This window comes from Megalops cyprinoides, chromosome 4 (genome assembly GCF_013368585.1).
Source record: "Megalops cyprinoides isolate fMegCyp1 chromosome 4, fMegCyp1.pri, whole genome shotgun sequence".
In the NCBI taxonomy this organism is placed as follows: Eukaryota; Metazoa; Chordata; class Actinopteri; order Elopiformes; family Megalopidae; genus Megalops; species Megalops cyprinoides.
Genome location: NC_050586.1, coordinates 24714246 through 24822795, shown reverse-complemented (window position 1 = coordinate 24822795; position 108550 = coordinate 24714246). Strand labels below are relative to the sequence as shown.

Sequence of the window (108550 nt, the reverse complement as noted above, 5' to 3'; positions counted from 1 at the left end):
ATGTGTGCACACTATATTCTCAGTCTGGATCAGGACCACCTTTAAAAATATTAATAGAGGTTGATTCTTAACCTTTAAACAATCTCCTAATGACTACATCACATTTTTCAGCACATGTTAACACCAACAGTCTGAGGAGTACTATACAGTACTGTGCCAGCTGTAATTATGAAACTGCAAGGCATCATGCTTTTGTTTCTGTTGCATGATTCCAGAATTTCCTCCTTATTTTTCTCCATGGAACAATTAACCATTTAGAAACAAATTTTGGTGAATTAAAATTCAACACCTTAACCTAAAAAAAACTTTAAAAGCCTCTTTTTCTTTGTTGTAAAAAATATATTTCAATTCATGGTACAAAGAATAAAAGGATCAGAGGGAAAGCCTTCAGAGGTAAAGTCAGTGTGCAAAAAAATCATTACATTAATGATTACTCCATAATTACTATACATTTTCATTAATTCCCATGGAAAATTTCCCATTTTAAAAGTTCCAGGAAGTTGGCAGACCTAATGAGGAGAGAACAACTTGAATTCCTGTTGACCTACTTGCTCAGATGTCTGATCAATGGGTTGCGAATCTGTCCTATGTAGTAATTACTACAGCACAATTTACAGGACAAAATGTATTGGCCAACATGCGAGAACTCATAATATACCATAGGTACCATAGCAGAAGTCATTTTGTACACATAAACTTTAACAACAGGCCTAATGGCTGACAGCACTAAGAAATGTATGTCAAAAACTTTGACAGCTTCACAACCCACAGAGCATCTCCATCCGAGGAAGCATGTAGATATGTTGGATAACAAATTTCCGATAAGAGATTTGAAAATAAATACATTCATATTACCAGGACAAATGAGTTAATGAGTTACACTAAACAGCTGTGGTTAAAATCTGGGTGCACATGCTTAGCTCTGTTGTCTAGGGCAGAATGTACCTAGAGACTGTTTGTGATCACAATGGCTCTCAGTTGGCATTAGCCTCATTGGAAGCACATAGCTTTCCTGACAAGACAACAACATTTTTTGAAAAAAAAAAAAAAGAAAAAACATTAAATGATTCAAACCATTTAAAAGTAGGGAGAAAAGCAAACCTAAAAGTTGAGCAAAAGTAGTGTCTGTGCATGTCTGAGCTTGATGCCCAGTAAGTGCTGTCTGATGCTAGCTAGCCTAAGAATTTAAAGGTCATATTTTGTTTATTACTTATCAGAATGAAAATTCTAATATATCAACACTAAGATTTTTGGAATGTTTGACTGACATCGCCATTGCAATCAGCCATTTTATTCATATTTGGCTAGGGTTCTTTGTTAAATCTACACTTTCATCCAGGTCTCTGAGATTACATAAAGCACATGCGCATAGCTATCTGGAATTCATCTTGTGTGGAAGCAGCTGTGAAATGGGATCAGTGGGTTTCCTCGAAATAAGTGTGGACCTCAGTGACAGTAGTGCGCCACAATTCAGGAGAGGCGCATTTTATATGAAAACTAAATCAATTGCACTGGGAACAACTTGCACTATTTAATTAGGTAACGCACTTGATAATCATAAAACTGTCCTTTCAAAGATGTCCACATTGGGCAGTGCAAGGACAGAACTGCATATTTGCACGGTTAAAATATAGACTGATGTAACTTAATGACTAACGTTACAAATACATGTTCATCCAGTCGGAGCTACAGTATGTGCACATCGCACACAAAGATATGTCCAACAGCATCACATCGTGCAAGGTCTGGGCACGGTAGCTTGATACAATTGAGCTATATTGCTTACTTGCCACCTAGCTGTGTTTCGACGAAGATATAAAATGTCAGAAAATGTCGCTACGTTACGATTCTGGTCAGACCCGAGTAATGGAAGAAGCACGAAGGTGGTGCACCTTGGCTGAGACGTTAACCAATTCATCCCGCTAGCTTGCTGCATACGTCGGCTAGTTACCAAATTGTCCAGCCTTGCTCTCTAATAAAGCAGAGCCAATGGCTTTTAACTAACAATCTACCAATAAATAGCGGTTGCCAGTAACGTTATGAGACATGTAACATTTGGTTTCGTTTGGATTTAGCGAGCAAACTTGTTATTGTTACTTAGCAAACATTTGCGAGAAGTAACTAGCTAACCAGACACATTTTATTGCGTGTTTGCCTAATGTTAGCCAAGGGAGAAAGCAATAGCTAGGTAACGTTGTAGTTAGTTAGCAATTCAGCAACACCCCGCGCACTTTCTACCTAGCCTGAAGATGTAACTGATTAAAATGTTAAAATGAACTGCAAGCGCGGTGGCTAAAATAACAATGTTGCTAGTTACTATCGGCTACTTTGTGAAAGTCATTTGTCAAAACGTCTATTAAATTAACTTAAATTAAAACTCACCAAATTCAAAAGAAGTGATGAAAACGTCTTCTCCTGTCCCGCTAATAAAATCGGCGCGAGCGGGAATACTCGGGGGAAAAAAACCGAAAGTCGCTGGCTTTCCACAGGTTTATTGGCTTGTCAGCCAGTTGACTGATCTGATCCAGTTGACTGTTTAACAAATTTTAAATATTTGTACCTATTTCTTCGTCAGCTAGTTTACCTACGCGCGTTACACACTTTGCAAGCTGCAACCCAGTTGCCCACGTTGTGATTCTAGCGACTGATTCCTTGTGGGTTTATTTGCGCCTGAAAGTGGGAGGAGTATAACGACTTGCCCCTTCTGCGTCGCAAAATAGTCATGGGGTACATTGTTATGCATGCGTTGCAAGAACATTTGTCGCTCATAAATACCTTTGGGTAATAATCTACAGCACAGGAACTCGAGGTGCATAGATTCACTGCCACCTTGCTATCTAACTCCTGTTACAATTACCCAAACGGAAATATCCTATAAGCGGTAATTCATTATATTATACAAGAGCATCCATTTGGACCAGACGCCCACCCACGTATTTGTGGCAAGTTGTCAATAATGTTTAACTGTGGGATGAAATATTAAAGTTAATAGGCTTTAGCTGACTTTGGAAATTATGTGAAATAGCCTAGCTATGCTTAGGCCTAAATGATTTTGAAAATAAGTAGTCCTTCTTGCAAGAATGATCAACCACTGGAGGGTTGTGTAGCCTACACTGTTACAGATTAAAAATTCTAATTTGGAGTAGGCTATGGTAATTTGGCAACGTTATCATTTTAACCTGGGTATCAATCAATAAAATTTTATTTGTTATTGTGCGTTTTTACAAACGATGCTGTACACATAGCATGGTGGATTTTCCAAATGAAGTAAAAAAAAAAAAAAAAAAAAAACAACAACATAAAACCTATGGCCAGTTAGGAAAAAACTAGAAAATTATTGCCTTGAAAATAAATAAAATGGCCACTCCTTGAAAATACTGAAAAATTTCACATTCAGATATCACATAAAAAGGCATCAGTTCATCAAAACAGTTCCATTCTATAGCATGTACGGTGGACAGATGGACATGGGAGGGCATGGTGATCTCAGGCAGGCTATGAGGACCCTCCATCTGACAGTAGACAGTGCAGTGATGGGCCAGGCATCTCGTTCCTTGCAGCCAGTAGATCAGCAGGTGGTGGTGCCAAAAAAGCACTTGTTGCTCAGATGGGTGGGGAGAGAAGAGAAGAGGAGAAAGAGAGGGTTAAAATCCATAAGTTTTGATATACTGTTGTAATGTAACAAACCAGTTTGACAGTAATATCCATATGTATGTGTATGTACAGTGTGTATGTTCTTAATTGCCCAAGAATATGGACATATGTTAAAGTAATTTACAGAATGACATGTATTCTATATTGAATGAATGAATTCTTAATTGTACTGTACTTAAAGTTGCAGAAAAAGAATCTGGATGGAGTTGTGAATACAGAATAGCTGACAGTTTTGAAGTTGACTTGTAGAGTTATCATTATACAATGCTAAACAGAGCTGGCAAAGCATAAACACACACTACGGTTATGCTGATGTCACCTTGATGGTGGTAAGCTCTAGTAACTGCTCTCTTTAAAGGAGGGGACACACATACCAGACAGTTGGCCAAAAACTGCTGGTGGCCAACCGTCACGTATAGTCATCATGGTGTGTCCCACAGATATTCTGTAGTTGCTGGCCATCGATGGATATTGCTCCTTATTTAACATGTATAATCAATGTCAGCCATTGGAGAGAGTATTTCAACCCTGAGAGCATCAGAGGGAGGGTGGCATTCCCATGAGAGAATGGGAAGTAGAAACAAAGAACGAGAATGAAGGCTCTCTCAACAATGGCAAGAAGACTAGCACCATGAAAGCATTCAAAATGAAATTTCCGACAACCTCTGTAGGCTGTGCTAGCATTTCTCATGTTATAGGCACCAACCAAGAGTATTTCCTGAGAGTCAATAATTCGTCTATTAGTTGTTGTCAGTAGTTGGAAGAGATTCCAGCCTTTTCTCCCCTTTGCCTTTTCACCCCTTCTTACAGCTACCCATTGATAACCATAACAAGGTACTTTGGTTCTTATGTAGTCTGCTGGCACAAGATTTGCATATCCACTAATTTTTAGCTGTGCATATTAAATATTTGCTAAAACATTTGCAACTGAAATAACTGCTTTTTATAAACTTGTTTGCATATGAAGCAAATGTTATGAAAATGATTATTAACCCTGCATTTTCCACTCAATATACACTAACATTCTCTGGAACACACTTGGTAATTCAAAGCTGTTAATACTCATCCAGTGCATAATTACCTCAATTAGTGATTCTACAAACAGAGTTTACAGAGTTTAGTTCCATTATGATGAAATACAACTGAGGTCTTCCCTAGTAAGGCAATTAGAATTCTGGCACTTCTACTGGCTGACTAAAGACACATTTAAGTACATATAATGATTACAGTTTTCTGACTAAAGTTACACACATTTCCTATTCAGCACTGACCACACACACATGAATGCTCCAGTTAATAACTTATGGTACTGCTCTTAATGTAGAGTCAAATTTCATCAGATTGCTGCAAATACAATGGCATGAAACAAAAAACACAGTGATATTGAAGCTTTGAACACTTTTTCGTGTGGTTTACATTCTCCCAATCCTAAAACAGAGATCCTCATCTGCATAAAATCAAACAAAGTTAATTGTATCTGAAGAGATTACAACAGTCAGTCTGTTGTATCAATGCATTTGCAATGGTAAAAGCCTATGCTCCTCTTTGTGGCACAAACCTGGTCAGTTAGTTTTTTATGAGGCCTTCAAGCTCATCTGAGTCTGTGACGTTCAGATGAAATTTCCCTTGATATTGATGGTATGCTTGCATCTTTTTCTTCACCATAATATGTAAGTCATAATTTAGACGGATACTCTCTTTTTGAGTTTTGTGAGACTATTTAAATAATTACTTGGTTATGGATCAGATTACAAAATATATTGTATGAATTTATGATATAAAATTTTTACATGTGCTTAAAGGTTTGTTCTGGCATTAACTTGTCTACCATAGGAACTTTTATACAGGCTCAGATTTGCACACAAAAAATGAAAGAGACTGCTCAAGTGACTGCAGTCTGACAACCACTTACATCAGCTTTGGGCTGAGTGATTCTAGTAATGTGGAAATATATCCAGAGATTGCAATGGTCTTGCCCCGCATTCCTGGACAAGTGCAAAGATTGCGGGTTTAACCAAAACTGGTGATTACAAATATGTGGGTGAAAAAGGGAAAAACATACAAGCACACAATTAAAAAAAAAAAAAAAAAAAAACTTTTAAAATTGCTTTCTGAAATCTTTTTGACACTTCCTTAAAATAAATGTATATCCTCATGGATACATTAGTGCTACCCAAATAGTATATCAAATTAAAATAAAAAAGAAAACACATAATGCCTTTTTGTGACTTGCTTGGAAAATGATTGGCCTGCTTGTGGAAAGTAAAACTAGTGTGCTTCTAGTAGTTCAGATAGATAGCCCTTTGGTCAGCCCACACCCCTGACTAAACAGGAACAAAAATCATGCTATGAACGGATAAAAGTATACATTCTATTTAAAAAAAAAATTCCAGAAAATAGGGTTACATTTATTCACACCCAGTAATTAGTATCTTCCTCTGGCATACATTACACTTAAAAGGTGTTTCCTACAGAGCTGGTAACACAATGTGAGTAAATCCAGTGTGATTGGAGGGGAAATCATGTTAGCAACTGAAGGTCCAGGAGAATTGTGTGGGTAACTTCTCAAGAAGCCATTCTCACACACACCCAATTCAGTGTACACAAAAACAACAGCTAAAAAAGAATGACATATTTTAGAGTACTTTGAATGGGGTGTACCTGGGCTGAAGTATATGAACAAGAGGATGGCAGCTAAGAAAATAAAGATAAGAGAGCCCTGTAATTACTAAAGCACCAAGGAAATAGAGTTTAAGATAATACAACCAACAAAATTATTATTTTATTTAAGTGCACATAGCCAAGGACATTTCTAGAAGGACAAAGTGCAAAACTCAGACCTTTCATATATGTTTCCGTCACTCCTACTTAGCAACTTTGTGTGAATTTCATCCTCTGTGTGGGGAGAAGGGGTGGGTGCAGACTGGGAGGAGTTTTCTCAAAAGTGGGAATGCCCCAAAGATTCCCACACAAATCAGTGTACGTGTAGAGCTTTTACAGAGTCATAGGAAACTAAATATAATGGGAGAGGTTTGACATTTTAATAGGACTGCACAGTAATGTTTATTCACTGAAAATCCATTTAATATTGTTCCTGCCTTAGAAAACAAAAAGGAGTTCACATTCTATGTTTATTCAATCATAAACTACGGTCTTGACTCATCTGGTTCATAACTTACTATGACAAACATCCTTAATTAATATTATTATCACCTAGTTCTAAAAAACAAAAAACAAAACTATTAATATCCTTTTGTCCTAATAAGATGAGGTAGGTCACATAGAGCATTATCATTCAACTCCTACATTTTTCATAAAAGATTGCTGATTTCCAATATTAGCCTAAGTTGCTTTTTGGTTCCATATTACTATGAGAGCAGTCATGAAACGTAAGCAATGATCACCAGGTCAAGTAATTGTATACATAATTTTGTATACATTGATGAGGACAGTAGAGTCAAAATAGTTATGTTTGCAGATGATGGAGAGGTGAGGCTAAGAGCATGGAAGCTATAAATAGAACAAAGAATTGGGCAGACACCTGACAAATGGAGTAAAACATTGCTAAATGTCCTACATGAGGGCTATAACAATGTAAGGCAAGATTGTTTTATGGGTGGTACAAAATTAGAGTGTGTGCACCATGTAATAATTGACTCGGGTCTATCTGGGTCTAGACATTTTGCCAAAGCTGTAAAAAAGGCAAAGAGGATGTTGGGATATATGCTAAAGTACTGATTATGTAGGAGGTTACACTAATGTTAAGCAATGTCTTTGTCAGACTACATTCAGAGAACTGTGTCCAGTTCTAGATACTACATTCTAAGAAGCTGTTGAAAAAGTACAGAGATGTGCAGCAAGACTGGTTCCATGTATCAAACATTTAGGTTATGAGGAGAGACTGAAGACATTTAACATCTTAAGCCTCAAGAAAAGGAGCATCAAAGCAGTATTACTGAGGTTTTTTAAAATTTTAAAAGGGATCAATAAACTGAACTATATAATTTTAGAATGTGTTTTGTCGATAGAAGAGGACATAGTGTGGCATTTGTACAGTATGTAAAATAAAAATAACCAGGAGAACAACATTGAACATTGTTTTACTTGCCCTTCTTTCTTATTCACATTACAGTGCAATCAACATATTTATCTACAGCTTCACAGTGTCCTACAGGGTATAACAGGACACAACACAGACGGGAGTGAGTTTCAGACAGACATTATCAAAATTTTATCAAATTTTATTTGTGATAATGAATTTTTACAATCAAACCTGTCATAAAGCAGAGCATAGTGCATTTTCCAAAGGAAATGAAAAAAAAAAAAAAACCTGGGCCAATTGGGAAACAATGAAAAACGAAAACATTAGTTGCAATCGACTGGCAGTGTGGCAGACATGGGATGGTAGTAGTGGTAATAGTAGCCCCAGGCAGGCTATGAGTAAGGACCCTCCTTCCAACAGTACAATGCAGCAATGGTCCAAGCATGTCATTAATTGCAGCTGGTAAATCAGCAGGGGGCAGTGCTGCAGAAGCAATTGGTGCTTAGATGGGAAAAGAGATAGAGAGGGGTAGAAACTGAGAGAGGGGGACAGAGGGTAGTGGTCAGAAGAGGATATTAGATCATTTGGATACAGTATGTTATGGGGCAATGTGACATTAGGAAGCTTTAGCAAAGATAAACTATTGCATTTTATAGAAGAAGGTGCACAGAAAGGTTAAAGTGGCTTTCCAGCATCCTGATAGGAGTGAATTACAGTAGTTGAGATGTAATAAATGTGTTTAAAGAAGACAAGAAAATCGAACAACAAAGGTAGCAGACAGTAGTTAGCACAGCCAATTTTCCTAAGCCAATAGGCAGCATTGTAGCATAGTGATAACACAAAGGGCTTGCTATGCAAAGGTTACTTAGCTAAATTCCAAGGTGGGCCACTGCTGTTGCAGTAAGGTACCTAATCTAAATCTCAATAAATATCTGTCTGTATAATATGTAAGAATGTTGTCCAATTTTACAAAAAACAGATAATTTGATCCTTGTTAAAACTAATTTTACACTAATTTTACATAGACTAACTTAGTGTTTTAAAGGGATAGAAATGTGCAATGGTACATAAATATAAAAGTGACACTTTCTTCACATTTTTGGTATGGTCCTGAAAACATGGCATCATGATGAAATGTAACAGTTAGCTAAAATGTAACATTTGAAACTATTTGCTTTTTGTTTTTCTCAATAGGGTGGTGAGTTTATCAACAATTTAACAATATGATCTTAGCTGCAATTGCCAGATTTACTGAATTAGCAGTCAGTACATTGTGGTCTGACTGCAGTTTATGAGAAGTGTGTGATTACAAAAGACAATGTGTGGCAAATAAATTGGTCTATAGTTTTATCTGCTCTTATGCTCTTGTACATTTCTGAAATGTGAGTGAGAAATAGCTGTTTTACCCAAAGTAATTTATCTGAATTGCTTTTCTAAAGACAAAACTCCAAGTAACTAAATTATCCCCGGAATAATCTAAGGATTGTTGCCTTGGTAAGGGCTCAAAAAATAAACAGCACCACTGTTACACAATTGCTGCACTGTTTGAAAAAAATGTTATGCCTTTTAACAGAAGCTTTCTGTTACAAAATGCTGTCAATCCCTGTATACTTAGAGTGGGTTACTGATCATCACTCACAAACTGAGAACATTGCTTTGCAAGATGAATGACTCACCAAGGATCAAGCATGTTCACTCTCCAGTTCCATATTACTCTTAGATATATTTATATTTACATAAAACAACTGAGCTGATTGGCAGTACTTGCACTTTTAAATGCTGGGCTACAAGAGTAAAGATTAGGCTTTTGCTTATCATTTATTTATAATGTATATGATCCTTAAAATTAGGCATCGTGCAGCTCAACATGATGAGGTTGTTGAAGTTGAAGCTGTTAAAGTTTATTGCTCTTGATGATGGAAAGAAATGGAATGTGCAAGCCCTTCTTCTCACGACAAAACAAACACAAAGCTGATGTTATTGCTCCATTTATCACAAGATTATCTGTTCTCAATCCTTTGCCCAGACAAGAAAGGGAGGGGCAATCTAATGTGATGTTCAATTGGCGTGGAAGACATGTAAGGGGTACATTCAATCCAACAAATATAGTCCCTAAAGATTATTCACATCAGGAAATGTTCATTGTTGGTTCACCACAAAACATATTTCTTTGGCACAACACATCACGACCGAAAATAGAAAGAGCCCAATTCCCTAACATAATTATGTAGGCTGTAACATCACCAAAAATTGAAATTCAGCTTCAAAAATAAATTGCTCTACTTAAGCCACTGAAATTCAGATTCAACAATTTAGAAATTAAAACCAATTAAATTCAATTTCAATTTTCTGATGACATGGCTCTAACTCCATACATGGGTTTCTTGTAGGAAGATTACTTATGCTTTTTCTTTTTTCACTTTTAGACATGACCTTACTTATTTTTACTGGTGGTTCAAGCCCTTTATATTTAGGGGCATCTATCTCAGACTATTATGTTGTATTACACTTACACTGAACACCCAGACAACAGCGCTGTGCAAGTCTGAACAGATAGCAAATTAACATTAAACAAAATAAGAGCTGACCTCCAAAAAAGGGTGTTTACTCGCCACCCAAAGTCTCACATAAATCAAGGGCAAAGCTTCCTGCTTAAAGAGGGCCCCTTACCAGTGGTAGGAAACAGTCCACTCAATCAAGCAGTGTCCAGCGTTTACCAAACTCTCTCCCAATACATAATCTTTGGTTATAATTCAAAGAAGTCGGTGAAACATCCAAAAATGCGTTAAAACTGACTTGTGCTAACTGTTTAGTGGTTAGAATAAGAGTTTAGATACTGTTAGCAAGTTATTTAGTGGGGTCTTGGGGCCTAGGGTGCCGTTTCATCTCAAATGCTCCCTCCCGCAGCTCCTGTGCTGCCTTGTGTGTGCTGCCATAGGTCTGTGGTCAGGAGCCAAAGGTCAAAAGTCAAAAATTTGAATTTTAGTGAGGAGCATCTGGAAATATGGAGGATCCTTTCTCCTTTAACTTTTTAATGCCAGTGTGTACCTTGTGCTTCTGGATCACTTCAGGTGCATAATTGCCTGGGCTCTGTGCGCTCATGGAATTTGTAAATCCATGTCCTGCAGCGGTGAGAGTTGAGTTTTGAGCAGGTTGTTAAAAAAGAGGAACTGAATTATCTCCTGCCTCCTCAGGTACACCATAAATGTAAATGCTGTTTTGCTTCAACCTTTGTTTGAGATCTGTTTGTCTTGCTTAGTTTTTCTTTTGTTTCAACAATTGAGGAAGTGCATTTTTCACTGCCATATTCCATGTCTTGATCTCATCAATTTATTCCCCTGCCTTACTGATTCTAATGTCATAGGCCTGTATTTCAGTGGCACCAGTCTGGACTTGAATTTGGTCTTCATGTCTTGTTTGAGTTCTTCTTTGAATGAGTTTGTCTCTTCCCGTTATTTTCTAAGCCCTCGCAGTCTCAGCTGCTTCCATTACTGCAGTCCATAATATGTTGTCACTCGTCAACATCTGCCTCATCTGAAAAAATTAAATTGACTCTTCCATCTCAGTCTGTTCAGACTACAATTCTTTCAATTTTGCGATTTACTTTCTCCACTCATTATGGTTGTATTTAACTTCCACAATGTTTCTGAATTTGGGGAACTTGTTTTCACGCACTCTAAGGAGCTCATATTTAAGATGCATCCTGGAAGAAAACTGCATATGTTTTATCTATCTAGTTATGGTAATTGACTATGTGCTATCAAGGTAAATTTGTGCTCTTTCAGAGGGAAGAAATTGGGAGGGATAGACAAACATAAAGTCAAAATGTATGCTTATGTCTGTCTATCTAGAACTGTAAACAGCTAGTGAATGCTGTGCAAAATCCATGACATTATGTCAGACTGGTCTACAATGAAGCCAATTTGTGCCACCGCTGTGGGCTCCGAGTCATTTTCAGTAAATGGCACAGCTGGGATCAAGCCTTAACTGTAGACCTCCACCCCCTACCTAATTTCATACCTCAGGAAATTTTACAAGGCCTCTGCATAGTTCCATAAGCTTCCATTAAACTTGCAAAAAGCAGAATATTGTTGTAGATTTGGTTTTGTTAAACTTAATTTAAAGCATTACTTAAAGGTGTGAATAAACATGACCCTCATATTTTCTGGAATAAACTTCACTATTTGTTAACAGTTTGAATTACTATATATTTTTGTATTTTTTCTTTTGTCCAATGTGTAATTTTTTCCTATTTATCATCTTTTTGTTCCTATTTAACAAGAGGCATGAGAAAATATGGAAAGCACTGTGTATAGTTTACTGTGCAAATGTGTATACACAGCGCACCAAAAAGGATTAATTTAAATAAACAAACATTAGATGTGTATTGTAGGAATACGCTTTTAACTTCATGTCCCATTGACACTACAGTAAGCATTCAGCATCAGTTCTGTACACACTCATTAATACTTGCAAAAGGCCAGATTAAATATAAAGCCTTAATTCACTAATGACTTCAGATATGGACTTTACTCTTTGTTATTCATGGTTCGTGGAAGTCAGTAAAGCATTACTCTCCAAAGAGCTGACGGCTTCCTTTTTGTAATGTTTTTAATGGTAATGTGGTAAATGTTTCGTTGGCATGTGACAGTGGACATGGACTTTTTGTCAGCAAGAATGTGACATAAGTTGCTCTTTGGCTGAACTCTGACTCTTCAGCAAGTGACTGGAGGTGGGGAGAGAAAACGTGGTGGGAGCGGACTTCCGGTCCTTTTAGGAGTTGCTAACCCTTGTCCCTAACACCCAAATGTTGCGCACATTTAAAAAAACCGTGAATCACACATTGAAGCAAATATCTCAGTTGTTATTAACACACAATTAATCCAAATGCAGGTTATTATCTGGACACTAGTGTTTTTGCTTGGTAGGTTCAGTCTTTATAACACAGCTTTAAGCTGAAAGCTGCACGTTTAAGGGAGCAGTTTATGTCATGTATGTATGTTTAACCCAGTAGCAGTCCACGTGCAGCAGAAAGGCTGGTGTGGGACAGACAGTTATATGCGGTTCACTACTTCTCTGGTTTCACTGGCAGAGTAGTAATTTTTTAAATAGTAGGTGGTGACTACAGTTTGCACTAAGTTTAGCCTGACTGCTCATTCCCCTCAGTCAGCCGTGGTTACACACTGTGACAGAGTGAGATGCTGGTTGGTGAGCTCCTATTCATTGTATGTATATTGCTGTATATTCATTGAGATTGATATTATTTATATTTTCTTTTCTTGTTTTTCTGCAGTCATTCTTGTCTGCCAAATTAACTATTTCAATACCATGCAATTTAATTTAATAAAAATGGGATGTATTATGACAATGAATTGGTCACAATAACAAATCAATACTTTTCTTGAGGATATGGAAGCAAAACTTCACTGTGAGACAGCTGCAGAGCCTTTTGCAGAATGAAACATACAGAAATGATTCCTGGATAATAAGCATATTTAAAAAAAACAAATTCCCATTTGGAATCAAAATACATAACAATCAACAAAATCAAAATAATCCAAGCAATTGAAAATACTATTAATATGCCCAGTCAGCAAGCCAGACACAGTGGCAAAACTTTAAGCTTTTATAAATTTTAATTCCTTCTCTGGGCTACAACTGGTCCAGTGTTCAGATACTCTGTCCCTCTGATGACTGGTCCAGACTGGATCATTCTCAGGAGAGACAGTCAACATTAACCATTCCCATACATTCCCAGACAAATGCCTCTTAATGCCAAATGTGTGACAGGAGTTTGAAGCACTATTAAACTTGTTCTGGAAGTTGAAATCTAAGGAAGATCCTGCTTTTCACGTAACCCTCCTAATCTCAGCAACAGTCCTCCTGAAGAAATGTGGATAGCTATATTTCTACAAGCTAGCTTTTAATTCTCTTTCCTTCAAATGTATTTTAAAACGTACTGGGCATTGTATAAGTTTGCTATTAATTTCCTTATTATTTGCCCAGTGTATACTTAAAGACCTTCAAGGAAATCATTCTGTCAAAATATTGTAAATGGATGATTTTCTTAAGTGCAGGAATCTTGTTCAGAATCAGAGAAATAAACACAGTGTAATAAACACAGAGTATTCATTAGTCTCAATGGCGATGATATAGATTAAAGGCATTTAAAACAGAAATGCTAATTGAGGAGTTGAATATTGTTTGCTGCTCAGTTAGGAGAACTGCCACCCAATCATCTGAGGAAAACTATCCATTCAGAGTGAGTTCAATTAATGGTGCATCTTTCTTATGGTCAGAGCCATATTTTAGTCAAGCATTCACATTTTTGGCTGTTGGCAGTTTAAAAGAAAAGCAATGACTGTTCTTTTTCTAATTCAAATATTTCAACAACACAAATGTGTTTCCTTACTGTGACCATATTACAGCACCTCTGTTGCTCACATACCCAACCCACATCATAAACATCTCATTTTGACAAAATAAGGAGGAAAAACAGGAAAAGGACTGGCTGTCAAAATAGCGTGATTGGTAGTGTCTCACCCACACATATCCACAATAATTCCTCTGAGGGCCAGACTTGGAAAAAAACAGTATTTCACTGGCTAAACGTATGATGTCAAGTCTCAAAAATAAGGGTGAGAAGGGTATTTCCATGGTCTACCCACACTAGCACATGTGACCAGAATGAACATCCTGATTTGGAGACACACTTTAGTCAGTGCTAGATACTTTATACCTGTATAATAATAAAACTAATAACACTACTACTACTACTACTACTACTACTAATAACAATAATAATAATAGATTACATTTACATAGCAAGAACCTTTCAGCTTGACAAGGTTCTCAATGCACTTTACAGTGAAGAGGAGGATTTACCTCAACCACCACTAATGTGTAGCCCCACCTGGGTGATGCAGAGCAGCTATGTTGCGTCAGAATGCTCAATACACATCAGCTGAGGTTTTATCAGCAGAGTGAAGGAGCCTGATTGGGTGCTTGGCCAAGGCACTGGGGAAGCGCTTGCTCTTTTCAAGAAGGGCCAAGGGATATTTAATGGCCACAGAGAGTCAGGACTTCAGTTTAATGTTTCATCCAAAAAATGGCATCTCCTAATCTCAGTGTCCCCATCACTACACCGATGCAGTAACATCAATCATCAGAAAGATACAAAAAACTATCAGGAGATTATACCTCTAATTATATTACAGTGGTGATGTGTGTTTGTTTTTATTTATCCAGTTTATTTATCCAGTACTATTTATTTACAGTACAATACAGTTATTCCAGGGATTGTTTGCAGAATTTATGTATTGGTGTCATTGCCATGATGCTGACTTCTGGCTGATGACTGTTATGATGGAGAAATATATACAGTTTTTGATACATTAAGTGTTAGACAGGAGTGCTATATATATTGCAGCCTAATAGATTTTTGATGGATTCTATCAGAAACTATTGATAGAATCCAATAATACTATATTCTGTATCAACTATATTCTGTATCATTCTGTAGCAAAATGTCCTTTAAATCCTATAGTTGAATCCTATAGTCTATTAACACATACATAAACATGAATGAATGTACAAATACGTATACATGAACATGAATGGGTGCTTAATGTCAGCTTAAGACTCTGTCATGGCACATTGGTGTGTACTAGAAATTAATTACACATAAAGGTGTGAGTGGTTGCTGTCACGTGCTATCCAAACTTGAACCTCCTTCATACCTTGCCCCTCACAGGATGACTTCACCCTCAACCCACCAACCCACCAACTCACCAAACCACAAGGACAGGTAAGCTGCAATAAAACAAGCTTTATTTATATTTTTCAGGAAACTTCAAAAATTCATACATTATGACACAGAGGGTACAAATGTATTCCCCCTTTCAAGCTCCCTTCCCTTGGACCCAGATGCTGTCCTAGATGTGAGCACACTCCTGCAGGTTTTATAGTCATGAAAATTAATATAATTTTCCCCATGTATTTGAGGCAGGCATTTATTTCGCTGAAAGGGTCTCGCATACCGGCGATTTTAAGAGGCCTGCGTTTATTGGAGACTCGACTATTATTGGAAGTTTTACGGTAAGTAGCTATCAATAACAGCCTGCACCAGCAGCCCCACTCCCACCTTCCAGAACTTGCACACCAGATCTAGGGGCTTGGACTATAACTAAATAGGCAGATTTACCCCCCCCCCCCCCCCCCCCCCACCCACAAACAAATAACATACACAAAACACACAAAACAATGCATTGGGGCAGCCTTGCTGCAGTCCCCAAAGCCAGAAATTAAAATAAAGTGTCCACTATTGGGTGTGGTTTCCAGACCCACAAGTCTCTTCTCCCTCAGGATTGTCCAGTCACTCCATCCCTCTGTCCCCACTACACACTGTGTCTCATGCCAATTGGCAAGGGGATTCAGCAACACCGCTGCTCTATCCCACGCCTCACCCACACCATAAGTGAGTCTGCGGTAACGCGGTCCGTATCTCACAGGGGACGTCTCCCGGAAGTCACACCAGCCTCCTCAGCTGTTCTGGCTTGTCTGCTTCTCTCCCAGTAAACAGAGAACGCTACTGAGCAGTTCCGCCAGGTTCCGCAGATGCCACCACATTCCACGACACCACCAAAAACACTCTGACCAAACTTAGCCAAAACAGAAAAAAAGTAAAAAAACAGAGGAATGCTCCCCAAACTGCAGACAATTGAAGTGAGCCTGCTCTTGTTGTTCTGTGTTACTTCAGTCAAGACAACTACATCAAAGTCTATTCAAATCAATGTCCACCACCTGTAAAAAAGCTTGGTAGAACAATTCAGTATCACTTTAAAGTGATGCTTGCTAAGTTCATTCACACAGATATGCAATTAAGTTAAAATGTTAATTGTTTTCTAAGAGGTCCACAAAACCTCCACATGTACTGTATGTTTACACCACCAATATGTCTGGGACCTTCAGGCAAAATTACATTCACTTGGCCAACTAGCAAAAGAACACTCCAGGCCCAAGAATGACAGAGACAGAAATACAACAGGGGGCACGTCTGCACATTTTTAATCAAGCAGATTAAGTCCTCACTCTCCTTGCCAATCCAACTGTCTTCCAGCTCCCCTAGGTATTCCCCACTCTTGGGGACAGAAAACAGCGGTGGAACGCAGTATTGAAATTTGACTCTTACCTAATGCTGTAGATAGATGAGCTGGAAAGGGAAAATACACATAATTGGTAAATTTATCTAGAAACTAATGTCTAAAAGTACAGTATATGTTGTTTGAGATGAATTTTGAGTCTTTAGTAGTTATGCCCAGTGGTGAGTACATGTTGAATTTCCTTTCTTTTGTGGTTTTTACTAGTATTAAACTTCAACGTAGTTCAATGTAGTTTTTGTTAATGAATACCTATCTGGCTTTGAATGAAATCACAGTTCACCCAGCACCCCATGTGTCGTCATTTATTAATTAAGTATATACTTAATTTGAAAATTATAATTGGTTTATCCCAATATTAGAGTTGCAGCAAAGCAGCAGCAAGCAGCAAAATCAAAGGTCTGTAAGATTCATTTTATGTGTTTCAGGTGATTGACAGTATCAGATGGTGGTAGACCAAATTATCATAAATGACTACATCCACTGCCCTCTGGTAGCCTTGAGCTATTTGTTCAATCTATACCATGTGCTCAACCTGATAGTTACAGCGTCATTTCTTCAGTTTATTCAAAGTTTGTTTGACTTTATTTGGTTCTATATGTGAAGAAGATTTTAATTTTATTTTAATCTATTTCGTGAAGCTCTGCCCTGGGTAATACATGACTATTGTGTAAGATATCAGCAGTATTCCCCAACCTTTTGGTACCACCATGAGTAAATATTTTCATGTGAGGACTGTTTAGATTATAAAATACAGTGCTTATTATACCAGAATGAGTTATATTAGAAACTAGCTGGGGGGACTCAAGTGACAGGCACAGGTACACAGACTTACAAACACTGGTCAAGTGGAGAAGTTTGAAATCTTTGTCGTTGTCTGTTTCTGTGATGCAGAAGTTTCCTGTGGATCCTGGATGTAGGGTCAAAGCTGAGCAGAAAGGCAGCAAAAGAGTCCCAAATGCTCAAATGCTTCTCTCTGAGATGAATGACTTTCTTGCCACATGCACCTGGTACAGACACAAGCTAATTTGAAATTTAGTTCTTCAGCCATGCTATACCAGGTTGTTTGGTCCACTGCAGCATACCATGTATGACAGGCCAAGACAATATCTTAATTTGTGTTCAGAGAAAGAGGGATGTCAGGTTTACTATCAAACAGAGACGTGTGTTTACTCATTTACATTTGCACATATACATTTCAGTTGACTGACTAGATTAACACACTGCAAAATGGAGTTGGTGCATTCAAGTGTGATGCAATTAAACATAAGTAGCAATTTCATTTAACTGATTACATTGTCTAGATTTTATGTTCATATTACCTTTAGCCTGTCAGAATTTGTGGACCATTTTTAAGGACCATTATCTGGCAGAAATGGATGATATTTGTTATGCGCACTCCACACAACTGTCGAGAAAACATGGAGAATGCCTGGTCAAAATTCAAATATTGTGATAGCACCTTGAATTTGATTGCTGCATTGCCTTTGTTCCCTCTAAATAGGGCATTTATCTTCACTGGAATTTATTTGGAAATAGTACTCTGCAGACAATCTGATTGTAAAGAGTAATGAAAATATGTTCATCTCCAATAGATGGCAATGCCAAACAAGATTGAGTCTCATTGGCTGTAAATTTACAGTTTGTGTAAAACTTTCTAAGAAGAAACATAACTAGATAGGGTTAACCTATTTTCACGTGGAAAACATTGCTAGTAATTTTATGTACTTCTCTAAAACTAAAATTCAGAAGCCCATACAAATATAGCTTGTATATAAAGTAGTATTTGAAACCATTTATCAAGCATTTCTCACACAATTGTAACTCTCATGTCGGTATATGTTTGGTTCATTCAAGCAAATAGTTATTGAGAAAATGAAATAAATTCTATGTTGAGAGAGTTTTGTGGCTAACAACACTCAGTCCCCTTTTTCTTTCTTATAAAGGCTGTCTAGATTATGCTTGGTTTATTCTGAGGCCTTGTCTTTCATTCCTCTCCTGCTTTCCCAGATAATAGCACTGTTAGGTGTGTACACACACACATGCCACTTTGTGAAATTACACATAATAACAGATAAACACTGGTGGGAAAGTCTGGTGAAAAGAAAACAAATGAAAAAATGCAAAACACTGTTGTGACAGTCCCTGACAAAACCAACACCATAATCATTTAGTTACCATGCTATTATAAGAATTAAAGTAATGAAATAATTGTGTGGTAAGAGTTTTAGAAAATGAGAATTGCCTACAATCCCAACTAAAGAAACAATGGTGGCCCCTGTTTTAACAACAATGGGGACAACCTTTACTGATATAATAACTGTTTAAGGAGTTTCAAGAGCTCACTGAAGGTTTATGAACGGCTTTCAAACATCACATTATCTATAGGATGCCTCAGCAGGCTAACTTAAATGAATGCCCATGCATGGCTGTACATTTCCTTCTATTCTTGTTTTTGTGTGGTCCACATACACATTCATTCTTCACTTCTTAAACGTGACTTCAGTGCTTCAAGGTGCTGAGCGTACATGTGGAATGGTCTCAAGTCATTACACAAAAAGTGACATAGTACAATGGTGTAAAATCTGGTTTGGTGTTTGACCTAATTTACAACGCTACTATATATTTTCTTTGAGACTTCCTTTTTCTGCAGTCAAGGAAAAACCTGAAAAGTTGGTTAACAGAGAAGACCATGTTGATTCTTTCTTGAAGGATTCTTGTAGCTACAAAGTACATTAGCTCCCCTTATATAATCTGTTTTAGTTGGCCTCCGTTAATTTCCCATTTTTCATTCCTTTTGCTTTCAGGATAGCACTGTTAGGTATGCAATCACAGGTGGTAGGAAAGAAACAGTAATGGCCAATTAAATTGGTTCTGTGGCTGGCATATGTTATAATGAAAAATGCAAGTTGTATTTCCAAATAATACTCATGTAATTACAGTACCATACTGTATGTGGTGTACTTTAGCCAGGTAGAAAAAAACTGACACTATTGTCTGCAATGCTAGAAATCTTTACAGCCCGTGGTGTGATTAAATCTAATAACCACAACCAAATTGCACAAGGGTTTTTCACAGGAGAACAGAGTTCTGGTTAGACCACAGCTTTTGACACTAAGGACTCAGTTGCTGAAATAATGGGAAAAAAGGGCAAAACTGAAGTTTCATGGACAGGATAAAAAAAGAAAACACTGTATTGTCACAGAGAAATTACTTGCAACATAAATACGTTTAAGACATTTTATGTGCCTTAAAAGCCTCCAAAGGTACATTTCTCCTAACTGGACTTTAACAGCTGTTCTTACCAAACATGTTCAGCATGCTGAAATGTCTCACACTGTCCACACATCACCCAAAGGTAATTCTAAAACTTAGAAGACGACACTAACCGCATACATGATTTTAAAGGTTTGGCAGTCATGCAATACATAAAATTCAATGGCACATCTTTTATGCCAAATTCTTGAGTTTTGGCACAAATTTGGTAGTAGATAAACTGACCTTTTCAAAATGATGAAAACAACATAAAATTTTGATTTAGATTTGTTGATGCATACTGTAATAACTTTATATAAATATAAAGTTGATGTTACCAAATGTTACTTTCCCTTTTCCTGGACCTTCTGTGTATACGCAACACATGGCTCAGCCAAAGGCGGCCCCTGAAGCTGTTCCCACACATACCACTGTATTTGAATGTTTGAGAACAACAGTCAGTGTCACAGACTGCCTCTTATTTTACACCCTCAAAACTATGCTGCTACCTGCTGCACACTTTATAAAATGCAATAGAACTACAGCACTTAACTTTTTTTACTGACTTTGTTTGATGTGTTAATGCTGTGAGAGGAGATAAGAATGTTAAAACAGGGCTGTATAAAATGCTGATACACAAAATATCCTCAGAGAGGATAAACGCTTTCCAATAAATGCTGCTGTGCTACCACCCACTGCTGATTTAGCAGCCTTAAGGGTCAAGATGGTTTAAACATTGCTGCACTGTAAAACCCATGACACCCATGCCCTGTCAACTGTCAGATTGAAGGTCCCCATTATGGCCTGTCCAAGCCCACCAAGCCATCCCCTGTCCACCACGCTGGCCATAGACTCAAACTGATACACTGAACTAGTCTCCCAGCTGCCTTTTCTCAGGATCATAGGATAATTTTTTATCGGTTAACAGATTTTCCCCCACTTTGCCCAAATTTTCCTGGTTTTTGATTCCGTCTGGAAAATAAACTGTGTTCAATGTTCAGAGCATATAACACTAATGTGTCCCCAACCCTGTATGTCCCCAGGAGGCAGGACTCTGGGCTCCTGTCACATTGTGCATAATGCAGTCTCATTGAGTCATTCAATCGTTGTACTACTAAACACTTCTAATTAAAAAAAATCTCAGACATCAAAACGTTAATTTTGTATGCGATTGCCAAGATGTTACACTTACAATGACGTGTTCTCATCAACCTCAATAAAAAGACCAGTGGCTAAATGAACATTATGAAATAAACTGGGCTGATAGAAATGAGCTGGTCATTTCTGTGCACATTGATCTGAAGGGTGGATAAATGTTTTCAGAGACTGTGGTGAGTGTGATCTGATTATTGCCTTGGGTGAGTAGAGTATCTAATATTGTACAATTTTATCCATTTTTTTCTGACCAAGTTCTTGTCGTTCAGTGTCACATAGGATTGCCTGCTTAAAAGTGTTATGCATTGTTGCAAACCTGCTGTTTGCATTTCATATGAATTTCAAGCCTTTACTAATAAATGTAAAGAGCATAGAATACACTAAATTAAAAAAGCACATGAATTCAAACTTCTATTTAAAGCACTGCTTTTTATTTTGACAGCAATAAAAAGAGAAAAAAATGTTCCATATTGTAATTATGTCTACAAAGATGATGACTGAGCAGATCCAAAGAAAAACATTCAAATCAGTATTAAACCTTTCACTACACATTAAAACTAACTTGACAATTGCTTATTTCTCCAAAATAGTTTGCTTTTTATGCTTTGCTTTTTGCTTTTTACATGTTTTTGTTCAGAACAAACAAAAGCCATATTATCACATTTAACTACCCAAACTATGAACACAATACACTGAGATTTGGGTATTCATGTTTAGATCACGGGTTGATATTTACCAGTGAACACATGGTCACAAAAATAGAGTGGAAATAGAAGCCCCATGGATGGAGACATTCTAGACTTAAATGGCTGAGTCCAGAATTCCCACCCAATGTTAGCTCAGTCAGAGTCGCTGTCACCCTCACTGTCAGCTTCCTTCACATCCACGCTGAACTTGTACTCCTGATCACAGCCCATGTATGCATCACTCATGAAGTACAGCGTGTAGTTGTGTACACCCTGAGCTGGTGCCACAAAGTCCAACTTCACCTGGTGTGGGAGAGGATGAAACAGCAAGTTAGTCAAAATGTGAAAATCTGTTCCTAGAAACTATAGTTTCAATCAAATGCACAAGGCAATTTACAAATGGCAAACTGAAAAAAAATGGAAATATTACATGCAAGTAGGGTTAAGCATGTGAAGGTCTCAACAACTATGTCTTCACCTTTCTGGATAGCAACCTTTTAATATTTTCAGTTGTTACTTGATGAGCTGAGTGAGGGCTGACATACAAGTTCAATTTTTGGTAAGTGTTTGAAAAACTATGGAAATCAACTTGAACCTCCAGGACAAAAAGACCTTCGTTGGAGCAGGTAACTCTAGTCTGATGTATTCTGTATTTCAAAATGAAGCACTTCTTCCCTCAAGAGATAAATTTACATCAGTATTAATTATACTACTAGTGAACTGGACATAATTTTTTGCTGGTGACTGGCTAGTGTTAATGTAATTTTCCTCCGGCAATTATGTTTGGAAGTTAGTTTATTAAAGGTAACCATTAAGTGAATACAGCATTTTTATATTACAAAAACACATGAAACTGCCCCTTAGCATGGAAAGAGGCAAAAAAGAATATATATCAAATGTAAAGTAGTAGAATAAAAAAAGCTGTCATAAAAACATCATCATATAGTACACAACATATTTTAGAAACACACCAGTGTTACAGTGGCAATTGTGATGACTTTGTAACAGTTCTTCACACTGTAATAACCTTTTTGTGTAGCACCCTTTCAGCAGTACTCCACAAAATGCTTCACAAAATTAAGCACACAAAACAAGAGATAGGACATTGTACAAGACTAACCTTTGCTTTCTGCTGCAGTGTGAGCCTCTTGATGGATATCAGGCTGTTGGACTTGGGGTCACCAATCACCACCCACCAGCCCTCCTCACGTTTCTGTCCGAACACATTCACATCAATCACAGCACAACTCCCAGCAGCTACTTCTGTTTTTCATTTCCACTGAATATGAACTTTTTGGTAATGAAATATATCGTTTAAACTTTGGAACTGTGTCATCTATCTACCTGGATCTCAGTGTAATGCAAGCAGTAAAATGAAAGGGTTTAGACAGATCAAACCAAAATATTTAAAACTAATATATTTAAGTAATTCAGTATGGCCACTATAATTCAGTATGGCCAATCTGCATCTGCAGTACCTGTGGGAACAGGGGGGCGATGACAGGCCCGGTCACCTCCTCTTCTCTCTCCAGCTGCACCAGAACCAGAACTGGACCTCCACTGTGAATAGATTTGTGGGTAATTAGAAAAAAAAAAAAAAACTTACATATACACAGCACAGCTATGCTAGGTCCACTAGCTAAAAGGGCCAAATTCAGCAAGTTCTATCTTTGGGTCTGGACAAAGCATTACAGATAAACTAGAAATATTCCTTTTATGTTTTTCCACCCACCTCTTAATGTTTTCCTTCTCTGCCACCTCATAGGACAGCTCAATATTTGGGTAGCGGTTGCAGAAGCGTGCCACATCAGCCATCTGTGCGTCAGAGAGCTGCAGCAGTGCAGTACGCTCCTCATCCTCCATTTCCATGATGTCAAAGATACTCTCCACTCCCTGAGAGAGTTAGAAAGGGACAAAGGGATAAAGAAATGAGAGACAATACCTGATGGAAATGGCAGTGTTTGATTTTCACTGTTTGATTTTCACTTGCTTCATAGGTGCACTTAAACATGAACCTACTTGTGAACAAAGGGTAAACATTTCACTACTTTGCACACAAAATTGTGATGTCAAATTTCCATTTTAGAGCATGCTGGTGGCAATAGCTATTGCATTGTATCAGGGACAGCCACTACTGTGGAAATGGATTGCTGCAATAGCAAAGGCAACTCTATTTTCAAACTGGTCCATGACAGTGTCAAATAAATAATGGAAAAAATTCTGCATCTACTTAATTTATGCAATAAAACATTTTTCCTCATTAGCTGTTGAATGCTGTAATAGCAAACTGTATACCTGTGGTACATATTTTGTAATATTTGCCTAAAGCAATAGTTTCCAATAATGAAACTTCTCAAACAAACGCTCCAGCAATATAGCAATATAGTTGGTTATGTATATTTATGGCTGACCTACCCAGCCCTATCCCTTTGCCCTCAAGACAAGAACCTTGCTGATTGAGCCACTTGGGAACCTCCATGTTAAGGTAGCTTTTAAAGCAAATATTGTTGCCCAATTAAGCAGGATAAAGTTATTGAAACTGTCATTACCGAAGCTGTCACACCAGTCATTCTCTTCGTTTATCGCCCTGTATGTAAACCCAAATCGTATCCTTAACTCCAGATTTCATGAGATCAGTAAATGATTTAAGCTTTGGTATGTAGTCAGAAATAAAAATATCTTGCGCAATCAGCTCTAGGTAATGCTCTTCAAAAAATTAATTCCTAAATGACAAAGCATGTCTGCTCAGGAGTGTTTTCACTCTAACTGGTGTTCACAAACCTCTCAGCTTCTACACATGCAAAACATTTCAAAACTGAGAAAGAGCAGCAATTGTGAGGTTGCCATAGGCCATCCCTTCTTACCTTGTCAGTGCAGCGTTTGATGTGCTCGGAGGTGAAATAGGGCAGCTGCTTGAGGTAGGAGTCCTTGGACCACATAGCTTGGGTGACCATCTGGGCCAGCTCCATAGCTGCAAGGGCTGGGCTCAGCCAGCCATTGCTGGACAGCACATCTACACAGGCTTGGATCAGACGAACTGCCTGCAGTGGAGAAGAGGTGCATATAGAACATTTACATCAGTCAGAACACTGCCTGATTTTTTTTGCAAAACAATTATAACAGCTCCTTCCCCAAAAGGGTGGCCTCAACATATTGGGATTCACCCTAAACTACCAAATTCAGAAAGTCATCCAGTTCAAAATCTCTTGATTGCTGTTTCATGTGCAAAATTAAAGGGTAAGAAAAATTTCTTAACCTAAACAAAATCAATAAGGCTATCTAAACAAAGTCAATTACCACAATTTTGAGATATCACTCCACTAACGCTAAGCACTGAGTAAATTATTCCACACAAACAGACCACACACAGCAAGCAAACATGAAACTAAACATCTAACAGGTAAGTCCCAAAACACACTATGTATCCTGCTCTGATGATGATGAAGAGAAACTTCCCAGAACATAAACTTCCCATTTTAGACTTCACTGTACACACTCAAACACCTTTAACTATTTATACATGAAACAAAAGGATTTACTTTCACAAACCAATACATTATGGTTTTATTTACGCTGTATAGTTACACAGTTGTCTAAATGTACTTTCTCTAATTGTCTAAATGTTCTTGTTTAACCAACCCTACCGCCTTCTTCAGTACCACCACCCCACATGTTACAGCTTAGGCAGTTATTTACAAAAAAAGTATATCCTCCGCTGTTGTCAATCCCACCTTGCTGAGTATCTCCTCGGTGTCAGACTGCAGCTCAGCGCTCAGCTGCATTCTGGACAAGTGGGCCTGTAGCAGCAGGTTTGTCTTCACGTGCGGGTCATTGAATTTGGGGTTGTTGAGTTTGTGGGGCACTTTCTGGGCCAGCTGTGAATGAAGAAAACACAAACCATCATTATTTATTACATGGGAGAGCATTCACATGGTACAATCAGAATATTCAAACCTCTCATGAACCTTCGGGGGTGGTGGGGTGTACAGGGCTAAAGATTAAAAGATTGGGGGGGAGGGACAATGAATATTTTGCTGAAAACCATGACTGTTGACAGTCCAAATATCAGATTGCTAATAAACACACCACAGTGCTTCAACTAAGAGCTAAAGTAAATGAAGCACCTAATTAAATCTGATGGTAAAGCTATTTACCTCACCCTTCAGTTATAACAGAACAAAACATCTATCTTTAAATTTATCTATAAATTAGTTCCTTTCAAACAATGCCCTTTTTCCACACCTTCATACCATTTGGTAACACTTTTACATATTTAGTACAATCTGTTTAAACCCATCTGTATTAAACCCTACGACAAAAATTTATTTACGCATGGTCGAGACTGCTTATTCAACTTATTTCTCCTTAATTTTGAAATAAATTCATACAGAATATTTTATTCTTATTCAGTTAACTGTCTCTCATTACATTTAATCTGACTGAATTTAAAAATACTACAATTGACGGATGTGGCTTCTAAATACCATGCTGTGGTCACTGAACACCCATGGCTGAGCTGCATCAAAATTACATTCTATCAGGATAATTGTTAAAAAAAAAGAAAACAAGAAAAAACTTGGTCTAGACATGAATTGTGGGAGTTTGCAGTTGAAAGTGGACTGTTTGCCTTGGTGATGAAATTCATTCCCTACAATGCAATCAGTAGAAGTTTAAACATCACGAAGCCCCCAGGTAAATATACATCTGTGCACATTACCTGCCGGAGCAGCGTGTCCTCATGGTGTCTGATAGGAATGTTCTTGTATTCAGCAGCATTGGAGATAATCTCAATCAACCCACGGATCTTAGTCTTGGCATTCAAGGACATACTGAACAACTCTGTGAGAGAAAAATACAGATCAGTCCGCATCTAAAGAATAATATATTTACTATATTAATTGGTGCCTCATGTGCCAATTCTTCTGTTTAGAATGCTACATCAAATATAATGTGATCGATGTGTTTCTTAAGGTGTGTCTGTATGTTAGCATAAATGAAACCATTATTGGTGAATAAAACCTTTTAAAATTATTATCATGTTACAAGCAGTAAACGGCTAGATTTAAAAGGTCCTATGACAACCGTGTGATGGAGGTATGCACTCTACTGTGCAGCATTCTAGGTTACGTGGCACACTTTTGCAGCTTCCCATTTCAGAACTTTTGTCATTATTCAGCGAGCCCTAACACAGGCTACTCACCGATGGTAGTGTAGTTGATGTAATAGTATGCAGCGATCATGCCCAGGTTAAGCGGTGCCACGTCCATCTCGTCTTCAATGCTGATGCATTTGGACTGCTCCAGGTCATGCAGCGTGTTCTCCACCAGTTCTGACAGGTGGTCAGACAGGTGCCGGTGAGACATACCTGTGTAAGGAGAATAAGACAGGGTTCCCACACTTATTTAAACATCAAATTCAATGACTTTTCAAGGACTTTTCAGGCCAAATTACCTCAAATTCAAGCACTCAACATGGCACAGTCTGTGACACAGTTTGTTAATGACAATTACCACACTAAAGAATTTAAAAATAAAAACCAGCAGGCTTTACAGAAGCTCACAGACAACAGTTCGATGTGCTTCAATTATTTAGTATGCTAATGTTTGCTAATACTTCCAAAGCCTTTGAACGACTGTCATGCTACTTCTGTTTAGTGAAAACTAGAGCTTTTTCTTTTTCTTCTTTTATTAAAACGCTTGATATATTTTACATAATAGTTTAACTCCTCTCATTTTAGGCATTTACAATACATATTACTTATCTCCACCCATTATCATTAGGGCTTTAACCTCAGTTACCAATATAAATGACATTATCTATAAATTATGGGGAATATCTTGCGAGCATTTCCCCAACTCTCACCTTGTAGGTTGTAGTAGTTGGGGTTCTGGGTCATGCGACGGTACAAGAATGTCCAGGTCAGGTAGTCTACTGCATCTTGTTTATTCTCCACTGTCTTGGTCACAATCTCTGCATTGAAGTGGTCATGCAAGCAGTGGTCCAGGTGGGATTCCACCGGCAGGGGCTCGTATAGGAACTTCTTAAAGAAATCCTGAAAAAGTGAGTGTCGGAATGAAGATGAGGAGGATCTCAACACTGTTGGACACCCAACACGCCAACCTCAGCAAAACTTGATATCCGGCATTTTATCAAAATGCTCTATATCCAGTTTTGAGCTGACTTTAAGCCAATTCCTGCATCAGGCACAAATGGAACTTGTCTGACAAAACCTAGCTGTACAGTTAAATCATTTCACTGGTTTCTCTTTATTTCTGACCAAATCTAAAGGAAAAGTGATAAAATAATTTTATGGCTTCTGCTTATTATTACTATGCTTATATTCTCATTATTTCCATTATTCTTTAAGGCTTTCTATATTCTTAATTTATACAAGAGAAAAATATACAAAACTTATTTTCATATTTTTCAAAATTTCCACAAGTTACGGAACAGTCTGTTCAATACAAAGGTGGCTATGTAAATAGATCTTTTTTTAGCATCATTAGATGGGATGGCATATTCACAGTCTACTTTAACAGTTGTATTTTTACATAGTCTGGGCAAAATTTTGACGATCAAACATATTTTGTTAGTCATAGTTAAGAACAGTGAGGAAACAAAACAAGAAAAAAGACTCACCTTCTTGGAGCCCTGACACATGATGACACAGCGTCCTTCATCATCCTGGAGGGGGCGACTGGCCTTCCCCACCATCTGCAGTACATCGTAAATGGGGTAGTCCACATACCTAGGGGTGAAAGCATGTTTTCACACAATTGTATGCAGCCACAAAAAGACACCGCTGAGGTAAGTATGCAATCACCTGAAATGAATACAATGCATTGTTAGAGAAAAACCTTTAAACAAGATGAGAAAAATTAAAGCAGGTACATAACTGCCAATAATACCTTTGTTTCTACTCATAACAGAAATATTCTGTGGCTATTTCCTGAATGGAACCACCAACATAAAACAATGGCTCTGGTGGGTCTCGAAGCAGTTAAGACACTAAGCGCAGGCTGAGCCTTATAGCCTGGGGTTTGAAGCCCTCTGCCGACAATAGATACATTTGCTACAACGGGATAACACCAGGGAAGAAACTGATGAGGAAAAGGGAGGAGTCTGTGAAATCCGATAATATTTTGTTACTCTATGTTTTAATAAATGGCTTCAACAATCTATCATTTTAACATTATATCGTAAAACCTGTAGAATCTGTTTAAATCAAGTATTTTTACTAACAGCACTATTGAGTTACAATATGTCAGTATAACCTACCTCCTAAGGTAGGAGTCTCAGAAGTCACTGAATCATGCTATTCATGTTTTGCCAAAGCAGCAGAATTAAGATGACAATACTACCACTATGCACTACTGGCCAAATCTGTTTTGAAGGCAGGAACTCCTACCTCTTGAAGAATTCATGATATATACCTGTCCAATAAGATGAGCAGCAACTGACAGTTTCACATCTCTACTTGTGTCCCTATGTTAATAAGGTACTTACGCATGGATCTTTCCATTGTAGTACTGTGTATCCATGACAACAACCAGATGTGCAGAAATATTGGTGCCCCAGCAGAGTGAACGTGATGCCACCACCACTTGCACTGCACCTATAGAGAACCAGGGAACATATGCAAACAGACATGGCATCTGGTTCAACTTGCAATATCTTCATTACGTTTACACAAATAGTATACATTTGTTTATTCAACTATTAATCAATTTAATGAATTAATTTACTTTATTGTTTACATTGTAATTTACTGCTGACAGTGATCATCATTTTTTAATGCTACAAGTATGTGACTTATGTGGCTGAGAATATGTGCGTCTGAGAAATTTGTAGTTCTTTAACTGCAAATTCATTAATTTTACCGACTTGTCTCCAAGTCAGACTGAAACCTATGAAGACTTCCAAGCAAAACCTGACACACTGTTCTAGATCACCGTTTAGAAGTTCATGGCCCATCCCTCAGTCCTAGAAATAAAAGGGTGCACAAAGGCTGATGGCGGACAGACGGAACAATGTTCCTCTGTCATAAAGATTCCCATGCCTACTCCTGCATCACCAGGCATTCATATATAGGCTGGACTTATCCCCTACCAGAGTTGAAGAGCTGCTCCACGATTCTTCGCTCAGTGGCAGACAAACCCTCGTGCAGGTATCCAACACCATTAGTCAGAGTCTCCTTCAGAGTGGTGTCAGTCACTTTCTCCAGGAAGGGAGCCAGGTCCTTCTCAGTGCAGTGCAGGAACCTGACATATTACAACAGTGTTGATGAATGCCCAGACCTCCACAGCACAGGGAAAAAAGTGTCCGGCCTTTGTAAAAATACTAGGTTGGATTTTCTGTTACGCACTCTGGTTTGTCCCCTCAGTAAAAGATTGCAATAAAATACAAGACAGTAAATTTCCAAATCCCTCTCACCTCTGAGGGACAACATCAGCAGCACAGAAAGTGAGGATATCGATGGCAGTGAGCCGCGTCTGTCTGCGAGATGGTACAAACACCACGGCTGGTTTGGAGGGCGAATGCTTCATGATGGCATGATACACGGGCTTGGCCATCGACAACAATCGAGTCTGAGTGTGGCTCACATTGAATCCCTGACAAAGAGAACCATTCAAAGGACAAAGGAGGAAAGATAAGCTTAGCGGAGAGGAGGAAGGCAAAATTCTGAACAGGAGAAGATTAATAATATTACATAGGAATGAATGATCAATGAAATAAATCTGATCAATTCATAAGAAACACGTAACTGCATTACACATAACTGGAAATTTGGGTCCTTCATAGTGAAATTTATTCAGAGCGATCATATGCAGTTTTGAATCATGGCTCGCTGAAAGTTTAAAATACAAACTCACATTTTCTCGACATATACTACCCATGGAAGTATTACACCTTGGCTACTTTCCACTCTTCTAACTAGACATGATAAACAGATGATATATGTCATTCGAGGCTGAAAAACGACTCCAGGAAAAAATATTCACACATCCCATCCCAGAACACACTTCTCCCATTTTCCATCCCATCTTCTTACATACCTGGATGTGCATCTCCAGGGGCACAGGGCGCACATTGGGGTGGAAGTTAAAGGTGGCAGTGGTGCTGCAGCCCAGCCAATGAGCGACATCTTTGGCGTTCGAAAGGGAGGAGCTGAGTGCTACTATGCGGATGGGCCGCTCGATCTGTGAGGAGATGTACCTCATCCTCGAGCATATCACTTCCAGCACAGGCTAATGGGGGGAAAAGATTAAAAAAGGGACAGGGAGAAGAGACAGCTTACATACAGCTTAATTACGAAGTTTACATACAGTGTAACCCCCTTATTATCTCTGCAATACGGAGCATATGTGAATTTAAGCAGGTCATGGTTTTAACAGGGTTTCACTTTTATAAATAGCCTCGGCCTCAATACTGGGGAGAACAAACAACAGTATTTTGGAGAAAAAAATTAAATCAACTGGTGTATGAAATAACTGGAATATTGCCCTTCACACAAACTGGTGTATGGAATAACTGATACACAATGCATAACACAGCACTGTATTCGACACAGCATGTCAATGAAATGCATAGGATAAAAGTATACCTTAGTAAACAGGTATACCTTTGTTTTAAAAGTATACGCCTAAAGGACAGTTTTTATTATAACTGGGAAGATGACAATCAACAAATGTTATAACGAGAGTAAATTTAACATCGAAACCAATAGTAAGTATCTGGAAGTTTTGGCAAAAGAGCTTAATTTATCTGCATAATCAAAAATAATTGACCTGAGTTTTCCTTCAGACAACACACCCACCATGCCAAACTTACCCCATTCTCTCCCCCAATGAGATGCGTCTCATCCACAATGAAGAGGCTGACGTTCTGAACATTCTTTCTCTGTTTCCAGCGCCGGGACAGGATGTCCCATTTGTCAGGGGTGCTAACTATGATGTCACCCTTGCCCAGCAGTTTCAGGTCAGTGCTGGTCTCTCCCGTCAGCAAGACAACCTTCTTATTCAGAGCATTCTGGAACTTCTGGTGCCAGTCCACAAACACCTGGATGGGAGAAGACGGAGGACAGCCAGGGGAGGTTGGAAAGGAACAGAGGGAGAGGAAACAGAGGAAGGCCACAGCAGAATGGGGCCCACACAGAGAGAGTGGAATGAGGTAGGAGAGAGAGGAAAGAGAAGGAGGAAGGAATGAGTGAACAGTGGGTGTTAAAGGGTGATGAAAAGGAAAAACAAGCACAGAATGCTGCTATGGCATTCAAAAACAAAGTGTACCTGCTCAGCCAGTGCATCCATTGGGGTGATGTAGACACAGCGACCCTCAGCATTGTGTAGAAGCATCCTAAGGATGGCAAACTCAGCACAAATGGTCTTCCCACTGCCCGTGGGCGCCCCAACAAAAACGTTGTCATCACTGTTGTACACTGCGTTGAACACTGTTAGGAAGACAAAGTGCGAGGGTTTATTTTTCTGCTGGGTAGTTTTGGGGAATAATGGAATTACTATTCTGCATGACATCAGTTTTCAGCCACCACCCTACCTGACAGAAGACTTAGGGCCTTACACATTAATGCCCAGTACAGTTCCTGGAGCTAATCAAGTATTTCATCACTTCCATCATAGAAAGTTTTCCATGGATGGAGCCGTTCTTGATTTGTTTTCTTGCATGTACTTCAGTCCTCTGATAGCAAGTGATTGATATCGCTTTTTTTCAAGCCACTTGTAGAAAAATTATCTGATTAAACAATTGCCCATTTTTATTGACACTGTCATGTGTTGAATTCAGTTTGACTATTTCGAACCATGGACAATTGCATGGAGGCAATTGGAAGAGAACTGGGAAAATTATGTTTAAATATGCCTGCAGTTATCTTTAACCAGCACTATAAACCAGAGTGTATTCATTTGGCTTGCTCACCCTGTGTTTGGATGGGGTTGAAGAAGGGGAACTTGTCCTGGTACAGACTTTCAAAGGCAGAGTTTCGCAGGGCTGAGACAGGCAGGGGCTGCAGGTCCAGAAGCTCAGTGGGTGGCGGATACTTCTCTGGCAGGATCAGGTGACGGAATGACACAGGCAGCTGGGTCTCACAGGCTGAGGAAAATCAAGAGATAAACCTTTTTCAGTCATGGCATAATCCATTTCATAGCCTGCGTGGGAAAACTCAGCACAGGGACATTTAACATTCTGGTACTCACGGGCGTGAGACAAGCAATGAATGAAACTCTGAAACAGGTTTTCATGAACACATAAAATTATAGCCGTTTGAAACGGACTAATTGAAGATATCTAGATGTAGGGGTGGGAATAAATGTTACCATTGTGTTTTCTGGAATAAAATTCATTATTTGTGAAAAATATGACTTTGTCGAGTACTACACTGTTAAGATTAAAGTATAACATTTTTAAAATACAAGCATTCCATGTTGATGGGGTAAGAGTAACTATGGAGGACACTGTGCTTGCACATAACAAACAGCGTTAGAAGTTCTGGAAGCTACACAATGACATTGCTAGGAACACTATGGTCACTCACAGAGCCAGCGATCAGATGCAACACGGATGAAGTACTGTGGGGGCAGTGGCTCAAACACGGGCACAAAGAAGGTGACCAGGTGCTCATCTTGGGCGTATTTTGACTTGAGCAGAAAGTATTCATGGTGGAGAATGACTTCACTGTCCACATCTTCAACTAAGATCCAGAAGGCCTCAGAGGATCCATGCACCTGCAAGGGACAGAGAGATCATGTCGTGAACATTGTAGCATTAACTTTCCAAGAACAGGCTGATTTAACCAATGGTAACAGAACAATAGACTGTGCCACATTTTAATTCCCTTTCAGTAATTCGGATGAGTTAAAATATTGCATTGACACAACTGTCAGGAATACCAATTTAAACCAAATCTATTGGTATTTTCATATGAACCTTTTTTTATCACCTATACAAGTGAAACAAGCATTCTGCTTTCAGATATCATCATCTCATTTACAAACTGATTCAATGAATTCACTGTGGGAGCAGCTTGTAAGGGGCCCCATTTATAGCCTGTACAAGCCACGGAGGCAGCCAATGATTACCACCAACCAAATAATTAACACATATTAATGTGAAAAAGAGGCATAGTTTTTGGTATCCCCAAACACTGCAGCTTACAAGAACAATTATTCATTTTTCAAATTATAACATTTTGCTGATAAAGGTGAAATGTATTTGCATTGGGTTTTCCAGCTGTCAAAGTGTATTTAATGGCAAATAGGTTAGACACTGTTGAAGTCAGTACAAATTGCCTATTTATTCACTCTAATGCTTGGTAGGTATACTGTATATAGTGCCACTGCTAACCAAGTGACCCAGTAGTATATATGGATTGATATACTCAGGCTGAGAGGACCCAGGTGAAAACTACGACAGCTAGTGACCTATATTTGGGAACGCCGAGGCTTGTGGACTCAGGAACGTATATTACAAAGATATATCAATTCTTATTCACAGATAGTTTGCACAATCAGTGTAATACATTCAATGTCTTTACACCCCATCTCTAATTTAGTGGACAAACTCCTCAGACAAACTAACCTTGTCATCCCACTGGAAGTCTGGTGTAATGGTGAGCTCCACTTTCAGTGTGGAGCGAGTGATGGGCTGCAGATGAACTGCTAGATCCAGTTTAGGAAACTGGTGAACGTACTTGTGGATTGTCTTCCCCATCTTTGGCATGCGGATCAATTCACCTGGAAGAGAAAATAATATAACCCTAATCCACCTTGTATACGGACAATGAGAATCTATTGCATAAACCTTACATTACAGGAATAAATGGAACAGGTGTCCTCTTACCAATTTCATTATGATTCAGGTCATAGAGACGCTCAAAGGGGAAATTCTTCTTCTCAATTTTCTTGATGACTTCCTCTGGAAGTTTCCGGAACTGACGGAGGGGAGACATGGACTGCCACCTATGATAGAGGAACACAGAGACCACAAGGATGTGATCAAAGGAAGAAACGCAGTCACAAGCTCATTTACACAAAGAAGAAATCAGTACACATGAGGCAGGGGAGAAAATGTTACTGACATGTAAAACTGCACCACTTATTGTATTAGAACACATAAAACCTCACTGAAGAGATATGGTGGGCCATCCTTGCAATTTAATTTACTTTGAGCAGTTTCCATCTTAAAAGACCAGTACAACCAACACAAATACATACTACAAAGAGGCATTCATGTCTGCTGAAGGGTAATTAGGTGTTCAATGTGATACAGGTCAACATGGAAAAAGGTACAAATAAGACAGGTAGGTGACATACATCCTCTTGTCAATCATCTTGCAGAGGTTCATAGTCTTGTCAGTCAGCTGGGCCCAGCCTCTGCTCAGCACAATCTCGAATATGGCCCTCATGAGACGCCCGGCACTCTAGAGAGAGATTTCGTTAGTCTTCATTGTGTGTACACCTGCTTCATGGCCATGCTTCACAGAGTTCTTTACCAAATTCAGTTTGTGTTCACAATCATAAAGTGGAAAAAGTAGGCAGTGTAGATGGTGGTTTTCTATGCTGACTCCAATGTGAGGGTAAGCTTTAATTTTTTGAGGACACCTCTAATCTAACTCTTTCAATAAGAGAAAGCCATTGATATTTGTTTCAGTGTAAATGAGAATGAAAAAGTGAGAATGTAAGTGGGTATGTGAAAAAGAGTGATATCTACCTGTGTGACATAGACCATGTCAGCCATCAGTGCAAAGCCCTCCAGCTTCAGCTGAGAGATGTAGGCCTGGAGCAGCACATTGATCTGCAAGACAAAATTACAGGAGCTTCACACACACTGCTTTTGAACTGATAACTAACTTCCAGCACTTTTATCCCTCTTAATAAGATAGCCATGAATCAAATCCTATTAACTAGCTAGCTAACTTACATACAACTCATTCGTTGACATGTAAGCTGGTTTTTGAGTTTGTACAAAATGTTGTTTATTGTGTTGTACATGAAACCTTCACCATTCAGATTCAGATTTAAAAGTGTCCACACCTGGCAGCACTTCCTACTTCTAGGCCAGAGAGCACCACTCCAGTTGGTACGCTCTTACTTTTCACGTATCACCCGTGTTTACAGGCATAACTACACCACAGGCATGAATAATATACCATGTATAGGGGTGCGTTCCAGGAATTCACAAAATGCAAAGAAATATCAAACGCTTCTTAAACATAAAATACTTGATTACAAATTAAATATCTGACCAAGGCCTGGACTAGGGTTCCACCACTGTATGTGCGTATTCTTGCCGAAACTCAGCTTCTCTTGACTGTGACCTTCAGTAATGTTTCCATTTACAGTAATAATTTCCATACACAAGATGTTCATCCACCCACTCTACCTTGGCACTGGGCTCCTCAATGCTTTCCTTCACAGGAATTGGAACCCTTTCCAACAGTTTCTGCAGCTCCAGCTTCTCCTCCTGGAAAATTAATAAAAGGACAAGTAATCATTAAACAGTCTTAATGCTTGGACCGGAGGGCAATTACAGCAACAGTACATTTGAAGGTAAAGTGGGTGAGTGCTTGGGAAGCATTGGGTATACATTTAACACACAATACGTACCTCACGGACAGTGATGTTCCTAAACTCAGAGGACAGAGAGAAGACACGGAAGAGCTCGATTTCACTCAGTGTGGGCTTCAGCAGCTGGTTGTAGGTCTGTATTGAGTCGTGTGTGATGTAGAAGTGACTTGCGATCCTTCCAAGATCGGTCACCTTTAGAGAGAATGTTGAATATTGAGAAAAAAAATGCACTAGTGTTATACAGTGATGAAAACTTTAGCCTCACTATTACTGAAGCCGTTCCCTTGTAAAGTTCTTCATTCCGTTTTCATACACTGAAGATACTGCACAGTTAACAACCTTGGTGTTCACAGATGAAATTAAAGGCATTTCTTGAGTCTCTGGCAGTGTCCTCTTATCACCAACGCACCTGGAAGCTGCCTGTCCTTTTGTCATACTTGATGAGGCTGTTCTTGTCAAGCACACTGGCAGCTGTGTGGACCAGGTCCAGCCTACGCCTCTCCAGCAAGGGGTCAGAAGCACGTTCATCATGAGGAACACCATACAGGGTGGGATTGCGCAGCATGCGGACATACAGGTAAGTGTAGCCCAGCCAGTTCACTGCATCCTGTAAAGTGACACATATATGACTTAACCCTACATCGTCATACTAATGTTAACGTAATCACAATCCAAAAAAGGGATCAACTGCTTCTCTGGAAGCCAAGATAACCACACAAGAGACTGATACCCACCTTAGCATTCTGCACATTGCCCAACACAATCTCAGCATTAAGCATGTCAGGCAGTTTGCCCACCATCTGGCTTTCAATGGGCAGCTGCTGGTTAAGCAAGGACAGGTAGTACTGCAGTTCTCCGTGAGATGTAATCAGGATTCCCTCGCCCTTGGTGTCATACTGAGGGCGCCCTGCTCTACCCAGCATCTGTGAGGAAAAGACATACGATAATGTGCCAACAATCATACATGTTCACGTGGACACATAACTCAGACGGCATACAAATGTTTGAAAGCAATGTGGCTGTACCTATAAAAGGAGGAAAGCTGGTTTGTATCAGAGCCTATAGTAAACATAGGAATGCCTGCAGCTCATATCCACCTGTAATATGTCCAGAGCACCAAGCTCTGTCCAGCGTCCCTTCTCTGGACTGTACACTTGTGTGCCTTTGATGATGACCGTGTGTGCTGGAAGGTTCACACCCCAGGCAAGAGTGGCTGTTGACACCAACACCTCAAATACAAAAGGGAGAGGAAGTGACATAAATGGGGAGCTTCAGAGAAACATTTAAGATATACTTATTTTCAATCAAACAGCATTATCTTTGTTCTAATTTGTAGCAAGTGTCAGATTTTTACAATACTTTAAATTAAGCTTTGATAGAATATTTTTAAACCCATACATCATTTTGACAAACAAAATCCAAAATTTCCAAATAATGTTTCTTTTTAATGTCACATTAGTATTTACTGACTAATAGTATAGTACAGACGTGAATGAATCTGCTAAGTTAAAGCACTAAAATAAATAAAGCGTTATTTAATTGCTGTTTTATGTATTTCAAAGCATCAGTGCATTCTACCACTTATGGAACCTAATCATTGTGAAATTCAGCCAATATTATGGGAATAGACTAACTGAAATATTCCACGAGGAACATGTCAGTTTAGAGCCATTAAAATATGGCACATAAAATGTCTGTATTATGCTGCCTTTCTGATAACGGACAAAATTTCATAATGACGGAACATTTTCAACCCTATCCATAATAATAAAAAATAATCCTAGCAGAAACCTCGCATTTGACTTCTTAACTTACACATACCTGTAAAGAGGATTAGTGTGGGATTAAGTGTGTTCTTTAAATAATTTGACAAATATCTTTAATTTACTATGCTAATATTGCCAGACTGAGCTGAAAAGAGGGTGTAGAAGGGGGGAGATGGGGCCAGTGCTTAACAAGATTAAAAATTTACCTGTATGTGGCGGTCAGCAAAGAGGTCCTCTACCAGGGTTCGGTCAACTCGTGTCATTCCAGCATGATGAATGGCAAAACCATAGGGCAGCAGGTCTTTCAGCTCAAGGTTCTAAAGGACAAGAATGGTAAATGCAGAACAAAGTGCGTCCTAATGTTGTCAAGAGTTTTTTATGGCATGAATATCTGCAAACACAGAGAAAATGAGGGGTAGATTCCTGGCAGTTTCCACTCCACGATCACTCTTCCTCACCTTGCACTGTTCTGCCTCAGTCCTCAGGACTTCTGTTGAGGCCGACCCTTCCCTGAGGAACAGACCCAGAGTGTCCTTCTCAAGACACATGTCACGAATTGCTCGAGCAGTCTTTCCCGTCTCCTTCCTGGAGTGAACAAATACCAGAACCTGGGGGATGGATTGGTAGAGGACACTTCATTAGTCATCATCTATAGATTCCTAATATTTCTATACATGGCCTGAAAAATTCCCAGATGTCCTACATAATATTATGGTGCACCATATATGGCTTGATGTTTGAAGGCTAATTTACTTTAAGCAAACCCTTTAGCCAGACAGAATGCCCACAATCGGACAATGACTCTGGGATAGCATTACCTGGTTCTTGCCAGCATGCTCCATGATCTTCTCATAAACGATTTCATTCATGATCTGGAAGCGTTTGATGGCCTTCTTTTCAGTGATGCCCACGTACGTCTGCTCCAGGGGCACCGGGCGAAAACTGTGAAAGACATAAAGTGGTGATGTTTTGTGGTTTATAACGACTATCCTGTTACATGACCATCCGTCCCTGTGTGTGCGCTTCGACTTGCAACCACCACTTGACTTTTCTTGTTTGATACATTATGTTTGATACATCACGTAAACCGCACCTTCCGTGACTGAAACACCTGCAATTTGACCACCAAATATTTGACAAATTCACGTTAGAGTTCCCTTGTCAGCAGTTTACCGTAGCAGGGTTTGTTTTATTTGGGTGGGGGGGTGAACATACGTTAAAACATGGCAACCATATTTCAAAATAAGGGTGGAGCACTGCATATGTAACGAGCATGTCTCTTACTAACCTGTTGTCAAAGTAGAAGAGGCCGCGGGCAGGGTCCACTCGCAGGCAAGCTGCTACATCCTCATAATTGGGCAGTGTGGCGCTCAGGCCCAGCAAGCGCACGTCCTCCTGAGTGAGCTCCACATTACGGATGGTCCGGGCCACCAAAGATTCGAGAACCGGTCCTCGGTCATCATGCAGAAGGTGAATCTCATCCTGGAGACAGATGGAGAAGACCATAACTATGTGTACTGAATGATTACACAATGTAATCTGCAGTTACAAAACTACAAGGATGTTTTCCCTGTTTCAATGGATAAAAATACCTTTTAAGCATGTTTTTGGTATTTATTCTAAATTACACTGCACAATCCAGACAACAGGCCCTGCTGAATAATAATTTGCAACGGCACAATAAGAAAGAATGGCATAAGCCTGTGTGAAGACTGAATTAACTATGTACTTTCAATCCTACCACCTTTTCCACCAACGACCTAACTTGGAAACTTCCAAAATAAATGTGCCAGTAAAAGTATGAAGTTATACATTGTACAGAAAATATACCGAGATGAAAATTTCCAGCTAGATGTTAATCAGTGAATAAAATGCCAGCCTCTACAATGAACTACCTTCAAAACAAAACATGTGAAAATGTATCTGCTGCTTGCTCTTCTAACAGTTTCACTACACCGAGTTCTAAGGTTAATTTCAAAATTAGGCTGATTAAGCTAGGAAAATAGCAGAAAGGTTGACAGGCACAGCAGGGTAAAATGAACAGCAATACAGGCAACTCAGATGTACTCACGATGATGATGAGGCGGACTAGCTGGGTGTAAGTGCGCTCCCCACCCTTGCGTGTGATGATATCCCATTTCTCAGGAGTGCAGACAATGACCTGGGTGGCATTGATCTCTTCCTTACACAGCTGGTGATCTCCTGTCAGCTCTGCCACAGTGATGCCATAACTAGCCAAACGCTGGTGTTGGAGAGAGAAAGAAGCTTAGATATAAAGAAAGAGCTATTCTTTTTTCCCCCCACTCATGACATACAGTAATAACTGAATGGAACACAAAAACATGTGATACAAGACAGTGAAACAGAAAAATTTCTAACAAATGTTAGAATGCTTTGTAACACAAATACATCACATAACAGTGGGAGTTCCAGGCTAGAAAGTTTACTTATTTAGGCATTTTAAGCAAAGTATGATTTTTAATTTTACAACTCAACTGTAATTTTTAACTTAAAGTTGAACTTATGTTCATTTTGTATTCATCAGTTTGTTTCAACAGCCATCTTGTTTGGTGTATGGTACAACGAAGAGACCCACTAACACCGGAACAAACTGGCACACAGAATTTACTCTGGACCCGAAAATGTACAGGAGGGGAAACGGTGGTTGTGGAGGACCCAAGACTCACCTACCATGCTTACTTAGGGCATTAATCACATTGACAGAAAGGGGGAATTCTGTCAGTCAGTGACTTTGTTTATGCCATATCAGCTCATTAGCTACACTATCTAGCAACATGTATTTGTTTAAGTTAAACCAGCCATATCAGCTGAATGTGCCTTTTAACCTCAATGACTGTTAAAATGGACTCCTATTCCTTACACTCACCTTGCTGAAACTTCCCACCATCTCTTGTACAAGTGAACGCATGGGAGCCACATAGATGATCTTGAAGTCATCCACGTTTATGGTACCATCCAGATTAATGTGCTTTCCAATCTCCCGCAGCATGGCCATCAGTGCAACGTTGGTCTTTCCTGCCCCCTGCAGGTATAGAGGGAACGAGCAAGATTGAAGGAAGAATGGAAAAAAAGAGAAGTAACAGCAAAGCAGTGAAATGCCATGCCACTGCAAGCCATGGAATAGATGACATCCTTCCATCAAAGAGTAATGATGGTAATGAAAAATTATAAATAATACTTCATATTTGAAATTGGTGATTAATTTTTCAATCACAATATCAAAGAAATATTTAAAAAAATCGTTGGGTCCTTCAAATTGACCCAAAAATTGCAATCTAAAATCCCATAAACACTGCCCCATTTCCAAGATTTTCTTCATATGCTGATATCACTTCAATATCAGTGTTGGAAGCTAAAAACAATGTCAACAATGTCACCCTTACTCCCATATTTACATTAAGTGTGGACATGTCAGGTTATTACAGTTAGCTAGCTTGCAAGGTACTAACTTACAACCTATATGACAGCAATAACTTAGACCTTATATGACAGCATGTCTAATCTGTCACACAATCAACAGAACACTTGCCTGCATGTAACATGCATATTTCACATTTTAAATAACTCAGAAATGAAAATTCTCAAAGGCAGCAATGATTCTGGTCTAGTTTAAGCTACAACTTACCGTAGGAGCACACACTAAAAGGTTCTCATCTGTTTCCATGGCGGTTTTGAACAGTTTGCTCTGAATGCGATTCAGTGTTTTGAATCCCTCAAATGCAGCTTGTGCATATTTTGGCATCTTCTCAATGGCCACCAGCACCTATTGAGGAAAAATGCCATCAGACACCCTTTAAAAATTCAAATAATACTTTCACTTTATTGAAATAAATGGGAAACTCTGCTTTACAATGTTTTTAATATTTTGTACACACAATATTTATTATTAAATACTGAATACACACAGGAATACTAAATCCAAGATAAACACTTACCTCATCCTCTGCAAATGGCTTGGGCTTCAGAGCAGGCACATGTACCTCCTCATAGCCTTTGCGCTGCTTGCGAAAGGAGCCATCGGGGAGCTGACAGCGCTTATTAGCCATGAAGTGGCTGCCCTGAGTAAAAGCAAGGTCTTCCAAATCCAGCAGCTGCCGAGGAGCCAGGGACTTACAAGGAAAGAGGAGAGTACAGATTAGCTGACGGCACTGAAGTGATAACATGAATGCTTTGCTACCATCTCATTTAGGGATGAAATGGTACACTGGCATGCAATACTGAATTATGTAATAATTAGGGCTGTAACAAAATACTGTGAAAAAATATAACACAATAAAAAAATGTGGTGGTACACATTGTGGAGCTGAAAAATGTTACATGACATCAGCTGCAATCTGTTTCTTCTAATTATATTAATCAATACAGAAGACAAACAGCCAAAATAGAAAACAAATAAACGTGTTAGGCTAAATCTTGTTGTGGTCATGTTTTTCAAAGCTGAGTTTTTGTCATTTATTTTACATCAGCTTGTGAAATGCAGTGAGTAGTACGAGTTGTCACTACTACACAAATGCACTTGACTACACCCCGCAAACAGAGGATGCCACTGCTGGGAATCAAGGGCTCTTGAGTAGCTTGGCGTTTAACAGGGTTGGGACCCCTGTTTGACCCCAGCTGTGTACAAGACAATTCAGCAGTATGTAGCCAGTCAATGCGAGTTTGAGTGATTACTTTGAGGACAAAAAAATGCTATAAAAGATGATAGTGACATATCAAGAAATGTTTGGAATGATTACTGTGACCCCCTATTCACCCCTAATCTCAGTGCACATCTTGTACAAACAAAAGGCCATATGTGTGAATTCATGTTACAGTCCTCACCTCTCCGTGGTCTAGGTCCATAGTCTCCAGATCATTGTCCACACGTGACTTCCTGACCCTCTCCCTGCGAGATCGCTCCTCCTGTACACACGTAAAAAAACCATTTCCAAGTTGGCTTTCAAGCAATTGGAGGATAGACCTCTATACTTGGAATGCTATACTTTCAAAACACTGACAAAATGATAGTTTAAACTTATGCACTGTTCATGTTTCATCACCCTTTTGCCATAGCACTGCTCATTCAGTAGACAAAACTGCACCTAACATAACTACATATTATACATAATCAAAAAACACTGTCAGAAAACTGTGACATAACCACTGGGTTTTCAGAACACACCCACTCCATCTCTATCCTTACCCGAATGATGTCTTCCTTCTCAGTCTCCTGCAGCTGATAGAGAACTTTGGACAAGTCCTGATCGGCTTCCATCTTTCCTATGATTCTCTCCTTCTCAGATTCACTCTGGGCACTTGCCAACATTGTACAGTATAGGACTGTATGGGGAGAGACAGCAAGGGTGTGTATTATTGGTTAATTTGACAAGAAAATATTTAGATTTTCATATGTAGTTACTGAAAAGCAACACATTTGTCCTGTGTCAAAACAGTACATTGTTTCTGATAAACTGACAGGTACTCACTCATGCGTCGGTGCTGGCGAAGGATCTTTATGAAGTCAAAGGTGTTGAACCCCAGCAGGAGGACCAGCTGATTCTCACACTCCCTGTCATCACTGGCAGTCTAAGCAAATATGGAAATATTCATGTTTTCACAACAAAAAGCTCACAAATGGTGTTTGACTGAGGTGGCCAGTCCCCCTTAAAAGAAAATTGTTAAATAATCATTTATCAAAATTTCTCATTGATATTGATAACTGTTTGATATCTTGAAGTTGGGCAGCACCATGAGGAAGACATGATTACAAGTCACACTGGTATTTCCCCTCTACCTTCACTCAGTCCCAAACCAAGTGAACAACTTCACTATAAGGGTCCATACTTTAATTGGCTTCATGCGCAAGTACATATTTGCAGAAGGGGAAAGGTGACATCTGAGAGCACATCTAGGACACACTGTTATCAGTCTAGTGCCTTACTAGAAACTGCTAAAAAAACAAAGTCAGCAACAGCAGCCTCTGAAATTCCCATCAAATCTTAGTACTCAGGATATCAACACAGTTAAACACAAAATTGAAAGTAAGTTTTAACAATGACATCGGTGTCCTCTCCTCATATACTTAACACAGTCCTAGATACACTCTCGACCATAGAGACACTGATAAGCCTGGCTGGACTGAGTGGCTTATTCTCACCATTAAATTGATGTTTGTATGTAAATGACACTTCGATCGATAAAGTGGACACAGGTCAATGAACGCAGCCCTAACCTTGAGGATCTCCAACACCTCATCAGCTTTCTTCTGGGAAACAATGGCATCATCATAAAAACGGCTGAGCTGCCGCTGCAACCAGAAAGCGTCAATGTCACGGGGGTGCAGGTCCTTCTTCTTGGTTGTCATCACATCACCTGTAGCACCAAGCTGGAGGATAGAGAAGAGTGAGTTACAAAGCTAAGGACTCAGGAGTCAGACTAGACAATGTCAAATGGGGGTCAAGAGGAAGGGAAAGCATGCCATAGGGTGAGCTATGTGAATGCATGAGATGGAAGTGACACAGAGATGTGGATTCATTCACATGCAGTGTGGTTTATGGCACAATGGTCTGGTTGGTCTGATCTCCTTTAGGCAATATCAAGCAATACACCTTTCAAAAGTGTGGGTCTGACTATGGACAAGAGTGGCTGGGAGAGCAAGCCTATTTTAGGGTAATAGCCATAAATGAAATGTTATATGCAAGAAACTGGTGGAACAATGCAGCAAGAACTGAACATATTCCTACGTAACATCGCTGCTTCCACCTCTTATGAGGTGGTTCCAAGTTGAGGTAGTGATTGGTTGATATATTGATATACCCAATCTAACACAATGCAATGAGAACACTGCAGTAAAATTATATTTTGGTTGTTGCTAGTGCAATTTTGTGACAATGTCAAGACATTGTTCAGGGATATGCATTTGGACAATGGAATGGAATTCTGACAGAAGAGTGTACACAACTGATGCATACAGTATACAGTGTACAGTGATGCATACAGTGTAATAAAAGACAAGCGTACCTACTACAGAGAGCATGAGTATACAGTATGCCAGTGTGCGGTTTGGACCACAGCCACTAATTCTCAAGGTATGCCAGTACCTCGTAAGAACCGCAGATCAATAGTGGCCTAGCACTAATGCTTAAGCTGATACACGTAAGGATAAAGATTTGATCCTTACATTGGCAGTGAGAGTGCAGCCCACATCTGCCTCCACACCCTCGCTGTCTTCATCGGAACCTTCATCACGAACCTCCCCAAACTGGTCCTCGTCGCCCTCCTAGATGGTGAAGAGACAGAAGACAGACAAACCAAACAGAAGCATGCAGTTACCACAGGGAGAATATGCAGTGCATTAAAATCAGTTCTCAGATCAACTCTCATTGACCTACCTCCTCATCAGATTCAAATTGCACGTTCACACCATACGTTTCGTCAATGTTGTCATCTGCAAAAAAATTGCAAAAGCATAAATAACAGATAAGGACTCAACAATTACATGGAGTGGACCCAAGACATTCTTTAAGACATTGCTCTGAAACTTCAACTCAGCTTACAGTGCAGTAGGGAAAACTTCAACTATGCTTACAGTTGGAAGTTTGAAAGGAGTTTGTTTTCACCCAACCCTTCCAACGTTTTTGTTTTAGTCCTTGTCATACCCATGTTCTGAAGCTCTTTGTCACCGCCGTAGTCTGTTATCTTCTTCCCTAGATTGACTAGCACATGGTAACGTGTGTCATCTGCTGGGCCCAGAAGTTGTTCCACTTCACGCCGACGCTCCTTGTCTCTCATCTTCTCATTCTTCAGCACTGCCAAAACCTCATCTGCTGCTCCACACAGAATGTCCCGTGGCTAGGGAGTTGGGTGTTAGGAAATGTCCAAGAAAATTAGAACAGAGAAATTAACAAAGATTAAAAAATCAAATACACTCCAGAAGAAAACATTATTAATCTACCATCTGCATTTTAATTCCACTGGCACATATTAAGAGATGATGGGTTTTTGCTTTATTAAAACTGACCTGGTCACCAAGAGCTGCCTGGATGAAGCTGAGAAGAACCTCATATGTCTCCCTTGTCTCCTTGGTCTTGGGCTTGTACACAATGCCCACCATTTCATCAATGCCCTCCGACAGCAGTGTGAAGCCCTTCATCTTGTTAATGTCATGCCTGTCCTCATCCCTTTTCCGTCTCCTACAAAGTGGACAAGGATGGAAATCAACCATACCATAAAATCAGTTTCCCTGGCATCATTTAACTGCTTTAAAATAGCCCTAGTCCCCATGGGTCTGAAAGATATTATTACCATAACCAAATATTACCATGTCTTAAGCAAGACAGCAAAACATGCATATTAAATGATGAAATACAACCATAAATTTGAATTGAATTAATAATGTTAACTGAACTGAATTAATACTTAATATTTTATTACAAGTGTATAGATGAACTGCCACCACAAGGGGAAAATGCTCTGAATTAGTTTCCATATTTACCCCACTACATCCGAACACATTGTGGTGGCTGACAGCCGCTTAAATGTAATCACTGTGATAATTTGGATGCTGAAGCTCAAAAAGAGTCATAACAATTTGCCATTTTGCACATGTGCACACCATGGAGTGTGTCAACAGCAAAGAAATGCCAACTTACTTTGCCCTTCTCTCTTCCAACATCTGAGGCTTGGTCCTCTGAGACTTGTCTCCCATTTTGGTACCTTCGAGTTTCCCCACCAGAGAGAGCACTTCTCCTGTGGGTTCATCACGCCGCGTTCGATCGATGAGAGATCTGTCTGCTTGCAAGACCAAGTTGGAATTCTAGACATAATTGATAAATAATAATTAGCATTTATTAATTTGGCAAATACCTTAACCCAGAAATACATTTCTCTGACATACTATTTTTTGATCAAATATTCCAGACTTATGTATCAAGCCTTATGTATCTTTTATGATGACACTAAAACAAATACCACTGGACAGTATGCTTTTAAATGCTGAAAACAGGAAAATTCACCCACATGTTGAAAACACATGAATAAAATCTTACAACCTAAGCCTCTATCTATTTTAAGGCTATTCTATGTATTATATGGCAAAAAGAAACATGGATGCCAAAAACAATCTCCAAATAACAGCTGATTAGCACCCACTAAGCACTGTGGGTCCAAATGCACCCTACTTTTCTACTGTACTAAAATAATCTCATAAAGCACAGCTCAGAATAACAGGAAAAATAAGTGTCAAATTGTTAAGACAGTTGTTAGACAATAGAAGCCACAATACATTTGGCAAGGTGGCAAAATGTGCACTAATGTTCATTTTCACAAGGCATGACGTTCAAACAGCTAAAAGAATTAACTGTCAAACATTTGTGTGAACTCCCCATGAACTGTGAAGCCAAATCAGGGAAAATTCTGTACGCTTAAATCATGTTAGATGCTTTAGAGCATAAGACAAACTGTAAGTGTCACAACTACAAACATGCTCTATGGGATTCAGTAAGAAATGTAAACATGTTCTAGGGAAATGAAACAAACATACATTTGGGACACCCTGAATGTGGTCTACCAAAAAGATTGGAAAATATGGTATGTTTGGTATGACAGTCTGATATATGAGCTAGTTGAACATATGGAAACGTACATGTTTGCACCAGCTAAGCATAAGTTAATTCCTAAATTATTGTATTTAGTCACAAATAACACATGGACTAAACTTCCCTCCATACCAAAATAACACAAGCTCACTGTCAGAACTTGAGATTACCATGTTTGTTTAAAGATGTATATGTGGCAGATGTATCATAACATATAAAACTTCTGTGTTGTGAAACTGTAAGTTACTAATTATGTGTCATGTTTTTAGAGAAGTAAAGTCATCTGTTAATGCATCATATTATCAGCATGTAGCTTCTCCAATCAGTAATTCAGATTTTCTGTTTTGGGGGTTAAAGATACAAGGGCACTAGCCACTCTGCCCGATTCTGGTCGGTGTGCCTCGGCCTCAGTCAGATATTCTGAAGGACTCGGGCCAGCCCTCTTTTCCTTAGTTTTTACATCACATTTAGTAGGAAAAATAATTTACCACCATTACCAGCAGCGAAAGTACGAACTCAGTTTAAAACCTAACCAGACAGCACTTGCTAAGTAATTAGGTAGTGACATACTACAGATCCTTGGTGTACCTGACTTATTTTGTCCTAATATATATACACTACATATTAAGCAACAATTTGCGTGACAAATCCGTTTAAGTTGCACAACGTTATTTTGTTAACTCCAGTGCAGTAAATGTTCAACTAAATGCATTACTAGATTAATTTACACAACTTTCAATGTGGATCTAAACATACTCGCAGTGTCGTTTTTACTGCATTATACACTAAGGCGGCCATTTTCATATGGATAGATTTTCTCAGTAAAAAAAAAAAAAACTTCCAATTATTACCAAGCCAAATCGGTAATTACTACACACTTTCTCCCCTGCACAACCATATTCTGCACAATCAAGCACAACGTTTCAAATTGGTTTCTGATGTATACAAACTTACCGCTTTGTATTCATATTGCAGGCTACGCGCAGTTACATCCGCCATCCTTGCAACGCGCGGTCTGCTTCAACTCAACGGGCTTCAAAAAACGATTTACTGTTAGTCGGGCTGTTAGTTCTGTAATTTCAACTGAAATGCCGTCTTGTTCTGATTATAGTTCATAAAGTAGCTACATGGATGGTGAAACAACAATTCCAGCGTTGCACACTTTCCATGCGTTGGATTGCGTTGGTTGTTCGTTGAATGGCGCATGTATGCAACAAGAAGTTTGTTGCACTTCCACCTCCGGGTCAATAGATACGTTTCCGGTGTAACCAAAGGATGACACGCCTTGTTGCATGCAGACGCGGCGTCAGGCTTGTGGGGTTGCGAGCAGTGTTTTCCTGTGTGAGTTCTTTTGGTTACATGCTGCTTACTCGCTGTAATTTAATGTTAGCTTGTGCGAGCTAACAAAATCAAAATCATCAGTTTGTTTACAACTTTAGAGCGGGAAGATTTCTTGAATGAACCAGGTAAGACCTATGAGCTGACGTTATGACAGGATTGAGTGCTAGAGTTTTTAGGGGGGTACCTGTAAATGTAATTTTGTTCATTGCAGAAGTCCTCTAACAGTGTATGCCAGTTAATGGCATTGATATCTCCACTTTCAGGCTCGTCCATCCTGTAAAACAGTTATATATGTGTATTACTCATCACTCTATCACATTTCTATTTATTTTATAAGACGTTATCCCCCCCCCCCCTTTGAATTTCAAAGGCATGTCATTTGTCCTGCATTTTAATATTATGTCACTACTCATCTGAAAAATTTGACTTGATAATTTTGATAAAATTTGACTGAATTTGACTTCAAATTAGAAAAAATGACAGAAGACTCAGCTTAAAACTAACCTTTTCAGCAAATCATTTAGTTGAATAGGTTTTGGAGGACTAACAGAAGACAGAGTCTCTGGTTGACTGAGCTATCAGTGCTATTGCTATATGATGGCATGGTAACTCCACATTTATCAGTTCCAGCTGTGAACTTATGGTGACAACCTCAGGTGTGCCTTCATGACTGTGTCAGCCCTCTCTCCCATCCCTTAGTTATGCTGCCATAGTCTTATTCTGTCAGGGTTTCCTTATTGCATGCAGGCTCTGATGTACTCCTTTCTACTCTCTGTCATCTAATTGATTCTCCATGTACCTCTCCCTAATAATGGATTCTCTTCCCTTCCTGCTCCAGATAACATGCTAGAGCTTCAGATACAAGGAGTGATTGAGCAGCCCACCTTGGCTCCCCTGATCCAGCCAGCCACTAGTCCCACCGACCAGACTGCCCCCTCCTCCTCAGACTTCTCCCTCCCCACCATTCTCATAAATGAAATGCCTGGTACCAGTCAGAGGCAGATGGATTACCCCTTTGAGTCAGATTCTGTAAGATTCCTTCTTGTTGTCATAGGCTTGCTCTCCAGGGTTCAGGATTTTGTAATTATTTTTGTTTTATTCCTGATAGTTTTACTGTATGACCTGTTTAACTTCCATTATTCTGTTATTTCCATTGTGGATTGTACTTGCTTTAATTTATCTGAATTTTGTGTTTTTTAATATCATCTTTCTGGAAAGATGACATATCTGGAAAGTGCTCTGAATGTCTATATTAGAAAAAAGTTTATTATTTATTACTGTTAAAATAGTTTTCTTTGAGCTGTGACCAATTTAAGAAGTTAATGATCGTAATTTTGTACTTGAGATGCACAAAAATAATAGAATGAATATTTTTGACTTCGACAAACTGGCTACTAAATTCCCCCTTTTTGGTATGGAATGACCCAGATATTTCAAAAAACAAATAATCACAACTGCACAGTAATCATACAAGATGCAGATGATTTATATTGTGTTAGGACAGTTTTATTAATTCAGATGCAACATTAAACCTAAGTAAATTAAACTAATTTATTATTTATAAAAAAATTCTTGGGAAAATGTAAAAGTAAATGTTAATGGAAAGTATTTCACACAAAAACTGGGGGGGGTGCAGATACTTTTTGTTTGGTGATCACATCTTCCTCAAACTCCAGACAGACTCTTCAGGCCTCAGTCTGATAGCTCCAGATTGCAATTTCTCCATCATCACTGCAGGAGGCCAACAGTCCTGCCTCCTTTGGATGCCAAGCAACACAGTTGATGTCCTGGTTATGGGCCTTGGGTGCATGGACAGCCAGGGAGAAAGTGGTCTGGTCAGGATCAGAGTTTGGATCTTCTCTGAACACACGCACCCCATCATCACCACAAGCTGTTGCCAGGGCACCTGTCAGTTGACACCTGGTCAAAGAGGTTTAAAAACACAGAACCTTTTTAATACACCATGAATTTTCTCAATTCATTGTGGAAATCTTGTTTGAAAGATGGATCTTATATATCCTAGCCTAGAATGAGTCATTTTAGAAAAAAAGCGTTAAGACAACTTGGAAAAAGTAAAAGTGACAAGCTTAGGGATATTTAATTTGGAGAAGAGAACTCACCATGCAACATCATATACTGTGCGGCCATGGAATCCTGACAAGGTGCAGACACACTTCCAGTCTGTGCTGTTATCCCCTTCCCCTACACAGAAAGAGAGTGTAAAATCAGTCTCTCTTTTCAACAATAAGACCGATATTTTGCCACACAGGAGCTCACTCTGTCCATTTTAGTTGTCACAAAAAGTTTTCTATGTTCACTGTTTACTGAAACAATGGAACCTAAAAAGCAAAATGTGACAGCCAATATTTTATTATTTATAATATTTTTGATACCCCTGATTAAACAGGAACAAAAACATGTTGTCAGGTGGGTGGCCCACTCACTAATGCACTGATGCCTAAAATACAAACAAAATACAATTTCTCAACTGAGCACCTCAATCTCCAGATCACAGTCCAATCAAACATTTGTAGTTTGAACTCAAGAAAATCCAAAACAAAAAGCAAAATTGCCAATTAATTTATTTGTTCCCATTTACTCAGGGGCATGAATCAATATTCAGGTCACTGTGTATCTCAACAACCACTTGTAATGCAGACCCTAAACTTCAGATTTGTTCACACAAATAGAAGACAAATATTTCATAAAAATTTTAAGTAAGTCTGAGAGCATGGCACATTGATTGATTTATGACGGAACAACTCCCCTGAAGACCTTTTGGCATATTCTCCTCCTCTGAGTAGTTGGAATATGGCAAAGTCCTATCCAGGGTTTGCACCCATGTAACCATCACCATGCCACAGAGCTAACCCACACCGAATCACACACATGACTGCTCACCAGGATGGCACTCTTTCCAGATCTTCACTGTTCGGTCATCACTGCAGGAAGCCAACCGCTGACCACTGGGGTCAAAGGCTAGGCTCCAGACAGTAGAAGTGTGTCCCTCCAGTGTGGCTTTACACACCCAGTCATCGTCCTCCTCCCTGTACAGTCGCACACTGTTGTCATAGCTGGCTGAAGCCAGGAGCTGCAGAGAAAATTGTATGTTAAAGCTGACACTAAAAAGCTCAGTGTAAAATGCAGGAATGATCTTAATTAATACTGATACAGAAAACCTTAGTTTACTGCAATGCTGCTTTTTCTTATAATGCAGTAATCTGGAATATAAGAGCTACAATGCCATATGCTTGTAGTTTCTACTTTTTCCATTGCAGACATGACTTAATGGTGAGATTTTAAAAAAACTGAGTTTATATTAATTCAGTTTTCATTTTGATTAAAATGTATACTAAAGGGTCCAATGAGAAATTGATATTTTGCTGATGTCATAAAAATACTTCCAAGTATATTTATTTAAATGTGGTTCGACTTCTACTTATTTCTGGGCATTTACTTTTAATTACTTTTTAGTGTAGGAAACAATTTAATACATACATTAAGGGGTCACCCTTTGACTGAAATAGTTTGCATCATTACAGCCTGATGTGTTATTTGGCTACAACATACAATTTGCACTGGACTTTGATCCAACTTTCGAGGCCCAATTCCCTCAAATTCAAGCACCTGACACAGGACAGTTTGTGACACAAATCAAGGTTAATTACAATTACAGCACTTAAGAAATTCAAAATAAGAACCAGGAGTCTTTACAGAAGCTCATCAACAACAATTAATTGCACTTCTCTTCAACTGTTTAATAAAAATTTATTTATTATTTTTTTAAAATAAAACAACTCAGCAATGACTCAACATCATTATTCTATCAGGCACTAGGCCCTAAAGTGGTTTTAAAAATCTGATCGTGAGGAAACTTTAATTATGTAACAGGCTATAGCAGCTTTAGAAGTCTTGACTTCAGTATATTATGACTTGCAGGCATATTGTGTACTATTGTTCTGTATTATTTCTAAACATGTTTACAGACCAACGGTAAACTAGAGAAGGATAAGAACGCGCCTAATACCTCCTGTGTGGGATGCCAGACCACATGCTTGACGTCCTGAGTGTGAGCGTTTACAACACTTACACACTCATACTCTTCCTCCTCATCCACTGTAACAGAGGGGAAAAAAGAGAGGCATGATGTATGGATACATGTCATGGGACAGATATATGCAATAGATGATGTGCATTCTAAACCAATTCCCACTCCAGGGCAATCTGTTTATGAGAATCATAAGCAAATGCATGAAATGCAAGTTTTGAACGTTCAAAAAATACTTTTCTTTTATTTGATGAATGTCCTTTGTCAAGTTCTTCAAACATGGAACAAAATGTATTTGAATAGACCATATGCTCAGACAATCCTTTATAAACTTAACAAAAAAACCCAACCCAAAGTATAATATATTGTTATATTACTTCTTGCTGACTATATCAAAAGCCTTTTTGGCATCCAGATATATCAGAACAGAAACTGAAGCCATACTCTTGCTAATAGCTATTGATATGTACTGTGCATCTAATATTATCTTGATTTTGTCTATGCTGTATAAATCTGTATATATCTGACTGATCATACTGTATCAGCTGGGGATGCATCTCACCCATCGTCCTTGCCATTTCTCCTACTTTCTATGGGTGCTCTAGCATCCATGTTTAGAAATTATATAATTTTAGAACACAGCCTGTTTCACATTGCCATTGCGTTCATGGAATTCATGGAGCTCATAACTCATGGTTCATACTTTAGTTAAGGACAATGACTAGAGAATACTGCAGCTGGAACAGTTCCAGTAATCCACACAGTGACAGTTAAATAATTAACATGAGTCATAAAGGATTGTGCTAAAAATACTGAAAACTCTAAATATGTTTTGATTCATGTTTGAAGACCTTGAATGAGCTAAGCACATTTTCAATTTATTAAGAGCAAAAGAAATGTTTGTATAACCCTTCATTTGCATTTAAGAATCAACTGCTTCTAAAAATCAGATTGTCCTGAATGGATGTGATTCTTACATGCCCAATGCACTGTGTCGGTTATCACAGAAATAGACTACACTGTACAATGAGCAATAGCAATAAGGATTAATTGGATAAATGGATTAATGCCTTGACTGACCTCAAAGATCAGGCATGACTATGTCCTCTAACATTTGAATATGGACTCAGGATAGCATACAAGCCTGACACAAACCATTAATGAATAATGAGAAGATATATATCACGAAATGTATAATGTTGTCTAAAACGTCATCTAAAGGAGTACACAAAGTCTTTATATGCATGTAACCTTTGTGACGCCTTGTTCACATAAAAATGAAGATAATTTGCTTTCATGAACAATTATGACATCTGATACTGACCCTCCCAGACCCAGACGCTCTTGTCCCTGCTGCAGGTGGCCAGCAAACTACCTGATGGAGCCCATGCCACACACTTCACTTCATTCTCATGGCCCTCTAATACAGTCAGACACTTAGGGTCAGGGAGAAGGAGAGAGGGTGGGGGAAGAAAAAAGGTTAGAATCCAGGCAGTATGAGATATCGAGAGTAGGGCAGAAAGAAGGTTTGGTTACCTCAAAGTCATCTCCTTTCTTCGCCCAAATACAGGTGGTGGCATCAAAACTCGCTGAGGCAAGGTAGTTCCCGCAAGGTGACCAGGCAACCTTTCTGACAGTGCGCTGATGTCCCTCTGACAGCACATTTTGACACTCCCAGGAATCCCCTACAACCACAAACCAGCAGGAACATGTATCAAAAATAAACATTTATCAAAAATGTCATTCCCTTGTGGGTGGCTTTGCTGAAACCACAAGGCAGTATGCAGCTTAGGTGTCAGTTTGATGGCCTTATTTTGGGCTGAATAAATCTATATAAATGCCTCATAATCAACCCTGAACATTAAGTCTGATCATGTCTTTTTAAGGCATGTACTGTATTTACCATTTTGAGTTAAATAGATGTGCAGACATTTTGGCACCATTATGTCGATCATCATTCACTTAAATTATGCACCTAAAAAGCTAGAAGTGCTATAAATGGCTATAAATATTGAGTTAATTTAGACTAACATTGAAAGAAAAGGTAAATCTGAAGAGGTTTTGAAAAACTAACATTATGAATGTTGTGAGTTCATCTTCAGTTGAATAACAGTTGTTACAACTAGTCTACGGCAACAATTCCAGGAAAAATTAATAAATATTTCCAGATAACGGTCTTTATACACATTCAGTGTGCACAAGAGGGCCAAAGCTGATATCAACCTCAACGGCACATCGCCTTTGCCGCCATCGATCCAATGTCACCGAGGAGTGTTGTACAGGGTACAAATCCAGCTTTTCGCTAGGGTTCTACACTCGATTGCCATTACTACCAGCTTCACTGTAAAATAGTTAGTCTCCAATTGTAGCATTACCATTGCTCTAGATACGTTCCCTTGTTTTCAGCTAGCTCCCACGGTAAGCCATAAACAATAAAGGCAGGAAAAAAGTAATTCCTTAACACTGTCTCTCGCTGCATGACAAGCTGACATGTAAAGGGCTGCATGCATCGATTAACACTGATGTTCACATATTTTTAAAAGAAAGCATACCTAAATGTCAAAGCTACCTGCTCCACCCTACCTTCTTTCTTCCATATCCGTATCGCCCGGTCTCCACCACACGAAGCCAGCAGTGTGCCAGGCGGATTCCATGCCACATACCAGCAGCGCGAATCCGGGTGGGCGCTAAATTTATGGAGTTTGTTCAGTACTTCCTTCATGTGTCTAGCCAAGTCAAAATGACAGACTCAAGATCCGCATCACCAGCGTCAAGGCACTGGCAACAAGGAGTACTTCCGGGTCTCGTCAGGATTTATCAGTAATACGGAAAACCAAAGCTTACCATCTACACGCGAAATATATAATATCTCTTTCAAATATTTCCTTTTTGATGGATTGACCTATGACCATCACAATGATCAACAACAACAGGCTAGGATATATATGTGAAATCTGCGACATTTAGAGCTCTTTAGAACATATTATATGGCTTACTGGGACACAAGCACTATTCAATGCGTATGACACATGTATTGGGCTATAGAGAAAAAAGAAAATACATCTATGAAAGGGAAGGTCGATGTACTCAGGACCCCTCTAACCAAAACAATAGAGTTTGAAGTGAAGGCTAGTAGTCTGGCGAAGTTGAAAGTTGTCAATTTCATATGATGTTTGGTGGGAATCCCTTCACACTAAAGGGCGGATGTCTTCTTAAGTGTTTTTTTTTTTTTTTTTTTTTTTTTTTTTTAGCATTGAACTTATGCTTAATTTTGCTAGCAAAATGTTTCATCCATAAAGCAGACTTTTGTATAAAAAGCCAATTTAGAATTTTATAAGGAATAGGGCCTGTGTAAGATATTGGGCAACATCATCTCTTTACGAACCATCCAGTAAAAAAAAATCAACAAAATACGTGCAAGTAAACAGAATTTATTTGTATTGTAATAAATCAAAGTACTCCAGCTGTTTATATGGTGTATTAATATTTGTGATATTTCATTTCGTGTAAATGGTATTTCTGTGGTGATTGTTTTTGTTTTATTTTCAGATCAAACCTGCAAAAATGGACAGTATTTGTTCAGGAAAATAAATCTGCACAAGTGCAAAGAAAACTGCAATAAATAGTAAACAAAACAAATACAATAACTAAACACATTGTCCACGTGGTCTGGTTAGAGCTTAATGTACTAAAATGATTATTATATAGTTTAAAGTTTTGACCATTACAAATTTAAGAGATAGCAAACTTTTTTTTATCTCGTTTTCATTTACAATAAACTTGGTACTAGTTTTTTAAACTTCCTTTCTGATATTTATGTTTGTTTCTCTCATTCTCGTTTGATTTTCAGGTTCCACTTTCTTTGAGTTCATTTCTAATTTCTTCAGATTTTGGAATATATTCGATATGCTTTCCTTGTTCTTGTTAGTATAGTTCTGAATCCATTTAATTTTGAAGATGATGTTGAGAGGTGCTGAGGTTCTCACTCTGCACGACAGTGGGGGACACGGGTATATTTTCTGATCCCCACTCCAGCACAGTAGGCGGCAGTAAAGCACCTTTCGGTTAGTTGAAGTCCCCATCAAACGTCATTAAAAAAGAGGAGGAGGAAAAAGAAAGACGTCTTCTGTCATAAACAGGAAACAAGGAAATTCGGCCTTTGTGTTCATTGTTGGGTACAAATATTTGAAATATCCATTATTCTTCGTCCGTATGATATCGACACGATTGTAGTCCAGATATATTTTATAAATAATATTTCGAATTTTTCGAGCATATAGTACATTTTTACTGATTAAAACTGAGCAAGTGGCTAAGTTAGGTGTCGAGCTATGTTGTGAGGCCCTTTAAAGACTGTGGTTGAGTCTGATTTTGAGAAATTTTGTTTTCCGCCAGCGTCATCCTCACAAACGTAAAAATGCTTCGTGGTATTCAGCTGGGTAGGTAGGTAGCTCCTGTCGATTGAGGATCGATATAAATAAATACCTAAAGTTATTACCGTTAGCGACACATCGGTTGCCTTATATCTAGGATAGCTACCTAGCCGTAGTTATCGGCCGTCTGAGAAGACAGGGTAAAGTAAAAGAGATGTACGCGCCACCGGGATCTGCTCTCCCCGGGAGCCGGCGTAGGCGAGGACCAGGAGGAACCGCACTGCCTAAACAGCCGGAGCGAAGCCTGGCATCTGCGTTGCCTGGAGCATTGTCCATCACAGCGCTATGCACGGCCCTTGCCGAGCCAGCTTGGGTCCGTGTTCATGGAGGAACTTGCCCCAGACAAGAACTCGGAGTGGCAGATGTCTTGGGATACGTGGATCCAAAACTCCTGGAAGGTGCTGTCAGTTGTTCGTCGCGTGTTGTTACTGGGTCATTCAACCTAAAATTCACGCAAGTCTCAGATCCACTTCAGATGGATAGCGGGTATTTCATCGATAATGTCGGCAAACCTTCAGTTTAGGTTCTGTAGTCCAGGTTTTCAAATATAGCTGTCAAATTTGTCTCACATTGTTCTGTAACTGTGTTATATTTACACATCACGGTGTCCCAGGGAATATTTACATATAACCTTTTGAAAATGAACACGCAGACGATATAGCATGTGAATTTGATTATGGATGGATATCCATCCATAATCCTTTTTCCAGACCCTGTAAATGTGAGGCTGTCATACATGGGTATATAATCGGAATCCTCGTACGTCGTTGTAATTATTCCGCATTGGCATATAAAAGAGTTGTTTGCTGAGTGTTTGCTGATCCACTTTTCATCACTGATGTCAGTTACCGAAAATGAAAGCGTCTAAAATCTCTATTAGGAAGTAGTTCTTGTAGTGACTTTGCAACGGAACTCTAGAGTAAAGTTAATGTGATGCAAGCATACCCGTAGATGTCCCAAAATGAAACTTGTTGCAAAGCTCGTTCCCTGGCGAGCTAGCAAATCGAGCAGCACTGTTTAGATAATGTTAGGAAAGTATCATAACAAGCTAGGCACTACTTTCATTTGCAGATTCATGTAATGAATACCACCGGCTAATTTCGGTCTTCTGACTTTATGTCGCTAATTAGAGTCTAGGCTGTTATGGATTCGTTTTATAAACTCGATATAGCACTCAAACCTACGTTGCATCACACATGGCATGGCAAAGTTTTTGTTACTTGAAGAAAGGAAATGAACTTGTTTACTCATGCTATGTTTTTGTTTTTTTATCAGGATTATTTTTCGGAGAATATCGTTTTGTGATGATTTCGTTTCATGAACTCCATTTGTTAAACGTGTCCTATTTTGAACTAAATATACCGTCTACTTTGTAGTGAACTTTCTTTTACTCACTTGGCCGAGTCGCATGGTCGACGGTATTCCAATCAGCAAAAGTAACTTTCACTTGTCCTAAGGGAGCAACTAAGAACAAAGTGGACAAGCTTGTAGGCTACTCTTCACATTTAGTGAGGCGTCATTCTTTCGGGATCCCAGGGTGTGCGTGTGCACAAGACCCCTTCTTGCGAATTTTACGAGAAATCTATTCAACTGCTGTAGCACCGAAAAAATTCCATAGTGTTGCCAGTGTTGAATTTTACTGTAAGCATAGCCAAGTAACAGTAGTTACATTGGCGACTCAAGCCTTTAAAAACTTTACTGGATAGGTATGAGTGAGTAATGGGAAAGATGATGGCTGACAGATGAGGGCTGTTTGGGCTGAGTGGTGTCTGGGGGTGTTGAAAAGTTAGATATCTACAGCTGCTTTGAGGTAATATTACTGGGTGCACTCTGGCTGAAGACAATACAGCCGCTTTGTCCCTAGACAATAGATAAGGAAACTAAAGCATTGTGTCTCATCTGTTACTCACCTTCTTGTCTTCTCTGATTCTGTCTTGTAGACTACTGCGTGAACCCTCAGACCATCCTTTTGCTGCGGGTTATCGCTGGCTTCTGCTTCTTGGGTATCCTATGTAGCCTGACTGCCTTCCTGCTGGACGTCTTTGGACCAAAGCACCCAGCTCTCAAGATCACCCGCCGATACGCCTTTGCACATATACTCACTGGTACACAACAGGAGGGTTGGACAGGGTGGGACCACTGTTGCCAACTAGTTCTTATTGGGTCACCCTAGAAGAATCTTGATTTGGCACTAAAAATAACAGGCTTGTCAGGACATACAGGCCTTGATATCATTACAGGCACATCATGATATTAGTATGGTCTTTCTACCAATGTGTTATTTAGTCTCCGCCTGTGTGTACTGTCCTGGAGGAGCAGCGCTGTGTGTAGCATTTAGTGACCCTTTGTAAACAACACAAGCCACAATGAATGGCACATATGTGGTGTGGGGGAAATATATCCAGGCCACTTTTAAAAAGTTAAGCTTTCAAAGTTCCCTAAATGAACCCTAAAAACTAGATGCTTTTAGAAAAAACATTTTCTGACAGTGTCCAAAAAGTCATTGGATTTGGTGACCTAAGTGCTAAGTTGGCAACACTGGGTGGGGGGCTATTGCTATTAGAGAAGTGTGAGTGTTAGGATTTGTATGATAATATGACCTCAAAGCCTCATACAGTGTTTGCACTGACATTTTCACCCTAAAATTATGATGTATGGAATGATATATTAATAGTCACTTTTGATTTGTGTTCTGTTGTTCTATAATATTACCTTGAGATCCATGGAAAGTAAGTCTGCCCATATGATCACAGATATCGTAACATTCCCTCTATTAATGCAGCAATCAGTGTTTCCACCCGGGTGAACTTGAACAATGTTCTACTGCAATGATCTTCCACTTCCACTTTGGATCGCAGTTACAAAATTTTTTATTTCTTGAACATTGCACTGTTGGCATTCTCTTGTGCCAAACCACTTCCTCCTTTGTGTAGTATGACAAGGTTCCACAAATAAGACTACTTCTGAGAAGTGTATTGTAACAGTGCTTGGTTGCAGCAGTTACTAGAAAACCAACTATACCTGGAGACACCGGTTTTAGAAAAGGTCTTAATAGCATGGCCATATTCGGGTGCACATGGACATGAATGTGTGGAATCCAGTCACGCAGACACCTTTGTAATTGCTGTCCTTTGGTTGTCCCTTTCATGAATATGTAGCCTGTGATGTCTAAGATCCCTTTGCTGTCTTTGCCCTTTGCAAACCTTGACACAAAGCATCCAGGTCTAGGCTAACATTTCAAAGCCAGTTGAAATGCTGCTGATGTGAGCTCCCAGCCATTATTGGCAAATGGCATGGCCAGTTTCAAACTCAGGCCATAGGCCTCCGCCTGTGCTTGAAATAAGTGCTTTTATCATATTGTCCACTTGGGAGCTCTGCTTTCATATAAATGGCAGAAAAGTTAGACAGGGGATTATCTTTATCTTATCTCTGGCAGCATTACCACTCAGCCTGTAAAACGTGAACAAAGACAGATCAATCACAGTTGCACATAGTATCTTATATTCTCTCCTCCTGGTGTTTACGCTATTCACACTATACATTCTGTTTTTGCCAGACACTTAAACACTGTCAGAGTTTAAATGTATGGTTTCGGAAACCCAAGTAACTTCTGGCGTGGTTTTGGGATTAAATTTATTGCATTGTAGGCAAAGTGTTTATATTTAGAAGAACTTCAGAAGTTTTAAGTATTTTTTACTGTGAGAAACTAGGGTCCAGGAGGAGCCAGTAATCATTTTTTCAGCAATCATTTTTTTTTACATGGGTGAATGTAGTTGGAAAAGTGGTGGAAGATGTTGCAGAGTGACCAAATATTTCTAATTAGCAAGATTATCCAATGTATGGAAACATTAAAAATTATGGAAGTCAGTCTTTATTCTACCATTGGGTTCTCTTGGTAAACTGCAATAAGCACAGAGGTAGTAAATATTTATTGTATTTTCCATGTGTGTTGCCATACTGTCCCCACTACGTGGATCAGTGTATAGCCATGATCTTTTGCACTTAGTGGCTTGTTTTGAGACTCGCCTTTATGGTTTTCTTTAATGTAAAACAGTGAGTGGGTAGGATTGGGCACTACCTTTACAAAAAACCACAAAATCATAACAGATACATTTCTACCACAATGGAAATAAGAGTGAAATTATGCATTAGAATGGCATTATACTGTTAAAAGAGATAAAAGCATAACCATTTGAATTCATAGGTATCTTTTATGTTTTAAAATTGGTAAAGGCTATTGTAGTGAATATTGTTAGTATAGTTTTATTAGCTTTTATAAGTATAGTTTTGGCTTAATGTGATAGGATACAAATAAATGTGAGGAATCCAGATTGAAGCAAAGCAGATTAGGTCGTATTATGGATTTTCTTTGTATGCAGGCCACAGCTGAGTTGATAATATATATTTATATAATCGATAGTTCTGTTTGGTCAGCTGGTGTTCCAGCAATGCTGTTACTGGAAATTGCCTATTCACTTTACATATTAATGTGCAGTTTATAACAAGCTGTCATTTATACAGATGCAAAGTAACAATGACTATTGTAGTTAGCTGGCTGCAGAGCAATTCTACCCATTTATCATCACAATTAGCGCCTTCATTAACTGCAGTTGGATAAGAGCATTGATAGTGAATGCTATTTAGATAGCTGTAGACTTTGCCTTTGTTAACCACAGCTAACCATGGTTCTGAATGTGAAGAGTCAGTGCTTGGAAATGAACTGAAACGGCTTTGTGTGGCTACTGGCCATTACTGTCACGTTTGCTTTGGTTTCACTAGGATGTGTGGACCAAGAAATCGCTCTGTGGCCTGATGATTTTCTGGACAGTGGGTGGGCAACCATGATACTGCATCTCTGCAGTTTCCCAGCTAGCTAGCATGGAGATTTTTACATACTTAGGCTACTTGTATGGGTGTGCTAATAGGTCACTGCCGGCTAGCTAACGTTATGGAAGTCTTTGTTTCAGCATTTTATCAATATCGGTAAGACATCTGCATATGTAAAGAAGTAGCTGGGCAAATGTATTTAACCTGTCTGTGTTTCAGTGAGTCAGATATGGATGTCTTAAGGTAAGGTAATGGGTCCAGAATGGGTCAATGCCTCTGTCTGCTGAATGGTTTGTCATTCAAGTCCAGAAATCACAATGTAAACATTTGTTCCTTGGGCAAACATCTGTAGATTTTTTTTTTAATCAAAGGGGTTTAGGTCAAAACAGCAAAAGTTGGGGTCATTCCATATGAAGTAACCCCATATCAGCTGCTTTTAAAAACAAAAACATTCCATATGAAATGACCCCATATCAGCTGCTTTTAAAAACAAAAAAATACTGTTGCACTGTAGAGTAAGGTTCCTACTGAAAACATACTGTATTTCAGGTTACGCTTCAGGTTGGTATAATTCGGATTACGTCAGTATGGGAGATTTTAACATTTCTCTCTTGTATGTTTCCCTTTTTCCCCCTCTCCAACCCCCTTTCAGTCCTTCAGTGTGCCACAGTCATTGGGTTCTGCTACTGGGCCTCGGAGCTGATCCTGTCCCTGCAACAGCAACACAAACAGTACCACGGCTCTCTCATTTATGTCACCTTTGCTATAAGCTTTTACCTGGTGGCAGGAGCAGGTGGTGCATCCATTCTGGCCACTGCTGCTAACCTGCTACGCCATTACCCAACTGAGGAGGAGGAGCAGGCCCTTGAGTTGCTGTCTGAGATGGAGGAAAGCAGTGAGACCTATCCAGCTGACTACGACATTGCCAACCAGTTCCAGCCACCACCTGCATACAGTCCTTAGTTGGCTGTGCCACAACTACTTTTCTGTATTTCTGTGCAAATACTGCTATGGATGCACCTGCGCGCGCACACACACACACACACACACACACACAGAAACTCGTACATTTATCCTCTTTTCGCATCCAAACACAGTAACTTGACATCTTTAAGATATGTAAGTGCAAGTTTTTAATTTATTAGATCAAAGTGCTTACTCTTCCTCTGTGTGAATATACTTTTATTTCCTGTTCCATATTATCTGAGGGAATAATATTCAACAGCAGCAATTTAATGCTTACAATCATAAATAAATAAATACTCACACTGTGGGTGGTATTTTTTCTAGATGTTCAACTTTTGTCTATTTAGTGTCAGTATTTTTTCCTCTGATACCATTGTTGTGGGTTTCTAAAAGAGACCTAGAAAAGCAATTTTCAAAAAGATTCCTATTTGATGTTTTTTTTTTAGTTTATAGCAGAACCTGCCCAGTATCATGCCTTTTTGTGTACTCAAATGATTTCCCTTTTACACGACAGTCACACATGGTCACTCCTTTTTGTGATGTGAGTACGATTCCCTTTTAATGTTGGTAGAATTTAGATGGATTCTGGATTGCTAAATTCAAACTGAAAAAGAATGGATTGGTATGGACACTAAAAATGAGTATTTTTGTGTGATTGCTGGATTCGTCTGAGCATGGGGTGTAAGAAGGGATTCTGCAGAACAGTTGCTTTATTTTCTTTGATGTGAGTGTAATCTGGAGTGATTGTGTGGAAATGGGGTAATAGTGTATTTCTGAGTCTGTCACTACCTCATCTTTTTAAGCTTGGTGAGGAGAGTAAGAAACAGCAGAGCCATGGTTCTAGGTCTCTGCCCCTCCTAGGCCCTTAAACAATCACTGGCTTTCCAAATGAGCAGGCTGTCTATTTTCTCCAATTTTCTAGAGATTTCAGATGTGTCGATCATTATGGCCAATGAAAAGGGTGGGAGGCAATAGTTTGCCTCACCATAAGCCCTGTGGTTTTACAGTTTGTGATTTGGTTGTGGTTTTATGTTAGTTTTATTTTTGTATTTGTTTTTATTTTAATCTGGGAAGTTTTGGTGCAAACAAGAATTTGCTTAACTGAAAAAAAATAGATTTCACATCCATAATTATATCTGTGTCACTTTACGAAAGTGTGGCTTTACTGTACAGTGTGTTGTGGTTTAAAATTGTTTGGAATAATGATGAAAAACTTGGAATGCAGCTTGGCTTGGACAGGCTTTTAAAATGATTAATACTGCAGATGCAAATGGGCATACTTGAAAAACTAGCATCTGGTAGTGTTTGAAAAGGCTCCATTCATCTGGGCAATGCTGACCTTCTGTCCACACTGCTGTAAAAATGCAATGTAACTAAATGACATACAGCAAGTCATTGTGAAAGAACCATCTCATCAACAATAAAAGGCTTGCCTGAGACTAATGTTGTACCCTATTTTCTTAAAACAATCAATGACAATTTTTACAACTGGCTCATCAATATGACATTCTCTGTGGTAATTAGGGCCCTATAAGTGCAAAATTTCGTATAATATTTGTAAATAAAATACTGACAGTTGAAAATGCATTCCAGTTATATTTTGCTGTCCATCCATAGAATTTCTTGCCAGCACAGCTTGGCTGAAAGTAGTTTGTTCATGTACAATTTTGGTATGTAAATTTTTGTGTATGTATTTTTTGGGCTTTCAAGACAGTATGGCCTGAGGCCCTTTTTGGTGTTGTAATGCCTTTTGTCTCTATTCTGGTTCCTGTTTAACTTTTGAACATTGTTCTTTTGATTTTTCCTCCTTTTTTTTCTGTGACAAAAACCATAACAGTGCTGACTGTTTGAAATGACAGACATACAAGGCTGAGGTTAAAGAAGTTTCTGGATAAATTTAGGCTGTAGAAATAACTTCTGGACCTTGAATTTCAAGGTGCATATGTTTTCAGTAGTGCTATACCTAAATTGGAAATGAATAGTTTTTGAGGCACTAGATGTAGCGGCCCCACCCCACCTCTTCATTTTTGCACGGATTTGTAAGACGCCTAAAGCAAACATGCCAGACCTTCAAATGTGTGCTGCATGATTCAAAGGCAACCGTCTGCCTGAACTGCCAAATAATTTTAGACGATTTTAGACAAACATGGATTCATAACTGCAGCGATATTTTAGAACTGTTGAAGTTGGCAATTCCTTAATTGATTAGACTTTGATAGTCTGATCAGGAAGCAATTGATTGGCTGGGTCAGGAGGTTTGGTATCTTACTCAAATCTTTTAAAATGAACTTGTCAGCTTGAAAGTTATGAAATTATATGTTAATATTAACTACATGTAGTAGTGTCGTATGAATGAAATAGTATTTCTTCTATGTTTAAGCATTTTTGTTCATTTGGGCATGGAAGGATTGAGAGTGCCTCCAAACTAAGGATTCTGTGTTTTTTGTCTTAAACCATTTCCAACATGTTTTCAAATTTGCATGAGATGTGCATGAGAATAAAATAACAGAATCTGAAGATTTCCATGTAATGATTTTTTTCATTGTACAGTTGATGCGAGACCAGGTGTATTGTAATGGGGATGAAGGTGGAAGCATTATACTTTAAATGAAATGCTCTCCTATCTATCCACAATTAAAATACATTAAACCTAAGCCCCAAAATAAGCAAGTAAATGCCATCTGATAGTCTACACTAAATGATTATATATGTTTGTTTCATTTCTCTGTGACAATAATGTGTATATTTGTTGCATGGTATCTAAAAAGATAGGCGTTTTACCAGTGTCAAAGAGGTATTGACTATTGCCTCATTTTACTGATTAATCAGTTTTGACTCGTGTCAGATAAGGTGTTCTGGTATATACAGTTGAATGTAATTTGTATTATTGCTATGATTCACATTATTTTGTGGTTTAATTTTTCATTTGCTATGTTGTTTCTGGGTGAATGTAAAGATATTTTTGCTTAACTTGTGTACATATATTAACAAATGGGTTTAGGGTAGAGTGAGGGGTTTTGCCATAATGTGAGGTTGAGAGACATGGAATTGCAGACTGCAAAAAGGTTGTGATTTGAATTGTTACCATCTTTTCAAATTATTACTTGATAGGAAATAAATAAAATCTGTGTTTTTTACTTAGAAAAATACATACCCAAATGTAAATTCAAACCATATTCTTGTTGATTTGTTGTTTTTTGGGTCCAGGAATTTGGTCTCAGCAGGACAACCACTGTGAAAGCTGTAAACTGTGTTCTTATGTGGTCTATGTTGTGTTTCTATCACAATTCAGATCAATCAGATTGACTAGTATATACCAAATTTTTTGTTGACTCGATAAATTGTACCGTTTATGTTGCTTTTATTGGACAGTACTGTTTTGTCTACAACAAAACATACTCAGCCCCTAGAATAATTGCATTCTATTCAATGCCTGAGATTGAAGATCTCAGCCCATATTAAATTTGGACTTCAGTGAGTTTTTATCCCAGTGTTACCAGGGAACACATTCTGATTCTGGTTACGACCCTATGAATCACATCTTATCACATCTGATTCACTTAATGAAGAAGGTCACTAATATGGTTTCATATTCCTTGACCATAATTCTACTATGCAAAGTAATAATCAGACCCAGTGACTCCCACAACATGGCTACCAGTACTGCAACAGAGCCACCACCATGTTTAACAGGCAATGTGGTTTGAAGGCCTCCTTTGGCTTTCTCCAAACATAAACCCACCCAGATGTAGAAAAAAATAAATGACAGTTTTGTGCTCATTACACCAGCTTATGCATTGTTTCACGTGGAATTTGGTCACAAGTGGTTTCCAAATGGCAGTCCTACCATAAATATGGATTTGTGAAGCTCATGACATACATTTTTGTGGTCATTTTTGAGATTGTTGTTGTGGTTTCAGCAACTTTCTTGTTAAGTGTCCATCTGTCCCTGTCCCTGTGGGTGAGCTTCAGTTTGTGACTGTTCCTCTTTCAACTGTTCAACTGTTCCTCTTTCATGTTTCATTTTTACTTTGTTTGCTGTGTGCTTTCATGATTTTTTTTTCCCATTTTTCCATTTTCTCCCCAATTTGGAGTGGCCAATTCCCCAAATTTCTTGCAATGCCCAATTTGTCATCGATGTTCGGTCACATTGCACAAACCCCACTGTCAATCCAGGAGAGCGTGGACAAGCACGTGCCCTCCTCCAAGACACGTGATGTCAGCCGCTGCTTCTTTTCGCACTGCGGTCCACAAGCTAAGCTAGCACAGAGATGAGTCGGAGGAAGACATTTCATACGCAGCTTTGGCATGTGAACCACAGGTGCCTGATCGACCAGCAGGGGTCGCTGTTGCTAATGGGACCGAAGCCCCTGCCAACGTACCCACCTCTAACCCCGGCGGAATGAAGCCAATGTGATCCGCCTGGCTTTCATGATTTTTGACACTGTTCCCCTTGACACATTATTTTGTCTCTCCCTTATTTGCTTATGCATAGAATTTTTGAGTTCAAAGAGGTGTAAGATGCTACATGCTACCAAAAAATGTTTATTATTTCATTCTCTGTATTGTTTGAAAAAAATAATTGGCATGGCATTTGTCAAAACATGTCACTCATTGCACCGTCTTACATTGTTTTCGCTGACAGTATATTTTTGTCAGCACCACAGTGGTGTAATACCTATGTTTTAATTTTGCATACACTGTCAGGTTCCATCCAGAGAAAGAGAGGGCAAAATGCATTCTTGATTTTGTATAAGACTTTGATGGAGTTCTGGTTTGAGCCATGACAGAATTTCAGATTAGCTTGTTGCCTGTAAAAAAAGAATTAAAAAGGGTAGTGGGGCACAATGCCAAGGGAGATGGCATGAAGTCACGATACACCAACATAACCAGTGAAGAGGGTGACATCCACAGCAGGTGCAAAAACAAGTATGTGTATATACTGAAACAGTACTAAGTACAACTATACATCCTAAACTGATGTAATGCCATACATACAGGTCCTAATATTACTGCAAATTCACACCACTGTCTCGAGTGCTGCCCAAGCCCCGTGGAAAAAGGTTCATCCCAGCCATGTCATCAACTAATAATGATGAAGACGTCACAGTTGGGAAACAAATCACCTTTGTTCTGTCAGGGGTTGGGTGGGTAGAGAAGGGTTTCCTCGTCTCATTGCTCTCAAGCACCTGGTGATTTGTCAGACTCTTGCAAGTTGCTCAGGTGACATCAGTGTAGTAGCACCTATACTATACAACTGATGCCCACTCCCCTCTGATGTACTTTGACATGAAAAACAGCTGCTGGCTTCACATCAGTGTACCAGAGGATTGCTTTCATCTTGCCTTGGCAATCCTGCACAACTTCAGAGGTTGTCACAGAAGAGTCTAGTGCACAATTGAGGATTCTAAATGCAGATGCAACAGGATTAAGATGTAACATGTTGAACATTTTAATAGTCAGTGGAATGATGCTGGAACTGTAATGTGGTCAATTATTTTTTTCCAAGACTTGATCATGCAACAGAGCAGGACAGTGGCATAAAGCGTGTATGCTGTTTGTTTTAAATTGCCTTAATTTTATGTGGTGTTCACTGATTAAAACTAATGTGTAGAGTTGATCTGACATGCCTCTTGTGTGGGTTTAGGGAGTCACAAGTAGATTGCCTTTTTCTTGACTCATTGATTGTCCTGTCACCAAGATGACTAACTGTGATAAGTCCTTCCATGTATGTGTTGCCATTAAAATGGTAGAACTCATCTTGACAAGAAACTAGTATGGACTACAACATAATTCTGGGTGTTGTGGGTTTTTGCTATGTGGGGATGATGGAAGAGAGATGCCAGACACCTTACTTATAAACACAACTAACTTGTAGTATTGCTTTACTGAAAAGACTAAAAGAGGGACTTTTGGGAAAAAATGTTTTATGTATGAAAAAGCAAAGAAAAGAAAAACAAAAACAAAACTCCATAACAAAGGTAGTCAAATCAGCAAACAGCCTGTTTGTCTAAGCCTAAACCAAGGTCAGTGCTCCAGAGCAGGTTGTCGTTCAAACAGGTCTTAATTCCAGCAATCCATCATAAAGTTAGGACTTGCTTAATCACAAGTATCTTGTTCTCTCCTTTGTGTTTATCCCCAGAATGAAGAGAAAGGCTCCTCTCGTGCTCTAGTCAGTGAGGCTTGATTGATTCCAAGCGTGCACTTGTGCACATCTGGCAGTAAAGGATAACAGTTTGTAATCTGGTCTCCAGCAGATGGAGACATTTCTGTCTAATGTATACTCAACCCAGCACTCTGCCTCATGTAATTTTCCCTCGGGATATTCCATTCAGCATGGAAGGATGCACTGCTCTTGTTATTGCAATTCTGTTAATCTAGAAGAATGTTACAGCACAACTGACTTTGGTGACAATTTCTCATACATACTAGGGTTGACCTTAGCTCGGTAAGAACATTCTTGTTACTGTTGAGCTTTGACACAGACCTCAGCATTTCTGTAGCTCTCCCCAACCTTGTCTGGTCTTAAATTTTGTTAATGTGTTAATTTTAGTAGAGCTCTTGTCAAAAGTGATGTGCTAGTCATTAAAATGATTCAATCACATCAGAGAGAGAGAGAAAGAAGTGACAGTGAAAGGATACTAAAGTGGAAGCAAATGGCATATATCTTTCATGTGCCTCTAATAATTCTATGCCTTTTGCTACTAAAGTGTCTTCCCTATATATATTTGATTAAAATCTGAAATATTGAAATTGAAATTCATGAACTGAATATGAAAATGCATCTGAAAAGTAGAACATGCAACTTACCCTTTAACTTGAATTTAAGGATTGTAAACTTAATTACAGGTATTGTAACTGTAATCACATGGTGAGTTGGATTAGAACCAGCTACAGAAAACTGTAAGTAGCAACACCTCCAGAGCCTTCTGGTATGGAGGAGGAAGTGGTCAAAGTTCATGTAACAGGCAGTTCAATTGTGGGTTAACTGTCAACCCATATTTTGTAACTATGACAGCCCTAGGAGACAATTTTCAACTGTAACAATCACACACAATGCACAGAACACAGTGCTCTAACTGAAAACATTTTTGACCATGCAGGATCTAGTGTTGGTGGGGCTACTTTTGATGCTCAGACAAGCAATTGCACTATTCTGTGATGAGTTTATATTGTTTAGACATGGAAATGATTCAGCCTGTTTTGAGATTGTATGCCCAGAGGATAATTGGAGGCAGGGAGAGCTTCTTCTGCCACTTGGTATCACTTCAGACCAAGACTCCAGCTGAGCAAGATGCCTGCTTTTGTTTTCCCTGTCAGACAGCCCAGCCTGTAATCATAAGAATGACATTTTAATTTAGACCAGTATTGCTGGAAATCAGTGCATAGGACAAGTTATGTGAGTGGGAGGAAACATTTCCAACATCTAAACAACATGCACTGGTGTAGATAGAAGATGAGGAAAACCCAGCCCAGCAAAGCAAAGAGTACTTATTTTCAGTCACTTTGATGATAAAGCAGTACAATTTAATACTGGTGACAATGAACTATTGAAAGGAAAGTAAGCTTTTCTTATTCTTCACAATTTGAAATTAGTTATTGAATATTTCAGCTCCTTTGGAACACATTTGACAGTATTGTTTGAATGAAAGCTAAAAAATAAATGTGATGGTCATGGTCCCATACATGATGCTCCAGCACTATGAAGTTTAATTAATTGTGGCCTCACACATGGTTCATGTACAACTGCTTGTTTACTGACTTTTGGTGTGCTCTAATCCGCCTGAAACCTAGACTTGTTGCAACAGCAGATTTGTCTGGGTTTGTCCCTGAAACTGCTCTCCACCAGATGACTTCCTTGCAATATAAGATACTCCTTCTCTGTGTTTTCCTTCATACAGACTACCCTTCCATGATCAATGCGGACTGGGATATGCATTGCACTGATGTTTCTTCTGCCTCTGCAATATTGCTTGTAACAATCCAATTAAAATAACCGATAACTAATAACTGTAACCAAGAACACAATATATGTGTCAGTTTGAGATTGCCTCTTCCACTTTTCCTTTTGAAGTCAGTATATTTCTGAATGATTGGCATACTTCTGTTAAAAAAAAATAACAAACTCAAATATTAATTGCAAATTTGTCTTCATTATTATAATTGTTTATATTACTGCAGTCAATGCTACTATTGGAAAAGCAAAATAAATAGATATAACAGTCTAATTTATTATGTCTTGAAGAGAGTTGTGTGATTTCCCAAAGAACCCATTTATTTAATCACCAGACATGCTAATGGGGTCTGACATCGTTTAAACGAAGTTCTAAATGAAGATTCAGCTGGAGAATTTTCAGACAATCACTATGTAATTAACAAACTGGCCCTGTTCACAAGTGTGAAAATCATACTTACCACCTCCTTTTCACGTCAGCTGTTCACAGCATCCCTTCAACACCCCATATAGCCCCTTTTTTTCTTCTCATTTTTATGACATCTGAATGGAAGGTCAACAACCTCAGCCTGCAGTCAGGTGTGACCTGTTCATTGGACTACAAGGACAAAGAATCACCAGTTCCCCATACCCCCATTGACAACAACAGTTATGTTTCTTCATGTTTTAAAACTCATATCTACTGAACTAGAAAAAACGTTTCCCCAGGTCTAACTGTCACGATAAAGCACTCACATTCAATCTGAAACCCAAGTTAGACTTAATACATCAAACTGCAGTGGCACTCAAGCTAAATACATCTACTTGTGTAGATTTGGTGTCATGCAATGGTCAAGAACAGTCTACTTGTTAGTCTACTGCCACGGGACAGTAATTCAAAAGTGTCATGACAAAGCCAAAGACAGTTTATTCCCTTTTCTACTGCTTCATTAACACTGTAGTGAGTTCAGAAGTTCAGAAGTGTCATGACACAGCCAGAGACGATGCTTAGTCTACTGTTTCCTTGACACAGTACTGCATATCTTTTCTTACACATGTGCTACTGATCTCATCATGCTGCAATGAAAAGAAGTTGCATGTTGCCTACAGTATGTGTAGTATCCAACATGACCCACCTCATTCCTTTTCACACAAAACCTCACACAATTTCTGGTGTGTTTGCCTGACAGTGGGCACACAGAAATCAGGGTTTTGGGGAATTGAAATGCTAATTTTGTTCTGAACTATTACTAAGTCACTGGACAGTTTTACTTGCCTGACACATAGTTTTACTTGCCTTGGGAAATGGGGCAACCGTTAATGCTGAAGCCTGGTAAGCATGGCTCATTGAACACCAAAGATAACACATTTGTAAATGAAAATGCAGTACTGTGATATGGATTATACTGTGCTTGTTTAATTACTCAGTTGAAAGTTCTATTTATAACTAAAAATGGCCAAAGATAAAAGTTAACAGCAACAGTGGTGAATTATTTCTGTTGCAGGTATGTTAGCCTTGGGGTTAGCTGAATAAATCAGCTAATATATGTCCTCTTGTATATGCAATGAATAAGTACTAGTAAACCATAATGTACAACAACACTCATCCACCTCCAGGACATCAATCTCAACACCAACTACCTCCAGATCATCAGCCCCAATACCTTACACATCTCTTGAGTCAGTAGGAGATTTTTGAGTGCAACAGAGAGTGCTAAAAGCTGCACAGCAGGTGCCATTGTGGTCTGTAACTCAGCAGAACAGAAAATCTCAATGCAGTACTGGGCCAGGAAGTTAAACACTTATCCACTTTAGTTTGCTCTGGTCATGAAACACCTCTGAACTGATCGATAAGTAGGAGCTGTATCAGTCCAAGCGGGTGTGAGCAAATAATGCTCTTGAATAAAAACAAAGATTTGATCATGCCTGCACCTACTGAATTTCAGTCAGTGAGAAAACATTTTTGGCCATTTTGTCTCATAGACAGTGAATAGTGTTAGCAAAATTTGTATAATACTAGCAAACCTTCACTCGACAAACCATCTCACAAAAAACTTTACATGAAGGAACCAAACACATCTCATCAATAATTTCATAGACATTCTATGCTTATGAACAGTACAAGCCTGATAAAACAGGGAAAATAATGACAGAGGAGTCTGGCTTGTGGCTTGTGGTCAGGTCAGGTGTATTCTTCCTTTCTGCTGAGGAGGAAGTAGCACAGGCCCTATAACTCTCCTATCTCTGCCCTGAGTGGCACCATACACAACAAATGGCAATGTATGACAAAAAAAAAAAAAGAGATGAAGAGGAAGCCCAAAACAATTGTTAAGAATGATCTTGCTGTGCAAAAACCATGCTGACTGTATTTTTTATGATTCAATTTTTTTTCCCAGAATAATTCTAGCCTATCTCTGGATGGATTCCAAAAGCTTACATGACATAAAAGTTAATATACCCAGCCTGTAGTTCCCTGTATCAGTGCAATCCCTTTTCGTTTATATATCAGTCTTACATAGCCTTGTTTCCAATCATAACAATTTTCACTGGATTCAAGTGATTGCATAAAAACTTTTGTTAATGGTTTCTAAATAATCTCTTCTAGTGTTTTTTTAATTAATCCTGGGTATATACCACTGGGGTTTACTCACTTATTTGTCTCTTGTTTTTGTAATTTTCTGAGTGCTGCACAGTCCCTGAATATTATCTGTTTTTACCTGAGTAATACCTAAATTCAGACATTGATGTATTGTCCTCTCTGGTGAAGTTCTCCACAAAGTAATTATTCATTGCAGCTGCTAACCAAAGCAAAGCCCCCTTCCCTTATGTTGATGTACCTAATTTCTTCTTTAACTTTATTTTTTTCAACTGCAGTATTGAAAAAGGCATTTGGATTAATTTTTGCACATTTCTCATTTTGTTTCTCAAAAGACTTTTTGGCCTCCTTTACTTCTTTGTCAACATCACATATTCTACTATATGCTAACATACTACTTTCTGAACTGTTTTTTATGTATCTTGTATAATATTTTCATTATTAACTTCTGCAAAGATTTATTAAGCCACTGTGGAAAATGTTTATTCAGCTTGTTTTGCCCTTACTTTTAGAATGAATTTATTCTGTTGGTTGAGAATGATTTCTTTGAATTTACACCAGTCCTCATTCACAATCCAGAAGTACCACCAAGTCAGTGTTTTGTCATATTTTCTTTCATCATGTTTAATTTGGCTCACCTACACAGCAAATTCAGCATAGCTCACTGCATTTCAACGGGGCTTCACATTAAATTGATTAGTGTTTAATATATTTGTAAGAAATATGCTGTCCTCTTCATCGGCGCAGCTTTTACGATCTTACAGCTTCAGAAAAAATACAGATTCAAAGAGACATAGTCATACCATGGCCACATTCTATTACATTTACATTACATTACATTTATTCATTTAGCACTATTATCCAAATGAAATGTGTTGATCATGTTGATAAACATTTCTTAATGGTGTTCTGGTCCCCTAGTCTACAGCCAGGCCTGGTGAGGGGCATAGAGGAGAGGGCACTGACATCGCTCCGTGAGACTCGCACACTTCTTAAAAATTAAGCTATACCACTTTAAATTTCAGCACATCAAGCGTGTTCTAAGCATTAGCTCCTCCTTTCTCCCATTCCTCCGGAGATCTGCCATTTTCAGGGTAGGAGATCTGGAGAAATAGGTAATGTATATCAATTGAGTTTGTCAAAAGAAAGGTTTCTTTGTTGTCTTCTGAAGCGAATCTCCTTTAATGGAAAACTTGCGTGGACATAGCTGTAAGAGAGACAATACTGTGAAGCAGGATGTGTTTTAAGATGGACGGACCTCTACGGTCGAGATGTAGGATCGAGGGATCAAGAGATGCTGACTGGAATTGGTATGCACACCACGAAAACGATGTAAGGCTCTCCATACAAAATGAATCAGTGGAAGCATCAAGTGCTATTGTATTCATTGATCAGGTTATGCAGCGCAGCAGGCTTAAAGGTGAATACACAGTGACTACCTGCGACTTAAGTTCTTTAGCGTCAAGGGGCGGGGAGCGTGGTAGGCTTTGATATGTTGCAAGGGGATCAAGCCACAGTATAAGATGTTTTAAACGAGCATTGATTACCAGTACGTTTATTTTTCAGTAATTAGATTGGGCTGGTGGGCAACAGCATAGTCTGGCGGTCGTGACGAATGAATGCACCGAAAGGACGCCTGGTTTGGCTGTCAAGGGGAGCTGTGGTGTCTAAGAAGTTCTGCTTCTGAATTTCTGAAGAGCGGTATGCTATATGTGAGTAAACTAATTATGTATGCTCTATACTATACAGTAAATTTAGTTTGTTACATTTCTTCTGCTTTTTCGTAATACTATAATCGATAATCTTTTGTAAATAACGATAGGCATAACTGTAGTATACGGGGTTCTTGCACAGGTCACATTTGAGAATTTCTAGACCGTTAAAATTCTGAAAAAAACCAATATCTGGAGAAATGTCCAGAGAAATGGACAGGTCTGGAGAAATGTAATTCCAGAACAATACTGTGGTGCAGTTGCTTACAGAGGAGTTAAAGACAACAGTCTAAGTATTGATGACAGATCTACAAATCAGATCCACGTGTGTGGGATTGAAAAGTAGGATAGGCATTTGTGTTACTGTGGCATTTTAAGGTCAGCTATATTACACTTACAAACCTTAGCATAATATAGTTTGGAACATGTTTCATGTTTCACTAGCATTCTTCAGCAAAGAATGTTGCTCTGTATTGAGCTGAATATTTATGTGTATATTAAAACTTTGATTATATTTAAAATGCGGGTCAGACCTATTGTTAATAAATAAGCCACTTTACTTAAGTGTTTAACTGAACTGTATTAAAGTGGTATGGTTTAGCATTCACATTTCTTCATGATGTCTTCCTGAATTTAGTACCAAACAATTAATGTAATAATAATAATAAGAAGAAGTACACACACTCCACAGTAGTTTCTCTGTTCTTCTTTATAAACGTATTCAGCACTGGCATGAATAATGCATAATTTAGTGCTCAATTTTTACTCAGTTGTCTGGGTTCAAACGTTATGACCTTTGGTCATTCACCCTGTTATGGGTATGTTTCAGATGCAGAAATCTAATTATAGCTAACTGACTAGCCACAACAATTCTGATTTAAGTACCCAGCCAGCTAGCTTTAAATTTTATCATATCGATAATAGACTATTGGGGGATTTCCTGGCTGGAAATCACAGATAAACTGAACGTGAGTAACGTGTGTAGAGATTTGGTTTTGCAGATGCCAGATAATGTCACATTGGCTTGTGATTTTGAAGTCACTCAAATGCTGCGGTTGGTTTCAGCAACACAGTAGTTAGCTACAGTAGTAAGGTGGACGTCGTCTTTCTGTAAAAATGTTGTAGCCGAGTCAATGTTATGAGGCGTACTGTGCCCTGTCAGCTAGCTTGTTAAAGTTTACAAGCTGCAAATTCTCAACCACTAAATTAGCTCTTGTAGGAAATGTAAACAAATATGAAAAGTGTAGAATGTTAGCAGGTGGTCAAAAGTGAGGATTACCATTGCAGACAGTCCCCTTTTTCAACAGTCCAGTGTACAGAGGTCTGTGTTTACAGTCTTTATGAAAATGTTGTTTAGCAATACAAAGTCTTAATTTACAATGAGAGTAAGATGTCTTAAAAATGTGAAGAGCCAGTGAACGTGAGCTGTAAAAACCTTCACAACTTCACAATAATGCATATTTGTACTGTATTTTATACATCTAAAACACAAATATGTAAACAGTATGAATAGTGGACATAACTCCATAGTTATTAACCTTTTATTTATTTGATTATTTTTCTGTATTTAGGAATGTATCCCCCAACATATAACATAGTGTGCAGAGGAAAATCTGTTGCATCCCAATCCAGTTAAATGGAAGAGTCCTCATTTCCCATGACAATTTCATATGTCACAAATACTTGACAGTGGAGGAGAAGGTGTCAAGAGCTGGTGCATTTGGGAAAGACAACACTGTCATTTCTGTTCTTGTACTTGAAATGCAATAAGACTTACTTTATATGGAATCATGGAAATGGCCATGATGTTATCTGGAAGTCATAATGGAACATTGAAATCATAACACTTAACAGTGTAAAGAGAAAGAAACATGTATAAATAAAGAAATGTATATACTTACCTAAGAAGATAGTAAAATATATATTCTTAGCTCAGTTTAGACCAATTTTGCTATTTTTACTACTCAGATATGAGGTGACTGTAGGCAGGTCATTTTGTCTTTCAGCATTTCATCAGGATGTTTTGAAATGTTTAATTTAACAAAGTTTTGACAAATGGGTCTCAGTTTAGGGAATTTGAAAATCTTCTGTCCTCTTAAGCACAAATCTGACATTTGTGTGGAAGAGGGCAGAAAATATACAGGTGATCATATGACAGATTCACTGAGATAGTTGCCTACCTTCCACCTTGGTATTTTACTTAATTTCACAATGACTTTTTCCATTCAGTTACATATATATTTTTTCTGGTATGGTTACTGTATGTTAATCATTATCTATTGCTTCTGCTTTATCAATGCCAGATAGAAAACATCAAGTACGCAAAGTCAGTATGGTTAGATGGGTGGGACACACATTTAGTTCAGTGGGGGAAACACTGTATAACAGGCATGATTTATCAGCACAGAACTCCAGCAGAGGTGGGCTCAACAAGTGGCAGATTTGGAGCACAGGAGCTGGCTAGTCTGGTGGGCCTCCTTGAGGGCTTCAGAAGGGGTGATTACTGCAGTGACACATTCAATAATGGTACCCTTCCACTGAACAAATTCAGGATTTCCCTCTCCTGGAAATCAGCAGGGCACACTGTGTCTATGTGGGCACTCCAAGAGACACCAACAGACTGTGCAGTTATTTTCTCCTCACACCAATCAACAAGGGCTTCTTAGACTGGCTGAAAGATCCGATCTGGTGATTGCAAGGACACGGTCACAGCTGCAAAGGAGAGCATTTGGAAACAACACAACAAAGCTCTGTTCACAGAGTGTGGGTAACTTTTTAATCTACCTGGAGATTTTGAAAGGTAACCATGAGGGAGAGTGCTTATTTCTTCTGTCACTTTGAGAAGTCTGCAGAGTTATTCCATTATATGATCTTTTTTCTTTATTTGCAGAGGTGAAATTATGACCTTGTTTAATGGTAGACAGTATTTGGCGTTTCTAAACCAGATAGCATGTTTCCACATGTCTGCTTTTGTTTTCTTGATCCCCACAGGCCTGGTGAACCATGGCTCAGAACCAGGTTGTCCTGCAGTTTCGTTTCTCCACTTTCGGGGAGTCCATGCTGCAGAAGATGAACGCATTGCGCAGACAGAGTCGGTTCTGCGATGTAACAGTCCGGATCAATGAGTTAGAGGTGTCAGGACATAAGGTGGTGTTTGCAGCTGGATCACCATTTCTAAGGGACCAGTTTTTCCTTCAGGATTCTCGAGAGGTACAGATCTCCATGTTGCAGGATGCAGAAGTCGGAAAGCAGCTGCTTCTGTCTTGCTACACAGGGACTCTGGAGTTCCCTGAGCTGGAGCTTGTCAATTACCTGACCGTGGCCAGTTTTCTGCAGATGGGGCACATTGTGGAGCAGTGCACTCAGGCCCTGAATAAATTCATCAAGCCACACAGGGTGCAGGAAGAGCAGTCTAACAGACCTTCCTCGCATGAAAGCAGGCAGGAGGTGGTCACTGTGGATACAGAGCAAGAAGAGGAAGAGGACGACGACGATGATGATGAAGATGACGATGAGGTCATCGTACAGTCGAGGTCTTCCCCTGTTCGACAGATTCAAGATCCGGGTGAGAGCGAGGGGAGTTCCATTACTATCGTCAAGGTAGAGTCAGTGTGTGATCGTGCGTCTGATATATCCAACAACCTGCAAGGCCGCTTCTCCAGCTTGGGTCCTACCCCTCCTATGCACTCACCGGAGCCCCAGCACTCCCTTATCAACTCCACAGTGGATACTCGGTCAGGAGAGATACCAGCAGTGCCCTTGCAGGGGTATCCCCTGAGCCCAACAGCTAACTTACCAGGGAAAACTACTCTTGGGGGACACTTGCGCAGTACAGACAAGGGCCTGCAGTGGTACCACCAGTGCCCTAAGTGCACCCGTGTCTTCCGCCAGCTTGAGAACTATGCCAATCACCTCAAGATGCACAAACTCTTCATGTGCCTACTTTGTGGCAAGACGTTCACCCAGAAGGGTAATTTGCATCGCCACATGCGTGTCCACGCTGGAATCAAGCCTTTCCAGTGCAAAATCTGTGGGAAGACCTTCACCCAGAAGTGCTCTCTCCTGGACCACCTCAACTTGCACAGTGGAGACAAGCCCCATCGCTGTAATTACTGCGACATGGTGTTCGCTCATAAACCTGTCCTTCGGAAGCATCTCAAACAGATTCACGGCAAGAACAGCTTTGACAACGCTAAGGAGCGCAGCCTGCTGGAGGGTGCCAATGACTTTGAGTACAGCCGACATCAAGACTGCAACATGGACAGCAAGCCTGTACTGATGGAAGATTCCCTCTAACTGAGGGTTCAGATCTACTCTACTGATTCAATCTTTGCAGCTATATACACTCTAACAACCTGACCTCTGTCACAGTGCACAGTTTTCAGAGACACTAATAGTTGTAGACAGACTAAAATGTTAACCTGAAACGCTGACTAAATGTGTAACTGTATAAAAAGAACATTTCCCACTATTCTTTTCTAGAATGGCTTTATGCCAATAAATGAGCTTGTGGCAATTTTGTGTTTTGAAAAGAGCTGCTCCATGTCTTTAAAGTACAGTGTAGTTTTCAGAGATTTTGTGAAATGCTCATTTTTATTGTTACATTTTGATGTGAAAATGTGCTCCCTTTGTTTTGCCTGGAATTAGAAAATGAGAGCTAGGAAAGAAGATGTCAAATTATTACGTGAAACTAAGGTTATAATTTGGAGAAATATCATTTGACAACAACTTCTCCCAGACCTATTTTGACCCCTTTTCTCAGACAAACCAATTAGAAATGTCCCTGAATGCTTTCAAATCTAATGATGTAATTATTCTTTTAAAAATAGTTGTCTAATTTGTAAGTGTGTGGGTTGCTGCTTTTCGGCCGACATTGGCAGATTAATTGCCAGTTGTCACCGGTGGAATTGTTAAAATCAGAATTATCTGCCATGTTTCACATAGGGCCAAAAAGGGGGACCTCTCTATTTAGGATGCATGTAGGGTGAATTTCCTGTTATTGCACCTGACATCCTCATTTTCCCCTTGACCTGTTGTCTGTTATGCAGCAGGTTATAGTCCACAGAATGTGGAGCCATTCGTTACATGACCAGCAATGCAATAATGAAATAGGTGAACATGTAGGGCAGATGAGTGAATGTGTGTAATGTTCATATGCTCAAAGCAAACATCACAGTAGGCAACACCAACTAACATGCAAATCTATTCTATACAGTGGTCCGCTTAAGCATTTTCAACAGGCATGGTTTCATGCAATTTAATTAAATTGCCTTACTGGACTTATTTTATCCAGAGCAATTTGCATAGCTTACATTTTTAGATGTCAGTTTATTCATCTGAATATTTACTGAGGCAATTCAGGCATTTCCTAAGGATATAACAGCAGTGGCCAACCTTTGGGATTTTAATCCTGCTCCATTTGACAGATGCACTCTGTTGCTCCATATGAATGGGGGGTGATCAGGTCAAAGGAGTAAATATAAAGGAACTGATAAGTAGGAACAACAATAACAGTAACATGAATTCATAACTACAACTTCACTGAAACTTCACATGCATAATTTACATAAATTATATAATTTATGAACTATATATTTAAGTTAAAATGATGCAAGAATATAAACCTTGTTTACTAATCTAGCTAACGAGCCAAAAATTGAAATATGAAGAGCAATGTTTACTTCTCTGAGAAATAAAGATTATGAGTGACAAGTTATCACCATGAAAAGAAAATACTGCAAAGTGAATCTTTCATTTGAGTTTATGAGGCGCTTGGTAATCTTAGACAATATAAATCTTTTAAACTCCTTTGATTTCCCAGCCTGCGTTCAAGAATAACCAGGTCTCCTTGGAGCTATAGCACCAGGATCTTGAGAGAAATTTAAGCACAAATGTAGGAAGCCTGATGTTTTTCTGTTGCATTTCCAATACAACTCTGGCCTGTGACGTCACACTCAATTCTGCCACAGCAGAAGCAGAAAATGAAACAAAGATGTCAGATGTAGCTTTTTCAACCGTTTGCATGTGGGACTGAAAAGCCAGCCACCTAAGCAGAAATAGCTGTATTTGTGTTTCCATAGTGACTTGTTTGTTGTAAAAAGCCAAACAGCAGTCTGATCAGTTTTTTTTTCATAAACATAAACATTGTTGAGAGTTTGGATTTTATTTTGGTTGTGTAACATCATGGTTCTGGCTTTGAGGCTGAAAGGTAATGACACTTTGGCATGTATTTTGAAAATCAGGGTGAAAACTCTGATATGGAAGATTGCTGTAAAGACAATCGCAACCAAGCGGGAGCAGATTTGCTTTAGGTAGGCCTATACAAATGCATCAAATGCATCAACAAATGGAACAAAAGCACCATCTATTTTCTGTATATTCTGTGTTTTTAGTGTTTATATAATAAATGTTTGTTTTGCCAGTTTTACGAAAATGCTGTGAATCTTATCTTTTAGTTTACCTGGCCCAATGGGCATTCTTTGGCTGTTTTGTTGATTGCAGTAATCAACATCCACACTACCTGCTTCCTTCACCAGTGCCGACATCCCTATGCCTCTTTGGCCAACATGTAATGTTTTTGGCTGTGTACATTCCAATGGAGGTGTTCTGAGAACCGGGTTTTGAAAATGGTCTCATTCATCAAAATGTTCGTAGAGCTAATCGTACAAAAAAAGTCACGTAGGAGTCATGAAATGTGTGGAAACACTCAACTTCGTTCTTACCCTCTTTCGTATGATGAATCGCAGCTGTTCTTAAAATGGATGCTCGTGCATGTAAGGGCATTCTATAAGACTTCCATGTAAGACATCTGAGTCGCACTTATAAGCCAATGCTGCCGAAATGGAAAAAAGGAAGATGGTTTCTCTTATTGAGAGATGCAAACAATCCCGACGGGTGGATGCAAGAAAGAATCCGTTTCGTGGTGTGAGCAGTGATAGTGTCCGGTAAATCGCTGATCGAAATAACCACGACTTTGAAAGGATACCATGATCTAAATTTAATTTTACACAAAAAAAACGTTTGCCCTTATGTTGTCTTGTCTAACAATTAAATATGTATGCGACACATAGAAGGTATGCGGGAGTAGAGTTTACAGATGTAAGCCGGGGGAGTAAGTTGTGCACGGCTGCATGTAAGTCATGCCATACCATCAATTCTATGCGACTCTGACTCGTAAGCTTGTTGTCTGGAGCAATGCAGAAAGAGGGTCCTCTCATTGTTGTCCATCTGGTGGAGAACGAATGCCTGCCATACTTCAGAGGACACGGCGGACCAGGGTCATCTTACACACCTTCACTGCAGTGTACAAAATCATGCTGTCTGTTGTGTCCAAACACATCCACCAGATGTTTAACACACCGATAGTGCGGTCCATTAGCAAGTGAATGTGATTGTATTCAGGCTTCCATTGTTTCTTTGGGTTGACCAGCAGTATTTCAGCCTCTCTGCTTTGATACTTCTCAGAATACCTGCGTGTACCTTATCTCTTTTGCTGGGATGACATTTATAGTTCAGTCTGTTTTCCGAAACCAACACAACTGTGAAAGTGCCGAGTGTTTTCCTTTAGAATCAAATACTTTTCAGCACGTAACCTCTGTGACCTGCTGTATAGACAGAGTCGCAATTACAATTTTGCAAGTAAGTTAATGACAATATAAGCCAAATGATTTGATTAGTTTCTTAGTATATTTTTTTTGTTTATTGCAAATTCAATTACAATTTTCATGTATTTCAGCAGCAAAGGGTCATTTTGATCACATATAGATTTGATAATTGTACAATTTTATCTGAATGGCAAAAACCCCCCAGTTGTTTTGCTGACAATTGTGTGCTGGTCACAATGTCAGACAACCAGAATGGTATCAAAACAGGACATCGTTTTTAAAATGTATTTTCAACGGATAATCCCTAATTGTGTACATTTTTTAGCAAGACTGTTGAAAGCAGCAGGGCAATGCCACCAGTCAATCAATTTTTGCTTAATTGTTTTCTACATACATCCTCCAACTTGTATAAACACAACTTAAAAGAACTTATGAAAACATCTGACATTACATCTATAGTCATAGAGGAATTATAAATTGGGAAAGACTGCTACGTTTTACATGTTTCTTCTGCAAGGATGTCTGTCACTCAGTTTTAAAGTGATCTTTGCTGACACAGTGGTTTGCTAATAATTGATAATCTTGCTAATAATTGGAATCTTTGTATGTGCTTCATATATTTTTTGGACCACAGCATTTGTTTATTGCCGGTATAGTGTTGCATAACTGTTCGTCTTTGAGTTTTGTGGTGATGTTTTTAAAGTTTGATCGCATGCTTAGATTTTGCTACGGGGAGCTCACTGAGATTATTTTGAATTACAATGATTTACCAGCCAGCTAATCACTTGGGACATTCCACTGTGTTTTCTGGTGTGTTGAAAAGAATCCAGAAAGATTTAATGTCTTTGACTGCATCTTCAATGACCAGCAAAATCAAATCTGAAACTGCCAGAATCACACTTCTTTGTATGGCAGATAGACTACAGACAGCTGTCATTCAGAGATTATAGACATGTCGATACATATCTATAATGAAAGACAGATCCGAGAGGATTTCAAGCGCGTTCTTTGATGTTTCTAGTGGCTAAGATGTGCGGGTTTGTGTTTGATTTGGAACATTCTGTTTGTGTTTGATTTGGAACATGTCAGACTTCAGGTGACACAAACATCTGATGGTGCCACAATGACGACCTCAGACCTCAGACAAATCATTCTGAGTGTGATATTTTTTATGGTATGTATTCTGCGGTTACAGGTGGTTTTCGTTGCCCCAGAGGAGCTTCACTTCAGTTGGGGTGGCATTGCACCACAAAGCCTAAGCATACCAACGAGGTGGAATTTCACATCTAGCAGTGTCAACGCTGTTCAAAAATAAAGAAATAAACATTTGTCATCAATACAAAAAAAATCATAAAGTGTTTTTTTCATTCAACATTAAATACTTAACATATTTTGTTATCATCAGCAGCAGGCAGATTGCAGTGAGAGGACAGAATTAAATTCAGGAGAGAGAATATGTAAGAGCATGAAACAACTGCCCCATATCATGCAGGGAATATTCTAAAAAGGTCCATGGAGCTACACTGTTACATAGTCATCAAATTTTAACCATTTTCAATACATTTTCAGTACATTTTCAATCTTTAGCAGCAGAGTTTTTGCATTGGTAAACAGGGCTTGCTTTCATGGAGGTCTGGGATTTTAAGTTCTTCTGTGCTATTGTGTTTAGCATATTTTATATACTATTAACATTTTACGAAAAGCAATTTTATTTGAATAAGCATTAAATAAGCATTTAGCAATTTTGTTTTGGCTGCCTCACTCAATAACCATCCACATATGTAACATCCTTTGCTCAGAGGTCACCAGAATGAACCATTTTATGTATGCGGGAGGTAGCCATGCAGTTGATCATGGTATGGAAATTCCGTGAATCAGAATTCCAGGAAACTAGCAGTGACTGTGGGCTATCAACCAGAGAATGTGAGGAAATGATATGTGCTGAGTTTCACATAATAGCATACACAACATATTAATAAAGGCTAAGGAGTAGTAATTTTCTATGCATTGGTGATTATGAAGGTTGAACATGTGGCCTTGTGTAAAGGGTATATCTGGTGTTCCCTCTGATGGTGTCTCCTCAGAATATGGTACACACATCCTGAGCACAGAACTCCAGTATGCCTGAAAGAGGAAAAAGACAATGTTTTACCAGGACCTGATCTCATTTGAGTTCAAACAGACTCTTCCACTCGTATCCCATACACTTCAACCTTTGAGTTCAATTTAAAAAATGCAGTTAATATCCTTAGAAGGTAAGTGATGTAACTTTGGAGCAGTATTTACAAAATGCAGAAAAATATACACTGAATCTCTTCATTACTTTTTTAAAAGTCACCTTCAGTGAAATTTAAGGTCTTCATGTAACTGGCAAAAATACTCAGCTGTCAAACTCTAATACATGTTGGGGGGGACTTCCCACAAACCCCATTTTTGAGACAGAAAAGAATGCACAAGGTTAAAATGGTGTATAGGAAAAAAGGAGATGGATGAAAGGGATGACTATCAACTGGGCAATGAGACCACACAACATTGTCTTAAAGCTTTAAGAGAAATTTAATGATTTGAACCTTTTGTACTGACAACAGACAAATGCATTTTATGAGAAAAGCCACATGTAACTGCCGCTGAATGTTACCAAACTCTGTTTCAATCTCTGCTTTAGTTATTTTATTACTTCAAGTGTTCCATACACCCCATATCTCCTATTACATTAGTGATTTTATTATGTTAAACATCTTGTGACTCCTAACGCTAATATGGTGCCAAAATCTGTTTGTCTGTTGTCTGCTAGCTGCAGGTTACTATCAGCTTTGGCTACTAGCTATGACTTCTGCAAATTAAAGTAAAAGAAGAATTAATTATGGATTTTACAGTTTAACCTTTTAACCTTTTTATATTACAGGCCTGAATATAAACAGTTCAGCACGGCTCAGTTGTGTCTTTGCACTTAATACTAATGTAAGGTAAATTTCAGTGTACCTTTAGTTTCAAGGTGATTATTAGCTAATTCACCTGTAGATAATTAATTTGTGGGTAGTGGGTACCTATAACAGCAGACCAGTGGTGAAAATAGATTGAAATTTCATTGTTTTTTTCCATTTCAAACTGCAGTAACACTATCCATGATCTTATGAAACCTATAGATGACAAAATTCATGTGTGAAATATTGCATAAGTCATTTATGGGTGTCAGACACCACCATATATTGCTATAAATACTGAGATGAAACAAATGTTTTGTGTGTAGCTGGTTGTTGTACTTCAACTGATGGATGAAATTGTTTTCAAATAAAAACTTTTCCCTGTTTAAGGTTTACGGTTTACAGTTAAGTTTAAGGTTGCTTTTAAGGTTGCTCCCAACAAGTTAGGACACCTGCAAGGACTCTTACATACCTGTAAAGGTAGGAGTATTTTATGTCTAAAGAATCCCAGTAAATCTATTTTACTTTTAGGATTAAGAGTAGGACCAAACTGATTGTCAGAAGATCAAAGGACCCATTTTGTTCTCTGAGACACTTGATGAATACTTGTTACTTTGTCAAAGGAAACTCATGAAACATCTTCAGAGAATGAGGTAAGGTACACATTATTCTGTGAGCCAATGTCTGGTGAGCCAAACTTTGAAACAGAGCTTAATCGGTTCATATTATGCAGTCTGTATGGCAGGAAAGCACTTTCATATCCTACAAACCTTCTGGTAGTTAATAGAGGAGTGATGTATTAGAAGCAATCAGTGCTTAGATTAGTGAAATTGCATGAAAGGGGTCGTTTTTTTGCTCTGTGTTTGTATAATGCAGAGAGTCCTGGGAGTCCCACCAGAGTGTGTGCAGTTGAAGGTGGCCTCAGCTGTCCTGTAAAAGTCCTCCCCCAGTATGGTACGGTAATCCAAATGGCTTGTGTGGACAAGGCACTGCGTGGCATCTTTGAACAGCAGATCACTCTCACCAAACATGTGGGACTCAAAAAGTTGGAATTCGTCTGGGTGGGCTGTAAGAGTCTCCTGTGGAATACGCCAGGGAAACAAGAGGGTACATACCACATACACACACACATTTCAAGCATTTCCTACTCAATATTCTCTTTCTTCAGTGATTATCAATACTCCCTTCAAAATCAGAAACCCTGGTTTGTCTGCTTACATACAACATCAAAACATCAACCAGATATTATTGTAAAATTTAAAATCATTTCCCTGGATAGATAACTACAACCACAACAGGTATACATTGGCCATAAAACATGATTTATTACGTAGATGACACACTGCAACCAACAAAGTCACCATAAATATCAAAGGAAAATTAACTAAACTGTACATGACGCAGCCAAACAATGTGAGCTATGGTATCAAAAGGGTATCATTTGTGACTCCCTGACCTGTGACTTCATGAGGAAGTCATAGACACGGGCAGTGAGTACAGGGCGGGTCATCACGACATTCGGAGGGATGGTGCCCAGGTGACAGCTCTCCCATTGGGACAGGGGTGCCCGCCGGCCGTCTGCACACAGTAGCTCAAAATCCCAGGGCAGCCAGCCCTCCGCCCAGCCACTAGAGCCCAGACCTGTGGCAGATGATGACAATCAGATATGAATATTGTGAGACAGTTCACTTTCCAACTGTGTATTCTGCTACTGCACAGTGTGTTTGAGTGTGTAATGGTGAGGTGTGGAGTGGGACTTGCACTTTAATGTGTCGTAACACTCACTCTGAATGTTGTCCTCCAAATTATATTGCTCCAGAAATGCAACATCTCCATAGCTCTTACCACTGGGGTCTCCCACCAAACACCTGCACATGAGAACAAGGTGACTTCCTCTCTCAACATTCTATTTCCTCTTCACATTCAACCTCTGTACTATATTAATACTGATCTCAAAACTAAAGGCTGGGATGGCTTAATGTCTACGGCAAAAGACTTGATAGATAGTCACAGGTTTCAATCCTAAGAAGCAGACTACTCATATGGTCTAAACTTGCCATTCCTCCCCAAGAGTATGGCCCTCTTCTGAGCAAAAAAAAAATAGACAAAAAGTTATTTATTATATTCTTCACTGCATGGTAACATGATCATACCACCATTTAGAGATATCTTAGAGAGGCAGCTTTAGATTTTCTGCACTTACCTCAGTGCCCCCATATTGCCATAGTAACGCTCATTATGGTTGTCAGCGCAGCGTTTAGTGCCAGGTTCCACAGTTCCCCCAATACACACCTTACAGAGACCACCTTGAGAGCCTGGCAGGCAGCCTTTCCAGAAAACATCACTGTATACTGCATCATAGAAGAAGAAGACAGTTTTTTTTCTTTGGTACTTTGTTGTAAGTACAGCATGTAATGCACTTTTTTCATAGCCTTTGTGTGCTTTTGTGTGGTTGGATTTGTAAATGAAACTGCTGGGAAATTTAGATGAACCTGAGGGGTTACTGACGTGAGTATCTCCCTAAATTGAATGGCATTTTGAAGTTTTAGTCAATATATCATTTTAGACAAAGTCATTTTTGATTGGTTGCCTTCTGATGTCCAGGCATTCATTTCAGATATCAATGAATTTCCGTCATAACTATGTCCTGCGAGTGGATATATCTTTACCTTACTGTGTTTTTGGCAATGTCATTACAGAGGAATATAATATCATATATTATCTCTATTGGGAATATCACTGGCCAGCCACCATGGTGTTGAATGTATGTCTGTTTTGACTTGTATGTTCCTGGAACACTCCAGTACCTTTGCTTGGGTCAGAGCAGGTGCTGCTGTTATGCTGGGAGCTCAGGTTGTGTGTGGCAGGTAGCAGCCAGCCAGCAGGGCTGTACACATAACCATGGCAGGAGCGTCGACCCGCCAGATTCCCGAAGAATATATTTCTGCTGGAGCGCCTTACCACTGCCACCGCGAGCACAGATGGCAACACTGGAGACAACAGGTGTGCAAAAAATACACAAAGATTCATCAGCAGAGTGGGTATGTCTGCCTATGCTCATGCAAGTCTCACATTTGTTCCCAGAAGAACTGAAAACAAGATTTATCCTCCCTGTCTCACCATCACTCTCAAAATGGGCAGGTCCTTTTTTTCCTCCCTCTGCCGGCATGCATTTCTCCCCTGAAAAAAAAAACACACAGACAAACAACTTGATTTTCAGTTTACAAGTTTCCACTTTTCCATCTCAATGAGTTACCTGTACATTGCTGTGACCTGCTACATTCAAATCATATGTAGAGTGAAATTTATAAATCATTCATTCAAATCATTCTGATTCTGTTGTACAAAATGCATCCATGTCTGACACACTACTTTGTTTAAAATGAGTTTATGAATACATGATACTAATTCAACAGTGTAGTATTATTGTTGTTTGAATTTGATTTGACATTACATGTCAGCCCTTTTCGACCCCTAGAAAGATGAACTTCCACAGTGAAAGAAGAAATGTACACCTGCGGATTTGCAGACTCATTTACAGTGCATGACTTGCAATTTCACATACCTCTTCATATGTAACTCATGATTTTACAACAAAGCTTGTACAAAATGCAATTAGTTAGCATTTTTCAAATCTGGTTGTTAAAGCATTTACAAATGTGGATATTATGAAATAGGGCTATTTGTTATGTACAGTCCTTGTACCAAGCTGGGGCTACTTTCTTGAATTTTTGATGGAAATTGTAGGTAAACATGCATAAAATGATGTGGAAGAAGTGGCTTAGCTGTCAATTGTGAGGCATCAGTGGCAGAACATATTTGGTTCCATTCCACCAGCTGGGGTCCACTTTTCACATATAGCCTAATAGCACCCTCTTGTGGCTCATAAATTGCCTATGCATTGCTCAGGTGACATCGGTGGTGGTTGAACCTATGCTCAGTTTGGCATTTGCCCTCTTGTGGTCCACTGAGCCACTGGATGCAAGTGTATGGAAGGATTGCATTGATTGTGCTTTAGTGCTTTCAGTATAATCAGTGTAGAGGATGTTGTGGTGAGGTGTGCTTAACATGTTTACAGCTGGTGATTCAAAATCAGGGCGAACAAGGGAAAAAAATAAATATTATGCAAACTTTATGTAAAATGTCAAATGAATAAAAATACAAGTAGAAAAATCAAGGAATTCAACAGCAATACTCGAGTACTCTTTCATCATAAGTCTGTTGTAGCTTCACCCTCTCTGTCCACATGTTATAAATTACAGTCTTACCATAGTATTCAGCTACCACTGGAACAAGGCCACACTTCCCAGCAATGAAGACATGCGTGGCATCCAGCGAAGCCGCATCCGCTTCATCTCTCTATGAAAACAGGCATTGAGCATTATTTTGCATTTTTTATACCAGCGGCACTATCTTCAAACATCCTGTCTTTATGAAACTACTCCCTCTGTATTAAATACGTCGTTAAGGCCTTGGAATTCACTGCAAAAAATGTTGCATGAAAACTTCTAGACATACTGCAAGGGGACATACAAGGTATGTCCAGTATACAAGCTAAACAAATACACTAGTAGTTATTGAGAGCCATTTATTTGCAATTTAGGCAAACCATCAGTTTTGAGCCATCATGATGGGCCGCAAAAAATAATGGACTAATTATATGAATGATAAAATGATAATTTATGTTATGTATATATAATAACTTTCATTTATGTATTGTGTGACATTCATAGCAAAGTGTATTTCAGGAAAAGGCATCCAAAATGGCCATACATTTGAAGGGTTAAAACCTTTTGGGGGAAATGGAAGAACAAAACAGCTTCAGAAGAGTGACCCCCAAATATGAACAATTTGCGTATTTTATATGAATAAACTTGGTCTTTACCTTTAACCTTGACTAATGCAATAAAGGGTGACTGAAATAAATTTCAATTGTTTCACATTAAGTGTGTGAAAATGTTACAGAAACTGTAAGTTGACAATGCCTTATACATTATATAATTGAGATGAACTGGTGCTGTCATGTGCCAAACATTGCATTTGGAAGGTCTAAGACATTTACATTTACATTTATTCATTTGGCAGACGCTTTTATCCAAAGTGACTTACAAGTGAGGCAGAGCACAACACAAGCAAAAAGCCATATAAAGAGTCAACAATATTAGAAGTGCTGCATGACCAACTTTCAGCAGTTGGCCAGGCAAGGACAGGAAGAAAAAGCAGAGGTGCTACATCATTGCTGTGTGTACTTCAGTCCATTTCTGCAGGGTATGAGTGCCTTGCCTTGATCTTTTCGATACAGTTGCTCATAGAGGAGGCCCTCACACATACTAATGGGTCGGACTTGATACTTAGAGCCCACTGTTCACACTTCCTCTGCTCTGCGTGACTGATACAGCACCAGCGGACTACACTGTCCTCCAGGGAGCTGCCTGCATCCAAAAACACAAACACACATGCATAAGCATATGAAAACACACATACATATGTCTGGACCAATCTAGGCTGATTGTCAAAATGTAAGCAATGTGTATCATTTTTCAGAAAAAAAAATCACAAATATTGGGTCCAGTCTAATGCAAGGCCTGCTCCAAGGGAATTATTGATTAAAAGATAGGGCATGACATTATGTGGTTGCAGTTTATGTGTTGTATTGACCCTGTGCTTTCATTGGTTTGGTGGGTAGTGTAAATAGTGTATGAAATTGTTAGTAAGAATAGGGTAGAGAAGAGTAGTAATGCCAGAATCTGCCTTCTTGTCTCTTTCTTGCATATCTCTCTTACCTATCCATTTTACCCTCAATATCAAGGACCATGATGGAAATAAGCCTTTATGACTTTATGGCCTTAAGGCTTTATTGTGTTAGGCTTGATGATTTTTAACATATGTGCGTTGGTGCACACTTTTTAAAAATCATCAAATAAAATGAACCTAAACCTGGAGCACAGCAACATCTGCGTCCACTCTTCCTTGAACCTGCTGCTTTTCCATGATAAATGAAACGAGACAACACAAAATAGCCCTCCACATGAAATCCTCTGCTGGCTGTCTTTATCCAGTTCCACCAACCTTTTTAAAGATGTTTTTGGCAGGTCATCACAAAGTTTGTTTGACTTAATCTACTCTATAGTAACAGGCACTTTTCTAAATGCCCTTAAAACTGCATTAGTAAAACCCCTAAGGAAAAAAAAAACAAACTTGACACCTTGGTTCTCAGAAATTTCAGACAATCCACCCATCTGAAAATAATTACTTTACAAACTAGTTTTATACCTATATAACAGGTTGACCACTTTTGATAGCATAGGTAACTGTGTATCAGAGAAAACAGACATTATTTGAGATGTTCCACAAGGATCTGTTCTTGGTCCTGTTCTTTTTTCCTCTGTGCATGGTTGTACATGCTTCCACTAGGTAAAATGATTTCTCAGGAGGCAAGGGTGTAACCAATAAAGTAATTTATTCTGCCGCTGTCAATGAACCAACACTTAAGTACAAAATGAAAATGCTCTTTTAAAGTATACAAAGACAAATATTAAACAACTCAAAAGTTTCCTGTTGCAGTCTCAGAGTGTGTTCACATAGCTCCATTTGTGGTTTAATGGTTAACTCAGTGGTTCAGGAATCTGGCAAAGTTTACAAAAGCCCAGAAACTGATGGCCAGACAGACAAACAAATAAAATGTTAAAGTGGCATGGGGTTTTTGGCTTTGTCTTTATATACATTCACACTATGATATATGTTTTGACAAAAACCACTTTTACAGTCAAGTTTAATGCTGGCAAAAGCAACAAAAGATACATTAAAGTTTTTTCAGTATACTTATTTTGATGTCATCACTGGGCAGATTACTGAAGACTCAAATTCAATTCTAACAGCAAATATATATCATCCTCTGAGGGATAAATTTCAATTGTTTCAAATGAAATAAATTCCCTTTCATGAATTCCCTGTCTCTTTTAGTTTTTGGCTCCCGCTTGTTTCATAAAATATACCAACATGACCATACAAAACAATATTAGTTAATGTCACTCCCCAAGCATTTCATGTTACCATAATGCTCCTGTTGTGGTTTACAGCAAAAGCGTTGATTATGTCAACCAGTTATAGTGCTTTGGTCCTTGGGAATTTATTTACAGGAGAGCCAAGTTGCTTGTCCACACATCATCAGCAATAGGAGACAGATTCACTGCATTTTCATAGTTTACCCATATAAGGAACAGGGGTTTAGTATAACTGTTCAGAGTCCCTTGCTGGAAACATATCCTAAACCTGGGCTTCATTCTCTGTATTACACTGTCCTGCAGAGGCTCCCAAGTGGATCAACAGGTAAAAGCACTTGATGTTTCAAGCCCTGCTGATGATCACCGGGAGCCCACAGTGGCAAATTGGCTTTGCCCATTGTTTGACAGTGACACCTGCTGGTCATTCAGGTGCCCACAAGTCTGCCTGTGTAGAGTTACGCGTCAAGGACAAGTCTGCCATGAGGACTGTCATGTGTAAAGAAGTGGTGGCGATATCACATGTTTCAGAGGAGAGCACATATTTATTTGCGCAACAAGTTGACAGGTGGGGGCTGCAGCAATGGAGAGTAGCTATGACACAACTGGGCATTCCAAGCTGGGAAAAAGGGGGAAAAGCACTGGGTATTTCAAACTTAAAGAACGATCCTGTAACACATCTCAAACATGCTCAGTGGAGGTGACTGGTGTTCTTTATGACTATGCAATGCAGCAGTGTCCCACATGTGGTAAAGCTGGAAGATAACTATGTGGAACATGCCTGCATCCATATTGTTATGCACTCTGGATAACATGAATCTGACAGGAGCCAAGGTCTCCAGTGTACAGTTCGGGTATTCTGTGGTATTCATTTGGGTGTGATATACTGTTGTGAACCTGTGCTCTGACCCAAGAATGGTCAGAGCTTGCTTGAAGAGCTCACTGAAAAACGGTGCTCCTCTATCTTTTGGTGTCCAGATGAACTATGTAACTAAGGTTTCCTTTTACCAGCTCTAAAATATTGCTCTCTTGAGACCTTCCATGTTATTTACTACTGCTAAACACTGATATATGCAATCCTGATTGCCCAGGGCAAGTAAAAACGACCAGTGACTTGCCTCATTGGGCAAGTAATGATTCAGAGCAAATATAGCATTTCAGTTTGCAAAATTCATATTTTCTGTGTGTCCGCTGTCAGCCAAGTGCATCAGCAGTTGTGTCTGTTCATTGTGAGAAAAAGGAATGAGGCAGGTCATACTGGGTCCTGTGACTAATTATACCTTTACCTGTTGACCAATAACTAGCTATCTGTGACTGCAGAAGCAGATTAAATCAACCACCTAGTGTCATTAGGCTATAAATCATACAAAGTTTTCTTGCAATTCTTTCACAGCTGCTTACAACATCAACCACCTGGTCCCACCTAGCTAGAAAATTCCCCAGTGTTTCTCATCCACATGGTCACAATCAAAAACATTTATGGACTGCATGTGAACACTCCCTCTATTAAGTAGCAAAATAGCAACAAGTGAAAGTTTTAATCAAGCAACCAAACGGCAGTGACATCTAACTATTGCATCACAGGACTCATTTTTGACATTTAGGTCGACTTACTTAAAGAAAGTTACAGGTGTAATGTTAAACCTTATTAGGTTTATAGCTAGCTCCTTATTATGACTTTGTTAGCTCACTGGTTAATATAGTCAGTTAGTTAACCATGTAATAACAATTTATTTTCAATAGCAGAAGATGACTTTCAGCATAACTTTAACTGGCTTGGACTTATGCACAGACATTACTCACTGCTGAAGCCTCCAATGACATACAACTGTGAAATTGGATTTTCCATACTTGGGCATAAATACTTCCATACAGTTACCTGATACAACCTGATACTGATTCTCCTGAATTGCCCGTGTCACACTGCAATAAATTAGTGCCAATGTCAGCTTCAGATCTGTAGCTCTGTGGCTATTTATAATACATAAAATCACTAGCAAACGGACTAAATATGGAAACCTGAGGCTGATGATCAGTGGTGACAGTAAACCATTTTCCAAAGAGGCAATTGGTTGAAGCGTTTTACTCCCCAAACCAGGCTAATTACCTCCCTATGAATCGGTGTATACCTTTTCTCAGCTGCAGACAGTGAGTGCGATACAAATTCTATGGTCCTTTCACTACTATCTCTCATTTCATGTGATAAAATCTCTCAGATACAATATGGCAAAGCTTCTCAGGCTAATCTCACCAGTAATGATCGGGCAAAGTGCTTTAGCAATATGTCAAACTTCTCCAGCTTCTTCGTACTCTGGAAATGATGTTCTCAGTCTTTCATCCATATTCATTTGCTTCCAGCTTTGAAAAACTGATTGTGCAGATCCAGTACTGTTGCCAGGCTGGGCAAAGCCTGTTATAATAATGAATAAATCTGAGAAATGATCTCATCTGTGAGACATCCACAGGCTGTGGAGACTTCACAACAGCCTGGATCTCCTCCTGACTCTTGTGCAGGCCTTGCGCTTCAATAATGTGCCCACAGTAAGTGATACAGAGTTGTAAGAATTCATACTTGTCCTGTATTGCTAGGGGTCCGTACTCCTCTAGCTTCTTCAGGACTGTTCAAAGGTTTTTTCAGGTGCTCTTCATCACTGGGCCCCATGGCAATAATGTCATCTAAATAACACTGCATGCCTGGTACAACTTGTAAAGAGGTGAGATGTTACACCTCTCTTGGTCTCGCTCCACTGGCTCCCTGTAGCTGCCCACATCATGTTCAAGGCCTTGATGCTTGCATACAGAACGACCAACAAAATTGCACCTACCTACCTGAACTCACTGCTGCAAGCCTATGTTCCCTCCTGACCACTACGCTTTGCTACCAAATGGCGTCTGGTGGGCCCTACTTTCTCCACTGTTGTCCCCCGATGGTGGAATGAACTTCCAAACTTCCGAACTTCTGTTCTGACGAGTCCCTCTCTGTCTTCAAAAACATTTGAAGATACAACTCTTTCGCTCTTACCTGAGCACCTGAAACACTACCCCCTAAAGGAATTTCTCATATCTCAAAACTGTTTCCTACTAAACTATTAAAAAAACTTAATGTAATGGTTTAACACACTCGTTATCCCTACCAGCTAGCTTGTACCTTGTCTGGCCAACCATTGAAACCTGGTCATGCAGCGCTTCTAATATTTTTGACTCCTTATGGTTTTTTTGCTTGTGTTGTACTCTACTCACTTTGGATAAAAGTGCTTGCCACATGAATAAATGTAATGTAAATGTAATCCTTGATCTAAAGCATGTTGCTAGGCTGGGGCAGAGGTCACTCCAGAAAAGTCTATTGTACCCATAAGGCCCATTGTGGGTGTTTATTGTCAGGAACACCTTGCTGTCATCCTCTATCTCCATTTGGAGATAGGCCTCAGCTGTAATAGTACCACTTCGATGAAATGTTGCCTACCTGACAGATTGGCCATTTTTTGCTCAGTCTTTGGTAAAGGATATTTTTCTGCTTGTAGCACTGGATTAATGGTGACTTTGAAGTCGATATACAGCCTTACTGCTCCATTCTTTGTTATCAGAAAAACTGGGGTTGCCCATGGACTCCAGTCTGCTTTGGAAAATATTCCATCTGCTTCAGTCCAGCTTGGTTTTCTCTTTTTGATGAATGGTATAGGGGGACTGGCAGTGCTTTGTGGAACCTTGGGGTGGCACCATCCATAAGACCAATATTTCTTTTAATGTGTTGAAGTGTTCTAATGCCATCATTAAATGCAGGTGCAACATCCTTAAGATGTTTTTTAAGATTGTTTTTGCCTCAGTGGACAAATCGATTGTGGGTGATGCATTGCACTACGTGTGGGCTCTTTATGCCTTTCCAGCTGAACTGGAGCTTCCTCATCTTATCACATCCCCAAAGTGGTGCACCCCCATTCCGAAGTCCAACACACCTTCTTAGCCATTGTGCTCAACCATCACAGGCAGCACTCCAAATGATACAGTTTTCTTCTGTGTGTAGGTTTTCAGGATAGAAGACAGGTTCAACTTTGCAATCTTAAAAACTTCATCATTGAAAGAATGACATCACGGAAATAGCTGAGCCAGTTTCTAACACTAACCATCAATAATGTAGACAGTTTTCTTCCTGTTATGAAACTGTTTCTCTTTTGCACTCCATTTTGCCCCTCCTGTGCAGCAAACTCTGAAAATGTGCCCTGTTTTCTGGCATTTCCTGCACACTTCATTCTTTGAATCAGGACTAAGATGAGGGATGACAGCCCGTGCTACAACAATAACACAGATGTGTGCTCCGTGGTCCTTTGCTTGGCCTATGTCATTGATGCCATTTTATCCATATTGCCAACCTTAACTCCATTTGGCTGCTCAAGAACATCTCTGGCTGCTGTTTCCATTGAAACTGCCATCTCCACTGCCTGTTTAAATGTGAGGTCTGCCTCAGTTAACAGCCTCTTCTGAATTCCTTCTTTGAGGATTTTGCATACTAAATGATCACACAATACAACATTTAAGCCTTCCCTGAACTAGCAGTGTTCTAATAACTTTTTCAGCTCAGCAACGTAGGCTGCAATTGATTCTCCCTCATTCTGATTTTGCTTATGGCAGATACATAATTCACAACATTACATGTCCATGAGGCATACTCCATACCTATATAGCATACAGTCAGGATAGTCTGTTTATGCACAGGGAAAAATATATATTCTATGTATGTCCATATCTGCATTTGCAAATATAGCTCTGTCATTCAAAGTATTGATTACAACATGGATGCACCACTTGTGTGCATTATTGCTTGTGTTTAAAGAAAATGATTGAGAACAGTTTTTCTTCAATAACAACATTTTTGCAAAATCATTAATTATGCACAGGAATTTTGCCCTAGCAGCACCTGGTTAGCTCAATTGCCTGTTTGAATCACAAAGGGATGTTGTGGCCTATACTGTCTCATGCATGGTGTGGCTATATCTGTAATTGGTATTGCAATGCTTTAAAATATGCTAAAATGAGCAGCAACTATAGGCTGAGTATGATGACATAGGCTATCTGGACAGAACAGACTGATAATAAATGTTATTTGACATATTGTAGGATTTGCAATGATGTACTGCAGCAGGAAAACTAAGATGAAGAGGCAAAAGATGAATAAGCACAAGATAAGGAAGAATGTGTAAGTGCAGAATATTCCAAGTTTGGCCATTTATTGTCTGGCTATGTGATTTTTTTTCTAAATGCAGTATGTTTAAATGAAAGTAGATAGTACAGAAGTAAAGGTTTATTAGCAGTAAGACCTCAGACTCTTTTTGGTAATACTTTCATCTTCAACATAAGAATATCATATTCCATGTACAGTTTTAGAAATTTGGGGACTGTGTGAGAATTGTGCATTGTGTGACAGTACCTTCATGCCCAAGCCCCTTCAGCAAAGCCACATAGTCCAGCCCCAGCACTTGGCTAATGTCACTGTCGTCTGGAAGTATGGCCAACTTCTCTGTTACATCTCGGAACAGCAGGTCGCTGGCACCATAGGACTGTGACTCAAAGAGCTGGAAGCGCTGCCTCTCCCGGCCTCGGCGCCCAAACATCATCTGAAGCACAGTGAGAGAGAAAAGTAGAGAGCTACACTGGACAAGACTGGCACAGAAAGGCATATACAGACAGATGAAAATACTGACGGGGGGGGTGGCGTGTACCTGGGTTGCTGCCAAAAACTTGCGGGCAATCTTGCGGTAGTTGATGCGTGTTACCACTCCAGCTCCTGGCCCTCTTCCCAGATTACATCTCCTGAATTCACTGAGATTGGCTTGCGAACCATCTGTACAGAGCAGCCTGTAGTCCTCTCTCTCCCACTCTGACAACAAGATCATGCGGGATTTTGAAGGGGGAAGAAGAGAAAATGCAGGGAGAGAAGACACAGAACCACAACAGAAGATGCAGGGCAGAGTATGGTGATTTTTCAATGTTGAAATTAAGCATCAATTATTAGTTTGATTTGAAAATGTGTAGATGTTGTGTGCATCTGTGCACTCAGAGGTTGTGATCCTTCATTCACACGAAGATATATTAAGCTGTGTATATTATACTTGAATGCCATTGGGTAGGTTAATTTGTTCTGTTGAATAAATCAGCAGTAAGTAATAGCATGTTCAAAGAAGTGGAATTAATGGAACTTCAGAGGAATTTGAAAGTAGCAGTTGCATGATCAGGCTGTGACGAGCCAGTTTGAGTGTGTTAAAATTGAGCATCTGCCATTAGAATAGATGAACAAGACATTCAAGTGAAATCCTAATGAAAAAAGTGGGATGACGACTCAAGTGACTTTCATGCACTTGCCTGCTCAATATGTAGTGGTCTTAATGTGACTATTGTGTATTTCTAATATCATCGGTTATAGGCAGAGCATGACACTGGACATTATCAGTTAGTGAAGAATCCTTACCCTCAATACTGTCAAGGGCGATGTTGTCCACAAATGCAACCTCCCCCTTGCCAGTCTTAAGACACCTGATAAGACAAGCAGCAGGGCATGTTTGTTGTGTGCTGCCTCTTTTTGCGATTTGGTTTCTGAGGTGGATTCTTCCTTCAAACCCAGCCATAAATACCATTCATTCAAATAAATTAAAATTTCTGACAATTTATATCTGGAAGGTTGTTACCAGTTGGTGACATCCAACTGGTACCTTTGAATTAACAGCTTCCCCCAGAAGCACCTGTCCCACAGTCAAGCTACACTTGTGTCCTCCTCCTGGCAGGGTTTCCAATGCACCAGTCTCCTTAAATTTCTCGATAATGGTCACTACAGAGAAAACGGGAAGATTTGGCTTTTTGTGAATTCTTTCATGACCTTCTCCCAACTTGTGTAAGTGAATAACTATTCACTTGCACTCTCCAGAGAGTTTTCTGACGTTATGAAAAGAAAAAGAAATCCTCTGTCATGTTCACCACTGTAGGGGCTGTGTGGTTCAGACACAAGGATAAGGCATTGTAAACGTAAACATTTCCTCTGTGTGCCACTTCCTTCTAAACCCCAAGGACTATAGGGAAATTTCTAGTGGCTTCTACAAAGTTCCAGAAGCTTCAATTAAACTTTCAAAACACAGGATATTGTGTACATTTATTTTTGATGGATATTATTTCAAAGATTACTTGTGCATGCATAAATGTGACCTTCATGTTTTCTTGAATAAAATTCATAATTGATTTTGCTCTGTGCAATAAAATATAATCTTTTAAATAATGTACCAGAAAAATATTATCCAATCCATCCACTACCATATCCACACTTTCTGTATTATGTAATATTTTGTCCCTACTTATGAATAAATATGGAGGACATGTTTATGCGATTGCCAGTACAAGTGTGCTTTAGAATGTCTGCAGAGGTCAGTGGCCCACTCCTGACCTGAGAGCCCCCTGACTGTGGTAGAAGGGCTCGTTGTGGGAGGTCTCACAGTGAAAGTTACGGTGGCGTATGTAGGACTTCTGGCCCTGGCACAGAGCACACAGGCTTGGTGCTGTGGCTGCAGCTCCTGGAATACAGCTGGCACTGAAAAAGGCACCAACCGCTGACAGAGAAGGAAGGGAAATACATTTAGTGGCACACTCCTGACAAACAATCTTACAGCTGGCATAAGAACAGGACTAGCTCCCAATTTACCCATGCAACCCAGTACAATTTACATTTTGCTCTGCAATTTTATATCTTGTATTACAGCAGATTTTACCTTCTGAATTACCTATTTACCTCATAAAGTGAATTATGCTTGAATTATTTGTTACATATCTATATATGCTGGTGGCAATAAACTCAAAGCAGCTGAAGGGAAGCATGGCTTTTGAGTTCTATTCCATTCATCTGCACCATTATGGCTATGAAACCTCAATCTTATTCTGAATTTTTTGGAATCAAACACCTGCTGTCACTTACTTAGCACCATGCCCCCTTGCATACCTCTCCTGCACTTACCCTGGCTGAGTGGCTCCTCCTCCGCCCAGGGCAGGTAGTTGCGAGAGAGCAGGAAACCGAGAGGCAGACTCCAGCCTGCAGTCCATCGGGCCCCACTGTGACAGGTGCGTCGGCCTTGCAACGAGCGCAGATCCAGACTGCTGTTCCTCACAACAGCCACTGCCAGCACACAGCCTCCTGTGAAAAGATGTTTATTCTGACCATTTGATTCTCCCTTCATAGTAAATTGAGCGGAATAATTTCTCAGTTCAAAATCATTCAAATCAATCCACTGGCTAGCTAGCTAAGATGAAAGAGTTCTGCAAATCTTTAAGAGGCATTCGAACGCCCATTCCCATCACATAACCTGATTCTAACGTCCAATGTCATTACCGGCTGAACTAAAGGCAATTTGCCCCTAGCCACGTTAGGGACGTTACTAGCAATTGAAATGATCTAGGGCAGGGACATTTATAGCTGTTGAAAAGATTCAGGGCTAAGTCAAGTTTGCCTGGGGCTTGTCTTTTCTTTTTTTTGAAGGGAGATAGGCATCGGTAGGTTGGGGAGGTTATACCTACCTTAATAATAATTAAATATTATCATACCTTCGGACACTGCAAGTCAAGTTCTGCTCTGTTACACAGTCTGTTGTTTTGCTATAAACACGCCCTTTTTCAGGGCGAAAATATTCGGGGCTAGGCTTTAAATATTCGGGGCTATAGCCCTGAATGATCGGACCTAACGACAACACTGCCCCTGGCTCCACAGGCAATAACACTAAATAAACACAGTTCTGCCACCATAATGTTACTGGCTTTCTGCATAATGCACAGAACCTATTATTTCCAGCTGTGCAACACAAATGCAACACATTATACTTGTCAAGAGTGTACACATTCCAACACAACACCAACAAAAAACTTCACTTTGGTCTAGCATCACATTATCTCAGTGAATTGTTTATCCCCTGCACTCCACAATGACTACTATGTTCACAAGTTGCTGGTTATCTTCAGGCTCAAAGGACAGAAAAAGAAACAATGGACATAAGAGCATTTGCATACATAACTCCTCTGTAAATTCCCGGGTCTCTGGCACTCTGGAGGTTTAAATCCAAGTAAAATACTTACATTTTCAGTTAATACTACTTTCAATATTTTATTCTATTCTATTGCAATTTATTTTATCACACAGCTTGTATTTTATCACCTGTTTTCATTGATATCTTCACACCTGAATTTAAAGATGACTAATGGCAGTGAATACCTCATAAAAGCCTTGATCTTGCCATCAGCATTGAAATGTTTAATTTGCTTTTAGTAAAATCAAATCAATCCTTAACTCCTCTTGCGTACCCTCTGACTTGCTGGACACCTGCAACTCGCTTGGATGATGTCACTAGTGTAGCACTTATCCTCCGATTAATATCCTCTTCACTGTAGTTTAGTGTGGGACTTTGGTGCAAAAGAATAGTCACGTTGGCATATGTATGAATCGGGTGATTTCATTTTCCTCACCTGGCAATCCCGTGCAGGTGCAGAGGTTGTGTTGGTGAAACAAGCCAAAAGTAGTACAATTTTGTGATTACACAAATGGTTATGAATATAATTTCAAATAAAGAAATCATGCTTTGCAACAGAAATTCCAATTTGTTTTCCAACCCATTATGTGTATAGTTCAAAGTTAGTTTTACTCAGCTACTACTACACTTTGAACTATACTCAACTATATTGAGTACCTCTCTGTGTTACTGTTTTTTTAAGGTCAGACATATGAAAAAAAAAACTTTATTTTTACTGCTCTGTTGCTTGAAGAGCAAATATGTTATTTTAGCTGATTAAATCTGAAAATAAAGCTTCAACAAATGCAGACAATTCATAATACGATACGCTATTAACAGCTTTAACAAAGGAAAGCATGCATACACGGTCCAGCAAAGGAGCACAACTAGATTAGAGCCTCTGCTCTAATCAAGGGTTGAATTTCTTGTCTCAGAAAATATGTTTGACTTTGATTTTATTCAGCACATAAAAATATCACTGTCCCAGATACTGGTTTTAATTAAATGTTGTTTTTTTCCTCATGAAGGTCTTCTCAACTGCAACCACAGTTGTTTTGATCTCAGCAGACCAACATAACCCACTGAAAACACTACAGCGTTGGTTGCCAAGTTAGCTGTGTCAAAGCATGGGTAACAGAATCTTTACATATAGTTAATGGGTTGAGGTTCATCTCCCTCCTTCTTCCCTTGCGTACTCACCTTCACTGTAGATCTCCTTGGCAACAGCAGTGAGACCAAACTGCTTGACGGCAGTGTACACCTCCCCTGCATTCAGAGTTACGACATCAGCACGGTTTGCCTACGGGAAGATCAGCACACACATTCCCCACACTGCTGTATACTTTCAAATTAAGTATAAGTATGTTAATCTTAGCACATTCTTCCTATAACATATATGCAATATTACACACTTTTAGGTTTATTAATATCATCAGTTATTGGTTTGCTTAGATAATGTGCTAAGCCAGGACAACTTTAATAAAAACTCTTTTACAAATACACATTTGTTTGATATATAATGTTCACGTATAGTGATATGAGTGATATGAGGATAGTGCCACAGTTATTTAACCCTCGACCCTCCTCAGCCAATGAATCCAACTCAGTGCTTGAACCATTGATCTAATCTGCTGCTGGTACATATTCATTAGATATAGTGAGGAATTTAAAAATACAACAAATAATTATGGCTCCATTTTTTCCAAAATAACAAATTAGAGTGGCCTATTTCTTAGCCTTAGACAGCACACAGTGATGAGGCACTCATAACACAGTATCTTCAAAACCATTATCAAATCAAAGGGGGTATAATACCAAGCGAGTTCAGGTTTTCAGTGTACAATGGCAGTATCTTGTGTGATCATTACTGCAAACAAGGCTTATGCTCAGCATATGTAACAACCAATAATGTAATAACCTTCAATGTAATAACTAATTTAATATGTATTTCTTTCATAATGTAATAAAAATGTTATATAAAAAAGGTTTTAAACAACCAGACAAACAAATGGATAATGTAATAACAGCTATTATGTTATCAGATGAATATATTTTTATGAATTATGTTATAACTTCAATTAATAATGTAATAACTTACCAAAATTAGTATATCTGTGCTTGTCTTGTTCATTTAAGTGTCAAATGCACCCACACGCACAAGGACGTATATGCACAAGCAAAAGTACGCAAACACAGACACATACATACAGGTTCACTCCTAATATAAATGTGATGATAAATAATGTGTTCTCTTGAAATGTTTACCACAGAATATTCCATAAAAGGTAACATCTCAATGAAGTTGAAAAAATATGAGTTTAATTTTCTCCCCAGTTATAAGAGGAAACATATTTTCAGTATGAAAATAACAGCATTTTAAACTATATAAATAACATTCTATTAGGATTTAAAAAGCATAGTTAACATTCCAATAGACAACAAATATCAATTTAGAAACATATTTCAAGTTTAAGTACCAATGAAAATGAGATGGAAATTGCATATTAAGTCATTAAAATATTTCCAGCTGTCAGAAGAAAAAATAGGAAAATAGGAAAAAATAGGAAAACCTATACATTTCAAGATCATACAAAAATCTCCAACCTCGCAATGAACACAATGTGTTCAGCTTGTCCAATCCAAATGTAAGTGTCTATAATGTATTGTGAATGTACTTAAACTGAACTCAACTGAAAATGTAATAACTTATTACATTATCCATTCAACCAGTTTATTACATTATCCAGAAATTCTATTGACCATGTTTATTACAAGATAAATGTAAAATGTATTACAATATAAAAAGGTATTACATTATACTGAGTTATTACATCATCAGCTGTTACATAATCACGATTACAAGTGTTTCTCTCTGGGGAATCATTCACTTCTCAGTGGTGCATGTATTTATGAAAGGATATGTATTTATGCAAGCTGATGAAGCATCCAATAACAATACAGAGAGCTCAGGATGTACACTGTTTGGCTTATGTCAGGTAGACAGGGTACCCTGCTTTATCACAGAAGGTGTGTCTCTTTGTATGCAAGCTGATTTGCCCATAACAATGTGCAGATGCCTTTGTGGCAGGTTGCAAAAAACCAACGTCCTGTAGGTGCACCAACACTGCACCAACATCCTGTAGGTGCCTCAATTACAGTATATACCAATCTTGCACAGGGATTGTGATGAGGCTAGCTTGGCTGTTGTGAGTGAAAGGTCAAACCTCACTGAATGTATCATGACTCAGAATATGATCATTTTGACTGCAACTACTGGCATTTACATTTCTGGCCCCAGCATTCCATTGTTTTCTTTTCCTATATCTGACAGCTGTGGCATTTTGCTGTAGTTGTCTTATCTATACATGATGGCTATGATCACATTCAGAAATATCTGAGAACTATTTTATCATAAGTTATCAAGTTGAGTTTTTAAAGTTTGCCTAATTTTTTAGGAAAGAAAATTTATATTAAATAATTGTATTTTAATTTGTACTTTAATTTTATTTGTGAATATAATATCCTGGGGAGCCAAAATCATTGTTGTGATTTTTTAGTTCTAATATACAGTGTCATACTCATGTCATGGTGAGTCTGCTTGGCAGATACTTGGATGCATTGGCTGACTTTTAAAATAATAGATGGCTCAGGCCTAACCCACTTTTCCCCCTTTCTCCTTCTATGAAGTGTTGCTATTTTTCTGGAAGAGGTGGGCTGACCCGAATCTTGTCAATGCAGTCTGTGGTGCTGTAGGCCCGGATGCAGGAGAGCCTGGCAAAGGCTGCCACAGCAGCAGGAGGCAGCACTGCAACCAGGGCCTTGGCAAGCTCTGCACACTTTCTCTGCTCCAGCTCTGACACTGTACACCAGCGGATCTTCTTACCTGCATGCACACATGAATTAGTACACTGTTGTTTTCCAGATTCAGCGTACTTGGACCTGAACAAGGGCATCTGAACAAACAAACATACTAAAAAACATATTTTGGACTTTTCGGCATGTTCTTCATCTTTGTCTTCTTTTTGCATCTACAATCTGTTAATCATCTCAGCCTTGGTATTGTTGCAAGCTAACATGGTCTCTCCGAGATACTTTTAATCACCCATAATAGCAACATGATGAGTGTCTCCTTTGTCACCTAGTCCTGTGCCATCCCAAATTTTTGTTCCCTCCACTAGTAACTGGCTGACCCTACAAATCTTTCAAAACTACACTGTACCATGCCCAAAACCACATCTGCATACCTACAGACTCTCATCTCTTCCTATGCTGGTGCCAACTCCCTACATTCCTGTACTGTCAGCCATGTGTCTGTTCTCAGTGCTTACACATACTGAGACTCTGAGCCTGTGCCACTGGAAGTAACAGCTCATATTATTGACAGAAAGATTATTACTCCAGCCCAGGCATTACGTTTTCCCTATGGCAATGCCTTTCCACGGACGTATCAACCATATACACAACTGTTACAACTACACTTTGGAAAATTCTCGTCGAAATACTCTGTATCCCATTTATGCATGAATAATTTTCTCCATTCAAATAAAGCTTTTTTTAATGAAGAAGTACGGAACTTGAAGCTTGAGTGCCAAACATTGCTTGAACACAGGCATGTTTCCGACTTCATTCAACATCTGCAGTTGGTGATACTGAGACAAGTTCACCGAAAATGCGCAGAGAAAGAAGCATATTTTCTTCTGAATCCCAACTGTGGCTCCCAATGATTCTTAAATTAGATATTTATGCATGTTTTCTGTATTTTAGCAAGTAAAAGCCATGAAAATTCCATATAGGACATTCTGACGTCAAAGTCACAGGTATAGCCAATTCTGCCAAAAGGGAAAATGGAAGGTATTTTTTTGATTCAGAGGTAAGTAGGCTGCAAGAAAAATATATACACGGTGGCAACTTTAAGCGTGGAATGATCGCTGGTGCCACATTGGGCAGTTCCAGTATCTCAGAAACGGCTACCTTCCTGGGCTTTTCACATGCATCAGTGTCTAGGTTTTACAGAGAATGGTGCGACAAACAAAAACACATCCAGTCAGCATCAGTCCTATGGGTGAAAACATACCAATGAGATTGAAGAGGAACGGCAAGGCCACAAACAGGCAAATAACAGCTTGGTACAGCAGTATGCCGAATGGCACCTCAGAAAGCAGAACCTGTCGGTCCTTGTCCCAGATAGGTTATAGCAGCAAGTGACCACACCGGGTTCCACTGCTGTCAGCTAAAAACAAGAAGAAGGGTCTCCGGTGGGCACACGATCACCCACAGTGCACAATGGAGGGGTGGAAAAACATCGCCTGGTCCGACAAGTCCTGGTTCCTGTTGTGTCATGCTCATGGCAGTGTCAGGATTTCACATGAGCAGAATGAGTCCATGAACCTATCCTTCCTGGTGTCAACTGTACAAGCTGGTTGCAGTCAAGTAATGCTGTGGGGAATGTTTTCTGGCACACGTTAGGTCTGAATATTGTTGCTGACCAGGTGCATCCCTTCATGGCTACGGTTTACCCTTCATCACATGGATACTTCCAGCAGGGTAATGCACCATGTCACAAAGCACGTATTGTCTCACGGCAGCGAGTTTACTTCACTTGAATAGCCTGGCCCTGCACATTTCCAAGACTTCAACCCAATAAAGCATCTTTGGGATGAGATGGAATATTTCTGACATCTTTTAGAATCCATGCCCCAAAGAATGCAAGCAATTGTGGAGGCAAAGAGGGGTCTGACCCAGTACTACTTGGGTGTACCTAATAAACAGGCCACTAAGTGTATTTCCTAGCGTGGACTGTCTGGTGGAGTGTTTGGGATATTGGTAAATCAATGGTCAAAATAAGCATGACTTTGAAAGGACTCCAATATCAAAATAATTTTTTAAGCTGTCTAACAATAACATTTGTACACCATGTCATTTACTTAATTCTGTGAGAGTCTGAATCTTAGCCCTGTTTTCTGGAGCAATTCAGGTATGCGGTCCTCTCATTGCCTTACATCTGTTGGCAAATGCACAGGCTACCATCATCTTGCACAGCTTCTCTGCTCTGTACAAAAGCATTCCACCCAAACATATCCACCACCATTTTAGCACACCAATAGTGCACTCCATTACCAAGTGTGTGTGCGTATGTGGTTGTATTCCATCTTCCGCGGTATCTATGGGTTGACCAGCAGTGTCATCAGCTAGGTTTTCAGAACATAATTATTATGTATTAAACAGAATACCACTTAAGAATGTCACTTGAA

At 39.1% G+C, this 108550-nt stretch overlaps 5 protein-coding genes across 6 annotated transcripts; 2 read left to right on the top strand and 3 right to left on the bottom strand.

Annotated features, from left to right (window-relative positions):
- Positions 1-21784: 21784 nt before the first annotated feature.
- Positions 21785-49113, bottom strand: snrnp200 (small nuclear ribonucleoprotein 200 (U5)). The gene is made up of 45 exons (XM_036526664.1): positions 48843-49113; positions 46944-47107; positions 46313-46484; positions 45951-46143; positions 45684-45739; positions 45473-45571; positions 44525-44677; positions 43779-43878; positions 43496-43632; positions 43135-43215; positions 42249-42422; positions 41939-42076; positions 41180-41335; positions 40364-40534; positions 39581-39774; positions 39111-39234; positions 38751-38900; positions 38499-38609; positions 37624-37755; positions 37261-37449; positions 36936-37133; positions 36566-36718; positions 36342-36422; positions 35670-35753; positions 35273-35379; positions 34800-34918; positions 34539-34693; positions 33496-33685; positions 32880-33053; positions 32237-32397; positions 31782-32009; positions 31007-31198; positions 30384-30562; positions 30060-30211; positions 29457-29565; positions 28590-28698; positions 27813-28002; positions 27151-27315; positions 26668-26789; positions 25682-25825; positions 24815-24991; positions 23683-23843; positions 23429-23510; positions 23071-23163; positions 21785-22253 (listed from the first exon to the last, which is right to left on the bottom strand). Exons 1-45 carry the CDS (start codon positions 48885-48887, stop codon positions 22104-22106), a joined length of 6414 nt encoding a protein of 2137 aa, XP_036382557.1. The 5' UTR covers positions 48888-49113; the 3' UTR covers positions 21785-22103.
- Positions 49114-50642: 1529 nt separating this feature from the next.
- Positions 50643-56050, bottom strand: ciao1 (cytosolic iron-sulfur assembly component 1). The gene is made up of 7 exons (XM_036527590.1): positions 55861-56050; positions 54814-54962; positions 54602-54713; positions 53257-53345; positions 52131-52320; positions 51350-51431; positions 50643-51149 (listed from the first exon to the last, which is right to left on the bottom strand). The coding sequence occupies exons 1-7, from the start codon at positions 55997-55999 to the stop codon at positions 50915-50917; spliced, it is 996 nt and encodes a 331-aa protein (XP_036383483.1). The 5' UTR covers positions 56000-56050; the 3' UTR covers positions 50643-50914.
- Positions 56051-57391: 1341 nt separating this feature from the next.
- tmem127 (transmembrane protein 127) lies at positions 57392-64942 on the top strand. Its single transcript, XM_036527824.1, has 3 exons — positions 57392-58108; positions 59651-59815; positions 63190-64942. Exons 1-3 carry the CDS (start codon positions 57865-57867, stop codon positions 63498-63500), a joined length of 720 nt encoding a protein of 239 aa, XP_036383717.1. The 5' UTR covers positions 57392-57864; the 3' UTR covers positions 63501-64942.
- A 10178-nt stretch (positions 64943-75120) lies between these two features.
- On the top strand, positions 75121-80205 carry LOC118776991 (zinc finger and BTB domain-containing protein 26-like). Of its 2 annotated transcripts, XM_036527672.1 has the most exons (3): positions 75121-75342; positions 75599-75744; positions 78736-80205. In XM_036527672.1, exon 3 carries the CDS (start codon positions 78748-78750, stop codon positions 80038-80040), a length of 1293 nt encoding a protein of 430 aa, XP_036383565.1. In that variant the 5' UTR covers positions 75121-75342; positions 75599-75744; positions 78736-78747; the 3' UTR covers positions 80041-80205. The 2 variants fall into 2 exon arrangements, with proteins under 2 accessions (XP_036383565.1, XP_036383566.1); XM_036527673.1 differs by lacking the exon at positions 75121-75342 and having other exon boundaries at positions 75391-75744.
- A 5202-nt stretch (positions 80206-85407) lies between these two features.
- On the bottom strand, positions 85408-106912 carry zgc:172271 (uncharacterized protein LOC100000381 homolog). The gene is made up of 17 exons (XM_036526288.1): positions 106894-106912; positions 106019-106182; positions 103500-103599; positions 101261-101437; positions 100697-100859; positions 99734-99798; positions 98988-99145; positions 98696-98882; positions 91556-91704; positions 90541-90631; positions 89393-89452; positions 89080-89262; positions 88476-88623; positions 88058-88140; positions 87729-87913; positions 87168-87351; positions 85408-85472 (listed from the first exon to the last, which is right to left on the bottom strand). The coding sequence occupies exons 1-17, from the start codon at positions 106910-106912 to the stop codon at positions 85429-85431; spliced, it is 2160 nt and encodes a 719-aa protein (XP_036382181.1). The 3' UTR covers positions 85408-85428.
- Positions 106913-108550: the final 1638 nt, after the last annotated feature.

Excerpts from the sequence above, each read along its gene's own strand:
- zgc:172271 (XM_036526288.1), bottom strand. Across the intron at positions 90,632-91,555 it reads ACTGTATCGAAAAGATCAAG|AGAGATGAAGCGGATGCGGC; the intron begins GCAAGGCACTCA and ends CTGTTTTCATAG. Across the intron at positions 89,263-89,392 it reads TGCCCATTTTGAGAGTGATG|TGTTGCCATCTGTGCTCGCG; the intron begins GTGAGACAGGGA and ends TGTTGTCTCCAG.
- tmem127 (XM_036527824.1), top strand. The coding sequence starts at position 57,865 with ATGTACGCGCCACCGGGATCTGCTCTCCCCGGGAGCCGGCGTAGGCGA. Across the intron at positions 58,109-59,650 it reads GGATCCAAAACTCCTGGAAG|ACTACTGCGTGAACCCTCAG; the intron begins GTGCTGTCAGTT and ends TCTGTCTTGTAG. Across the intron at positions 59,816-63,189 it reads CTTTGCACATATACTCACTG|TCCTTCAGTGTGCCACAGTC; the intron begins GTACACAACAGG and ends ACCCCCTTTCAG.
- LOC118776991 (XM_036527672.1), top strand. The coding sequence starts at position 78,748 with ATGGCTCAGAACCAGGTTGTCCTGCAGTTTCGTTTCTCCACTTTCGGG.
- snrnp200 (XM_036526664.1), bottom strand. The coding sequence starts at position 48,887 with ATGGCGGATGTAACTGCGCGTAGCCTGCAATATGAATACAAAGCG. Across the intron at positions 41,336-41,938 it reads TTTTAGTGTGTGCTCCTACG|GGGGCAGGAAAGACCAACGT; the intron begins GTAAGTTGTAGC and ends CTATACCTGCAG. Across the intron at positions 36,719-36,935 it reads AAAGGACAGGCAGCTTCCAG|GTGACCGATCTTGGAAGGAT; the intron begins GTGCGTTGGTGA and ends TTCTCTCTAAAG.
- ciao1 (XM_036527590.1), bottom strand. The coding sequence starts at position 55,999 with ATGAAGGAAGTACTGAACAAACTCCATAAATTTAGCGCCCACCCGGAT. Across the intron at positions 54,714-54,813 it reads AGAAAGGAGATGACTTTGAG|TGTCTGACTGTATTAGAGGG; the intron begins GTAACCAAACCT and ends CCTGACCCTAAG. Across the intron at positions 53,346-54,601 it reads GAGCGTCTGGGTCTGGGAGG|TGGATGAGGAGGAAGAGTAT; the intron begins GTCAGTATCAGA and ends CCTCTGTTACAG.